The following is a 121,896-nucleotide window of genomic DNA, read 5'->3' on the forward strand; positions in this document are numbered from 1 at the left end:
GTTTTCAAAAAAAATTTTTAACATATTAATTTGTTTACTAACTATGAGGTATAATACTATTGCATAAAAATTTCTCTACAAGAGTGCGGAACGTGGTTTAATTTATTCAAGATCTCAAAGAGTTTTCTGAGCCATTCAACAATCATTCAACCTACCATATACCACGTCGCGTTTAGACCTTGCTATTAAAACTTGGTATACATTTTTATCACCCAGAGCTGGTAGAATCAAGTACAATTACCATAAAATAAAAATAAACGAAGAGATTTAAGGCCGAGCTTCTCTTCCAATTTTCCCGACTCCGAACGGCATCTGCAAGGCAGATGAGTTTTCACTGAGACCTTTTCATGGCAGAAATGCACTCGGAGTGCTTGCCAAACACTGCAGAGGGGCGACCCCGCTTAGAAAAATTTTCTTCTAATTGAAAAAACTTGTTTCTAAAATTTTGAAGTTTTTTGCCCGGGGCGTGAACGCAGAATCTTCGGTGTGGGAGGCGGAGCATGCTACCATCACATAACGGCGGCAGCCAATTACCATTACAAATACTCAGTAATTAAAAACACCAATTACCAAATATAAGTATATTTTATATGCACTCAATGTTCAATACCAGCATTTTCAGTTCTTTTTCATTTGCTTTCAATTATTTGAAAATTTTCAAATTTTTGTGAGAAAAAAGTTATTTATCGTTAAATAGCAGAAACAATACAAACTTGAATTTTTACTTTCAAATATCAGCCACGTTATTTTTCTGAATAAATAAGTACTTGGCCCGATGTACCTTCAAGGAAATTTAAGCCGAGTTTCTCTCCAAATTTGCGTTGCGCTACTTTTTGATATTTGATGAATCCAGACCTTCGGTGTTTGTGCAAAATTGGATGAAAAATTTAACTGTTATAGAAATGCTGAAGGTTGGCACAAACTGAGGAAAAAAAGTTTGTCAAAAAGCTCTTACAATTGTTTTTGTTTTTATCGGCCTATTGATAAATGATTCAAGGTTCGAATCGAGCTCAAGGCCAGAACAATAATTCTTTTCTAATGATAATTATTGTTATTTTTTAATTTTTCTAAATTTGAAAAATTTTATTTTGTTTCTGGAATAGTAAGTAGAAAATTTTTCAGACAACCTGCCATAGCTGCGCAGATAGATCCATTTCGAAGGGTGCTAAGCCTTCATCACCAACTATATTTATTCAGTGTTGCGCCATCTGGTGCAAATCACTGATAATGCTGAATTTTTGTTTATTGTCAATTACTTTGTTTGAAATTCCCAAGTGCTCATGGTTTATTAATAAACCAGGAATAGAAGTAGCAAATTTGCCAGTCAAACAAACCACCGCTGTATAGCTAAATGGTTAGCGCAGCATGCCTAAAGCGTACTGATGATGAAGGCTTAGCACCCTTCGGAATGGATCTATCTGCGCAGCTATGGCAAGTTGTCTGAAAAATGTTCTACTTACTATTCCAAAAACAAAATACAATTTTTCAAATTTAGAAAAATTAAAAAATAACAATAATTAACATTAGAAAAAAAATTATTGTTCTGGCCTTGAGCTCGATTCGAACCTTGAATCATTTATCAATAGGCCGATAAAAACAAAAACAATTGTTAATAAACCATGAGCAATTGGGAATGTCAAACAAAGTAATTGACAATAAACAAAAATCCAGCATTATCAGTGATTTGCACTAGATGGCGCAACACTGAGTAAATATAGTTGATAAAAAGGAATAGAAGTAGCAAATTTGCCAGTCAAACAAACCACCGCTGTATAGCTAAATGGTTAGCGCAGCATGCCTAAAGCGTACTGATGATGAAGGCTTAGCACCCTTCGAAATGGATCTATCTGCGCAGCTATGTGTGGCCTTGAGTTCGATTCGAACCTTGAATCAAAAACCTCTTACCTTCACATTAGATCTCATTTTAGTGATAGAAGGTTGGTTTGACGTTCGTCTTGGGAAGAGCTTTTATAAAATTTGTATTCGACCTCTTGGATTATAAAGAATATATCTCCGAAAATTCATGGTGTTAAATTCTCAATACTTATGTACTGAAAGCGTATCTGTAAATTGTGTCTTAACACTTCCGCCTCAAGAGAGTCTTCACTAGTCCCTGGACTAAATCCCTTTTATAGAATTTACCTCAGCACCGCAGTTTCACTTGAGCATTCGAAATTTTTAATGACACCCTCTTTGCCCTGTTGATTTGAAGTTTATCGATCCTTAACAGATCCCTACACTGGTCCCAAATTTACGGGCTCTCTAACCTGCCCTATAAGCTGTTTCCATATATTATTATTATGCACAGCAATCTTTATTTAGGACTAATTCGCTTGACCTTTCAGCCTATCACTGTATAAGGATCCTTTTATTAATCTAGGTTCCATTTCAGGCTTTTTACTCGATATCACGGGTGGATTAAGAGTTGGTCGGGTTAGTACCTTAATGGTGCTTTGTTACCGGAACGTACCGGATCTATATCCGGCAAGGGACCATCAACATTGATAACACCTTCAACACCAAAACCTTCGGCGACTGTCTTTATCGGGATTAAGAGGCACATCACTTAAATGGAAAAGTATATGCCTTGTCAGAACGCTACATTCGCGGAGAATGTGAACCGGCGTTTCATTATCCAGCTCACAAAAGCTACACACATCTGTACTAGATAGATTTAACTTACTTAGGTGTAGTATCTAGTACACTATCCAGAGAGTTTGTAGGTCTTCTCTGTTTAGATTTATGAGATTGGGTAATACTCTCGTTGCTAGGAGTATAAACAATTTGACATGTCTTTAGACTGTGCAGTCAATCCAGTGTTGTACAACTGCTTTGTTTCCTAGTTACTTATGCATTCTCTAGTGTGTGCCTCTGTGAGTCCATAGAAGGGCTCTGAATCATAGAATGTTGCTATAGCACCCTGCTTAGCAGGTAGTCCGTTTGTTCGTTACCTTCATGTCGCTGATGCTTGGGAGCTCATGCCAACAAAAACTTTTTTTTAGCTCTAAGAACATTTTGAACTTCAATGCAATGTATACAAGGCGGCCTGGATGTATGACATAATCGGGGCAAGCCTCTTCGTACACATTCTCTACCGCAAACTTCTATTGCATGGGGTACCGTTTTTCCGTCATCAAATTATAATCCATCCGTGAACCAGACCTCTGAGTCAGGGTTTGTGAATGTTCCGTGAAATTCTAAGAGTAGGGGCCAATGCATCACGTAGTTGCAAAATGGGTTTTCTATGAAGTTTCTAAACAAACTACCCTCTTTAGGGAGATGCTACAGCATATGACATATGCATGATCTGAAAAGATAGTCTCTCCATGACCTTACTTTCTTGCCTTGATATATCCTGCTCAGAACTCACTGTGCTTTGAGCACATTTCTTACTTTTCCTTTCTACATACCCTGCTTTTAGAGTGTTCTGGATTTTGGTCATCTTATCACCAAAATTGCAGTCGAATTAACCTATTTTCTATATAACATTATTTATCTGTATTTATGCTTTCACCTTCCGTTAAATACGTTGTGCATATCTTCAGCTTAGAGTGAAAACTTGCTTAAACCATTTTTGTCAAATATGACTTCTTAATGCAGTTTTTTAGTAAAGCAGGGTATACCACTTCAATGAGGAAAAACAGTAACACAATATAACCAACTTTATTTTGGGTTCAATTCCTACACGGTTAGAACTTTAAGTTAAGTTTGAATTAATAGGGATGTTGCTTCTCTTCGGATAGTTGATATCCTCATAAAAGCAAAAGCTGGCATCACCGCCACCCAAGAGATATGACGGGCGATAAAAGGAAATTGAGCCATTAAATTCGGTGTCGGATTTAATGTGGGTTAGACTTCGCCAATGATCAATATAAAATCAAGATTGTTAATTATTTCATTCGTTGCAACCATGCCCCGACGGAGCAGATGGATAATGTTTGAGGAGCAATTCCATTTTTTTCTATCGTCGGTGTTTGTTTACGATGCTCTATGCATCATATCAAAATCGAAAAATCCATGTTTTTGTTGTTGTTGTTGTTGTAACGACAAAGACACTCCCCGAAAGTTTTGGAGTGATATCGATTTTGATGGTCATTTGCCGGATATAGATCCGGTACGTTCCGGTAACAAGCACCATTAAGATCTAAACCCGACCATCGGAAGGAGGAAATTCGGGGCTCCAAAACCTCGGCTGTTTGTGTGGATGATCCATTAATATATAAACAGACTTCGCCGTGCGTAGTTAGGATAATTGACATTTGTGTTGGAGAAGCTATAAATTGCGCTGTGCGCCGGCTTAAATACACGCAAAACTTAGGGAGATCTATCTGCAAGTTTAAACACAATACACAGCAAAAAGAAAACACATTATATAATATATCATCGAAAAACACGTACCCAGACCACTTAGCGTCTATAATGTGTCTTAGCCACAACATTTAATCTTTTTTCCACTTCAAAGCCGGGTTGGCCATCGCCGAATTTAAATGTCCTAAAAACCGTGTCCTGCTTTTTTAAATTCGCAACACCTTTAGCCCAGTCTGGAGTACAAACACCAGAAAAGTTATAGGAATGAAAGATCTTCATCCCAGACGGGATTCTTATCGACACCTTTCTACAGAACCAGAGCGATTCTCTCTTGACTAGCCTGCTTAAGCTGCAGTCGCGTCAATATACATATTGATAGTGAGGCGGCGATGAAGGCAATAATCTCACCAGTGCTTCATCAATAAGTGTCTTGGAATGCAAAGAAGCATTGGAATGGCGGGACTTCAAAATTTCTAAGGTCATGTGCAAATCCTACGAGGTTAGACTCAGAAAGTTGCTCTCATCTCTAAGGAGAGAAGATTTAAGGCTCACGATGGGCTCGCTAGTAACAGCAGATGTAGGAAACGCACGGAGTTATTATATAACATAAGTCCTGATACCTCGTTGATATTGTTTCAAATGGTCTTCAAACAAATTCTGTCAAAACTATGTGCGGTTTTTATTAAGCGGGAAGTGTAATCTAACATAGACTTGATCGAAAAAGCTTTAAAATTTCGCCTCTAAATTTTAGTACTAGGTTGAGGTATGGGAAATAAGTTTTTTTTAATTATTGGGTGAAATCGTCTGAAGTGTATCAACATTTTTCTTTGCTCGACTGTTTGATTTGTTTATAATTTTTCGGTTGGCATAAAAAAAGAATAACCATATCTGACAGGTTAGGTTGGGTTAAAAAAAAAAATAAATGTAAGGCGCGATAACCTCCGAAGAGATCTAAGGCCGAGCTTCTCTTCCAATTTGCGTCGTGCTCCTCTTGATTTTTCCCTACAAATTGGCCGGACGGGACCTACATGTTTTATGCCGACTCCGAACGGCATCTGCAAGGCAGATGAGTTTTCACTGAGAGCTTTTCATGGCAGAAATACAATCGGAGCGCTTGCCAGACACTGCCGAGGGGCGACCCCGCTTAGAAAAATTTTCTTCTAATTGAAAAATCTTATTTCTAAAATTTTTTGATGTTGCTTTGCCCGGGAGTTGAACCCAGGGCATACGGCGTGATAGGCGGAGCACGCTACCATCACACCACGGTTGGGTTAGGCTTAGGTTAAACTGGCCGGTCCATGAGGACCTCACATAGACTGAATGAGTCCGTAGTGTTACCAGGAGTTTGTTTTAACGACCAAACTGAAAAACCTATCAAAAACCAGGTCCTATGTTATAAAATAACTCCGTCCTGTTGGCAAATACTAGAAGCTTCCTAGGACTTAAGCCACTTGCTGCTTCTAGATCTGACAGCTATATCACTCCTAATAGCTGGAGTCTTAGCCTGGCAAGCGCAGGGCACGAGCATAGAACGTGCTCGATCGTTTCCTCCTCCAACCCGCACTTCCTACATCTCCTATCACTGAGCAAGCCTAATATAAAGGCATGTGACGCCAGAAGGCAGTGTCCAGTCAGAATACTCGTCATGAGTCTATAGTCCTCTCTTTTTAATGATAGAAACAACTTTGTTAGTCTAAGGCTCTAAGACCTACACATGATCTTCGACAGTTTACAGCCCTGCGCTTGAGCCCACGCCTTTCCCGCTTGGTCGATCATATGCACCTCTCGCCTTCGCTTAATCTCGACCCGTCTAATTGGGACGCCTACGGAGCAAGCTTCAAAGGATGCGCCCTTTTTAGCTAGTTCATCTGCTTTTTCATTCCGATTTGACATAAAATTTTAAATAGAGATCTTGTAAGCTATAGAAAAGTAGAGAATGAAATCGCTGAAAGGTAATTCACCACTGGAGTAACTATACATGTAATTCGGCAAGTTTAATTCTCGTAACAATTTAAGTTGAAACGATTCCAAAACAACTCAAATTTTATGCTGTCGGAAACATTAACATTAAAAAGGATGTTTTTTATTATCTTATTAGATTCGTTCGCCTGAGTGAAAATTCGTAAAAACTTGAACAAATTGTTACTGACTTTTAAAATATCCTGTTCGTTCAAACAAAACTTTTGCAAAAAGGGGGCGCAATTTTGCATTTCGCTTGGAGGTGAAGTTGCAAAATTGTACCCGATAAATAGGTGTCCCGGTATCGCATAATTTTTTGCAGTGTTTTGCACATTAAATTCAAAAAAGGGTTTTTTGTTTTGTATTGAAAACTGAAAAACTAGGTTTTTGCTGTTTTCCCAATTTGTGTGTTTTTTCGATTTGGTGGTTTTCTAATTTTGGTGTTTTTTTTTAAACAAGTGGCACCATCGTCATAAGTACAAAGTAGAGAGCGCAGTGAGCGTAAAATTCTCTTTGAAATTTGCTCATGCATTGACTGTTGTTCGCTGTTGAAATGACCTGTAAGATCAGTTGTGTTAACAGAAAAATCAGTTAGATTTATTAGGAATCTGTCAATTTTACAAAATTTTGTTAACTTAAGAGCGACAATTTCTCTTCTGTTGAAATTACTATACTAATTTGTTCGCTTGACAAAGAACTCGGTCGAATTATCTATAATTAGATCAATTTCACCGAATCTCCGTTAAGTCAAAAACAACAACAGGATTTCACTAGCACCATTTTTTCAGTGTGTAATTAGTTTTAAAAAAAAATTATTGTTATTTGTGATATATTGTTTCATTATAATTCATGTTGTTTTTTATTGTTAATAGTTGCCCTGAGGATGATTACCCAAGGTAATCGAAATATATCGGTTATACAAGATAGAAAAATTTTTAATAAACGTATATATTAACATTTATAAACATATGTACATGTGATTCTTTGTGATTTAGTGAGTGAGCTTTGTATCAAACCCCACTCGAAGTCCTACCACCCCAGACTAGGCCTCCACTTCGTTGAAGTGGAGTTCCCTTGGTGTTTCGATTGGTGCCAAAAGGCGAAAAGACTGGCGCGCTTTGTTCGACGATGACCTAAGTCAAATAAACTCCATTTATTTCAATCATTTTTTCTTTCATAAATTTTTATTTTTATTCCTTTTTGAATTCAATCACGTTTGTTAGTTTATTAATGATTTCACTGAAACATCGATACCATTTGGGGTACTTATATAGTAGGTATTCAGTAGATTATTTTATTTTTACATACATATACATTAACAAATTGTTTGGTGTATGTTATCTTGTCCATATATGAATATATGTAACTAAATAGGATTTAGGGTTTGGTATATCCCAAAAGTTTTGTGAAAATGTTGCAGTTGCGAATAGACAGCGGTGTAAACAGCATATGTTTGTGTGTGTGTGTATGTATGTCCATCGCTTAATAATATCCATTCTTTTGTATGTAATTAGTTGTGTATGAATATATCTATATAAAATTTCATTGTATTACAATATTTAAAAAAATTATAATATATTTTGATTAATTTAGTTTTGTTTGCGCTAATAAATACACACACACTTTGACGTTGGCTATTACAATACATAAATAATTATTTATTTTTTTTTTTATTTCATTTAGTTTATTTATTAAAATACGTGATATATTATACAAAGATTTTATTAAATTCATTCATCAACGGTCGCGTCCGTGGGGTTCTAACTTAGACAGAGTCTCCTTGTGTAACTTTATTTATATTTATGTAACTTTATTTAGTTTGTTTAACTTTTACAAGTAATTGCTTACGAAACAAATATTCATTCTTGCGGATAATATTATTATTAAAAGCAAAAGTTATTTATGTTTGTTTTTATCTCATTTGTATAAATGGTAAGATAGTCGGTAATCAAAGTAGATCGAATGAAAAATCTGAAATGTGTATGCAGGTGGATTTTTTCACGTCAATTGTTCCCACAGGAAAAACCTGATAACTCGAATATCTAAAAATTTGGTGGAAATGTTGCTTTTGTAATATACATAAATTTTGGAAAGGAGAAGCCCAAATATGAACGATTTGCGACAATGCAGACTTTCTTTCCTTGAGATTATTTATAATTGTTTAGTCCAGAAATCTCAAAGCACAAAAAGTGTTGGATAGTTTTTCGTACTTTAAAAAAAATATAATAACAGGGCCCAAATGACATTGAGCTTCTCAAGACCAAAGTAAAATAATGACATGCCAATTCTATAATAAAAAACAGTCAATTTCGGATTTGTTTCCAAGGATCAGAAAAAAAAACTCCGGGATCATCTCATCATATTAAAACTAAAATGATGCCATTTTAGCATTTTTATTTCGAATTTCGGACATAAAAGCACCACCAGATTCGTAAGGCATTACTGTCATTCGATGCTATATATCACTTTCATCCAGGCGCGCAGTCAGGGGGAGTTTTGTGGTATAATAAATATTTTTGTTCTCGAGCAGAAAAATGTATTTTTATAAATTTTTGTTAATGACGAAAAATCAAAATGTGGTGTTTTGTTGTGTTCGTTGTAACTGTGATGAAAATTGGTAGTGCTCCTAAAACTCGCGAAGCACCTAAAATACGTAATTCTGTAAGTTCCTGTGCTTTGCTTTGTTCCTAATAATAGCTGTTTTTTTTTACATCTACAATATACGTTTACGCTTAAAATTTATATGGACTGCGTTAAACTTTATCTACTCTTCTGAAATGGCTACGCAGAAAATTACTACTCCTAAATTTCAATACGCATTATACTCAGATGCATATGGGGTATTCCATCCCATTTCGACCAATTTTGAACCCGACTCCTTTAGAATTGGCTGAAAGTTTTTCTTCTTTTTCTAGCTTACGAAAGACGTTTTTCAGAATTTTTTCAAATTTTTTCATCTAACTCAAAAAAAGTTATGAATTTTTAAAAAAACACCGTTTTTGTTTTCAAAATGCTATAACTTTTTCAAAAATTGACCGTTTGGGATCTTTTTTTTTTTAATTTGTTTTTAAATGTACTTTTCGGAAAAAATACAAAAAAAGTTTAACGTTTTTTTTTTTTAATTTTTCAGTTTTTCGAGATTTTTCGAATTTTGCCATTTTTTTTTTCTCATAAAAAACTTCAATCAATTCTGCAATCATCCCCACTAATTCCGGAGTGGGCCGATTTTTTTTTTTTTTTTATTTTTTTTTTATTTAATTGAAAAAAAAAATTTTCAAAAATAAAAATTTTTTTTTATCAATTTTATTTATATAACAAAAAAATGTAAGAAAATGATTTTTAAGTATTCTTTTCTTTATATATTATGGTAATCTACGATTAAAATAACCAGGATTAATTTTAATCATTTTAATCATAGATTACCATAATATATAAAGAAAAGAATACTTAAAAATCATTTTCTTACATTTTTTTGTTATATAAATAAAGCTGATAAAAAAAAATTTTATGTTTGAAATTTTTTTTCAATTAAATAAAAAAAAACATAAAAAAAAATCAGCCCACTCCGGGATTAGTGGGGATGATTGCAGAATTGATTGAATTGAAAAAAAAAATGGCGAAATTCGAAAAATCTCGAAAAACTGAAATATTAAAAAAAAACTTTAAAAATTTTTTTGTATTTTTCCAGAAAAGTATATTTAAAAACAAATTAAAAAAAAAAAGATACCAAACGGTCAATTTTTGAAGTTATAGCATTTTGAAAACAAAAACGGTGATTTTTTAAAAATTCATAACTTTTTTTGAGTTGGATGAAAAATTTTGAAAAAATTCTAAAAAACTTCTTTCGTAAGCTAGAAAAAGAAGAAAAACTTTCAGCCAATTCTAAAGGGGTCGGGTTCAAAATTGGTAGAAATGGAATGGAATACCCCATATAGGTATGTAATATTGCTACAAAAGGCTAGGTACATTCCCAAACATCAGAGTGTCGATATATTGCTGTTTAAATGCTTTTGTATTCAATAATCGAATGTACCTAAATTTTAATTTTTTCTTGTCACACTTATGCTGCTATAATCACAAAAATTGTATATGCTGTCTTGTTTTGATTTTGAATTCAAAACACATTGCGAGCATTTTCTATTAGCAATATAGGAGTATTACATATATGCTCAGATGCAACTGAAATATGTGTCTATGTTTCACCTCTCTATGTATTACCTCTACAAATGATGTGTGTCCACTTTTCACCGCAACCCATTCAGCTATAGGTTATACATTATGACCACAAGAGGTGTGTTTCTCCGCTTTTCGGTACAACATGTTCTGTAGTTAGTTGCCGCTAGATGGGTCTCCTAAACATTATCTAATGCTACGTTTCCACCAAACCCAAACTCCGTGTTTGCCAACTCTTTTATGCAAAATATCTCTTGGCAGAAATGCAACTTTTGATTTTTGCTTTCGCATTATTGATACCGAAGTTAAAACGCGTTTTTCGATAGCTTTCGCGATATTTTTAGACATGTTTTAACAGTCTTACGAAACTGGCAAACACGGAGTTTGGGTTTGGTGGAAACGTAGTATAAGTGAGGATAAGAGTTTTTTTCCCCGCAAACGTAGACGTATATACGTGTAAAAAAACACGCCTAATGTATCGCTTGGAGGAGTTTTCAAATGATGTTGCTATCTTTTGTAAAATTTTAAATGAGAAAGATATTAAATTCTAACGAACGCGTGGGTGCCCGACACATCGTATAGTTTTCCATCATCTGGAGATCGAAACTTAAAATTTAATTATGCTTGGTTAAACTCTTTTTCTTGGTTGTTGTATTCATCAATTCAAGATTTAGCGTACTGCAGATTTTGTGTTGCTTTTGGTTGGGAAACTGTTGGAAATGGAAGTCATCAAAAAACCAAAGCTTTCGTGCAAAACCCATTTCGAAATTGGAAGAAAGCAATTGAAAAATTTAAACACCATCAGCTAAGAAACTACTAAAAAAGCGCTATAGAGCAGCAAATTTCAAGTTAATTTTTGAAAACAAAAAGAATGGTTTGATAAGTGAAATCTATAAAGGACGCAAAAAGCTACGGCTTGAAAATAGGGAGAAATTGGCTTCAATAATCCGTGAAGTACTAATTTGTGGAAAGCAAGGACTTGCATTAAGAGGTCATCGGGATCGGGGAAGGAAGTAGATGTAGAATTGAAAACTCTGTGTTTGGTTAGTAGGCAAACCCATCGAGATAACTACGAAGGCGAACACGAAGAATACTTCCGACGGTCGGTTTATATACCGTTTTTGGATTATTTTCTGGAACAACTTCATTGACGATTTTTGAAACATCGGAGTTTGCTCTCAAAAATTGAAAATATTTTTCCAAATAAATGCATATATCTGAATGACGAACAAATACAAGAGACAGTTCGAGTTTTATAATCACAATGGCCTAATGATATTGCAGGTTCCGTTAAAAATTTCGTTGCTGAGTTCATAATATGGAGAAGGTAGGATACATATTATCGGTTATATGTATATATTGTAACGAATTTACTGCAAATCCTCTTATTTGCAACCTTCTGCTAAGTTCGAATCACTAAACTGTTGAATAAATAACACCGCTATTCAGTAATGCAAAATGGCCTCTATTAAAGTGCTTCTCATTAAATATCTCTACTATTGCTCGAGAGATAGCGTGCTTAATCCCGATCAGACAAATCTCTCGATCTAAACGCCACTAGCATCTCCAAATGAACCACCCTTATATTTCATGGTTTCCCAATGGTTTGTATGCGGTAGATGGAATTACTGATCTTCTTCACAGCTTTGTACGGGCCTTCCCAACTGCACCGATATTTGGATGGAACACCTTTCCGCCAGTGAGGGTTGTATAGCAGTACCAAATCTCCCTTCCGAATTATTTTCCTTGTCGTACCTGTGTTTCATGTTACTACTCATTATCCTTGATCGTTCCCTCGCACTCTGTTGTTTGACCAATGAACTACTTTGTAGAGCTTGCTCTTGACGGATTGGCTTCACATATTCAGTATCGTTCCGACGTTTCGCAACAGAAGTACGCGCTGGCTTGAAACCACCCTTGCATTCTTTCTGGAAAATGCTTTCAGTCGTTTTAGTGCGTTCATTAGGTTTTGTCAATGCCAGTGTTTCTCTCGTAGGTACTTTTGATTTTGCTTTATTTGACTTTCGTGGTCTTTGTCGAGTCTTCTCCACCAGTACTCGATTACTGCTGAACCCTTTCTCCAAACTGAAGTTAAGTGGTATATCCTGGTTCTCATAACGCATCACCCTTCTCTGCATATCAATCTTGATGTCATGGTCAACCAAGAAATCCACTCCCAATATAACTTCATCAACAATCTCCGCCACAACGAATTTGTGTAAAACCATGACCTTCCCAATTAAGACTTAACAGATCACTTCCCCCTGGACTTGGTTATACTCGCCAGTGACCGTACTCAACCTTGCTCCAGGTAATGACTTTACTCTCCTGTAGACCAAATCAGATCGAATCAAGGAATGAGATGCGCGCGTATCCACAGTCAGTACACGTTCTTTGCCATCGCCACATCCCTCTGACGGTAAGACTGCTTGATTTCCTTCCAATTTGCGACACAGATATGGACATTCAATAGCTGGTGCAAGTTTTCGATCTTTACATCTGACTCGCTCTTGCCTATCTCCTCCAGCTTTGCCACCCAATTTGGAACTACCAGGACCGGTGCTGCAATGACGAGCAATATGACTTGGGTTACCGCACTTGAAACATTTGATTGCACCATTACTCTTCTGTTAAATAAAATAAATAAATGTAAGGCGCGATAACCTCCGAAGAGATCTAAGGCCGAGCTTCTCTTCCAATGTGCGTCGTGCTCCTCTTGATTTTCCCTACAAATTGGCCGGGCGGGACCTACATGTTTTATGCCGACTCCGAACGGCATCTGCAAAGCAGATGAGTTTTCACTGAGAGCTTTTCATGGCAGAAATACACCCGGAGTGCTTGCCAAACACTGCCGAGGGGCGACCCCGCTTAGAAAAATTTTCTTCTAATTGAAAAATCTTATTTCTAAAATTTTGATGTTGCTTTGCCCGGGAGTTGAACCCAGGGCATACGGTGTGATAGGCGGAGCACGCTACCATCACACCACGGTGGCCGCCACTCTTCTGTTGCGTTCCTTTTAAAGCTTCTAAAATTGCGTCTACCCACTCTGGCCTTTCTACTTCCACACGGCGAGCTTTGAAAACTGGCTTACACAGAAACGACGCTGTTTCCTGAATCAGAGCATGTGATACCGATTCTGCGAATGTTGGCTTTGGGTTTGCATATGTAGCTCGCTTCTTTTCACGTCCCGTACGCCACTTATAAAGCACTGGATTTCTATCCTCTCGGTGTATTCCACGGGTGCGCCCGCATTCGTTAAATGTGCCAACCTTGCAACATCCGACGCAAATTCTTGCAATGTTTCACCAGCCCTCTGGAAGTGGTTCAGTAGTTCCATTTGGTATATCTGTTTCCTATGCTCAGTTCCGTATCGTCTCTCTAGAGCGCCCAACAATGTTTCATAACAGTTGCGTTCGCCCTCTGGAATGGTTTGCAAAATTTCAGCTGCAGGCCCTTTCAGTGCCATGAACAGTGCAGCAACTTCAGCATTCCAGTTGTTCCCTACTGCGGTCTTCTCAAACTGTAGCTTAAAGACCTGGAAAGGAACAGAGCCGTCAAAAGATGGAGTTTTTACCTTTGGATTGCTCGCTGAAACTGCTGGGCGATTTAGTTGCACCTCCTGTATACGACCTCTCAAAGAATACACCCCGGCTTCAATTTTTTCCACAAACTGCGTTATTTTCTCGTCCATACGCGCTTCGAGTTTTGATGATATACGCGCCTCTTGCGCTTCGAGTTGTACTGTTATGCGCGCCTCTTGCTCTTTCAGTTGTGTTTCCATCTTTGATGTTATGCGTGTCTCATGCGATTCCAGTTGGGATGCCATATATGTCTTCTGTTCTTCCATCTTGGATGTTATACGGTTCTCCTGGGATTCTAGTTGAGATGCCATATATGTCTTCTGTTCTCCCGATTCGCCATTATGCAATTTACCATATGCTGAATATCTCAAAAATCATTTTTAATTATATTTTCAGGCACTGTTTGAATCAGACTGGTCAGCCTAAAACACATGAATTGTTGTGATGTAAATACATTTACGTCAATAAACCAATTCTTGCAGATTGGTGCAACGTTGCCAGTGTCTGTAGCTTCAAGCGAACGCTCATTTTCAACGCTTCACAGGGATAAATAAATAAATGTAAGGCGCGATAACCTCCGCAGAGATTGTAGGCCGAGCTTCTCTTCCAATTTGCGTCGTACTCTTTTAATTTTTCCTACAAATTGGCGGGAAGGGACCCACTTACAAAGTATAAGACCTACAGTACTTGTACTTCGAATCCGAAAGTACAAGTAGATATACATACATACTTACGAAATACTTGTAAGTACATGAAAGTACTTTTTCTGATAAAATATGTCAGTTTGATTCATAAAGGAAAATGAAAATATGAGTAAAATTCATATTAGAAAGCAACAAGAAGTAAAACAACATATTAAATAAGTATAAATTGTATAACAGCTAACAATATTAAAGTAGTTTTGCGTTTGGCTTCATTAGTACTAGCTTTTCAAACGCAAAATCCGTCATTGATTGCCTTCTAGGACTATAAACAATGCCTGCTAAGGAAAATAAATGCTCTACTGGGTCGGAGGAAGCTAAGGGCGTGAGTGATAGGTCCTTCTTAAGAGGATAACTCTTAAGCATATTGAAATCTGTTGATATATCATGAAAATATCCGTAAAACTCTTCTTCAACCATTTTGTCAAAGTTAGGTGATCGTAAGGGTGCTGGTTAATCCGCTTCAAAACCGTTCAATACTTATCAAAGTACTTCGAAAGTACTTACAAGTACTTTACTTCTACTGCAACAATTCAAATACAAGTACTTCGATACTTATACTTGTACTAATTTTTCGAAGTATTGAGGTACTGGTACTTTTTCTTTACAGGTCTGGTATTGAGTGGCTAAGCGAGCACATAGAAAACATTATTTTCAGGATGATTCTGCACCTTGTCATCGGTCGAAATCGGTAAGCACGCCACCGTATTTAGGCATACAAGCAAGAACAAGAATACGTTTTCCTCTTATAGGTGAGAGAATACAAGTATATTTTAGGAATTGAGTCGGTGTCATGGCCGGGAAATAGCCCCGACCCATTGATAATATGTGGTCAATTTTAAAAAGGAAGGTACGGCAGCAAAAACTTTTACGAGTAACATCAGACACTTGAAAGAAATTATTGAGGATACGTGGTATAATGATATTTCGCCGGAATTGATTCGGAAACTGTACGAAAGCATGCTGGGATGCGTGATCAACGCAGGAGGGGGTCACACCCGGTATTAAGTAGATTTTTTTTTTTAAAGCTCTAATAATAATATAATTTCCATAATAAAAGAAGCAAAAATGCATAGGTTTAAATGCAGTTTAGCTTGTTCTATTCATGTGTCGGGTCATAGTCTTAAAATTATAAGGAATTATACTTGGATACTCACTTCAGCCAGGTGGGATGAGTTGCAACACAACAATTTCCATTCTTAGTCGAGAACTCTGACTTCTGCATGTGGTATTTGAATCGGCTTTTTTTTTACCGTAAGTGTATGTACACAAAGGCGTAAGCGTTTTGCTTATTTGAAAGCAGTAAACCTTTTGCTTATTTGAGCGACCATCATTTAAAATCTCATATTTAGATGTTTTCATATTACAGAATTCTAAAAATATTAGAATTTCTTTTAATATATGTAATTAATTTTCAATTTAAAATACATATCTCATTTCCTCACCTTTATCACAAATCTTTGAGACATTCAAGAAATATTAAGGAAAACCCTACACCGTACCCCTCCGAAACCGAGGCTGGGATCCATATTATTTTTGGGCAGAACACCTTTCTGCATTGGCGCGCTTATAGAAAACTACCATGGCCGGTCCACTAATAGTTTGGGATCAAAGTTAAATCGGTGCAAAATAATTTGTAAACCTTAAGGTACCCCAAAATCCATCATGGCAACGAAATTACCTTGCACATATACTTAAAAAAATAAATAAATAAATGTAAGGCGCGATAACCTCCGAAAAGATCTAAGGCCGAGCTTCTCTTCCAATTTGCGTCGTGCTCCTCTTGATTCTTCCCTACAAATTGGCCGGACGGGACCTACATGTTTTATGCCGACTCCGAACGGCATCTGCAAGGCAGATGAGTTTTCACTGAGAGCTTTTCATGGCAGAAATACAATCGGAGCGCTTGCCAGACACTGCCGAGGGGCGACCCCGCTTAGAAAAATTTTCTTCTAATTGAAAAATCTTATTTCTAAAATTTTGATGTTGCTTTGCCCGGGAGTTGAACCCAGGGCATACGGTGTGATAGGCGGAGCACGCTACCATCACACTACGGTGGCCGGGACATATACTTACTAATATATATTTTGAAAGCTGTTTTTTTTTCTGGACCGCAACGCTCGAGAACGGCTGAACATTTTGAGATGAAATTTTTAGCATATATTTGGAGGTGGCTCGCCATGGTTATAGGCTAAAAAACCTGCAAAGATTTAGAAACGTTTTTGAGATATCGCCCAAAATGTGGACCAGGGTGACCCTAAAACGTGGTCATGCGATATGGGTATCAAACGATAGGCATTGACGAGGATATTAATACAAGGTAGTTTTAATTTTGTTGCCTCAGTTGGTTTGGGGGATATCGAAAATGTGGACATGGGTAACCTGAGAAGGTTAATATACATATATTATGGGTATAAAAGAAAAGGTATTGACGGTTACATCTATACAAAACCGTTTTTATTTTAATATTTCTTATTATTGGGGATATTAATCCACATATGAGGGTGAGGGTGGAGTGGAATGAGAATGGGAGTTAGGGGAAGCAGCAGATGGGAGAGGAATAAAAAGTGCCAGGAAAGGAGATGATAAATCGCACACCTGCATTTATTTACTTGCGATGGGGATTGCAATTTTTTTGGCTGTCTAATCGTTATGTCATTAACTACAATGTCACTTTATCAGCTGTTATTTAAAAAATATCAATTTAGTTTTAGACAATTCGATTGGATATTTGTCACCAAATAGTGCATATATTTTCGAAAGCGATAACTCGGCGTGAAAGTATTTGCAGCGTAGGCGACTCCCTGTGTAGTGCCTCCTATAGCTTGGAAAGCTGTTAATACGTTCTTTAATTTTGCTTATTCTATCTTTATAGAGCATGTTCCATCAAATACTTTTTTGTGAAGAAAACGTGATATTTTAGTCTTACATTTTCTGCGGCATTCTTAATTTATAAGGTGGAAAACTCTTTCTGTTTCTACTCCAATTACGTAACTTTTACCACTATTTAATTTGGAGTTTTAGCGCGAGAAGTAACCCTTTTCAGTACTTCGAATAATTTCATCTATTTCTTGGTGATCCACTTCTGACTCAATGATACTAATTTGATTATTTTCATGGTTATCAATTTCAGATTCTAAGCCAGTAGCTTGATACTCAGGATGGATTCGCGATCCTCATTATCAAACGCAAACACTTCGAATTCGGCGAATCTAATTTTTAGGTCTATTTAGACCTCTTCCGAAATTGATTGATCTCGTCAAATTAAAAACAGTTAACACTGCACTTTTCACTCAAATAGAACACTTTTAAATGTAATTTAGTAATGCGTCCATACTTAGTGCGTAACTTTAACATTAAAAAATCAAATTACCACAAATTTAAAGATTTCATGTTCGACTAACGACAGTTTTAAAGCTGAGAGAACAGCCTTTGGTGGACGAGTAAAGTGACTAGCTTGCGATCGGAAGGTCGTGAGATCAAATGCAGTGAAAGAAACGGTTTTTTATTCATTTTTAGTTTTTTAACGAAATATCTGCTATGAAAGTTTGTGATAAGTACACTGGATGTGTGCTATTTGTTTGTACTAAAAAAACTTAAGTAGACTTAAGAACTGAAACGTGTTACACAATGGGTGCGATAACCGCTTATCTCGATATAGGTCCGTTATTCGCGAAATAACAAATTTACAATAAAAACCTAATTCTCGTTATCGCTTGTAAGTTTTCCATTTTGCAAAAATCGACTTAAGCTATTTCTACTTTATACTAAAATGTGCCGCTTTGTTAAGAAAATATGTTTGCAATAACCGCTTATTTCGAGATAGACTTATTATGCAACACAAATAAATGTTTACAATTCTTCTTAAGAACACATAAACTACTTATGCCAATATAAATTAGTACAGTTTCGAGTTCGGCGATTATGCACTTGCCAATAACTTCTTTATTAGTTTACCTAGAAGGATACGGGTTGGACACAAATATGTTACTAATAACTCAAATTCTTCTTAAGTCGACTTAAGCGGTTATTGCATGAGGCCACAGAATTTTAAAAATTAATATTAATAAAGTGTGTAAAAGTGCTGTGTTTTGTTTCAGATAAGCAATACGAGTTGCTTACACAATTTGTTCCCTGTGTACAACAAAATTATAACAACCACATAAAATTTTCAACTTCAACTTCCTAACAGAGTTAAACGTTTTATTCTCCGCCTTCGAATTCTGAGGTCTAGACGCGTCTTTTGACGCCTCTCCCCATTTTTTTGGGCGAGTTTTAACAGTTGACCTCTGTTATAAATTATCTTACATTTTTGAAGCAGGTAATCTCGGACACTAATAAACGTACTGAGCTGCATCTTCCTTAAAAAACAAAAGTATTACATTAAGCTCTACAAAGATAGCCACTTAAAACAAAAATGAACCCATAACTTTCTGAAATATTTAAGAATTAGGTTTTTAAATTTTTTACACAACGCACAACAACTACCAAAGAACACAAATTCAGTGCTGCAGCGGTCACCAAAATTGAAACTGTGGCTGCGTTAATAAGACTAAAATCATCGTAGTGGTAGTGGTTTAGTTGTTGATAAAAAAGCAATGAGGTCGGAAATATTCAGATATTTTGCAATTGCGAATGTTAAGATGGCTGCAGAAATTCAGCATTTGCAAAAATTCTAAAAACCTTCAATAACTAAAATATGTGCATATGTGTATATGATATTGAGCTGAAATCTTTGAACCACCAGAAAATGGTCGATGTTGTGAATATTATTATCCGTGTTTTTTTTTTCACACGCGTATACGTTTACGTTTGCGCGTAAAATAAAACGCCTATCCTCGCTTAGATAATGCTTAGAAGACCCATATAGCGGCAGTGGTTAAATAACTACAGCTACAGCACAGGGTGTACCGAAAAGCGGAGACACAACCCTCTGATGGCCATAGGGTATAACATATAGCTGAATCAGTTGGACACACATAGAATTAGTGTAGAGGGTGAAACAAAGACATATTTCAGTTACATCTGAGTATAATGCGTATTGAAATTTAGTAGGGCAAATTTTATGCGCAGCAATTTCAGAGGTGTATTTAAAGTTTGTCGTTTAGCAGTCCATATAAAGTTTAAGCGTAAAAGTATATAGAAGTAAAAAAAAACACAGCTATTAATGAAATAACTACGAACAAATTTTAAACTGCGTAAATATGTATGTATGTGTATTTTGTGGGCATATGCAGTGCACTGTGGCATAGAACTCAAAAATGTTTATTTTAAAATATACAGGTTCATGATTTTACACTATAATTTAAATAAAATATTCCCATTTCTAAAAGCGCGTGTATGGTATTTAGCTTTTATATAGGTATTTATTATAATAGAGTGTAACGTAACCAATATTTTTCAATTCGTTTATATTCTTCAACAATTTCCGGTTTTTTCCATTGCTCATTCATCAAAAGTAGCCCGTTTTATAAAACTACATGTCTTTTAACGCAAGTGAATTTGTTCTCAAACAATTTTCTTTTGACAACAAATCTACTTGTGCTAAAATACTTGTATTTTATGTCAAACGATCCCCAGGTATATAATTATTTTTTACAATTAAAGCTTATATTGTTGCTGAGACCTACAAACATTATTTAATATGTTGTAGTACCTTGGATTTTACATAAATAAATACATTTAAAGCAAACTGATTTAGGAGTGAACAACTAAACAATTATCCAAAAAATTATGTTATACAATTGAAAAGATTTGTATGTATGTATCTTATTTGGATCATAGTCTATACTGCCGTCCGTAGCAAAAAGACAGTAAAGTGTAAAAAGTGAAAACTATATATGTATGTAGTTGAACCATGAGTAAAACTTTATAATAATGTAATATAACATTTCTATGTATAACCAATTTTCAGAGAATAAAAGCAATACTATTTGTTTCATATTGATTTCTTGCCTTGGAAAATTGATTTACTGCTTTTTTGGTTAAGAAATTTAAAATATTCGAAATATAAAACAAATTTTAAAACTCGTTTTAGCTTTGTTGTTTAGGTAATCAGTAAATTGGTGTCACGGAAATATATTGGCATTAAAATTCCTAAAAGGCGGTAGGTGAACTTTACTGCCTTTTTGCTATGGACGGCAGTATAATATATATGTATATATACATATATATGTAGGCAGTAGACTGGGTCGATTTATTAACCGATATCGCGCCATCGATTTTTCGATAGGATTTGGGCTCAGAAAAAAATTTTCCACTACGCATATCCAAAAAAACTAGTATAAATTTTCGAGCCTGCGAAATTTAATTTTTTTGACTTTTTTCCGACTTTGATTTTTAAGACTTTTTTCATGACCTACTAAAAAAATTTTCATTTGATTGTAAAATTTTAATGAATACCCTGTCCGACCCAAAAATGTTCGCTAAAAACGTTGGCGATAAAAGTGTTTGAAAAAAAATTAAAAAAAATAAAAAAAAATAAGAAAAAAATTTAAAAAAATATTTAAATAAAAAAAGATAATTTTTTTTTTTCAAAAAACTGTTATCGACAACGTTTTTAGCGGACATTTTTGGGTCGGACAGGGTATACATATGAAAATTTTTTAGTAGGTCATGAAAAAAAGTAAAAAAAATTAAATTTCGCAGGCTCGAAAATTATTTTTTTGGGTATGCGGAAAATCGATGGTGCGATATCTGTTAACTTTCGTCCATACAAATCGACCCACCTCAACAGGTATAGCTTAACGTTTCATAAAATTATAATAAATTAGAAAATACTGAATACAATAAAAAATGCATATTTTCTGCTTTGCGCGTTGACAATGTTGTTTTTTTCCTCGGTATTTTTCCCTTTATATGCATGTATGTATGTGTATATATGCGAATTTACAATGAATCCTTCAATTGAAACTACGACTTTGACAGACAAACGTGCCATATGTTAAAAACTTTATGCTTTGTTTAAATAAAAAAAATGTAAGGCGCGATAATCTGCGAAGAGATCTAAGGCCGAGCTTCTCTTTCAATTTGTGTCGTGCTACTCTTGATTTTCCCTACAAATTGGCCGGACGGGACCTACATGTTTTATGCCGACTCCGAACGGCATCTGCAAGGCAGATGTGTTTTCACTGAGAGCTTTTCATGGCAGAAATACACCCGGAGCGCTTGCCAAACACTGCCGAGGGGCGACCCCGCTTAGAAACTTTTTCTTCTAATTGAAAAACCTTATTTCTAAAATTTTGATGTTGCTTTTCCCGGGGTGTGAACCCAGGGCATACGGTGTGGTAGGCGGAGCACGCTACCATCACACCACGGTGGTCGCTTTTTCACGTTTCACAAACTCCGTGCAGCAAATTTCAAAGGCAAAGGATTGACAAAGGAAACTGTTTCGAGGGTGCCTTTGCCCATTCTTTCTTTGACATATGTGTAACTTAAATATCTTATGGATTGGATCATCCGATTTTTAAAGTTAACTACTATCGTGGTCTTCTCTGCATATCTTTCTAATTCCCGCTGAAGATAGCCGACCGTCTGCGTCGTCATATTGAACATCCTGCCAAAACGCTTAAAAGTAGCCATCTTAAACATCTTGTAAGGCAGTTGACGGATAAAATATCACACTTGTAGCACGTGTAAAAATAATTTAACAGATGTCGCTTTTTAGCCGCCATCATGAATGTAATCAGGAACCTACATTGGAGCAAAAACGTGAGATATTTTTATTTAACTGTACGCTTATCGCTGCGCTTGGCAAAGCGCTCTATGCTAAATCCGGTCTAAGTTTTCCAAACTAACTCAAAATTACATACATACAACAAACTTTCAGTTCGTTATTAGTAATCATACCTCTGCACTAGTAACAAAATGGCATACTTAGCTTTTGAAACTTATATTACTAACCTTTCACTTCTTACAATAATTATTAATTATTATGTATTCAACTTGTCCTTGGTATACATATGTAGTATTGCGATTTTACAACACAAATACAAACATTGATTTATACATCTTTTGACTTTAATAAAATTCAAAAAGAAATCGAGAGTGGCAAATAAAAATTAAACTTTTGCTAACATAATTTAGCGTGCTGCCACACACACAGTAAATTTGCATGCTTCAATTATGTAATTAATTATGTTTTATGATATTTTTAGTCATATAAATGGCCAATGTTATATCAGCACCACGACAACAGAGACGGCTCCTTGTCTAGGCTTCTGTTTCTGCTCCTTTTAATCGAAGTCGTGCGAAATCTTCAAAGATAATATCATCATCTTGTGCATCATCCTCGTCCAACTGTATCAAATTTGTGGTAGGCACTTCGGCATGTTGCGCTTCGCCTGAACCGTTACCCCAACTACCACCTTTTACGGACAATCCACCGTCACGTATACTTTGTCGTGGCGATTTATCCACTAACAATGTATTATCATCCTCTTCTGGTTTTGGATGCATTAGCGTAAATGGCAATTCTGCCACTAAATCACCACCTAATAGAGGACCGCTTATAAGCAGTTTAACTTTCACTTTATAGTGAACAATTATACCAAGACTTTCACGTTGTGCCGGATTCGTTATCAGTGTACTGGACGCCAAATTTGTATCTTCGTGTTTCAATTGACCATCGAGCGCCAATCCCCATTTATCTTTGTTATCAGCAAGTAACGGACATAGCTCAAAAACTTTCGATAATGTGAAACCAGGTAACACCTGACAACCATCTTCGGACTCAGTTTCCGCCACCACCGATTTATATTGCGCAGTGGAGAAAAGGCAAATGTCGGCAAATTGACGCACACATACTTTAATTTTTTTAACAGTACGATTGGAATTATTCGCAACATGCACATTGACGGAGATTTTCTCACCATGGTGGTATAATTCTTTATCTAAGCTGGCTTCTAGGTGGATTTTATTAGGTTTCATCATAAATTCCTTACTAACTTCGATGGATGGCTGCTCTCCCACTTTAGACGGTGCGTACATTATTTTGCGTATAGTTAAACGGACAGAGTTACGTTTATGCGGTTTATCATCGATGTGTTCACCTGTAAATTAGAGAGAAACATTTTTCTTTATTTTATTCAGTCTGTGGTCAATGATAATTAAAAACTTAAAAAAAAAAAACATGTGAAAATTTTATAAAAATGTTAAATTATTGGATGGCTTGAAAGCATCTGTCGATGTGAAGAAATTAATATTTAAACTCTGTGATAGCATATAAAATTTAGACAGAGCGCGGAAAGTAGGGTTAAATTGAAAATTATTGGATTTACAAGCACGCAAATAAAAACGTTAAAAGAAGCGAAGGTATCTGCAAAGGTACATCAAACGATTTTCTTTCCAGGAGAGTTGGACAATAAAGAGATCCGGCATTGAGGTCATAAACAAACATGAGCAACTGGTCAACACTCCTTATTTCCAGCGATTGCAGATTGATAAGTTTATACCTTACGAGGTAAGAAGGAATTGGATCAACAAAATTTAGAGAGGTTAGACTAAAGCGCACAGTGATAGCTAAATATTGAATTCCAAATGGATAGGCATACTCTAATTTATAGCGCAATAAAAAATATATAAATATACATAAATTTCCGGTATAAGGATCCTTAAAGTCTATTGTGTACCTACGAAGGCAAGCAAGATTACTAGAAGCCTTAGGAAGCAAATAAAAGATGTGGCTGGCAAAAGAGAAGTTGTAAAAAAAAACAAACCCTAAATCAGTATACTCATTAACTGAGACCGAGTGGCCGCCTGAGGTAACGAGGTGATATTAAACTCTTCGCGGATGATACACTACTGATGCTTAGTGGAGATGATATAACTGAAATATATACTAAGTTGCAACAAGATCTAAATAGTGTTTCTGATGGGTTAAGCGTGAACAGACTTAAATTGAATATCAACAGAACAAAATTTATGGTCATTTCAAGACGAAATTTCCCAAATGCCGACCTACAAAATTTAAATATTAACCACAAACTAATCGAAAAAGTCAACACCAACAAATATTCGGAAATAAAAATAGATGATAAAATCAATTTCAAGGAGCACGTTGATTATACAGTGGGAAAAATAGCTAAAAAAAATATATTTCAAATAACCAGCAAATATTTAAATAGGAAATACAAGGTAATGGTTTATAGAGCAATAATCGAACATTTTATTTACTGCCAGACTATATATTTCGTATTGCGAGATAGTCAGATATACAAGCTACAAAAGTAACAGAACCGAGCTATGAGATTCATTCTCAAAAAACGCAATGACACACCTATTAGAGACATGCTATCTGCCCTAAATTGGTTAAGCATTAGACAGAACCTTTTTTATTTTACTATGAAATTTATTTAGAGATCATAACATAAGGTAATCTGCCTGCGTACTTAAAGAGTAACATCAAATATGTAAAAGATAGAATGCATATCTAAATATAAAAATACTCGAAGCAAAAATAATTTCAACCTACCTGCTTATAAAACCGAAGCAGACAAATGTAACTTGTATTATAAGGGATTAAAACGCTATAAGGAGCTACCTAATGATATCAAATCTTGTAATGCCAATAGATTAAAAAAAAAGAATTTATTCATTGTAAAACACTACAATTTAGTACTGTTTAGGCAGACTTCCATAGCATCAATAGAAATGTATGCCTGCTAAGTATTCTGATATGAAGCGCCTTCCAAGAACTTTCTCTTTCAAGCTCTCGTGCGCATACAATAAGTCGCCGAAGCAAATACTACAACGCATGACTCGACCATATCAGTGCATCGCCGTTCGGATGTTGCCTTCGCGCTTTACGAACATGCGTAAAAGTCGCCGAAGCACATACTGCAAGGCATGACTAGATGATATCAGTGCATCGCCGTTTCGATGTCGCCTTCGTACTTAACGAACATGCGTAAATGGCCTTCACAACAGAGATAACTGGCATCAAAATAATGGTGGCATGATTCGGAGGTCTGCCACAGTTCAGCACTATACGGTAGTTCATAGATATAACTAGGTTAGAATTATATGTTAGTCTAATAGTTAAGATAATTATATATGTACTTATATACATTGTAAATAGATGTAATCTAGGCTTAAGTAAGCTGTAATAAATAAATAAATAACAAGTAAGGACCGGACTATCTTCGGCTGTGCCGAAGACTTCATACCTTTCATGAATGGGGCAGAACAATAATCTTATCCTGTTCGTAATCTCCAAATAATCGGATGTATAAGATAAGGAATATATAGTGAACAGATGTACATACCTAAACGATTTTTAGGATAAATATAAAATAAAAAATGGCAAAAAACCCCTTATCTGAACATTTCGGTTGTATGGGATATATATTATATATAGCTCCGATCGAAATGATTTTTACAGGAAATATTCTATGACATATTAGAATAAATATCACCAAGTTTAACGTTTTTATATTGGAAATTAAGGGAGAAAATGCCAAAAATCTTTCTATCTGAACGATCGGTTGTATGGGATATATACTATATATAGCTCCGATCAAAGTAATTTTTTCAGAAAATCTTCTTTGATATATTAAAATATATATCACCGAGTTTCACGTTTATACTTTCTAAATTAAGGGAGAAGTGGCAAAAAATCTTTCTATCTGAACGATCGGTTGTATGGGATATAACTATATATAGCTTCGATCAAAGTGATATATTAGAATATATATCACCGAGTTTCACGTTTATACTTTCTTTTCTTCAAGGTATAAAAATGGCAAAAAACCCCCTTATCTGAACGATCGGTTGTATGGGATATATATTATATATAGCTCCGATCGAAACGATTTTTACAGGAAATCTATGATATATTAGAATACATATCACCAAGCTTTACGTTTTTGTTTTGGAAATTAAGGGAGAAATGGATAAAAACCTTTCTATCTGAACGATCAGTTGTATGGGATATATATTATATATAGCTCCGATCGAAATGATTTTTTCATGAAATCTTCTATGATATATTAGAATACATATCACCAAGTTTAACGTTTTTATATTGGAAATTAAGGGAGAAAATGCCAAAAATCTTTCCATCTGAACGATCGGTTGTATGGGATATATACTATATATAGCTCCGATCAAAGTGATTTTTTCAGAAAATCTACTATGATATATTAAAATATATATCACCGAGTTTCACGTTTATACTTTCTAAATTAAGGGAGAAATGGCCAAACATCTTTTTATCTGAACGATCGGTTGTATGGGATATATGTAACTATATATAGCTTCGATCAAAGTGATTTTTTCAGGATATCTCCTATGATATATTAGAATATATATCACCGAATTCCACGTTTATACTTTCTGAATTGCGGCAGGAATGACCAAAATCGTCTTATCTGAACGATCGGTTGTATGGAAGATATGTTATAGTGGTCCGATCCTACCGGATCCGACAAATGTCTAATATAATACAAAAATACATCCTTGTGCTAAATTTCATTGAGATATCGCAAAATTTGAGGGACTAGTTTGCGTTCAAACAGACAGACGGACGGACGGACGGACAGATGGACATAACTATATCAACTCAGTTCGTCGCCCTGATCAATTCGGTATACTTCTATATTTCTCAACGTTACAAACATCGGACCAAAGTTAATATACCATTTCATGTTCATGAAAGGTATAAAAATAAGTAATACGAGTGAAAGCTAACAGACTAAGAGAATGTCATATAGATAATTCTGCAGAATAATATGGAACATTAATTTTACGAAAAAGTTTACGGCCATCAGCATATTGAAAAAAACTAAGATGTTGAAAGCAGGAACCTATAACATTGATAAACAGCACAAACGGTTTTTATCGTATTTCACGTTCTGAGGATAGATGGGAAAAAGTCGGAAATAAATTTTTATTGCCATTTTTTGATAATTTTTTTTAAACCATTTATTATTGAAAACAAAATTCAAAACCAATGGAATGTGTTCCTATCTTTTACGAATTTTAAATAAACGATCTCAATCGATCTCAAAATTCCAAATTTGTATCTAATTATTTCGATCCGTGCGCCACCTAACCGATCCCCCCCCCCCCCCCCCCCCCTTTTTATTGCATTTTCTCGGTGTCTTAACCTATATGTGAACTTTCACATTTGTTGGTTAATGAGAAGATACTTAAAAATCGATTGCATGTATTGAAAATGCGTACAAACATTCAACCGACCTAATATAAAGCAAATAAAATGCAAGGTAGTTTGTATTGCTTTCTTTTGTGTCTTCATATGAAATTGTTTAAAACACCAATAAAACATAAATTTATATCTAAAATTCGTATCTTGCTGGAATCAGAACTGATTTTAGATTTTCCTAAGTATTCCTTTGTATACATACACAAACAAAAAATTTATGAAAACCGTCATTCGAAATGAAAAAGAGAGAAAAAAAGACTTTCCTAACATCTCCAAGAAACAATTAACAGTTTATAAACTTATGAAAGATCTTTCGGACAACGTATACATAAGTCTTGTTCGTTGACTAAACAGAAATAATATTATAGGCCAATATATGGATCAACCAATGAAAGAGGGGTAACGGATTAATACAAACACCGTTTTCTTACATTTTTTATACTTTTTTAATGCTTAATAAAAGTCTAGACTAAATTTTAATAAAAGTAGATATATAGATCTGGGTTGAGCAGCGCAACTATATAAGAAAGATTTTATATTTTGTTAGTAAAACTGCCAAATTCACAAAAGCCATAAAGCCTTCTTTGAAATCATGTTTCTCTGTCCAGGTTAAAGAGAAACCAAAAACTATTTTATTTCAATATCATACACATATTTGACCTTATTCCCAAGTAATAGAAGTAAAGTCTGACCACTTTTGATTTTCGGTTCGTGGTGGACCTTATTTGGGATTCGCCCATATTGAATTGCTATGGTCGAAGACAACACAAATAAAATTTTAAAAATAACAATGAATTCACTTATTAAACTTTCCGTTCTATTTCTAGTCAATAGTTATTCGCAGACAAGCAAATTTTCGTCAATATCAACATGGATTTGTTGGCTGCTAAAATGGGGAAGAACAAATAAATAAAATTCATTTTCATTTACTGCATTAGGTATACACGTATGTGCATATTAATGTGTACAGTTAAGAATGTAGTAAACAATGTTGAATTGGTGAGACTAATAAAATTTAATTAACTTGCACCTCAAAAATACTATTAACCGCAAGGCAGAGTCCAAAAATAACACTTTCCAAATTCCGTATAGATTAAATTCTTTCCGTGGAAATGATTTGTATTTACTATGCAAGTGTAGTGAACCACAACTGTCGATCGAATGATTCGATTCCAAGAACGAATATTGCAAATTTTTCCAGTTAGATACTTTTTGTGTACTAAGTTTTTTTATGATAACTTTCCTTAATTGCCCTGCCTATTTCAGTATGGATGTGATATAAACTTGAAATACGTTGGCACTGAAAATTAATCATAACTTATAATTTTGTACAAAATGTTCTAAAATCTTTCGCTTATGCAGAAAAGAGTATAAAACTAAAGGTTGCTGTAAGAATGGAAAATTTTCAAAAGAACTACAGATTCTGCCCTGAAGATCGTCGGACTAATGGCTAAAGCGCAACACCGTCGATTTCTTTCAGAGATTTAATATTTAGGTACTTTCGGTATTGCGTATCGTAGGTGAGGCACGTGCCAAATTGATACGTTCATATTGTTTCCCAAGATGTTTAACAGTTCTAAAAAAACCCATTTTTACTTACATTATATCAAACCGAAAACTTGATATTGGAAGGGCTACTCAAAACTTTCAACGAATGGTTTTGTCAATCACACAACACGAAAAGCAACATTTTTAACTTAGTATTTTAATACGGCCCTAATAATAATTTATTTTTTACTGTCGTTTGGCACCACAGCAATCAAATTGGAATCACCAAGCATATTGACTTTTTTTTATTTCATAAGGGATTCAATTAAGCAATAATTAAATAACACTGCATAACACATTTACAAGAATTTCCATAATACGGCATTTTGAATTAATGCAACCATAATGGTCGCAATCCATGAAAGTAGAACGATATTTAAGATATGTTGATATTTCAGTTGCTTAAGGGCCAATTCGGTCGCCATGGTGTGACGGTAGCGTGCTCCGCCTACCACGCGAAAGATCCTGGGTTCACGCGGGTTCCGGTCAAAGCAACATCAAAATTTTAGAAACATGTTTTTTTTTTGCAATTAGGAGAAAAATTTTCTAAGCGGGGTCGCCCCTCGGCAGTGTTTGGCAAGGACTCAGAATGTGTTTCTGCCATGAAAAGCTTATCAGGGAAATCCATTTGCCTTAGGGATGCCGTTCGGAGTCGGTATGAAACAAGTAGGTCCCGTCCCACAAATTTTTAGAAAAAATTAAAAAGGAGCACCGATGACAAATAATTATTCAAGGAAAAATCAAAACTAAACGTTGACAAAAAATTATTATAGAACAGAAATTTTTCAATTTTCTTTCAAAAATTATTACACGGAGAAAAATGTTTTACTTAAATCTAGAAAAATATTTACTGATTCTAAAAATTTTAGATATAATCAATATTGACTTGGTTTTTTACTTGAATTAACAAAACGACTATTCCTGAAATAAGAAATTTTGTTTCTTATTAAAAAACAAAAACAAAATACAGGAAGAAAAACGTAAATAAAAAATAATTAAAAAAACAAGAAACTATTTCTTAACATTTACTTAATTTGTTGCCAAACAACAACAAATTCTTGGACTCTCGTTGGCTATTAAGATAAACGAAACCAGACATAATAACGGGATCTTTTAAAAATAAAATATTATTGGCACCACAAGCACACAAAAATCTTCAATTAGTGGTTGCATTTTAAAGTGAAAAGATGTTTTTAATACCAGTGAGTAAAAAATGAAACAAGTAATGGCGGATATTTTTCTATATTGTAAGTAAATATATCTATATACATATATAAAAAGAAGTGTACATTTTGATTGTCACTCCATAACTCGAGAACGGCTCGACAGATTGCCATGAAATTTTTATGAAAGATACAGGAAGGAGAGATGATGGTTAGTTGATTTTGAAATCCCAAATCGGTTTAGCCATATATATATATAATCAAATTCTGTGTGTGTGTGTGTTCGCTATGGAAACGTATTTCCCACACATCAATCATCACCAAATTTTGGTTATGGGTTCCTTCGATCAACGGGGAGGTTTTAGGCTAAAAATAATTTCGATATATAAAAGGGGCGTGGCACCTCCCATACAAATGGAAAATTTGGTACTGCATACCTTTGAAAGTATACATGCCAGAACATTGAAACTCAATGAGGAGTTATATGAGGTCAATCCCTCTAACACCACCAAGAAAATGCGGAATTTGGAGAAAGGGGGCGTGGAACCTCCCATTCAAATGGAATCTTTGGTACTGCATAACTTTGAAGGTATACATGCCAGAACATTGAAATTCAGTAAGGAGTTATATGAGGTCAATCCCTAACACCACCAAGAAAATGCGGAATTGGGAAAAAAGGGGGCGTGGAACCTCCCATTCAAATGGAAATATATTATACTGCATATATCTGGATGTCGTAATGGTAGGATAATTAAAATTGGTAAGGAACTGTGTGACGTTAAGTCCTAAAATCTCCAGTAAAATGTGGAATGGGGAAAAACTATGGCTGCCGTACAAACTTAAGTTATTTTAACACCTAAAGTTTGACTGCATTGTTGAGTTTAGCTGTTATGCCTTTTGGACGTTTAGTAATCTGCCGCTGCTTAAAAAACTTGTTTAGCTTCAGTCTATCTACATACATCTTCTATAAAAAATCAAATTCTGTGTTGTGTGCTATACTTCGATCATCACCAAATTTTGGCTCGAGGTTCCTTAGATCAAGACGAAAGTTTTTCATATTTCAGAATTAAGAATTTTAAATATAATGTTTTCTGTTTTTTGGCTATGCGAAAGAACTATCTTAGCTCCCAAAAATAATCATGTTAACAAAATCAATGATCGCTTTCAAAATCAATTTCCTGGTGAAGTGACGAAATATAAATCGATCAACACAGTTACAGATGAAGATAAAATTGTGAATTATCCAAATGAATTTCTATACTCCTTAGAACCAAAAGGAATGCCTGCGCATATATCAACTTTAACAAGTAAGAACGGGACTGTCTTCGGCTGTGCCGAAGACTTCATACCTTTCATGAATGGGGCTGAACAATAATCTTATCCCGTTCGTAATCTCCGAATATCGGATGTATAAGATAAGAAATATATAGTGAACAGATCTACATACCTTAACGATTTTTAAGATAAATATAAAATAAAAAACAGGTAGGTACTTTGTGTGAGGATGCAAAGTTTCAGGTTTTTTTGTGGTCTGCGTGTAAAAACTATGACTAAGAATCACGTATTTTCAACAATATATGACGTAAACGTAACTATTTGGTGAAATTTGATGAATTTTGAAGCTTGTAGCCGTAAAAAGGGGGCAAAAATTAGAGTTTATATGGGGTATATAACTATATATACCACCGATCTCTATGATTATTTCAGACAATAATATATGCTATATACGTAAGGATATGGTGAAATTTGAAGCGTCTAGCTGTTAAAAATGGGGAAGAAATTGCGCAAAGTTTTCTTATCTGAACAATCGGTTGTATGAGATATATACTATATATACCACCCGGTATCTATGATTTTCTCAGACAACAATATATGCTATACACGTAAGCATTTAGTGAAATTTGAACATATCTAAACGATTTTTAAGATAAATATAAAATAAAAAATAGGTAGGTAATCTGTGTGAGGATGCAAAGCTTCACGTTTTTTTGTGGTCTGTATGTAAAAAATATGACTACGAATCACGTATTTCAAAAATATATGACGTAGACGTAACTATTTGATGAAATTTAATGAATTTTGAAGCTTCTTGCCGTAAAAAAGGGGCAAAAATGACAGTTATATATGAAGTATAAATAATATATATACCACCGATCTCAATGATTTTTTTAGACATCAGTATATGCTATACACGTAAGCATTTGGTGAAATTTGAAGCTTCTAGCTGTTAAAATGGGGCCGAAATCGTAAAAAATATATATATATAATCTACTATATATATACTATATATACCATCATATATATATTATATATATCACCGATCTCTATGATTTTTTGACACAAGAATACATACTATATACGTAAGAAATCGGTGAAATTTGAAGCTTATAGCTGTTAAAATGGGGTAGAAATTGCGAAAAGTTTCTTATCTGAACAATCGGTTGTATGAGATATATACGTATATATACAACCGATCTCTATGATTTTTTCAGACAACAATATATGCTATATACGTAAGCAATCGGTGAAATTTGAAGCCTATAGCTGTTAAAATGGGGTAGAAATTGCGAAAAGTTTCTTATCTGAACAATCGGTTGTATGAGATATATACTATATATACAACCGATCTCTATGATTTTTTCAGACAACAATATATGCTATATACGTAAGCAATCGGTGAAATTTGAAGCTTATAGCTGTTAAAATGGGGTAGAAATTGCGAAAAGTTCTTATCTGAACAATCGGTTGTATGAGATATATACACTATATACAACCGATCTCTATGATTTTTCAGACAACAATATATGGCTATATACGTAAGCAATTGGTGAAATTTGAAGCTTATAGCTGTTAAAATGGGGCAGAAATTGCGAAAAGTTTCTTATCTGAACAATCGGTTGTATGAGATATATACTATATATACAACCGATCTCTATGATTTTTTCAGACAACAATATATGCTATATACGTAAGTATTCGGTGAAACTTGAAGCTTCTAGCTGTTAAAATGGGGCTAAAATTTGGGAAAATTATATATATATATATATATACTATATATATATATACTATATATACCACCGATCTTTATGATTTTTTCAGACAACAATATATGCTATATACGTAAGCATTCGTTGAAATTTGAAGCCTCTAGCTCTTAAAATAGGGCAGTAACTACCGAAAAGTTCCTTATCTGAACAATCGGTTGTGGGGGATATATACTATATATACGACCGATCTCATCAATTTTTTCAGGCCAAAATATGGTGCAATATACGAAAGTATATGGTGCAGTTTGAAGCTTCAATCCGTTAAATTGGGTAAGATATTACAAAAACTCCTCTTTTTCTGAAAAATCGGTTGTATGGAGGATATATGCTATAGTGGTCCGATCCGGTCGGTTCCGACAAATGTCTAATCGGACACCCAAATACACCCCGCTCACCAAATTTCTATCAAGATATCTCAAAAATTGAGGGACTAGTTTGCATACAAACAGACAGACGGACAGACGGACAGACGGACAGACGGACATGGCTAAATCAACTCAGCTCTTCAACCTGATTATTTCGGTATACTTAATGGTGGGTCTATCTATTTTCCTTTAAGGACTTACAATTTTCGGTTTCGTGACGAAATTAATATACCATTTCATTTTCATGAAAGGTATAAAAATTGGCTCACCAGTCATGCTTCTTCGGAATGTAATCAAAGCAACAATCATCAGCGGTAAAAGCAATACAATAATATAAAATAAGATACAATAAGATACAAGAATAAAATGTTTTAACAGAAAATTTCACCAAATATGCGTACAAATTTCAATTCATAAATTAAATTATCAACAAACAAAACAGAAAAAATAACGCAACATCCATTCGATCTCGGGCGTTACAGCGTGCGCCTGGTAAAGCTAGTTTAAAATAAAGCCTAAACAAAAAATGCATAACTGTAAATAGTTTTAGCAAGTTATTTCAAGAAGCAAATATTTTATGCACTGCTAAAAGAATTTTGCATTTCGTTTGTGTTTCAAGTTTTGGAAAATATTTATAAGCAAGTAAGCACTTTGAGTTCTAAAACCTACATTTATGCTTTTTTATACTAATCGCCATGCACATATTCCAATAATTTAATGTTTTTACAAAGCTTTTGGAATTAGTGATCAAGAAACGATGTTATATTTGACAGAAAGCGACATTGAGAAAATCTGTAGAGGACTTTAGCACAAAATTAAAATTTCAATCGAATTGAAATATTTGCAGAAACAAAACGTAATATTTGGAAGCATGGCGACTTTATAGCAAATTGTTTTATACATAATTAATATTTTTAGGAAACCTGCGAGATAAAAGATATACTTGTACGTATAGAAACCCAGCTCCGGAAGTTTTTAGAGGCTACTACTTCGCCTGCTCCAAGGGAATTTAAATTAGAGTCTGCTGATTTTGTAAGTATACAATTTGAATACGTGAAATTGTATTTTTTAATGAATGGAAGTTGTTTATCTTCCAAGACCAGGGAATAAGATATGGAAATATATCTGCTCACTTGAAGAAATGGTACGTCTGATTTTATCAAAAAAATTCACTTTTGAAAACATAAGGAAATTAGAAGACGTAATAAGGCTACATCATACTCAATATATTAATCTATTCAATGATTCTTCAAAACCGAAACACCATTTATTGCTGCATTATCCCTTTATTTTTAGAAAATGTGGCCCATTGAAAGATCTATGATGTATGCGGTTTGAATCCAAAAGTAAAGAAACTGTTAACTACGCGCATGTAACTTGTTCGAGAATAAATTTATCGTATTCTCTAGCAAAAAATTTTCCTTAATATTCACAAATATTATTTTAAACTATACTTCTGAACCTAGATTTACATTTAATTTGTCAAAAAATTTAAAAAAAAGTGTCCTACAATTTCGATGAAATGTTTGATGAAATGATTGTAATATGTCCTGAGCATGGTGACAGTATTATATTTAAAACCACTTTGTATAAACTAAATGATAATGTGTACTTCGGGGATAATCTTTATAACATATCCGATATTGTTAGAATAAGTGACAGTGTATACTTTATACTAGAGACAATCGAAATATCTACTAGGGATGACCATTATATGTGTTATTATATAAACAAACATACTACCTTGTTTAGAAAAATAAATATTGAAATATTAAAATGTAAGCCACTACAAAAATTTCGCTTACCAAATGGTAAATCGGCATACAAACCTCATATTTTGTGAAATAGGTAAAATGATTCAATAAATTTACTTAAGTAAACATACATTTTTAAGCATTTCTGTACATATTGTAACGAATTTACTGCATTTCCTCTTATTTGCAATCTTCTACTAACGTTCGAATCACTAAACTGTTGAATAAATAACTCCACTATTCAATAATGCAAAATGGCCTTTATTAAAGTACTTCACAATAACACTGATACTTCACAACCAATAGCTTGCTTAAATGAAACTGATTGTCGGGCCTCTACTGTTGCGGCCTTTTATAATCTTTGATTTCCTCGTTCGCATCTTCTAGGCGCTTCCATTTCCAGAATCTACTAGTTGGCCATCAGCTATAAAATTTCTCTTTCTTCATTTACTTAGCATCAGACTAGGGATGTGAGTATCACTTAGTGTCACTAATATTCGTCACAATATCTTCATGTAACTCATATTACTTTAAAAACGAATTCACTTTTAAACAAAAAAATTTCAATAAAATCTGTGCCAGCCCAATTGGGTATAAATATATTTATGTGTTTTATTAGGAAAAGGGTTTACTGGGTTTATGAAAAAATTTGCTTGATTATTTCAGTCAACAATAAGGAAATATTTACTAAATTTTAGGTGAAAAATTTTTCTTAATTCAAGAAAGGTCTTTCTTAGTTATTGATATTTTACTAAGCAAAAAATTATTTAATTTGTGTATACATTTTCTTATTTTCGCAGCTTACGCAAGAAAATATGTACTTCACTTAAGGAAAAAATTCTTAACTATTTAAGTGGTTATCAAGACGGAAATAAGTGTTTACGCGACATAGGCTGTCACACGCCCCATCTCCCATTGTTCTTACGTATACCAATGAATCTAATTATAACCCATCTAGCGTATTATCTTAAATTATATTGAGTTATATTCTACTGAATTATCCACAAAATCAATGAATTGTATTTAGCTTACAATTTCCCATTGGGAATCCTCATGGACGTGTGGCACCCTCCACCGCGTAAATCCAAAAAAACTATTCGCCCGTCGAATCACCAAAGCATAGACATGGTCATTCGAGCCGGATAACTGGCTCGTATGGAAGTTTCACTAGACGACTAAGCCGTCTAGGCGGGCGAGTATGTTTAAGTGACTTAAACTATGAACATTTTTCCTTCGTTTGTTTCATTAGCCATTGAGTGTGCTTGTATTTCTCAACTGGTTAGTTAAATATTCCAAAGACATAGTTTAAATTTTTTATCCCAAAGCGGGGTTTTTCAAAGCAAAACAAGGTAGCTCAACCCGCAGCCAATACCTTGGAGCCCCCAGTGCTCGCCCCCAATGAATAAATACAAGGTGTAACAGGTGCATAGCGACCTCCCTCTCTAAAAATAATAACATAACACATATACAAAGGCGTCAAATTCGCGTATTAGGAGTTCAAATTTCAACGTTTTTTTGCATAGGAAAATCACATCCAAATTAGTCCAATACATGACGCAATAAAACCAAACAGGTGAAAATAATTATTACAAAATCGAGTGGCATTTGACAATACTCGCCCTCATGAATTTAAGTGTTGCTTCTTATAACGGCTGTGGTTTGTATTTCCTTTTGTGGGAGGGTTTATTTCCTTTTTCTGAAAAAGTTTTAGCCACCGGAATTGAATGGCGGAATCTTCAGACTATCGAATTGTCCACAACTGAGGAATATGGAAACACACTGCCGACGTCAGTGAGATGATTGACGATCTGGAACAATATCATGAATCTGCGGATAAGTATCTGGGAGGCCTGTAATACGAAAACTTGGGATTGACGGTATATGGTCTCAAGACACAGGATTTATCTATGTAAACCAAGCGTTAAGGTAAGCTCATTGATCATCATAAAGAGGCAGATATTTTACAGTAACAATGCTTCAACAAATCGGAGCTTATAGATTTACGGAATGGCAACAAAAAACTTTGGCTTATCAGAACTTTATCTTAAACAGCTCTGGCTTTCCGTGGAAACGTTTAGACAAACATGAAATACTCCCAGGAGTATGATCAAATCCGACGACATTGTTCTGACTTCCTCTATCTATCCACCTGACTATCTTCTATCAAACCCTCTCCCCTCTGTATTTTCTAGTTTACGTTAATCGGCTAATTTCTTTCATTATTCCGTATTACTTCTTCCGTTCTTGCTCTTATCCAACTCTTACTATTACTCCTAATCTGATTCTTATTCTTAATCCTGTTGTACTTTGTCTCAAACCATTACTCTAATACATAAGTAAAAATTACTTTTACTCTTGCTGCCCATATTTTCCTTGATCCCTGCACTTCTCCGTCTTTTTTTTTTTAATTGGCCCTACCCTTATCCTTGTGTTGCGTCCGTTACAAAAAAACTACAAACATTTTTCTAATAAACAAACTGAACTTCAAATTAAAAGAGTGTTCAGATGTTAAATATTTTTGTGTATTTCTATATAAAAATAAAATAATGTTCCCGTGTCTACAATTTGTCGCGTCCGTTACCCCTCTTTCATTGCTTCATCTATATATTGACCCGTAACATTTTTTCTGTTTAGCCTACGAACAAAATGTTGCCAGAAAGAGGGCATTTTTGCGCTTTCAGCAGTGTATAAAATAATAACTGATGGTTCTTGAAGATGTTAGAGAAATTTACAAAATATAACGAAAATTTAAATTGTTGTATCTCTTTTTCATTTTTTATGACGGTTTTTATATACTTTTTGTTTACGTACATATATATATGTCGGTGAAAGACACAATTTTATTATAAATGTTTTAATTATCAATGACCCTGTAAAAATATATGCATATTGTGTTACAGGGGCCTATTCGCTAACTGTGAGTTTTAAAGTGTACACAAGAAATTGTGTAAACTTTGAAATTCTGATTCTGTAAAGCAACACTGAGAACAAAAAAACTCACTGATAAAAACTTCGTGAGCTTTCTTGGCAGCCAGTGTACACTATTGTGACATTCAAAACTCATACGCACTGTTGCAGAATGACTTTTTTGTTTTCATGGCTTTTGATGAATATTTTCTCACTGACATAAGACTTTTACATTCAGCGCTCATTCAGCAAAACAATGTGCACAATAATTTACAGAATCTCATGAAAATTTAAAGTGTAAATTGTGTGTGTAAATGAGTTTTCAATGAGTGTACATTTTTCAGTTTTTTACAGTTAGAGAATTGACTCCCAGGATCTACTGTGCACATAAAAAACTTGTTGAATAAATTGTTATGTGATCGAAGCATATATATAATGCTTCTATATCAATATTTTCCTATCTTCCTAATGTGAAAATATTCTGTCAATCATTACTTGCTGAAACTGTGCAAATATATGTTCTGCGCATGCGCGGGCTTTGTTAGTGTTAGTGAATTGTAGTAGCATGTGTAAAAAAAGTATTAAAGGGGTACCAACGGGTCACTATCCCCTTTACCCAACTTCTGCATACTAATTGTTATAAAATCTCAGTTTAGTCGATTAACCAATGAAAAAGCCAACAAAAACAATACAAGGCTTGATGTATTTATTATTTAAACATGGGCTGCAGTCATACAAAGTACATTATTTACATAAATAGTAAAAAAAAAACAGGCGAAGAATTGATATTTTTGAAATGAAAAAAATTCAAATATACATGTATAAAAATATACTTATACATACATCCCAACAAGCATTTCTTTAAACGTTTTAAAGTTAATTAGCTAAATTGTATTTATTAAACTTAATTTTGCATTTCCAATTTGGCATGCCTTGATAACTTGTCTTAAAGCTTACCAGTGCTATAACACGACTGGCACGACTTGGTGTTGCGACGTCAGGTGTTTTTATTTCTGAAATAAAACGAGGGTCCCTGAAACGCCTTTTTTGACAGGCGTACTTATTTCTTCAGCATCGTGACTTGGTAAATGTACGCTAGTTTCTTCGCCTGTTAATTAGTTTGTTTATATTCCTGTCTCAAAAGTATTAAATATACTTAAATGAAGAGCGCACATTTCGGCTTGAAATACAAACGTCTATTGAAGGAAATGCGCCTTTCATTAGTCGACATATACTATTGCTTGACCTGGCCTTGAAATCATTCACTTGGAAATGGTTGCTACAAATACGAATATTTTTCAAATTATCACTTGTGGTTAGACCGCATGCCTCAACCCATTTCTCGCAAGTTTCTGCACCTTTTGGAAAGCTGAGGTTTAAAGGAAAAGCCAACAACAAGTTAAAACAAAAATTGCACAATTTAACTAATTCACTTTCTGAAAAATACTCACGAATGCAAGCCTATATTATTAAATGTGTCTCTCTTTTTATCACACAAAAAACGACGCTTCGACATTTTTGATATTAAATTTACTTATAACAGCTGAAAATCTTACAACCGCTAACTAGATTTGTTTTCAATTTGTCATTCGTGGCGCCTACGCATATTTTGTAACTGTTAATCGGAACCCGCCTATGGAAGCAGAGGTAGAGGGCGGCCCCCACTCCGTTGGAAGGACCAAGTGGAAAACGATTTAAACTCCCTTGGTGTGACCAATTGGCGCCGGTTGGCGGAGCGAAGGAGCGACTGGCGCGCCTTGTTGGACGGTCATAACCGTTTAGACGGTTAAGCGCCAATTAAGTAAGTAAGTAAGTACAATGTTTTCAGGTCAGCAGTTAGATGTGAACTGGTTTATTCATTTTCTCATATTCTCACTTAAGGTATATAATTCATTTTCAATTTACATTTCGCTCTTAACACTAATACGGCGTTTACATTGCTTGTTTATTAATAAGGGCAATACTTCACAACTCCCTACACAAGCTTATGTAACCGCCGGCATGTACAACACTAGATATGAATATCTATTAATAAGGAAGTTAATTACGACATTGCTAACACTTGGGAATAGTGTAGCGACATATGTTTAATATATAATAAGGTATTACAATATAATTGTATAGATAATAAGAAAAAAAAAAGACAATATGTTATTCTTTATAATTTACGCGTTCCAACTTGCGTAACTTCCTACCACCTTCAGTTTCTTTTGAGACATCCGTCCCTCCGCTTCCGCTCCCTTGTTCCGCAGGAAGGTGCTGATCAATTTTTCCGAGATATCACCGTCTTTATTCTGCGGACCCGGCACACCTGCTTGCGGAATGTTATAATTTTCTTCTACGACTTGGGCGTTATTACCTGATACACCGCGGATCATTTGGTCAACGTGTCTTTTAATCATTTTTTTGTTGCGAGTTAATAGGCAATGGTAAGATCGAGGTCCGATACGTCCAGCTACGGTTGCTTGCTGCCACGCAGGTTTATTTGGATTCGAGTAATCTCTTACATACACGTCTTCCCCTTTTTCAAAACTAATCAATGTTTCGTGCACCGGTAGTCCAACAAAAATGTATCTAACGCCGCGTTCAAATCACCTGAGTATCCCCCTCTCAAATTCGAGCAAATCGACTTTTTAAACGTCTTGACAAAATTTTCAGCTTGCCCGTTTGTTGCCGGGTGCCCCGGTGGCGTTAATGTGTGCTTAATGTCGTTTTCTACTAAAAATTTTTGGAATTCCGCCGACGTAAACTGACGCCCATTATCGGTAACTATGGAAGTAACTAACCCAAATCTGCTAAGCACTTCTCGAAGTTCACTAACCGTAAAACTCGAAGTTATATGTTTTGTTTTAAAGACTTCAGCCCATTTTGAATATGCATCGATAATTATTAAAAAATAAAAGTTATTGACGGGGCCCGCAAAATCCATATGGAGGCGGGACCAAGCCGACTTTGGAATTGCCCAAGGTATCAAGGGGCTTTTTTCTGGACTTGGTTGCGAATGCCTAAATGCATTACAATTCGATACCAGTTGCTCAATGCAATGATCCAGCTTAGGCCACCAAACAAAAGAACGGGCCAAGGTCTTGGTCTTGACGATGCCAAAATGCGATCGCTGTAGCCCCTCTAAAACCTGACCTCGAAGTTTTGTTGGTACGACTACTCGATAGCCCCATAAAACACAATCATACTCTACCGAAAGTTCACCCTTTTTATCGCGAAACGGGATAAACTCTTCGCCTTTTAACAATCCCACAGTACCCTCATGGATAGCTTCTCTCACTTTAGACAAGACTGGGTCGTTCCTAGTTGCCTTTGCGATATCTTTAAAGTTCCATTTTAATTGATTGTTACTTTCGATGAAGCTTACATAATCACAACCTCTGTCTTATTCTTCTGGCTTTCGCTGAGGCAGCCTTGATAAAAAATCAGCGGAATTGGACTCACCCTTTATATACCGTATAGTATAGTTGAATCCTGACAATATGACTACCCAACGCTGCATCCGAGCTGCCGCCATAATGGGTAAACCCTTGTTCTCCCCGAAAATGGTGAGAAGTGGTTTGTGATCCGTTTGAATAGTAAAATGATTTCCTAAGAGGTAGTGTTTAAGCTTACTCACGCAAAATACGATTGCTAACGCTTCTTTTTGTATAGTGCTATAATTTCTTTCGGCTTTTGTTACCGAACGTGAAATAAACGCGATTGGTTTTTGCAGCCCGTTGTCCAAATGTGATAGAATGCCGCCTACTGCGACGTTTGACGCGTCTGTCGTCAATACTATTGGAATTTTCGGGTTAAAATGCGTTAGCACGCGCTCGGAACTTACGTCCTGCTTTAACAACTCGTAGGCTTGTTGACACGCGTCCGCCCATTCGAAGCGAACATTCTTCTTTAGCAATTCGTATAGCGGTGCCATTTTATATGCAAACCGTGGAATGAATTTCGAAAAATAGTTAACCAGTCCCACAAACGCCCTTACCTCGGATACACTTTTTGGAGCTGGCACCTCTAACACTGACCTAACTCTGTCCTTATTTTTGGTAAGGCCATTGCGATCTATATTAAATCCTAAATATGCAATTTTCTCCTGAAAGAAATCGCATTTGCTACCGTTCAAACGCAGTCCGACCTCTTGTAACTTGCTTAGAACCGTCTCGATGGTTTTGACGTGCTCGCTGAAATTCGACCCAGTAATGACAATATCGTCTAAATAATTCACAACATTTGGAATACCCCTCAAAACGTTCTCTATTGTTTTTTGAAATATAGCTGCCGCTGGTTTTACCCCAAAAGGCAACCTTGTCATTTTAAAAATACCTATATGGGTACTCCATGCGCACAGCATTTGCGACGCCTCATCCAGTACCAGCTGATTATAGGCGTTCGACAGGTCTAATTTCGAAAACAACTCACCGTGCATAGACGCAAAAATTTCGTCAATACGCGGTAATGGGTACCTCACGTCTTCCAGGTATTTATTGATGGTTGATTTATAATCACCACAAATTCGCAACTTACCATTTGGTTTAACTACTGGAACCAAGGGGGTGGCCCACTCTGAATTATCGACTTGCACTAACACTCCCTTGTCAACTAATTCGGCTATCTGATTCTCTATTTCAGCTCGCCACGCTAACGGAACCGGACGCGGCTTGCAAAAAACAGGCTTTACTTCGTCTACTAGACTCAATTTTACCTTATTGACGGTATACGTACCCAACCCTTCTTGAAAAACTTCCTTATACTTCGTTTTAATACTCTCAACTACGTCTTGATGTTTTTCGAGGGAATTGATTTGCGAAAGCCCTACGCCACAGATTTCCATAAAATCTCTGCCCAAAATGGGGGGACCATAATTATTGCTGACAACCAAAAGTCATGTAACTGACCTCGTGTCTTAACCTTTGCCGTAAACTCACCCGCGACATCAATTTGACTGCCATTGTATGCCCGCAAGATATTTCTACACGGGTTCAATTCATGCCCATGAAAATATTTGTCATAAATGTCTCTTGGTAATAACGAGCAGGCTGCGCCAGTATCCAACACGAAAGTAAGCGCCACGTTGTTTACTTTTACGGTGAGCTTGAACGGAGAAGACGCTTGTCCCTTAGAAACACTGTAAATAGACAGATCAGAAACAAATTTGAAACTGCTTGAATCACTAATTTTACTATTATCTTCAATAGGTTTTGATACTTTCACTAAGTTTATATGTTTGTTACTGCAAACGCTTGCCAAATGCCCCACATTGCCGCATTTATGACACGTGCTGCTTTTGAACTTGCACTTCTCGCTACTGTGCGATTTCCAACCGCAATGTTTGCACTTTTTCTTCGCTTTCTTTGGGTTGTTGTTGCGGCTTTCGGGGACGGCCGCCATGCTGCCATTACTCTTGCTGTTTCTTTGGTTGCGCCGTGCTACAAAATTTACTTCGCTATCGCTGCGCTTCAACTGAATTTTTGTTTCTATCACCATAGCCTTCCGCAACGCTTGCTCTAAGGTGATAGTCTCTTCCTCCTCACATAATCTTTCGAAAATTTTGCCCTCGAAGCCGGTCACAAATTTGTTAAGTACGAAAATGTCCAATTTATCTCCGAACTTGCAATCTTTTGCTAATTTCTTAATACGTGCGAACCAGGCAGAAACGCTTTCGCCCATTGCTTTTTTAGCATCAAAAAACTTTTGTCTCTCCCGAAAAACTATCGTTGGCTGTGAATAATGACGCTCCAACAGATCACATAAACTTTTGTACTGCTTTGTTGCTGGTAAAACGGGGTCGCACAAGTCTCGCAATAGACCATATGCTTCTAGGCCCACTGCCTTTAATAATACCGATGATTTAATTTTATCATCTTCGCAGGAAGTCTCAATAAAATGGGAGTCCAATAACTCTTTCCAATTCCGCCACTTGTCTACCCCTGGTCGGAACTCTCTTATGCCAGTTACTGTAGTCAACGCTGCTAATATGCTTTCGTTGTTGTGCCGTAAGCTGATGTTAGCAGCTTCTTCACCCTCATTGCGGCTCGTCATAATTAAAAATTAAAGCCCACGAAATATGTTTGAAAATCAAACTTTGTACATTCGAGCAAAAAAAAACACAAAAGCACAGCAATAAAATTGCCTTCGACTATAACGGGAAAATAGCGTGTTACTCTAGCTGTTTTTCTCCTCGTCGCCACTACAATGTTTTCAGGTCAGCAGTTAGATGTGAACTGGTTTATTCATTTTCTCATATTCTCACTTAAGGTATATAATTCATTTTCAATTTACATTTCGCTCTTAACACTAATACGGCGTTTACATTGCTTGTTTATTAATAAGGGCAATACTTCACAGTAAGTAATCTTGTGCATGAGAAATTCGTAGTTGTCAGTTGGCATTATTTGCTTTTTGTCGCTTTTTGGTCACTAAGGGCTCATTTTCATATGTATATCTGTGCTTTCAGCACAAATCGGTAATGCTATTCTGTGGAGTTCTTAAAACAATAAAAATTTTATAATACTAATGGAGAACGAAATAGCCTAATGTACAATATTGATATAATCAAGACGGCTTGTTGAAATATATATATACAAACATAACAAAAATTTAACGACAGCCTTGAGATTTTGTCTCCTTCTCTCGTTGTTTATCTGTACCGTAATGTTTGACAGGCTGCACAGTTCAGTAGTTGTGATATAGAAGTATTACATATATGGATCGAAGTAAACTGTTATCACATTCTTTCTTTTAATGTAAGAGCGAGGTAAAAGCATTATGCTTTACCCAGCGTCATACTGTGCGCCACGATGTAAGCTTATAAGTACCGAAAAGGTAAGAAAGAGACAAGTATGTGAATAAAACTTGTCTGAAAAATACTCGAATAGAAGTGCTTGTGATTAGGCATTAATGTGAAAAGCTCTAAATTGTTCAGACGGCACAGTTGTTCGCTGCGCTTTAATTTTAACACAAGAAAAGAAAAATTACTTCAATCCATGCAAGCTATGGAAAACGTTACCAAAGATGGTGATTCGGGCCAAGTGTCTGCGGCTGGCGAAGTTTATAATGGCGTTTGTAATCCGGACCCGACATATACAAAGGATTACTTAGGGAAAATCTGAAATCATTTCTGATTCCGACAAGGTACACATTTTAAACGATAATTTAAGTTTAATTGGTGTATACAACAATTTCATATTAATACTAGGTTCAAACACACACCAAATTGGCAATTTATACTATTTGGGCAATTTATTACGCAATTTGTCATACAATAAATTGTAATAATAAATTGCCAATTTAAAACAAATTTCTTAATAAATTGTTTCAAACTGCAAATGCAACATTGTAAAGTGTGTTTATTGAGTATATTTAAAAATAAGTTACGCATGGCTGAACTATATGGTTGGCTCATCTCATCAGCTGATTTTATGTCACTGTAGTAGGGATTGTCAAAAGAAGATGGAAAAATCAAAATGAAACCAAAACATTGAACACATTTTCTTACAACACACAAAAATTTCAAAGTTTTATGTTTTCATTCCATTCCATTCACCTAATACCAACACGCACATTTTGAAAGTCTCAACAAATATATGTTCTAACTGTAGAGATGAGCCAACCAGATATCAAATTACTATTGTGTAAGCTAAATAGAGTTGTAAGAACACCACTCAATTTAAATCGAAATAGCCTCAATTTATTTTTCTGTTTGAACATAGTATAAGACACAAAAGAAAGCAATACAAAGTACCTGGTATTTTTCTATTGAATATTATCTGCTTTAAAAAATATATTTGTCTACTAGGAATGGCCAAATGGGAATATCTCAGCTGAATTTCAATGGATTTAATATATTCCTGAGTTTTTGAACGCAAAATTATTTATGACCTCTTAGTTAATATTCTTTTGGACATAGTGACATGCAAAAAAATAAAGAAAACGGTTACTCAAAATTCAAAAAATCCACGTTTTTGGTTTATATTGTTCTATTTCTTAGATATTTCTGTCAAAAAAACTATGCTATCCGCCTCAACATAGCTGATTTTTTAAGGCTGTTTAACTCTGTAATCTTTGCTGTAATTTATTTTGCTTTTGGAAAAATGACCTATTTGAAACAAGCTGGCTGAAAATATTGGCATAACAGCTTAAGTTAAATCAATAATGCAAAATCTTGGAAAATTTGAGCAGATGTGGCAATTGCGCGCGTTCGTTGAACGAAATGTTGACAATCTATTGATCATCACTAGGAAATTAGCTACATTCCATCAACTAAGCAGCACTTTAGCAATACTACTGTTTATTTGGCTGCTCAAACATATCCATATTAATTGTGCATTAAATCTAAAATATAAAACTCAAAAATGACTCCGGTTGTTATGTCCGCAGCATTTATTTGGTTCAAATACACAACCAAAAATAGCCAAAGCCATAATAATTTACACGGGTCATCAATTCTTTCTCTGATTCAAAAGCTGAACTACCAGCGCTACCGTCATCAGCTCAGTGTCATCATTGCCAGTAGCGCCAATAACACCAAACTCGTGCCTGACACACAAAAGTCGTTTCACTCAATAGCGCAAGTGAAATGTACTACGCACTCACTACTAAGTAGCGTCAAAAATTCGCTTGGAGTCATTGCGTCAATGAGCTACCATTGAGCTGGCACCGCATTGGCGCTGGCGCCATGCATTTTACACCACTAAAATTGCGCGAATGCCCAGGCTCATGACTTTTTTAATCCAGATGGTGAAAACGAAGCAGGAGCAAAACGTATGGTGTATTCCTGGTGCAGCCGTCCCACTTTGTGGAGAATGAACGACTCTACAATGCTCCCTCTTATTAATCTACGCTCTTTGACCAAACCCACTTTTTTGTAGAGATTGAGGCTTAAGCAGACAAAGTACTATCTCCGTTTTTCGAAGTTAGCCTCGAAAAAATAGATATCGGCTTTCGAAATTCGAAATTCAACATTTCGAAATTTTATTTTTTTTTGTTAACGCGTTCAGCAAATTAAAAAAGTAAAAATGTAGTCGTGGCCCGACTTTTTCTTTTATTTGAATGGCTGAATTATTTTATTGATAATTTTTTATAACAGCTGTTATACGAGGTGTAAAGCCAGGACTTCGAAAATATGAAAAACCTCATATTTCCGAATTTTCGCAACCTATATAAAAATCTTAATATTTCTGTGAAGGTGGTTAAATGGTCTTTATTTTGATATGCATATCTTTAAAGAAAAATTTGGCAAAACCCCTGTTTAAGCGAAAAAATGCGTTTTTTACCAAAAATTTATTTTAACCAACACACTTTCTAGCTGGTAAAACTAATGAATATTAAATAAAAGCAAAGCACTGCGTTTTTATACTTATGAGCTCTTAATAGTACTTATGTCCACTTTGCTTCCCAACAAATTATGTTTATCAAGTGTGCGATGCTTTTAAAGTGAGTAAATGAGAACAGCTGAGATTTAGTGCTCATTCAATAGCATCAAATATTTGATAAAAGTGTATAATACCAGCTCTAAAATAAAAAAATGTCTGAAAAAGAATGTGAAGCAAGTCTGCAATCGAACTTTTGTTTTGTGTACGCTAAATTTAGTATTAAAACAAGTTTGGTAAATAATTCTCCAGTAGTGGAATCACTCTATTCGCAGTATTTTGATCAGCCGATTATAAAAGGCGAGTCGTGGGCTCCCAACAAGATATGCCGAACCTGCTATAACCATTTACAACAAGTAAGGAAGGCTAAGTTCGCGTGTAACCGAACATTACGTACTCAGCTGAGAACTTTGGAGACAAAATAAGGGAAAATCACCCTGTAGATAAATGAACCGAGGGTAACCCTGGAATGTGTTTGTATGACATGGGTATCAAATGAAAGGTGTTAATGATTATTTAAAAGGAGTGAGCCTTAGTTCTATAGGTGGACGCCTTTTCGAGATATCGCCATAAAGGTGGACTCTATAATATGTTTGTACGATATGGGAATCAAATGAAAGGTGTTAATGAGTATTTTAAAAGGGAGTGGGCCTTAGTTGTATATGTGAAGGCGTTTTCGAGATATCGACCAAAATGTGGACCAGGGTGACCCAGAACATCATCTTTCGGGTACCGCTAATTTATGTATATATGTAATACCACGAACAGTATCCTGCCAAGATTCCAAGGCTTTTGATTTCGCCCTGCAGAATTTTTTCATTTTCTTCTACTTAATATGGTAGGTGTCACACCCATTTTACAAAGTTTTTTCTAAAGTTATATTTTGCGTCAATAAAACAATCCAATTACTATGTTTCATCCCTTTTTTCGTATTTGGTATGGAATTATGGCATTTTAATTTTTCGTAATTTTGATATCGAAAAAGTGGGCGTGGTCATAGTCGGATTTCGGCCATTTTTTATACCAAGGTAAAGTGAGTTCAGATAAGTACGTGAACCAAGTTTATAAAAGATATATATTTGCTCAAGTTATCGTGTAAATGGCCGAGCGGACGGACAGACGGCCGACTGTGTATATAAACTGGGTGTGGCTTCGACCGATTTCGCCCATTTTCACAGAAAACAGTTATCGTCATATCTATGCTCCTACCAAATCTCACAAGGATTGGTAAATTTTTGTTCGACTTATGGCATTAAAAGTATTCTAGACAAATAAAATGACAAAGGGCGGAGCCACGCCCATTTTGAAATTTTCTTTTATTTTTGTATTTTGTTTCACCATATCATTACTGGAGTTGAATGTTGACATAATTTACTTATATACTGTAAAGATATTCAATTTTTTTTTTAATTTGACTTTAAACAATTTTTTTTTAAAAAGTGTGCGTGTTCTTCATCCGACTTTGCTAATTTTTATTTAGCACACATATAGTAATAGGAGTAACGTTCCTGCCAAATTTCATCATGATATCTTCAACGACTGCCAAATTACAGCTTGCAAAACTTTTAAATTACCTTCTTTTAAAAGTGGGCGGTGCCACGCCCATTGACCAAAATTTTACTAATTTTCTATTCTGCGTCATAAGGTCAACCCACCTACCAAGTTTCATCGCTTTGTCCGTCTTTGGTTATGAATTATCGCATTTTTTCGGTTTTTCGAAATTTTCGATATAGAAAAAGTGGACGTGGTTATAGTCCGATATCGTTCATTTTAAATAGCGATCTGAGATGAGTACCTACATACCAAATTTCATCAAGATACCTCAAAATTTACTCAAGTTATTGTGTTAACGGATAGACGGACGGACGGACATGACTCAATAAAATTTTTTTTTTCGATACTGATGATTTTAATATATGGAAGTCTATATCTATCTCGATTCATTTATACCTGTACAATCAACCGTTATCCAATCAAAGTTAATATACGCTGTGTGCAAAGCACGCTGAGTATAAAAATGGTCTACCAAAGAAATTAATCAATGCCCTTTGGAGTTCCTACAATTTGGTATAAACTAGCTAATTATATACTTAGATACAGTATTGTATAACAGAAGCACTTGTCATGTATGTTTAAATTACCATATTGGTGATAACCGGATGAAACGTCGCAAAAGAGAGTGCATTGAAAGTTTGTGTGTGAGACTGCCAAGACCACATTGCCATAACATTGTCGCACCTCCCAGAAGAAGCCCTTGTCAAGCAATATTTCATACGAAGATGATGAGACATTTGTTCCATCTGAAACTACTGGATTAGTGAGGCTCATTACACAACCGTAATTAGATGAACTGGTGAGAAAACTCGCCGTATCAAAAAGATAATCCGATGAATTGGCACAATTTTTAAAGTAAGGAAACCACTTGGCATCAGATGTAAGAGCGTCGGGCTATTGTGACAGTCAAGCATCTATTAAACAATATTTTACTGTAAATGATGCTAACTCGTTTACCTATTGCCATGATGTCGCCGGGTTGATGAACGATATGAGTACAAATCATAATCCACCCGATTGGCGCCTCTTCGTAGATTTTAACAAAGCCAGTTTAAAGGCAGTCTTGTTATACAAAGATAAAAGTATACCACCAGTCCCACTAGCGTACAATACAGACAAGTTTGAAACATACAACAACTTGAAAGTTCTTCTCAATTATATGCAGAGTATGTGCAGACATGAAAGTGGTAGCCACAATCATGGGACTGACACCGTCTGGATGGCCAAGGAATATGTGCTTTATTTGTTTGTTGGATACACGTTATACCGGAGACCAATACAATAAAAAAGATTGGCCACTTCGATACGAATAGAAGAATACGAAATAAATTAGACACTTTAACAGCAATAAAAATCTACAATACAATCACAAAACCACATTTTGAGTACTGTTCCACAATTCTGTACACATCTTGTAACCAATCACAAATAGGAAGAATACAGAAATTACAAAACAAATGTATGAGATCCATAATAAAATGCCACAAATACAGCCCAATTAATATATATATTGTTACGAATATTAGCAAAACTAAGGAGTGCTGCCAGTTCTAAGCCGATGCTAAGCAGTGACGTGAATGCACATTATCTACATAAACGAAACAATAACTGCGTCTACATATATGTACCATGTACGTGTACGAGCAGCAGAGAGTCAATGCACAAATACATGCATATATCTGAGATACTCCTATAAGTATGCAATGAGAAAAACTATAAAATTGTGCAATTGTAGTTACAGCTGAGAAGTTTGAGAGCTACTGGACTAGTAGATTCTGGAAGCGTCTAGAAGATGCGAACGAGGAAACCAAAGAGTATAAAAGGCGACAGATGTAGAGGCACTGTAATTCAGTTTGATTTGAGTTGTCAAGCAGTTTCGACTAAGACGCTATCTAGCGAGCAAGAGCAGTATTATTTTGAATAGTAGAGTTTCATTTGAGCTATCAATCAGTTTGGTTATTAAGCAAGCTATTAGTTACACAGTTTGAGTGTTATTGTGAAGTACTTTAATAAAGGCCATTTTGCATTATTACAAATTGGAGTTATTTATTCAACAGTTTAGTGATTCGAACTTAGCAGAGGATTGCAAATAAGAGGATTTGCAAGTAAATTCGTTACAATATATATATATATATATATATATATATATATATCATACACGTCTGTGAAATGAAAATGAAATTGTGATATTTTAAATTTATAGTGAAATCAAAAAAATATGTAAACATTATATAATATAATTTAAATATCAATCAATCAATCAATATACTGTTGGGAAAGCAAACGTCATAAACAGTCCTCTAGTAAGTCGTGAATCTTGATGTCGCCGTTACATAAAAAATTGGGACTAGTAACAAACTTTATCTAGTCATTCATTAAAACCAATGATGCCTCAAAAGCGTGCCTGAGACAAATGTTTCCTAAACTTTCTTGCGCCAAAATTGAAGCAGGTTCGCATTTAAATTACATATTCACATGCCTTTGACTTATAGATTTTTATATATTTTAATTGTTAGGTATTTTTAACGGTCCGGACATTCAAAAGATGATAAAAAGCGAAGATTTCACTAAAACCTTAGATACCAATGCTGCGATTGCTTGGTGTGCGTTAAAGGTTGTTATTACTAAGGTTTTTGGAAATAAGCGTGATGACAGTTTTCGAAAGTATGTCAAGAACCTAGTGGAAGCGTTTTCAAAAGCACACGCTCATATGTCTTTAAAAGTGCATTTGATGCATGCTTTCTACCGATTCCGATGAACAGGGAGAACGCTTCACCAAATAGCTATACCAATGGAGTCTCGATACAAAGGCAAAAAGCTAAACTCCATGACAGCTGATATATGTTTGTGGCTAAAGATTGCTAAGGAAAGCTTGGACGAGGACGATAACGAAATTAACGTTGACCAAGGCCTTAACGGTGTAGATTAAGAAAATCTTGTTTGAAACAATATATAAAATCATTTGTAATATGTATATCTTCTAATAAATTTAGCTTAATAAAACACAAGTTTAATTGCAATTGTACTGTGTAGTCAAGCTTTATTTGATTTAATTGTACAAAATTTTTATGTAGGGACACTTTTAATTTAGGAGTTTTTTTTTTTATTTATTCAAAACAAATATTATAAATGTTCATGGTGATAATTAAAACACTCTTTTCCTTCTCGGTAGCGAAGAGGTACTTTGCATATTTTGCAGCTCCATACAGTACGCACAGGCATATTTTTCGTGCTACACACACTGCAGCGTCTTGAAGTGCCTCTTATAGGCTGATGGCAAGCCTTATTGCTGCAGATACTTCCGGTTTATGCTTCTTTATAGAAGCACTGGTAGGCGAAGCCGAGTTGCTGAAAGAACGCGACATTTTTCTCTTATTATTTATATAAGCAGTTGCCAGCATATCTTGGTAAACATATCGCCTAAAATCCTTGAGACACAACGCCTTTAATCCTCAGATAGGGTATTTTTGTAACTCCTTATAGATTATAAAAGCATTTACCACCGTGCAATCTAGAAAATGAAAGAATATTCGGTGCCACTATTTTTTGATTTGCGGTCAATCGCCTAGCTTCCCTTCAATTGGTCAAATTTATCCACGAAATTCATATTTTCATTGTAGTCCTTCAAGGCCAGAGGGCATGACACTTTAACTCGATCCCCAGTTTATTCTGTTCCTCTTACATGAGCCAGATATCTGGGATCATGAAAGTTACTCAGAATGAAAACGCAACTTTTATCTTTCCATTTCATAAAGAAAACCATCTGATTGTCACTGACTCTATAATCGTATTCCCCGCGCTTCAATTCCTTACTGGTTTTCAAATTAGGGAGATGTTTACGAGATTCATTTACTGTCCCACATGCATAGACGTTCTTCTGACGTAAATTGACCTGCAGTTCGTAGCTGTTAAAATAATTGTCAAAGTATACCTTAGGGTTTTTATTTTCCAATCCCTCCCAGAATTTTCTGACATTACCCCCTAAATTGGTTTCCACCTTATTTCTGACTTTTCCTGAATATATCTCGAAACCTAAACAGTAGCCAGTCGAAGCGCACTTTGTCCACACCTTATACCCCCTCTTTGTTGGTTTTTTCGGCACGTACTGCTTCAAACAGCTTCTTCCTTTAAATTGTATCATGGACTCCTCGTCAATAGCAATTTTTTCTGTGTGGTTGTAATTTGTCTTGTAAGATTCTCGAAGCATTTCAATGAAGGGGCGTACCTTATACAAATTATCATAATGGGGATGGTTTCGGGAAGGCAACAACTTATTGTCATTTAGATCCAAATTTCCAAGAATCCATGAGAAGTGGCTGAGCGGCATAAGTGTGATATGTAGTCATCTCGCAAATCAGGCGATGATGACCAATAGTCTCTATAGCTTGGACTTTTTTTCACTCCCATTACTAAATTCAGCGCAATAAAAACCGATATCTCATCTGTGGTAACTGGTTTATAAGTACTTCCTTTTTGTTCCGCATATAGATTTGTGTGAAATGTTACGTGTCGCATAATCTTATCCGCCAAAGCAAATTGAAAATTTTCAGGGGGGCCAACTGTTTGTGTGCAGCTAGACTGGTTGTTTCGTCCGGCAAATGGTTTGATGTTGTAAAGTTTTCAGGAGCTAAAATTGTATAAGGTTTCTTCCATTTTGGAGGGCCCACACCAAGGGCTAGTAGCGGAATACCTTCTGTAGTGGGCTGATTACGTCCAAGCAGATGGTATAAGGGAGCTTGGTCAGAGTCAAACTCGTCATCAGATGGAAACAAATTGTCACCAAGTGAAAACTGTTGCGAGTCAAGGGGAACGTCTTCATTATCAGGTTTGTCTTCATCAGATCCATTTCCACCCGCACAGCTCTCAGTATCTGAAGGTATATCTTCATATATCGATAAGTTCTCAATTTCATGATCAGATAACTTCTTCTTGGCCATTTTCTCTAAAAACCCTAAATTTTTGTTCTATATTGTATTTCACTACAATTCGCGTAAAGTTTAGCTACTCACCGAGCGGTGGCTACTTCTGCTAACCACTTTGAAAAAGTCATATTATTGCAAAATTTTGGCAAGCTTGAGTTGGATTTTACTCTTAGAGTATCAGAATACGTATTTTGCACAAAAATAAACAGCTGAATATATTATTTCCTTACCACCAAAGAAAAACATATTCGCAAACGCTCATGGCCTTGAAATTCGCAATTTCGATTGATATTTCATAACTGTAAATGACCGTTGCGCTAGGAGTTTTGAAATTTTTGTTTGACAGAAATCTCATGGCTGCCTTATAGAAGCATCACAAACATAACGTTTCCGTAAGATGGCGCTGTTTTCAGTTACACATCAAAACTAAGGTGGTTAACTGTGGTGGCCATAGTACAGGTCTACAAGTAGGATATGTAGCAGCGCGCACATACACAGCCACGCTCACCTGATAAAATGCTTGTTCTTGTTCGTTTTTTGTGTAGATGCTATTTGGCACTGTTGTACTTCTTAGGTCCAAGAAAAGTGTAGTAGCTGCTAACGAAAGCTGTGTAAAATTTTTATTGCAAAATTACAAAGAAATATCCTTATTTACTTTCAAATGACCACTTAATTACATCTCTGTTTAAAATCCATATGTTTTGGATAATTTTAATTAACAAATTGTGATACTTTTTAACGGCGACGATTCCTAAAACACGACCAAAACCGTCGAGGGAGGTATTAATAGACGCGTTTTAGCCTCGCTTCCAATAATTCGAATACTTTTTCGCCTTTGAACTATAGATAACAGGACAAAACGCGTCTTTTTATTTCTCCATCCACATTTTTGGACGGGTAATTGCAGTCGACCTCGGTTTCAAACTGTTTTTCGCGGAGAACTTTTGAACGTGTAGAAAAACTTAGCACTCGTGTTTCTATTCTTAATGCTGCAATAACTACGCGTCCTCAGATACCCCAATTCAAGACTTTTGTATAATTTCCTGTAGGACGCATATAGGTGCAATACATTTTCATACTAAATTCGTAAAAAAAAAAATTTACCATCACGGCAACCCATATCTGATATTCCGCTCCTTTTTTTGTTTCCCTGCGTCTATTCCACGACAGCAACCCCGGTAATTTTGACACTTCGTTCAGTGTCAAAACGCATGTTCCACGCAGGTTCCACTGAGTTCCACACTAGTTTGGCACTGAGCGAAGTGTCAAACGGCAGTATGTTAGAAAGAGAAAGGAATTGTTTCCTTCTCATACATATCATACTTGTAAACCTGTACTATGGTGGTGGCCACCATGATTTATTTAATATTCAATAGTTTTACCAGCTAGAAATTGTATTGGTTAAAATAAATTTTTGGTAAAAAAACGCATCTTTTCGCTTAAACAGGGGTTTTGCCAAATTTTTCTTTAACGATATGCCTATCAAAATCAAGGCCATTTAACCACCTTCACAGCAATATTAAGATTTTTGATATGTGTAGCGAAATTTCGGAAATATCAGGTTTTTCATATTCTGACTTTTCACCTCTTATAACAGCTGTTATACAAAATTTCTCAAAAAAGAATTCAGCCCTTCAAATAAGGGAAAAGAGCGGACCACGACCACATTTTTAATTTGCTGAACGCGTTAACAAAAAAATAGAATTTCGAAATGTAGAATTTCGAACTTCGAAAGCCGATATCTATTTTTTAGAGGCTAACTTAGGAAAACGGAGATAGTACTTTTTATCCTTAAGCCTCAATCTCCTCAAAAAAGTTGGTTTGGTCCAATACCCAGAAAGAAAGTTGATTTTGTCGCATAGTGTTATTTTTCCCACTCGTTGGTAACTTGTATAACATGTTTCGCAAGTAAAAACTGCAATATAACAAATGAATACGACACAAAATATGTTGGCAAGTATTTTTGTTGCATAGGGACAATGTTTATACCAGTGCTTCGCTAAACTTTGTATGTGAATGGGCAAGGCGAAATAAACTGCAATAGCCAAGTCTGAAGTTCCTTCATATTTACAATCGCATCATCTTGGTTGATTGTGGCGATGTTATTGGAATGCAGAAGCTTATGTTAAATGCATCTATATGAAAAAAGTCATTGTGCCGCGGCCTTGAATCAGTTTATAACAAAACGTTCGATGTATAACCAGTGATTTGGTTTAAAGCTCGGGAACGCTTTTAGTAAATACTCGAAAATTCTAGACTGGAATAAAAAATAAAATTTTACCGGCTTTCTCTTTAGATATCTTTAACATTTTCATTATACCAAAAAGAAAAAAATTGTTTATTTGACCCAGCCTTAATTAGTAAACCCTGAACTGATTTTAAGGAACATTACGTTCATTATTATATCTTTCTCATAAGAGTATAAAGTTCAAAGCTGTCTAATTCTGCCTTCTATGTGCTACTCTTAATCCGAGCTTTTCAGTGTCAGTTTGAACACCAGTTAAAGTTGACAAGAATTTAAAAGTAACACTTAATACCCCAGGGGGTCAGAAAATACCCGCTGTAGGTATGCCTGTCGTAAGAGGCGACTAAAATACCAGATTCAAGGGGCTGTGTTGTGCAACCCTTCAGGTTGCCAGCGCAATATACAGCTTCTCCAAACCCAATTGTCAACCTCACCTATCCACGGCGAATCCTGTTTCACTAACGGACGAGGCTTTGGCGACCCCAAGCTCCTCATAGAACTTGGGGGTGGGGAGGGAGGGGATGGCCTGAAGGTTTAATGTGGCCATATAAATCGTTCCCGAGATGGTCGGGCTAGCACTTTAATGGTGCTGTGGTACCGGAGCGTACCGGATCTGTATCCGGCAAAGGGCCATCACATCGATAACACTCCCCAAAGCCTTCGGGGAGCAACCTTATCGCTACAACAACCACTTAATGCTTAAGCCCAACTTTTCAGTAGGAGTTTAAACTGTTGTACCAATATGTACCATTATGGCCGTTTACACCCCAGCTGGTTAGGGAGCTTAGATTATATCCGCGGTAGGTATGCCTTTCATAAGAGGCGGCTAAAATACCAAATTGATTCAAGGGGTTGTGTAGCGCAACCCCTCTCAAGGAGTTGCCAGCGAAATATATAGCTTTTCCAACCCAATTGTCAACCTCACCTACCCGTGGCGAATCCTGTTTCATTAACAGCCGAGGCTCTGGCCTGGTTCTGGATCTGGGGGTGGGAGAGCGGTATGGCCTAGAAGGTTTCATGTGGTCATACCAAATCGTTCACGAGATGGTCGGGCTAGTAGCTTTATGGTGCTTGTTACCGGAACGTACCGGATCTGCATCCGGCAAAGGACCATCAACATCGATAACACCCCCCAAGGCCTTCGGAGAGTGTCCTTATCGCTACAACAACAACAACAGCTGGCCGTTTACACAATATTTAGCTGCTCATCACAGTGAAAGGGGGCAAAGTTGCAGGTATAATATCTCGAACTCGAAACCCAGATGAGTTTTTCATGGCAGAAATACACTCGGAGGGCTTACCACGCCACTGCCGATTTAAAACAAAAACAACAAATTAAAAGGGGATAGAGGGTTTTTATCCCATAATTGACCATGTTTCACACCACGGTCTTATTTAAATTTAGCTTAATTTATAATGTATCGATATAGTAAACATTTCTTCCATAATAACATGGAGCACAAACAGAAGAAAATAATGGCTTCGTAGAAGCAGTGATATATAGAGTGTTGCCATTTTGGTGCTTTTGGAGCCAGATCTAGCCCTTTACTTTAATCGATAAACCGTGTCATGAGGTTGTACATTCGCTTTCCAGCTTGTGCAACAGCATAGTGTCACCTTCTAAGAGTTTCGACCCTTTAACTTCAGATTATAATACCTTATTTTCATTATACCTTTGAAGAATATATACGAATTAAAAAAGAAGATAAATGTATAGACGAATTCATTAAAAAAAAGATACGTAATATATGTCGCGACTTCATAATTAAATTAATAGAGCAAATAAGACTACCCTTGCCGTACAATATAGAAACGCTTAGCAAAATAATTTATTTTCGGTTGAAACCACACTGAGAATTGTAAAACCTCAATGGTTTTCATATTTCACAAATGAAAAAAACATGTATAGTACTGATAAAATAACGAGATTACAAACGCAGTGGAAAAATATCTGAACACAAAAAATATTTATGAGTGTAGCAATAATAATAATTCATGTTCTGAGGACAAAATCATTGATTTTGGAGTCTAAGGCCCTTCAAACATATACTTGAATATCGTACACGTGTATTTTAATGGTGATTCGTACACCCGTAGGACGTTAGAAATTGAATAAAAAAATTGGAAAAAATTTTAATTAATTTTCATCGGCCAACATTTTGGCAAGTCGTATTTTTTGCGAACCTATAGTCGTGCCGTCATCGTAAAAGTGTGAAATATACTGCTTACTTTTTAACGATACCTTACCGCCAAATGGCAAAACAAAAGTTAAAATAAAATAACGTATTTTTGTTATTAAAAAATATAAAATGAACTATAAAAACAGTATTATTTATGTACCTCTCTTGTACCTTATTTTTTTTGTTTTTTTTTCTGTATCTTTTTATAACTTTGTGTTTAGGGGGGTACAATCTAAAATGTACCTTCCTTTTGGTGTACGTGGTTGCTGCGGATGCGGCGGTGATGGCGAGGACGTGGTGGTGATATGGCGGCGTTTTGATGATGACGGTGGCGGTGGTTATATCTGCTGCTACCACCGGCAATATGATTTTTGCTCTGGTTTACTGGAACGGTTGGGGATAATGCACTTCAATACTCGTTGGAAACGAGTTAGGTATATACACTTTGCACTGAAACTATGTTGCCGAAATAAATAAAAAGGCAACTGGGTTTTTTTACTTTAAAGAACTATAATTTGAAATAAATGTGAAAACTTACGTTGAAAATTATACATATACTCTATATAGCTCTTTTTGCAGCGGGTTTTGGATTTTCTTGAAGAAATTTAGCTCTTTATTTTTAGATTCTAGCCACAAAGAATTTTTTTTCTGGCAACACTGATGAGAATGTACATTCATACATACATATGTACGTATACATGTGTGCGATCAACGCAATAATGCTTTGCAATGAAACAACAATTACCAAATCGGCAAATAGCAAGAAAAAACTAAATTGTGATGAGGTACCTACACGGGAGTCAATATTAAATTGATGAATCATCATGTATATGATTGTATGTATGTACGTATAACAAGCGCTAATAGCTTAAACGAAATGAATTTATCAACTTGATATTATTGACTTTGTTAACCCCTGTAACTTTTTGTAAGCCAAACACATATATATGTACATATTAATAAATTATTTACTTTTTTATTTCATTATTAATTATTTACTTATTAAAAGATGAGGTGCTAATACTTTTTACTTAACTTTGGTAAGTCAATTTAACAATTTTTTCTATTTTCTTATATCAGGTAACAGAGTTAAGAAGGTAGGAAAGCCTTCGCATCCCAGGAAAAACTGGAGGTTGTAAGCAAAAAGGAATACTGGTTTCACTCCTGGTAGATGGACCTCAGAATAAGGTGGATAAAGAACATCATACGCCTTTTAATAACGAATTATTGTATGCTTATTTACGCTACAAATAAGCCTTATCCCTAAGGTAAACAAAAATAAGCGTTGCCTAATCTTAAACGGGATCCTTGATATATAAAACCTTACAATAGTCGATAAATTTTCGTAATATTTTTGAGGAAATTGAATTTTCTTTTTATTTGAAAAATTAGAATGACGATAAAACTAGTTTTAATAAGTAAGTACATATACTTTTTATAGTTTCAAAAAATTAATTAAACACTTAAATTTTATATTTCTCACTGTCTAAGACGATCAGCCCTATTCTGCATTTCGACTTGGATGGGAATTTTTTCGATTTGGCAATTTTGGTGTTCTGTGTTCCAATCTCTTTCGATCCTACTTCGAATCGTTCGATTTTTTGTATTCTGCATTTCGATCGTAGTTCCGTTTTTCTAAGTTGCAAATTAGTTGGCGGAAAAATATTTTCTTTTTATTTTTTTATTAATTTATAACAGAATTTTAACAAAAATGTAAGTAAAACTTGTTAAGAAACGTAGAAGGCTTGATGATGCTTGTTTTTTATATGTTTACAGGTCAAAAACAACATGTCGATGTCGAAGTCCTTGGACGTATTTGCCCCGCAAAAGTATCTTAACACATACTTGAAAGCATCCTTGTTGAGTCGAAAGTTTTTTTTGAACCTAAATAAGAAAATAAGTCATTAAACTTTACCACTTCTAAGTTCAATTTCTTACAATTCGTCACTCATCTCAAATGGATTACACAAATCTCGCAATATTTGCCTTTCCATTCTCGCTTGGCAATTTTTGTATGCGTTGCTTTCCAACTCCATAAATAATCCGCGGCTATTGATTCCATTATAATAGACAGCTATAATTTGTGTCTGTTCTTTGGGTCCAGTTATATGTCAAAGCAAGCTGCCGGCGTAGAGGAAGGTGAAGCGAAAACGTAAACAATCCTTGCGGAAAGAATAAATAAACCTTTATAAAGTAATTTAGGACAGTGCGATGAAATTAGCATCCTTAAAATCCAGAAAATGTCAACTATATTCGTGCAGGAATCCGTTTTAATAAAACTTGGTGGCCACGGCAGGGAATTGGCCAAAAGAACGACAAAAACACACTTACAATTATGAAAGCACTTCACTCAAAAAAATATAACACTGCGGCAATACATTCTATTGGTTTTTTTTTGTACAAAATGGCGTGGATAATAAAATATAAACGTTTTTCAGTGTTTTTTACAAATTTTCTTTAATTTATTTTGTTCCAATGTTCACACATTCCGTACCAACAGCTGATTTCGAAAAGTCATTTGCTCTTCCTCTTCTCTTTACGATTCCGTCGTAATGCAGAATACCAAACTTCGATTAAAGCGGAGCGTAGAACGGGAACGTAATCGAAATGCAGAATAGGGGTGGATATATTTCCGGCTTTTAGTATGCTGGTTTTTTATTTTTCCTACACACAGCCGGGAGCCAAGTGTTTTATGCCATGCCAAACGACATCTGGAAATGGCATCTGATAAATAAATTTCCGGGCTGGCCGTATCACTTCCAAGAAGTGACCGCGTTTAAAAAATTTTAAACTTTATTAATATTATAGTTTTTTTTAGTTTTGTTAATTCTGTTGGGACTTTTGCAAGGACTGCCATTTCAGTGTAACCCCATTTAATTTGTTGCGTCCCTCCCACAAATTGTCATCCCAGCAGCTCCTTGCAGCGGGACTGCTCCATATTATCTTGCTCCGGGAAGGTATCGAACCCAATCCGGGTCCGTCTCCTCCCCCGGTCCTGAGAAATGGTTTTGCTGCATCTGCCGGAAAAGAATCTTTTTAGGACGGTCATACCTTTGTCAGTGTGTCTCGAGTAAGGGATGGTTGCATCGGACAGGTTGTACTGGGCTAGACCTCAAAACCAGACGTCCACGTAACTTCTATAAATCTTTTGTAGCTCCTTGCTGTTCACGTCCTAGGACGTCCCGTAGTCTGCGCCTTAGCGCCCCCCCCCCCCCTCCCCCGCTACCTGCCAGCAGCCCCGCTGCTCAGCAAGCCACAACAAGTACCCGCTGTTGCTAGCGCCCCACGGCGCCACCAACTCACACGGCTGCTCCCACTCATACCTACAATCTCCGTAGTTGAGTCGGGAGCAATGCCGAGCATCAGCACCTGCCCCCGTCTTCTTCCCCCCTCTTTTCCGGAAGCAATTGTGTAGGTCAGGGAAACAGACTCTTAGTCCCTACCTCCCTTTGCACCGTTTGCCAGCACAGAATATATACGTTTGCGACATCCGCCCAATGCAGCTCCTGCCATGGACGGTGCCACTTTACTAGATGTTCTGGTCTCCGCGACGGCAACCCCCCGACGGGTTTCATTGCGCCATGTTGCCAGGCCGCATACCCAAATACACCGGGTACCCCAATGCTTACCCAAGGCCGTCTAGTCCCAGGGCCACAACAGCAGTAGTGTCCTGGCCTTCCACAACCCAGGCGTAGTCACCCGTCACTTACTCCCAGAGTGACGACGTCACCCCCTATGCACTTCAGAATTCTGCAGTTAAACTATAATGGATTAACTGGGAAGATCACGGAGATAGTCTAGACTAGATAGATAGACTAAACTCACAGCAAGATCTGCATTGCAGACCTGTTCTGGGTATAATGTCCACAGGAAAGATCGCGAGAGCGGAAATGGAGGTTGCCTCGCGTTTATCATACACCACACTGTGTAAGATCTGATATATGTGATCCCGACACCGACCGCAGGGACAGTGTATTAGAACGTCAAGGATTATCTGTCCGGTCGGGCGATGCAAACATAGAAATCATCATCTACATCCCTCCTGCCACCTGTTGTACCAGTGGATACCGCCCTAATATCAGCGCCGTACTCACTGGAAACAATCGCATTATCTTAGGCGATTTTAATTCCCATCACGATCTATGGCATTCAAACTTGCGGGTGGACAGTAGGGGTGAGATGTTGGCGGATCAAATAGAAGAAACGACGTTCTGCACAATAAACGGAGACGCCCCCACACGTATGGTAGGAAGCTGTCACAGTTCGCCGGATATATCTATCGTGAGCGCAGGACTCGTAAACTACATCAACTGGCAGCCGATGGTAACATTGGCATCCGACCACCTGCAACCCAGCGGGTTAGGGGGGTCAGAATATACCCGCGGTAGGTATGCCTGTCGTAAGAGGCGACTAAAATACCAGATTCAAGGGGCTGTGTAGCGTAACCCTGCAAGTTGCCAACGCAACATATAGCTTCTGCAAACCCAATTGTCAACCTCACCTATCCGCGGCGAATCCTGTTTCACTAACAGACGAGGCTCTTGCGACCCTAAGCTCCTTATGGAACTTGGGGTTGGGGAGGGAGGGTATGGCCTGAAGGCTTAATGTGGCCACATAAATCGTTCCCGAGATGGTCGGACCAGCACCTTAATGGTGCTGTGGTACCAGAGCGTACCGGATCTGTATCCGGCAAAGGACCATCACATCGGTAACACTCCTCCAAGCCTTCGGGGAGCAACCTTATCGCTACAACAACAACAACAACAACACCACCTGCATATTCTTATTTCGCTCGAGCGTACCGACGACTTCATTGTCACAGAAAAACGCACTTTCATAAACTTAAAAAAAGGAAAGCGGGACGAATACAAATCCTTTACAGACAACAGCTTTGCTGCCCTCCCAATCCCGACTGATGCTCGACAAGGGGAGCGTGCTTTCCGCAAGGTCATTGAAGCCGCCTCGGCTCGCTTAATTCTCCCCGGTAGAGTTCCCGAAATTCGGCCTCACTTTCCGCCGGAGGCCGCAAATTTAGCGAGAGAACGTGACCTTATAAGACAGCTCGATCCCGGCGACCCCCAAATAAGGGATATAAACCAACGCATCAGATTGCTTGTAGATGAACACAAGCGGGCGAAATGGGAGGAGTACCTAAGCGGTTGTAACCTCTCTGCCGGTGTAGGTAAACTTTGGTCCACCGCTAAGTCCCTATCGAATCCGTCTAAGCACAATGAAAAAATTTCCAACGCCTTTGGCGATAAAGTGCTGTCGGATGCGAAAAAATGCGCGAGCGCATTCTGCCGACAATATATAATGGATTCTACGGTCGACAAAGATAGACGAAGGGCCAACAGACACGCACATAAGCATAAATTCAGCGCGTCTCCGATTACCATCACCGCCAAAGAGGTTGAGGATGCCATCGGTCATGCTAAACCATCCAAAGCAGTGGGTCCAGACGGCATAGCCATGTCGATGCCTAAAAGCCTAGGGAAAGAGGGTTTCAAATATTTAGCGCATGTCTTCAACTTGTCTCTTTCCACCTTTGTCATTCCCGAAAAATGGAAAATGGCCAAGGTGGTCCCGCTACTAAAGCCTGGGACACCAGCTAACATAGGAGAGTCATATCGCCCAATATCTCTCCTATCGCCAGTAGCCAAGACGCTTTAAGCCATTTTGCTCCCCTACTTCAAAGCAAATTTGCAGCTAGCGTGTCATCAGCATGGCTTTAGAAAACTCCATAGCACCACCACCGCGCTAAATGCCATTAGCACCCAGATAAATTGTGGTTTAAATCAGAAGCCCCACCATAAAACAGTACTCTTAGCGCTAGACCTATCAAAAGCTTTTGTTACGGTCAACCATGGCACGTTACTGCAAGACTTGGAAGGGTCTACCCTTCCCCATGTCTTAAAAGGTGGACCGCAAATTATCTGGGTGATCGGCGGGCATCGGTGCAATTCAGGAACGCAACATCCAAACCAAGAAGAATTAAACAAGGGTACCACAGGGTAGTGTCCTATCCCCACTTCTGTTTAACTTCTATATATCAAAGCTACCCTCACCACCAGAAGGAATCACTATCGTGACTATCGTGACGCGAGTCACTCTAGCTCAACTTTGATCTGGATACGGTAACAAGGTAAACTCTTACCTATCCAGAATCAACCACGACATACAAAATGTATTCCCGCTTGCAATGTGTCCCCACATGACACCAACGATCTCTTTAATTGTACTGTGGAACCAACGCCTCTAACACCCCTTTCATTATGGTCCACCCCCGTTGAAACAGCAAGTTTCCTTGGACTCGCGTTAGAGGATATTGGTGACAATTTGTGATCGGTCGCATCTATTAGGTGGGGCGAAGCACTGCTACAACAACAACAACAACAGGACAACATCGTACTGTGAGGAGGTGGAAATGCAAATATCCCGCTTTAAAATCAATAAGGCACAGAAGAAAATCTGACCACTAAACTTTTCAAACAAGGAGGCGAAACGATGCCTCATTTTTACTATTAGAAGCATTTGCCATTGAGAAATGTAGTAGCACCTGGTACCGCTTACCTTAGTTACACTTCACTTCAAACGCTTCTGAGGTTTTATACGGACGATTTTTCATTGTCTGCTATAACATTATTTATTACAATATGGTTCAGAGGAGGCAACTATGGGTGGTTCAAAAGATCAAGAATACCAGAAAAAAAGTTTTCCGGAACATTATTGGTATTTACGTTATGCCAGCTGAATGTATCAAAGAAAATTAAAAAGTATGCTGCTTTTCTATAGCCCACCCTTTGATAGCGGATGAAGGAAAGGAGATGCCCTTACTTAGCTAGGAACTTTAAGAGGATAATGATTTTATATGCATTGGTGTTTGCAAATGCTTTCAGTTACCACTCAAAAAAAAAAAAAAAAATCTGATGAAATAATAAAAAGTGCGACCCGAAAAGTCACCCACATCAACCTGCGCAAGTTCCTATACACAGAAGAACTTGTAGTTTTTCAACTACTTTCGCAATTCCTTTGAGGAATGGAATGGAAAATTCGAAAGTACTTTTTCAATTCCTTGTAATGTAATTGGAAAATTTTCAATTACTTGGTAATTCCTTTCGAAAATACTGGGGCAGAAATTACATTTGAGAAAAGTATTTTTTTTTTTTTTAAACCAACAAAAAATTTTTTGTACTCGAGTCTCAAAAAAACGAAATTACTTTTGGTATTTTTTTTTTTGAGGAATTGAAATGTAATCAATTCCTTTGCTGTGGAGGAAAGGGATTGATTACTTTTTCCAATTACTGAGGAATGTAATGGGTAATGTAATGGAATTGAATTTACCCAGCTCTGAATACGAGGAATGGGAGAAGGGAAAAAACTCGCACGGAATTTTTGTTTAGAATTGGGCTGAATATGAAAAATTTAAATATTATTTTATGTCTCTAGTCAAAATTGAGCGAATATATATTTTAAATTGGATAGCTTGGTTTATTAATCACATTTATAATTATTGTACATACATTTGACTATCGGCCCAAAAGTGGGTATAATAGAGACCCTTTATTTTAGGCTTCGTGTAAATATGGAGTTTTTGGTTCCATTACATTATTTTATATATTTTATAGACTTGTAGACCTACATTTGACATCGTATACACCTCTATATTAGTATGTCTAATAAATTTTGTTCGGTCAGGCTCTACTGTCTATTGAGTGCACCTTCGACAAAATCTGGAAATAAATTCGAAACTTAAGGTGGTAAATACTAAAGTTCGAATTTTAAATGCGACGACATTGATGTTATAGCGATAACCACACTTCTCGAAGGATTTTGGGAGATTTATCGATGTTGATGGTTCTTTGCCGGATATAGATCCGGTAAGTTCCAGTAGCAACCACCATTAAGGAACAAGCCCATCGTCTTGGGGACGATTTAAATTTACTACATTGAACCTTATAGGCCTCGGCTGTTAATGAAACAGGACTCGCCACGGATAGGTGAGGTTGACAGTTGGGTTCGGAGAAGCTATGGTAATTCTTTACTTTAGCTCACAACTGCTAAAACTCGTCCAAAAATATTGCGAGAGGTGTCAAAGACGCGTTATGAGCCCAGGACCACGAATCAGAAAGCGGAAATTAAATAATTAGTTTCTGTCAAAAGATATTTCCAAAACCGGAAAATGGCCCTGGTGAGTTCCGAAAACAGGGGTTGGGATCCAAAGTAATTTTGCGCAGAACACCTTTCCTGGGTGGGTCCAATATTGGTTTGGAGGCCAAAACTATATCTGCGCAAAACACTTTTACCCAGCTTTTCTTGTGGGTTCAACAAAATCATCAAAATTACAACAACCACATGAAAATTTTCTATTTTGTGATCCTGGGCCCAAAGCACGTCTTTTGACACCCCTCCCGATAATTTTGAACAAGTTTTAGCAGTTGTAAGCTAAAGTAAAGAATTACCCTATGATTTAATCAAATTATATATTTGAATCCATGGAAACAACTGAAAATTTTACACGAATATGACACTCTTATGATTTGCCCAAGTGAATCTGATTCTCAGGCTTCAAATAGTATTTTTTTTTAATATACTTGTGCATTATTTTTTTTACAATGTAGCTATTGGTTACTGTTAATTATACTTACCAACAAAGGCTTTTAACTCATAGTCAACGCCACAAGATTTACCCGTATCGCCAGGCGCGGGTTGTAGTGACACAGAAGCTGGACAATAAGGAGGAACTTCAAAATAAAATGGATACGCATTGGGTCCTAATTTTTTAACAAGCCGCTCTTGTAATCTCGTTAATGGCCGTTCAGTTTGTTGTGGCGGATATATTTGCTCATGCGCTAAATACAAGTCTTTACGAAATGTCAGACCAAGCACGTCCAAATCCTCACGTCCATATCTGAAAGCGGCAAGTACTTGCCCAAACACCTTGCGATCTTTTACATATTCGGGATCGATGAAAACTACCCCGTCGATAGGATCAACATGTGAAATGTGGTCGACGAAATCACGTTTCCCCAGGTACACGGTGATCTTACCATTAGATGAACTTTTCTTAAATACTCTTGTGGCTTGACGTCTTGAACTTGCATCTGCATCTCCTCCACCACCACCACCACCTGCTTCATCTGATGAGGGAGTGGCAGCAGTTGCTGTTCCGCTGGTAGAAAGAGTATTCATCGGTGTATGTAATAAATGAAATATATATTCTTCGAACAGCCTTTAATGATGGGACTTTTTTGGTGGTAAAGTTCCTTTAAATTAATTCCTATTTTGGCTTATAAATGCTGGGTTGGATTTTATATAAGGTGCACGATTTTCAAACTTTTGTTGATTTGTAGGGGTAGAGGGGGTCCTAAAAATCACAAAATTATCTTCCGCAGATTTACTAAATTTCAACTTAAGTCCTGCACTTAAAATTCGGGTCGCACATGTCGATAGCGCTAACAAAAGACGCGTATTTGCGTCCAGATTTAGAATCCGAAAGCAGAAACTATATTTTTTTGTCTCGTTTAAAAGTTATTCGCGGAAAACACGTCGATACTATTGTCGCTTTTTTCGTTGTTGCAATTAAACAAACGAAAACAAATGGTGGTGAATAGTGTTGCCAGCTCCGCAACAATATCTTTTTATGTTGGTAGAACATTATAAGGTGGTGGCACGTCGACATAAATCCAAACAAACATACACTATTAATGTATTTTGTTTTTGGAAAACACTTTTAATAATTTGTAGTCTAATATTATTTGGGGTGCTGCGCAGAAGGGTGTATTACGCAGAAGGACATCATCGTGGCGGAAGCCATGATTATACCACACACCCGGACTTGGCATGGCGTAGCCCAGGGTTATTTTTTATAAGCGCGGCCGAAGGCCGCCTATGCAGAAAGGTGTTCTACGCCGTTGGAATCAGCATAAAAATTTCTATAAAGTCCGATTTTTTATTTATTTTTTTTTTTTGACAAATGTATGTATTCTGCACATGTTCCAATTAAATACATGAATTTCGAATTATTCACAGAATTAACAAACAAAATACATTGATAGTGTGTTTGTTTGCATTTATGTCGACGTGCCACCACCTTATAATGTTCTACCAAGATAAAAAGATATTGTTGCGGAGCTGGCAACACTATTCACAACCTTCATATGTTTTCGTTTGTTTAATTGCAACAACGAAAAAAGCGTCAATAGTATCGACGTGTTTTCCGCGAATAACTTTTAAAGGAGATAAAAAATATAGTTTCTGCTTTCGGATTCTGAATCTTGACGCAAATACGCGTCTTTTGAGAATCGCTATCGACATGTACGACCCGAATTTTAAGTGCAGGACTTAAGTTGAAATTTTGGTAAATTTGGAAATTAAAAAGCTTATATTTCATAAACTAAGAGTTTCCTAGAGTTGCGGATAATTTTGTAATTTTTAGGACCCCCGCCACCCTCGCAAAAAAAAGTTGGAAAATCGTGGCACCTTATTCAAAATATTCCCCTAAATGCTAGTCATGCGTTGATTATGTGTATATACTCGAATTCTTAGAAATATTGCACCTTCGTAATATTAAATATTTTTGGTTAATCTCTACACCAACCATAAATGATTTCGATTATTTAAATATGTTCTATGTAAATGCACATGGGCAACATTTTGTTTTTCCTTATTATTTATCCTTTTCATACAAATTTAACATTTTTTGAACGTTTTAAGAACTAGCAACAACGACCATTGTGTACCTATACAAGTGTGTTCACTAAGCGATAAACGTCAAAACTACAAACAGCCTCGCTCACCTGATGGAAATCTCAGGTCTAGAGTCGCATTTTTGGTCTCAACGACAACATTTTTGACTACCAATCGTATCGACTTTTTCAATTTTTCAATCATTCGGCGCTACACTATGACAACGACGACCAACCCAAAATATTCAGCAAAAAATTGACACGAAAGAATTGTCACACGGAATTTGTATACCGCACAGTGTTGCTTCTTTTCTAGGATATATTAATGCAGGGCATTTCAGTGTTAGTTTAAACTCCACTTAAAGTTGACCTTGCCACTTTGTTCGATAACATACTGCTTATCTGAGCTTAAGCGGCCAAAGTGGCAGGGTTTCACTCGGGTCAATTTTATCTGTAGTTTAATCTTCAACTGAAAACTAGGCCTTAAAATTATAAATCCATTTTTGTTTCAAGTTTCGTTATATGGCCCTATGCCAAATGCATAGGCCAGGGGCCCTATTCGCTAACTGTGAGTTTTAAAGTGTACACAAGAAATTATGTAAACTTTGAAATTCTGATTCTGTAAAGGAGAACTGTGAACAAAAAAACTAACTGATAAAAACTTCGTGAGTTTTTTTGGCAGCCAGTGTACTCTGTTGTGACATTCAAAACTTATACGCACTGTTGCAGAATGACTTTTTTGTTTTCATGGCGTTTGATGAATATTTTCTCACTGACATAAGACTTTTACATTCATCGCTCATTCAGCAAAACAATGTGCACAATAATTTACAGAATCGCATGAAAATTTAACGTGTAAATTGTGTGTGCAAATGAGTTTTCACTGAGTGTACATTTTACAGTTTTTCACAGTTAAAATGCGTGCACACTAAGCGGTGCGACATGTAGCGGAGGCGGCGCTTCACTTGTTTGCCTATTTGAGTTAAGGCCACATTAGGCTGCACTACGCAGCACTGCACTGCGCTACAAAATATTCTTTGCATGTATTCTTATGAGGCAATTCACACCTAGCGTCAGCAGCACTGCGCGACCCGGCAGAGCGCAGCAATTTTGATCAACTAGGCAAAAAAGCCGCGTTGGGAAGTCTCGCGCAGTGCTGCTGCCGCTAGGTATGAATTACCACATAAGAATACATGCAAAGAATTTTGCACCATCTTTTTTCAATCTGGGCAAAAGACTGTGGAACTCTCCTTCCTCATACCTTGAGGATGAGATGTCTTGGACCCATAGCCACGACCTTTTTCTTTTCCTTTCCTCTTCATCGCACAGAAATGAAATAATTACAACTTCAAAAACTGTGTCGTCCATTTTGCAAACAAAAATAAACACAAACTTTTGCTGCAATGTGTCGCTCGATTGCCGCTTAAAGGTAAGGCCACATTAAGCTGCACTATGCAGCACTGCACTGCACTACAAAATATTCTTTGCATGTATTCTTATGAGGCAATTCACACCTAGCGTCAGCAGCACTGCGCGACCCGGCAGAGCGCAGCAATTTTGATCAACTAGGCAAAAAAGCCGCGGTGGGAAGTGTCGCGCAGTGCTGCTGCCGCTAGGTGTGAATTACCACATAAGAATACATGCAAAGAATTTTGCACCATCTTTTTTCAATCTGGGCAAAAAAGTATGGAACTCTCCTTCCTCATATCTTGAGGATGAGATGTCGTGGACCCATATCCGCGATCTTTTTCTTTTCCTTTCCTCTTCTTCGCACAAAAATGAAATAATTACAGCTTCAAAAACTGTGTTGTCCATTTTGCAAACAAAAATAAACACAAACTTTTGCCGCAATGTGTCGCTCGATTGCCGCTTAATGTGAATTACCAAAATATGTCGCTCTGTGAGGCGCCACTGCCGCTACGTGTCGCGCAGCGTAATGTGCGCGTACCTTAATGTGAATTGCCAAAATATGTCGCTCTGTGAGGCGCCGCTGCTGCTACGTGTCGCGCAGCGTAATGTGCGCGTACCTTTGATCAACATTGCCGCCCATGGCCGCGCCGCGCAGTGCTGCTGCCACTAGATGTGAGTTGTTCCATAAGAATACATGCGAAGAATATTTTGCAGCGCAGTGTAGTGCAGCTCAATGTGGCCTTAGCTTTAGGGAATTGACCCCCAGTAGTCAAAAGGCTCCATTACTGATGCTTAGCATAGACTTGACTTGGCTTGCGAACTGTCACTTACAGTTCTGTTAAATGAACATTGCATGTTACTGATTACTCAAAACTTAACTTGACTTAGAAGTCTGTTGAATTTTGATGTTCTATGTAAGTTCTAAGTGACGTTTACATTTTGAGATGCCATTTGTTTGTTTCCATTTCATTTTGACATTTTGTCATACAAATTGACATTTATTTAAAAATAAATTTCAACGCTGATTATGATGCCAGATTTTATGCGCCAAGTGGAGTATAATCGTGGCTAAGTTGCCAAGTTTACGCCAAGTCAAGTCAAGTCTATGCTAAGTATCAGTAATGGGGGCTAAAGTCGAAATAAAACAGACCTCGTGTTCCAATGGTACTTGAACCAGATACGGATAGAGATTTAACATGCAAATGCAACAACAATGTGATCAATATGCTACAAATATTTAGTTGTATATTTTTGTAATCAGTTTTGTAATACCATAGACTAAATAAAAAAATAAATAAATATAAAATATGAAAACAAATTTTGTACCTTCGTCCGCATTTTGAGGATATCACTTCTGTGACATTATGCATTAGGAAAAACTATTCAACATGAATACGATTGTATGAGTGAATCGCCTTGTTAATTCCTGTGCTTTAAGGAGCCCAAATCCGCCTTAAATACCTTTTCCTTTATGTTGAGAGATTTAAATAATTTTGCAAGAACGAAGTTATGTAAATTTTCTTTAAATAAGTATGTTCATGATCAATTAACAGAGTAAGCTCTCAATTTTATATAGACGGCTGATAGAACACAGCGAATTTTTACAAAACGTTTGCTAATAAATTTTAAATAGAATTGAATGATAATTATATGCCCCGGATTATGATTCGTGGGATCAAAATGCGCCTTGAGATACTCCGTTGATAATTTTTGAGGTATTAGCCGTGTTTTTTTACACGCCGTGACGTTTACGTTTGCGCGTAAAAAACGCTTATCCTCGCTAAGATAAAGCTTGGGAGACCCATCTGGCGGCAGTGGTTATATAAATAGCTACAGCACAGGGTGTACCGAAAAGCGGAGACACATACCTCTGTTGTATGTCTGTGTATAAGCTATGGCTGGATCAATTGCGAAGAATTGTGTTCACGCACCATTTTAAGAGGTGATACAGAGAATTAGTGTAGAGGTGAAACATCGACACATATTTCAGTTACATCTGAGTATAAAGCGGCAATTACCCAACGACGTGTGCCGTACGTACGGACGTTTGTCGTACGAAGCACGTTTGACCGAACCCTCAAGCCCGTAGGAATCAATGTGTGCGTCTGTGTACATGCAAAGAGAATACAATAAGAGCCGTCACTCGCTATTTTTTTGGCATTTACTCGATGTATACTGAGAGGTGGTCGCTACTTTTTTTTTGGGCGAGATGTTTATAAATGTCTTCTATACATTTTCGTGGGGTATTTGTGTTTATTTTTCGACTGTATTTAATTAATTTATTTACCTTGGTGAAACCAAAGAGGATAAATACAATAAGAGCCGTCACTCGTTATTTTGTGGCAAGTATCTCGCTGGAAATTGAAAAAATTGATGCCGAATGTTTTCTGAGAGGGACATTTTTAATTGTCTCGCATTTATCCATGCCGTGTAGGCCCCTTGTGCAACTGTGGCAGTTTGGAAAGAGAATTAAATAAATTAATTAAATACAGTCGAAAAATAAACACAAATACCCCACGAAAATGTATAGAAGACATTTATAAACATCTCGCCCAAAAAAAAAGTAGCGACTACCTCTCAGTATACATCGAGTAAATGCCAAAAAATAACGATAACAAAACATAACATATAATATAAACATTTATTTAAAACATATCATTAGATTTAGTAATTTTCTTTTTCAAATAAAGAATATTATATATGAGGCGCCTAGATGCAAAACCAGGTATTTAAAAATTTTAAATTGCGACAATATTGCATCGCCTAGCCAACATCTAAAACCCCTTATTGAAAATTCATAACAATTTTAAAAATTTCAGCTTTTTTGTGCTTTTCTAAGTTTTACATATCATGGATTCATCTGGTTTTGCATGTTGGCGCCTGATATATACATGAAATTGCAACTTAAATTAATACATTTAATATAAAAAAGAAATAAGTACTTTAATAATAACATAAAAAATATATTAATTGCTTTGAGCTATATTGCTGCAGCAGCTAAATTTATATTTGGACAATTCAGAAGTGTTATTGTTCATGTAAAATTTGGGTTGTTTCCATGGTTTCGAATAAAAAATTTTGTTATTCGAATCAATTTAAGTCTACAACTTAAAGCTAAGTGGAAATTTAGATTAGATTTACTATTTTTTCAGATCAAGAATATTAAAATGTGTCTGGAATTCGATTCCTGTCGTAATTGAATTTGAATGTAATCAAGTAAAGTAAAATATGAACTTAAAAATGGAGGACTAGTAATTGAGTCACACTTATTATTGTTCTAAATCAAATCATTCAAGCAATATTTCTGCAACCCTTAGCAGGAGTTTTGATTGGTTCCAAGTCTAATTCCGACAGCAATCGGATCACGCCATACCTTATTATATACATATGTACATGAAATTGCAACTTAAATTAATACAGTTGATATAAAGAAAAGTAAGTATTTTAATAATAAATAAACTCGTTTAATTGGTTTTCGTTTTCCAATTGATATATTTTCCAAGCGAACAGAAAAAAATTTTAAGCCTTAGAAAAAACTCCAATTATTTGAATCAATTTAAATCTACAACTTAAAGCTAATTAGAAATTCAGATTAGATTGACTCTTTTTTTCAGATCAAGAATATTCAAAGGCGTCGTGGTATCCGATTGCTGTCATAATTGAATTTGAAAGTAATAAAGTAAAGTAAAATATGAAGTTAAAAATGTAGGACTAGTAATTGAGTCACACTTATTATTGTTCTAAATCTAATCATTCCAGCAATAATTCTGCAACCCTTAGCGGAAGTATTGATTGGTTTCAAATCTAATTCCAACAGCAATCGTACCACGACATACTTTATTATATATGTACATGAAATTGTAACTTAAATTAATACAGTTCAAATAAAAAAGAAGTAAGTACTTTAATAATAACATTAACTCGCTTAATTGGTTTTCGTTTTCCAATTGAAATCTTTTCCAAGCGAATAGAAAACAATTTTAAGCTTTAGAAAAAACTCCAATTATTTGAATAATCTACAACTTAAAGCTTAGTAGAAATTCAGATTAGGTTTACTTTTTTTCAGATCAAGAATATTCAAAGGTGTCGTAGAATCAGATTGTTGTCGTAATTGGTGAACTTAAAAATGTACGATTAGTAATTGATCGCTAACCTGTGTTGGCAAAAGATATGATTATACTGTCTTCGATAGATAGTCTGCTCTCCACAACTCAACAGGCGTACACCAAAGGCAAGTCAGTCATACATAGGGTGGTAATAAGCATAGAAAAAGCCCTGGAATATAAGGAATATGCTCTAGAAGTCTTCTTAAACATTGCCGGGGCTTTCAACAGTGTTTCTAAATGGGCGATTATGGATGTTCTTAATTACGTTAAAGTACATCCAGCCTTACCCAGATGGATCGACTGCATGTTAAACTGCAGTAAGATTACATCGCAATGGGGATTGTACGCGGCCACTAAATTAGAGGACAGGGGCACTCCGCAGGGAGGGGTGCTATCACCTCTGCTGTGGACGCTGGTCATTAACCAACTGCTCAGGGGATCCTACGAGGGACCAGCAAAACTTATGGTTTACGCAGATAACGTTGTATATGGTCTTGTTTACAAAGAGGTACAAAGTCCCTAAGTTAGGAGGGGCGATCCTACGGGAGAAACCATGCACAAAATATCTAGGAATCATCCTAGACAGTAAGCTGTCATGGAAGCTCAACGTGGAGGAGAGGGTGAGGAAGGCTTCAACGGCACTTTGTGGATGTAAAAGAATGCGAAAGAACCGGCATATACGATCAGAAGGCACTCGAAGACGATGCCTCAAAACTAACAACCAAAAGCAATAATTATAATTTCACTGACACAAATTTTATAGTTTTTTCTTCGGGAGTTGGACACAATATTTTCATTATATTACCAAAGAGGATAAATACAATAAGAGCCGTCACTCGTTATTTTGTGGCGAGTATCTCGCTGGAAATTGAAAAAATTGATGCCGAATGTTTTCTGAGAGGGACATTTTTAATTGTCTCGCATTTATCCATGCAGTGTAGGCCCCTTGTGCAACTGTGATTTTTGGAAAGAGAATTAAATAAATTAATTAAATACAGTCGAAAAATAAACACAAATACCCCACGAAAATGTATAGAAGACATTTATAAACATCTCGCCCAAAAAAAACGTAGCGACTACCTCTCAGTATACATCGAGTAAATGCCAAAAAAATAACGAGTGGCGCCTCTTATTGTATTTATCCTCTTTGATATTACTTAACAATTTAAAGGCTTCATTCTGTATTGCGTTGATAGCTCAGACGAACGATTCGCCTACAAACGATTTCGTCTAGCAATGGTATTCTCTATCATTTTTGTTCGGTCCTTACGTTTCTAACTAACAGGAAGGCAAAAGTAATTGTCAAGTGATAAGTTGCCATCGTTTAACATAGTGCAAATACACTAGCGATTCGTCTCTGATCCGCAACGAAAGTTCATTTCGTAATAGAGAATGAGGCCCTAAGATTACATTTTTTTTTAAATTTGTATTTTGACTTACCAGCAACAGCAGAATCATGTTTAATTGTACGCCGCACAATCATTATAGCATCATGTAACGAAGCTCAGTTTCTTCCAAAAATTGTTCGGCACCGCCACGTAAAATCAATGTACATGTTCTAGCATTAACGCAACCTTTAAATAATTATAAACTATGAAAATAAAATCAATGTCAAACCCACTATGAAACCTTGGAAAACGTTGAAACGTTCACCACCTACTTGACGTTCTTCAAAGTAATCACATTGACCCAAAACACTTGAATTAAAGCATCACCACCACAATCTTTCATTGTACGTTTCAAATCTTCTTCCGGTACACGAACAGCACAGAACATGTCACAATCTGCAAAATAGTGTGTACCAACATTACCAATTGCTAGTTTAGATAACATAACATTGACGCCTTACTTAGCTAGTTCATTGTACAGAATACGCCATTCAGCATCAACAATTTTCTGATACTCTTGAACATTATCAACACGTACTTTTCAGAACTATCACGCTCAGCCTTGAATTTCAAAACTATAGTTAATAATGCAATTTTACATCTTTTGTATGACGTTGGGTCCATCAAAGGAAAGTACAGCGTCCACAACAATTTTAGAAAATAAATCTTTTTGTTGACGAATAAGTTTGGAGGACAATGCTGTGGCAGCGTGTTTTCCAATAAAGCACGTTGTTGTTCCTTTGATTGGCGCTTCGACATGTACAGCCATGTCATATTTTGGTCATGCATAATTATAATGCTTTACGTTTAGCTTTAATTATTATACGTGCATGCACGCTTTCCTCAACATATGGTTTAACTTGTTTTAAGATTTCACCTGCTTAAAGTACTACTGAAGTGGTGCCATCGCCGACCTGATAAGAGAAACATTTTTATTCTACACATTCTAATATAACAAAAAACTTACCTCAGCATCTTGAGATTTGGCGATGTCGATTAGAGTTTTACGGCTGGATGCACAATATCCAATAGTTTCATAATGGTTGCACCATCATTTGAATTTGTGGCCTTACCACTGGAATCAACAATATGCTTGTCCATACTGCGTGGACCCAATGTAGTGCGTACAGCGTCCACAATTGATTGCGAGGCATTGATGTTGGATATGAGTTGAGGTTTACCTTGAGAGCTATCGGTACCCACACATTTTTTACACAAAAACTCATATGTATGTACCCAATACAATTTCAGGATGTTCATATTTATCGACACGCCGTCCGGTGTGCCCCAAATGTTGCAAATATACAGTTGGCACTGTTGAGAAAAAATATGGATCAATGAAAACAAGTAAAAGTGAAAGATTTTTTTTACCATCTGTTGTTACTTTACACATAAGACATTGGTAACGATGACCAGCATCTAAAAATTGCATATGAGTCTTGCAACGATTAAATCTAATTGGACCCAATTCACCAAAATTTACAATGGGTGGCCCATATTCAACCTCAACCGTTCGTGCCATTGGTTAGGCGGTAAGTGTAATGGACAAAGCTGTTGTTTTTAATAAATCAGCTGTGGCAGGTATGCAATACAAAGAGGACCTGCAAAGAAGAAAGATCAATGTAATTGCCAAACAAAACATTAATTTCGAATAGCGATACCTAACGTAACGTGGCGAGGAGTTACCCTGATCTTCTACCACATATTTTGTGGTCACCAATGGTGGTAATAAACCCTGTTCATTAGTAATAAAATCACCACCAGCGCTATCTTATTATCGGATTTGGCATCTGATCGGGATCTAAACGGCCTTGGGCTTGATCATACTGTTGCGGCTGTTGATATTTACCAGTAACAGGTGTAGGTGGTTGCTAAAGAAAATAACACAGAAATAATCATCAGCAAATTTTTAAATATATTAGTTGTATTAGCATACATTATAACCAGGACGTCCGGACATGCCCGGGTATTGGGGGTTAACCCGGCTTGGGTGGTTGACTGGGCATCGGCGCCTTTCCAGGTTGTGTTGGTGGCATCATTTGACCCATGTAACGACGTGGTGCACCTGGTTGTTGTAGAGGATAACCTGGCTGTTGAGGTTTTCCATTTGTGCTCGATTTCCAGGCAACGAAGCGTATCGTGTTGTTGATTCCATTTGTTGGAGACGTGCACGAAATGCAACAATTGTTTTCTGGAAAAATATTAGAATTTGTAATAAATACATATTAAATTCACTTTCCAAACACTTACACCCAACATCGCTAAGTTATTTTAATTTAATTTAATGCTCCAAAATTAGCACAGGCCTGCAGCTCAATTCGCGGAAAATGGCGGACTCGCTGAAAATTTTTTTCCATACAATACCTATGAATATAGTAGGTGCGAGAGAGCCGGATACATTGTGGCAAAGCTAAATTTATCAACATGCTATTTCATTTGGAGAATTTTTCATTCCAAATCGTCACCCCTGTCAAAAATTCGCATGGCTGTGTGCGTTTTTGGTCACACGATTTTTGCAGGGGAGGTTTGTTCTTCAATGATGACAGATCTTTGACACTCCCAAATTGAAAAATCTGGACGGGTTGCTTTTACGAAGTAAGGAAAACGGGGAATAAATCAATCCCCTTCAGTGAAATTGTAGTAGACAAGTATCTTTGGTAGTATATTAGTAGTGATAATAAATTTGTAAATGCCAAAATTTTTTGGGTAAATAATTCATTGATAAAGTTATGATGGTTTGGTCATTCTTTCAGAAATTGTTTGAAGAATGCCGTACGTTAGAATTTTATTCAAAAATGCACTATCTCAAAATTTATTTCAAAAACTCCCTATATGAGCGTAAGTTCAATGTATTTTGCAATAAGAGGGAGTTAATGAAAAGCATTCTGAGATGAAGCGTTCTTCAAACTAACTCTAATATAGGGCGGTTTTGTGACAAATCCTGAATTGGAAAATTTTTGAAGAATATTTTGAGATAGCACGATTTTGAATAGGCAGCCGACATGGTGTGATACGCTACTCAGCAGCCGCAATGAACTGGCAAAAACAAAAATAAAAGAAAATGGCTTATTTTCTTAGAACTTTATATTCCTACCTTGACTTGGACAGAAGAGTTAAGCTTTTGTGCGGTCCTGCTACGCAGGGAGTATTCACTCACCTTTTTATTCTGAAATTTCGGAAAGCTCGTTTCCATTAGTATTCTTGGAAGCGTTCCGGATGAACCGTTAATTTAGAATATTCGGAATACGTTCATTTGATACTACCTCACGAGGTCCGAATATGCATAATATTCCATAATATTCTCCAAATTCTTAAATGGAGACGAATGTTCCGAACATACGGAATTAATAGAACAGACGGTCGACTTTTAATACGCGCCAAAAAATATCGAGAGAAGTGGCAAAAACGCATATTGACCTCGATAACAATAATTCGAAGGCGGAAATAAAAATTTTACCTCGTTCAAAAGATATTGACGAAAAACCGAAAAATGGCCCCGGGTTGCGGTGGCGGCCTTCAGTCGAGCTTATAAAAAATAGGTACATAAGGTAAATAAGTACTTATCGGGTATTTGTAAACTGATTGCTTCCTATTTCTACTACTAATATTTTTCGAAAATTCGCAAAGAAACAACACAGTTAACGGACGTCAATTTGACTTTGGAGCAAAATGGATGCAATTGTCAAAAAATGTGGATGTCGAGCAAACCTCTTGTGATTGAATCATGTTAAATCCCATTTTTAAAGCGGGAGTCATTGGTGCCGTATGTCGTATCGCTGTAGTCGTATCCCTAACGTAATCAGCTGTTTATCGTTACGACGGTAAACCAAAAACCAATTGGTTGGCTACGATACGGTTACGACCTTAGCGGCACCAATAATCGATTACATTGAATCCCATAAGGTTGGTCGAATCAGCTGTTATTAAGCTGGAGACAGTGGTGCTTTATCGGTAACCTTATAACAGCTGATTCGACCAACCTTATGAGATTCAATGCAATCAATTATTGGTGCCGCTAAGGTCGTAACCGTCATTGTGAATGATGACTAAGTGTGATATCTTCTGCATAAAATTCCAAAGTGATTGGATCACCTGATTTGTATTTGACTATCACTGTCTCATTCTGTCTCTCTTTCTATCACCCGCTGAAGATAGGCGCCGCCATATTGAACAGGCTGTCAAAACGCTGAAAAGTAGCCATATTGAACAGCCTGTCAGGCAGTTGACAGATAAGATAACACACTTAGTCATCATTCACAATGGTAACCATATCTTAGCCAGGTAGGTAGGTTGAACTGGCCGGTCCATGAGGACCTCATATAGACTGATTGAGTCCGTAGTGTTACCAGAAGTTTGTTTTAACGACCACACTGAAAAACCCTATCAAAAACCAGGACATCCGTCCTCTTGGCAAATACTAGAAGCTTCCTAGGACTTAAGCCACTTGCTGCTTCTAGATATGACAGCTGTATCACTCCTAATAGTCTGAGCCTGGCAAGTGCAGGGCACGAGCACAGAACGTGCTCGATCCTTTCCTCCTCCAACTCGCACTTCCTGCACCTGCTATCACTGACCAAGCCTAATTTAAAGCATGTGACGCCAGAAGGCAGTGTCCAGTCAGAATACCCGTCATGAGTCTACAGTCCTCTCTTTTTAATGATAGAAGCAACTGTGTTAGTCTAAGGTTGTAAGACCTAAACATAATCTTCGACACTTTACAGCCCCGCCCTTGAACCCACGCCTTTCCTGCTTGGTCGATCATGTGCACCTCTCGCCTTCGCTTAATCTTGCCCAATCTAATTGGGACGTCTACGGAGCAAGCTTCAAGGGATGCGCCCTTTTTAGCTAATTCGTCCGCTTTTTCATTCCTATCTATTCCCATATGCCCTGGGACCCAATATAGATGTATGCTTCTCCCTGTCCCGATTCTCTCCATAGACTGCTTACACTCTAACACGCATTTAGATGCTGTGCTATGCGAGATTATTCCTTTAATTGCTGCTTGACTGTCAATATAAAAGTTAACACGGTTGCAGCTTAAGCTATTATCTTCCAGGGTTTCTACTGCTTTGGTTACGGCTAATATTTCCGCTTGGAAAACGCTACAGTAATCCGGCAGCCTGTAGGATCTGCTTATTTCCGGATCAGCGCAGTATACCGCAGACCCCACTCCTTCCACTATTTTGGAACCATCGGTGTACACATGTATCGCCTCGTCCGCCATTTGCGCACCCTTGCGCCAACCGTCCACCTCTATTGTGGCCTTAAGATCTCCCTCAAAGTGCAGGTAGGGAATCATGTAGTCTGTTCGTCTTGTGACTGATGACGCTATACTACTATGGCCATATGGTCGGCGCTCAAGCTGCCCCGAAGCATCGAGCCTGGATGCGGTCGTTAACGCTTTGTTCTTTGCTACCAGGTCTACAGGTGGAATGTGCAGAATGGCATACAGTGCAGCCGTCGGGGTTGTTTTCAGGGCTCCCGTTATGCAAAGCATCGATAGTCTGCATACCCCCTCTAATTTTTTGAGGTATGTTGTTTTTTGTGTGGCTTTCCACCAAACAAGAACTCCATAGTATAGAATAGGGCTTACAATCGCTATAAAAACCCAATGAGAAAGAGAGGGCGATAGGCCCCACGTACACCCCAGCATTCTTTTACATGCATAGAGATGCTGTTGAGGCCTTCTTGATCCTCTCCTCCACGTTGAGCTTCCATTACAGCTTACTGTCTAGGATGATTCCTAGATATTTTGTGCAAGGTTTCTTCTGTAAGGTCATCGCTCCTAACTTAGGCCTGGTCCAATTTGGGACCTTGTACCTCTTTGTAAACAAGACCATATCCGTCTTCTCCGCATTGACTTTCAGCTCTACATTAGATGCCCAGGTATGAATATCCCGAAGCGCCCGATCCATCAAAGAACTAATCGTTGGAAGGCATTTTCCACTTATGACAATTGCAACGTCATCTGCGTAAGCCGTAAGTTTTACGGGTCCCTCATCGAATTGCCTGAGCAGTTGGTTGATGACCAGTGTCCACAGCAGAGGTGATAGCACCCCTCCCTGCGGCGCGCCCCTGTCCACTGATTTCGTGGCCTCGTACAATCCCCATTGTGATGTAATCTTTCTGCAATTTAACATGCAGCCGATCTATCTGATTAAGGCAGGATGTACTTTAATGTAATTAAGACCGTCCATAATCGCCCATTTTGCAACATTATTGAAAGCCCCGGCAATGTCCAAGAAGACTCCTGAAATTAAAAATTTTGTTGCAGAGAACACCTTTTTGCGTTGGCGGCCTTCGCCCAAAATAATATTAAGTTAATTTTAGTTGTGACATGTGACGGAAATTAAAAATTTCGTTGCAGAGACCATCTTTTTGCGTTGGCGGCCTTGTTGTTGTTGTTGTAGCAATGCTGCGCCCCACCTAACAGCCACGACCGATCACAAATTGTCATCAATATCCTCTAACCGAAGTCCAAGGAAACTTGCTGTTTCAACAGGGGTGGACCATAAGGAAAGGGGTGTTAGAGGCGTTGATTCTACATTACAATTAAAGACATGGTTGGTGTCATGTGGGGACACATTGCAGACGGGGCATACATTTTGTATGTCGGGGATGATTCTGGATAGGTAAGAGTTTAACTTGTTACAGTATCCAGAACGAAGTTGACCAAGAGTGACACGCGTTTCCCTGGGGAGTATGCGTTCCTCTTCCGCGAGTTTTGGATACTTTTCTTTAAGTACTGGATTCACCGGGCAATTCCCGGCATAAAGGTCAGACGCCTGTTTATGGAGATCACCAAGGACCTGCTTGTGTTTTTTCGCTTCATACGGCTGGGTTCTCAGGTGCCGTATTTCCTCAAAATGCTTACGGAGATGACTCCTTAAGCCCCTAGGCGGTGCTGGTTCATCAATCAGATGTCTGTTGGGATGCTCAGGTTTCTGGGTATTCAACGGGAATTGTTTGGTCAGCATCTCATTTCTCTCCCTGATGGGGAGCATTCTCGCCTCATTATGCAGATGGTGTTCTGGGGACATAAGAAGACAGCCCGTGGCGATCCTGAGAGCACTATTTTGGCAGGCCTGTAGTTTCTTCCAGTGAGTAATTTTTAGGCTTGGCGACCATATGGGTGACGCGTAACATGTAATCGGCTGGCTAATTGCTTTGTATGTAGTCATGAGCGTTTCTTTATCTTTTCCCCAGGTACTGCCAGCGAGGGATTTGAGGATTTTGTTACGGCTCTGAATTCTCGGAACAATTGCGGCTGCGTGCTCACCAAAATGTAGATCCTGATTGAACGTCACACCCAAGATTTTGGGGTGTAGGACAGTGGGTAGCGTAGTGCCATCGACGTGGATGTTCAAAATGGTCGACATTTGGGACGTCCATGTTGTAAATAAGGTCGCGGAAGATTTAGTCGGTGATAATGCCAGGTTTCGCGAGGCGAAAAAACTGGAGAGATCAGGGAGGTAGCCGTTTATTTTATTGCATAGCGCATCGATCTTTGGGCCTGGGCCTGTGGCCATTATTGTGCAGTCATCGGCGTAGGAAACCATTGTGACTCTGTGAGGATAAAATCCCCCAAATTAACTTTTTAATAATCATCTGGTAACATTGCGATATTGTTGCTCACAATGATATTTAATTGTGAATATTAAAACAGAATGAATAAAACATAAACATAACACGTCATGAGATATTGTAATGCAGTATGTAAGAGTGAACCAGATATATGTGGGGTGAAACATGAAAAACGATTGGCAAGAGTGACATCGACATTTTCATGTTTCACCAAAGAGGATAAATACAATAAGAGGCGTCACTCGTTATTTTTTTGGCATTTACTCGATGTATACTGAGAGGTAGTCGCTACTTTTTTTTTGGGCGAGATGTTTATAAATGTCTTCTATACATTTTCGTGGGGTATTTGTGTTTATTTTTCGACTGTATTTAATTAATTTATTTAATCTCTTTCCAAAAATCACAGTTGCACAAGGGGCCTACACGGCATGGATAAATGCGAGACAATTAAAAATGTCCCTCTCAGAAAACATTCGGCATCAATTTTTTCAATTTCCAGCGAGATACTCGCCACAAAATAACGAGTGACGGCTCTTATTGTATTTATCCTCTTTGGTTTCACCAAGGTAAATAAATTAATTAAATACAGTCGAAAAATAAACACAAATACCCCACGAAAATGTATAGAAGACATTTATAAACATCTCACCCAAAAAAAAAGTAGCGACTACCTCTCAGTATACATCGAGTAAATGCCAAAAAAATAACGAGTGACGCCTCTTATTGTATTTATCCTCTTTGGTTTCACCGCCATCTTTATAGATTTGGCAAGCGCAAGATTTAGAAGTCCGGAAAAGTTTTTAAAAAGAGAGAAAAGCTTCAGTTATCGATATAACTAATTATAATTATCAATAAAAAGTAAAAAGTGATTTTTTAAAAAGGAAGAGTTTTTATTCGGATAGTTTACATGAATGGGTGTATGGCGGAGAAGACCGCCCCGTAAGTGACGCTACATCGGCAGCATGGCGAGCATTTGGAGGCGGCGCCCTCCCAGAACAGCACCAAGGCGATCGAGGGTGAGTTTTATAGTACGGCTAGCGAAGCCGTATATTACATGGCGACCGTGAGGCTGGAGCCCGGTCTATTAAAACTTTGGCAGCAGTGAAGTGAAGACATAGTGCAGTGAGAGTGGGTAAAGACATTCCGATTCAATAAAAACGTGATTAAATCGTAATCTAATAATAGACATTTTTAAACGGAAGCAGAAGTAATAAAATTGGAAATAAGGACATTTTAATTAAATAGCAACTTAATAATAAAATTTTTAAAACGGAAGCAGAGGTAATAGACAATACTTAAATCTATAATATTAAACAAATGAAAAACTACAGAAATAAATACAAGAAATAAAATTGAGGCAAATGCAAATAATAATAAAATTTAAAGCTCAAAATTTAACTAAAACGGAGATAAAGGCTTATTAAGCAGAAATAAACGAAAAGGCGTAATTTAGAAAAACACCGAATTTTTACCTAAATCAAACGTAATAAGAATTGAGCGGTGCTGTACCAAAAAAAGACAACGGTGCATTTTGTTAATCCACGAAAATCTAACGTGCATAACGGCACACGATACCCACTCCACGCACTCAGCAGCAACATCAGCAGCAGCGAAACCAGCAGCGACTGCGGCAGCGACCTCGACTCCAGCAGCTGAAACAACTCCGGCATCAGCAGCATTTACGGCAGCAGCATAATAAGTATAACATACATATACGTATTTAACATTTCTTTCGCCTACGGGTATTTTTTCTTTAAACTTATATGTATGAATATTAAAAAATTTAAATTTCGTATTAAATTTGGTGTCTTCGTATTCCAATTAAATTAATTTCGCATTCAATATAAATTTTGGATTTTTTTGACAATACATACGGTGGTTTTCGGAAAAACCAATTAAATTTTTTTTTGATACATACGGTGGGTTCCGTTAAAAACCAATTAAGATTTTTTTTTATTACATGCGGTGGTTCCGTGAAAAACCAATTCAATTTTTATTACATGCGGTGGTTCCGTGAAAAACCAAATTGAGATTTTTTTGAATAAAGCGGTGCGTCCGTGAGTACATTTTAAGACTTTTACCAATTAAAACTTACACACTTTTGAGCCATTTTGAATTCAATTACTTTTTACCAATTTTTTATAAAAATTTACTGCAGTTTCAATTAATTCTTCTAATAAATTGTTAAGTATTTTTTTAATTCTTCCTTCGCTCTTTTTCATCAACAATTTGACTTCAAATATAAATTCAACATTCAAACAAGTGCTTTAGTAATTTCATATGTACAACCTTAGAAGTGGTAGACAAGTGCAAAAAACTTCAGATTCAGAATCCGATTCAGATAAATCAGGCTCAAGCTACGAAAGTTTAGCTTCATCTTCGACCGAAAAAGTCACAAACCAGGAAAATAGATTCTCTTTATCAACAGATTTTCCAGGCTTCGAAAATTCTTCCATTAAAAATTCAACTTCTAATTTAATTTCAAATCTCAACGATTCAAATAGTGAAATTTTAACTTCTACTCTAAAATCAGAACCTAACGATCCAAATAGTACAAACGTGGCCTCATCTTCTTCTAATTCAGCTCCAGATCTTAACGATCAAATCATGGCAACACTTGAGGAAAAGAAAATTTTTATTAACACATGTGCTAATTCTATTAGAGAAAACTACAGTGGTGATCCACTAGCACTTGACTCTTTTATAGACAAAATTGCATTACTCGAACAATTCGCCACTGCAGATTTAACCGATACTTTTATAGCGTTCTTAAAATCAAAATTAGAGGGTAAAGCTCGTGAAGCAATACCAACACAAGTAGCTTCAGTCAACGAAATTAAAACAGCTCTACGTAATAGGATCAAACCAGACAACTTGAAAGTTGTAGCAGGGAGAATTGCAGCGTTGCATGTTAGCGGTAACAATTATACAGATTTTTCCAAAAAAGTTGAAGATTTAGCTGACTCACTTGAGCGGTCTCTTATTATTGAAGGGATCACTCAAACGAAAGCTCATGAAATGGCAGTCGAACAAACTGTTAACGTGTGTCGTCTAAATGCAAAATCAAATTTAGTAAAAACCATTCTAGCCTCAACAGCATTCACTGATCCGAAAGACGTGGTAGCAAAATTAATTGTAGAACAAAACAATGAAGTAACTGAGCGTCAGGTTTTAGCTTTTCGATCACGTGGTAACAGTACATTTAGGAATTCACGTGGTAGTTATCGAGGTTTTTACCCAAACCGCGGCTATACTGGTTATAGAAATAATAACAGTTCATTTTCATACAATAGTAACTATAACGGTAATAATAATCAAAGATATAGGAATTATAACGGAAATAGATATCAGAATAATCACAATAGTAATACGCGTCCAAATACCAATCCTAATCCAAACAATAGTAACAATAGAAACAACAATTCAAGATCCTCAAACAGTAGAGGTCGAAACGCAAACGTTCGCGCTTTAAACGCCAGCGCCCCTCAGGAGCGAACACTGAGGGAGGACGAACTAAGCAAGTAAGCGAACTTCCCTCGCCAATAGGCATCTATTGTTTAAATTTAAATTACTCTGATTTTATAGAATTACAACTAAACGAGTCACAAAAATTTTTTTCTTTCCTAGTAGACACTCAAGCCGACATTTCCTTAATAAAAATATCACGTCTAGACAGAAATATTTCCTTAAACACGAACGACATTATTAACATTACCGGTGTCACTTCCAATTCAGTTTCCACTTTAGGTAAAATTACAGCAAATTTAAATTTTTCAAACTTTTCTATTAAACATACTTTACATGTAGTGAATGAAGACTTTAATATTCCATCCGATGGCATACTGGGTAAAGATTTTCTGAAAATTAACAAATGCATTATTAATTATGAAAGAAATAGTATTTCCTTTTGGGTTGGTAATGAAAAAGTCGCGATACCAATCCTGCACGGAACAGAAAGCGACAGTTGTATCATTCCACCAAGATGCGAAATATTCAGACTTTTTGATTTAGGAGATTCACCCGAGCCACTTTTCGTGGACTCGCAGGAAATCGAAAAAGGTGTTTTCACAGCTAGGTGCATTGTTAATTCCAGTAACCCAATTATTAAAGTTATAAATATCACGGATGATATAAAGTATGTCAAAAGGAAAAGTATTCGAACAGAAAAACTTTCAAACTACAATGTTTATACAAATAACAAGACAGAAACAGAAGACAAACGTACCAAAAAACTAATTTCGATTTTAAAAAATCAAATACCTCAACATGCTCATAGTAAATTAATTGACCTTTGCATAGATTATGCCGACATTTTCGCTCTTGACACGGACAAAATGACTTTAAATAACTTTTACGAGCAAAAACTAAGATTGACAGACAACGATCCGGTATATGTTAAAAACTATAGATTGCCATACTCTCAACGCGAAGAAATAAATCGCCAAGTAAATAAATTATTAGACAATGATTTGATTGAACCCAGTTATTCGAATTACAATAGTCCTTTGATTGTAGTCCCAAAGAAAGATGCTAATGGTCAAAAAGCATATCGTATGTGCGTAGATTTTCGCGCGGTAAACAAAAAACTCATTGCTGATAAATTCCCACTAGCTAGAATTGACGATATTTTAGACAATCTCGGTAGAGCAAAATATTTTTCCACATTAGATCTTTTTTCAGGATTTCATCAAATCCCCTTGCATCCTGACTCTCGGGACATTACGTCTTTCAGCACTGACCGTGGCGCATTTAGATGGAAAGTACTTCCATTCGGCTTAAATATAGCACCTAATTCATTCTCGCGAATGATGACCATAGCTTTTTCGGGTATACCACCCAATGTCGCATTTTTGTACGTCGACGATATTATCGTCATAGGGTGTAGCGAAGCACACCACATTAAAAATCTTTCAAAAGTCTTCGATACTTGTAGATCATTTAATCTCAAACTTAACCCAAATAAATGCAACTTTTTACGACCAGAAGTTACATTTTTAGGTCATAAATGTTCAGCCAAAGGTTTGTTGCCAGACGACTCTAAGATAAACGCAATTAAAAAGTATACGAAACCGACTGACAAAGACGCGGTACGACGATTCGTCTCGTTTGCAAACTATTACAGATGGTTTATACCTAATTTTGCGTCTCTGGCAACGCCTATAAATCGATTAAGCAGAAAAAGAGTTGAATTTGTATGGGATGTTGAGTGCGAAAGAGCATTTTTATCTTTGAAAGCAGCTTTACTTTCACCAAAATTACTTCAATATCCAGATTTTACTAAACAATTCATTATCACTGTTGATGCTTCCACAACTGGATGTGGCGCTATTTTAAGTCAAGAACAGCAAGGTAGTGATTTACCAATTTGTTTCGCTTCTAAAGCATTTAATAAAGCCGAACAGAAAAAACCCATTATAGAATTAGAGCTTTTAGCTATTTACTTTGCAATCAAGCAATTTCGACCATACGTTTATGGCACCCATTTCATTGTAAAGTCAGATCATAGACCTCTAGTATACTTATTCAATATGAAAGACCCATCTTCAAAACTTTCAAGAATAAGACTGGAACTATCTGAATACAACTTTACTATTGTATATATAAAAGGTAAATCAAACGTTTGTGCTGATGCACTATCGCGTATAACAATCGATGAGATTAAAGAAGCTAATAAACAAATTTTGGCAGTACAGACAAGAGCCATGACGAAAAAGGCAATCGACAAAAATTTACATAAGAAAACAGACAAAAACGACGAAAAACAACCTACTTTACATGTGTACGACAAATTTTCTTTCAATTTTTCAAAAAAGATTCCACGAATAAGATCTGCAATTACGTACAATAAAAATAATAAAACAACAAATTTAAGAATTTTTGCGCATATTAAACATAAGAAACTCGAGTTACTTAGTTTTGAGCTTGTTAACGAAATAATGACTTTAGAGAAATTATTTTCGAGGCTTGAATCAGAAGCCGGCAAACGCAAAATTAAGCAGATTGAATGGCCTAAAAACGATATTATGTTCGAACATTATACTATTACGAATTTCAAAAATATTGGAAATAAAATTTTAAAATCATTAGAAATTATACTGACAGATCCAGTGGAGACAGTAACAGACGAAGATACAAAATTAAAACTTGTGAAAATTTACCATAATGATCCCATTTCCAGTGGACATTGCGGAATGAAAAGACTTTACGCAAAATTGCGAACAAAATTTTATTGGAAGAACATGACTCGTGATATATCGAAATATATCAAAAATTGTAAGGATTGTCTTTTAAACAAGGTTAAACCTAAAACAAAAGAAAAACTTGTTTTAACAGCAACTCCTTGTAAACCATTTGATATATTAGTAATTGACACAATAGGACCCCTACCTGAGTCCAAATATGGTAACAAGTTCGCACTTACCATGGTTTGCGACATGACTAAATATCTGGTAACATTCGCTGTACCAGACAATTCGGCAAAAACAATCGCTTCAGCTATTTTTGAAGGATTCATTTTAATATACGGCACAATGAATGCCATAAAATCAGATTTAGGTACTGAATTTAAAAACGAATTATTTGAAGAATTAACTAAACTTTTAAATATCCAACATAATTTTTCAACTGCATACCATCATGAAACTGTTGGCACGATTGAACGTAATCATAGAGTTTTTAATGAATACTTACGTGCATATTTAAAGGATACTTTTTCTGATTGGGATGTTTATTTAAAATATTTTACCTTCCTACACAACACTACGAGTAGCACAGTTTTCGACAATCAATTTTCGCCTTACGAGTTAGTTTTTGGGAAAAAGGCAACTTTGCCTAATGAATTAAGTAAAGAAACAATTGACCCGATCGATAATGTCGAAAACTATGCCAAAGAAGTTAAGTTTAGGATGCAGAAAACGCACAAAATGGCACAAAATCTAATTAATAAAAATAAATTACAAAGTAAAAATTTGTACGATAAAACGGCACGACCTTTAATTGCAAAAATCGGAGATAGAGTACTTTTACAAAAAGAACCACATCATAAACACGAAAATATTTATCAAGGTCCGTTCATCATTACTAAAATTAACGAACCTAACGTAACTTTTTTCGATGAAGTCAAAAACAAAGAAAAAGTAGTACATAAAAATCGCCTAAGTAAAGTAAATTAACATTACTTTAATACTCTCACTAAACCTTAAATTTGATTAAAAAAACAAATCCAAAATTTACTTATTAGCATTTAAGCAGCCACGAAGGCAAAAAAAATTGTTAAACAAAAAAAAAAACAACAAAAAAAAAAGCACAAAATTTTGTATATTCAAAAACATATTTCAAAACAGCAAAGACTAAAAATGTAAAACTTTAACAAATCTAATATATATTACAATGTAACTATTTACGAAAGAAAATTCAAACAAAACAAATATACAAAGTATTTTACTAATTTAAATTGTAATTAATATTCCCGCCAATAACTTTCTAGTTCCTATCAGTAAACAAACATGAATGTAAATAAAATTTGAGTATTTTTACTTCTAAGTTCATTTGTAATAATCAGTCATAAAAATGGTTCCGAACCAACGAATTAAAAAGGGGAGATACACCCTAATATAAATATATATTCGTTTGTTCGCAACAATTTTTATATGTTATGGCAAAAGAAGAATGTGACAAAATTGATCACTTTGTCAATTCTTCTTTTCCCCAAAAAGGGTGATGTGAGGATAAAATCCCCCAAATTAACTTTTTAATAATCATCTGGTAACATTGCGATATTGTTGCTCACAATGATATTTAATTGTGAATATTAAAACAGAATGAATAAAACATAAACATAATACGTCATGAGATATTGTAATGTAGTATGTAAGAGTGAACCAGATATATGTGGGGTGAAACATGAAAAACGATTGGCAAGAGTGACATCGACATTTTCATGTTTCACCAAAGAGGATAAATACAATAAGAGGCGTCACTCGTTATTTTTTTGGCATTTACTCGATGTATACTGAGAGGTAGTCGCTACTTTTTTTTGGGCGAGATGTTTATAAATGTCTTCTATACATTTTCGTGGGGTATTTGTGTTTATTTTTCGACTGTATTTAATTAATTTATTTAATTCTCTTTCCAAAAATCACAGTTGCACAAGGGGCCTACACGGCATGGATAAATGCGAAACAACTAAAAATGTCCCTCTCAGAAAACATTCGGCATCAATTTTTTCAATTTCCAGCGAGGTACTCGCCACAAAATAACGAGTGACGGCCCTTATTGTATTTATCCTCTTTGGTTTCACCGCCATCATTATAGATTTGGCAAGCGCAAGATTTAGAAGTCCGGAAAAGTTTTTAAAAAGAGAGAAAAGCTTCAGTTATCGATATAACTAATTATAGTTATCAATAAAAAGTAAAAAGTGATTTTTTAAAAAGGAAGAGTTTTTATTCGGATAGTTTACATGAATGGGTGTATGGCGGAGAAGACCGCCCCGTAAGTGACGCTACATCGGCAGCATGGCGAGCATCTGGAGGCGGCGCCCTCCCAGAACAGCACCAAGGCGATCGAGGGTGAGTTTTATAGTACGGCTAGCGAAGCCGTATATTACAACTCCGTCCGGTGGTGAAGGTAGCTTATACTAATTTCACACAGACGGCTTATTGAATAATAAAGGCAATTTTCTACATTAAGACGCTTATTGAGCTCAATCTTCCCTACAAAATTTGAATCTATTATTATTTCATTAGTAGCTAATCGAATGCCTAATGAAGTGAAAAGCACAATGCAACTCTGTTGGCAGCGTTCCGCTTCCGTTTCCGTTTCTTAGTTTTCAAAGCAAATGTCATTGTCTGCATGGCGGAACGATACAAGGTGGCCGCATCGAACAGCTGATTATAACCTTTTTTATTTGATTTGATACATCAACTACCGGCGCAGTACGATTTTGACATTTGTCCATCGAATTTACAAGTACATGGAATTTTTTTTGTTTGTAGGTATGTCAACATGCTCCCACCTTGTATCGTTCCGCCATGATTGTCTGTCTCATCCTTCATACTAATCGAGCAGTTACTTCTGTGTGAAAGCAAAAAATTTACGATTTCATTAGCAGGTGAAATGAGATCATTAAGTTTCTGTGTGAAAACAGTATTAGATATGTAGAAATTAAACAAAAGTGGGGATAGGACACCACCCTGTGGCACCCCTTGTTTAATTCTCCTTGGTTTTGATGTTTCGTTTCTAAATTGAACCGATGACTGCCGACCACCCAGATAATTTGCGGTCCACCTTTTAAGACATGGGGGAAGGGTGGACCCCTCCAGGTCTTGCAGTAACGAGCCATGGTTGACCGCATCAAAAGCTTTTGATAGGTCTAGCGCTACGAGTACTGTTCTATGGTGGGGGTATTGATTTAAACCGCAATTTATCTGGGTGCTAATGGCATTTAGCGCGGTGGTAGTGCTATGGAGTTTTCTGAAGCCATGCTGATGAGAGGTTGACTGCAAATTTGCTTGGAAATAAGGGAACAAAATGGCTTCAAGCGTCTTTGCTACTGGCGATAGGAGAGATATCGGACGATATGACTCACCTATGTTAGCTGGTTTCCCAGGCTTTATTAGCGCGACCACCTTGAACATTTTTCATTTCTCGGGTATGACAAAGGTGGAAAGAGACAGGTTCAAGACATGCGCTAAATATTTGAAACCCTCTTTCCCTAGGCTTTTAAGCATCGGCATGGCTATGCCGTCTGGGCCTACTGCTTTGGATGGTTTAGCGCGACCAATGGCGTCCTCAACCTCTTTAGCGGTGATGGTGGTTGGTGACGCGCTGAATTTGTGTTTATGTGCGCGTCTATTGGCTCTCCGTCTATCTTTGTCGACCGTAGGATGCATTATATATTGTCGGCAGAAAGCGCTCGCGCATTTTTTGCATCCGACAGCACTTTGTCGCCAAAGGCGATGGAAACTTTGTCTTTGTGCTTAGTTGGATTCGATAGGGACTTTACGGTGGACCAAAGTTTACCCACACCGGTAGAGAGGTTACAACCTCTTAGGTGCTCCTCCCATTTCGCCCGCTTGTGTTCGTCCACAAGCAATCTGATGCGTTCGTTTATATCCCTTATTTGGGGGTCGCCTGGATCAAGCTGTCTTATAAGGTCACGTTCTCTCGCTAAGTTTGCGGCCTCCGCCGGGAAGTGGGGCCGGATTTCGGGAATTCTCCCGGCGGGAATGAAACGCGCCGAGGCGGATTCAAAGACCTTACGGAAGGCACGCTCCCCTTGGCGGGCATCAGTCGGGATAGGGAGGGCAGCAAAGCGGTTGTCTGTAAAAGATTTATATTCTTCCCATTTTCCTTTTTTGAAGTTTATGAAAGTGCGTTTTTCGGTGACGCTGAAGTTGGCGGTACTCTCGAGCGAAATAAGTATGGGCAGGTGGCCGGATGCCAATGTTACCATCGGCTGCCAGTTGACGCAGTTTACGAGTTCTGCGCTCACGATTGAGATATCTGGCGAACTGTGACAGCTTCCTACTATACGTGTGGGGGGTCTCCATTTATTGTGCAGAACGTCGTTTCTTCTATTTGATCCGCCAACATCTCACCGCTACTGTCCGCCCGCAAGTTTGAATGCCATAGATCGTGATGGGCATTGAAATCGCCTAAGATAATGCGATTGCTGCCAGTGAGTAAGGCTCTGATATTAGGGCGGTATCCACTGGGGCAACAGGTGGCAGGAGGGATGTAGATGTTGATGATTTCTAGGTTTGCATCGCCTGACCGGACAGATAGGCCTTGACGTTCTAAGACATTGTCCCTGCGGTCGATGCCAGGATCAAATATATAATATTGCACAGAGTGGTGTATGATAAACGCGAGGCCGCCTCCATTTCCGCTCTCGCGGTCTTTCCTGTGGACATTATACCCAGAGCAGGTCTGCAATGCAGATCTTGCTGTGAGTTTAGTCTCTTGAATCGCAGCAATGCGGATGTTGTGCCGCTTCATGAAATCGACTATCCCGTAATCTTCCCAGTTAGTCCATTACAGTTTAACTGCAGAATTCTGAAGTGCATAAGGGGAGACGCCGCCACTCTGGTGGTAAGTGAGGGGGGGACTACGCCTGGGTTGTGGAAGGCCAGGACGCAATTGCTGTTGTGGCCCTGGGACTGGGCGTCCTTGGGCAAGCATTGGGGTACCCGGATGATTTGGGTTTGCGACCTGGCAACATGGCGCAATGAAACCCGTCGGGGAGTTGCCGTCGCGGAGACCAGAACATCTAGGAAAGTGGCACCACCCAAGGCAGGAGCTGCATTGGGCGGATGTCGCAAACCTATATATTCTGTGCTGGCACACGGTGCAAACGGAGGTAGGGACTAAGAGTCTGTTTCCCTGACCTACACGATAGCTGCCGGAAAAGGGGGGGGGGGGGGGGCAGGGGCTGATGCTCAGCATTGCTACCGATTCTACTACGAAGGTAGTAGTTATGAGTGGTAGCAGCTGTTTGAGTTGTTGGCGCCGTGGGGCGCGAGCAGCAGCGGGTACTTGTTGTGTCTTGCTGAGCAGCGGGGCTGCTGGAAGGTAGTGGGGGCGCTTAGGCGTAGACTACGGGACGCCCTTGGGCGTGAACAGCAAGGAGCCACAAAAGATTTATAAAAGTTACGTGGACGTCGGGTTTTGGGATCAAGCCCAGAACAACCTGTCCGATGCAACCATCCCTTGCACGAGACACACTGAACAGAGTATGACCGTCCTAAAAAGATTCCTTTCCGGCAGATGCAGCAAAACCATTTCTCAGGACCGGGGTCAGGAGACGGCTCGGATTGGATTCGATGCCTTCCCGGAGTAAGAGAATATGAAGCAGTCCTGCTGTAATGAGCTGCTGGGAGGATGACAATTTTTGGGAGGGACGCAACAAATTAAATGGGGTCACACTGAAAATCCCGAGTCGCTCCGGTACATAGAACGGACTGCCTTGGGAAGCGTAAAGCGTTGGCGGCCTTCGCCCAAAACAATATTAAGGGTAACGTTTTACAAGACGGTGCACCACCTAATTTAAAAATATCAAATAATAATAAAAACGGAGCTCTAGGTGCGTCTTTTGATTCCACGTTTGATAATTTTTGATAAAAATTAAGTGGTGCACCGTCTTTTAAATCGTTACCATATTAAGTTGTATAGAATCGACGAGATGGCCTACAAGGTTTCATGTCATACTAAATCGCTCCCGATATGGTCGGGCTATTACCTTAATGGTTCCCGGAACGTACCCGATCTGCTTCCGGCAAAGGACCAACAAAGTCGATAACGGGGAGTCTCCTTATCTGTACAACAACAACAACATAATTTACTTTCTGGTTTTCATTCATACGTATGTGCATTTTTAAATTAAAAAAAACGTTATATTATTCTAATATATAGCATCTCCGCCGGGTTGCTATTCAGCTCAGAATATGCCAAAATCAGAGGAAATCTACAATTAAATGCAGATTAAGGTGTCATTTGCCAAGGATACAAGGTACTTTACAATCAACATGCTTTGGAATACGGTACCAAACTGGTTGGATGTATTTCCCTAAAAAAGGGTGGAACTACGCATCTTGGTTTGCCAGTATTTGCTTCGGTAATTTATATTGATTTGTATTGATTAAAAATTGCAATAGTAGATAATGTAATGTGAATTAAAATTGAATAGGTAGCCGGAGCAAAAAAGGCAACTGATCGGCATGCAACTGTTATTTATGTGGCGCCACCGGGAGCTGCTGCTGCTATTCTAGAAGCATTAGAACCAGAAATGTCTTTGATTGTTTGCATCACCAAAGGTGGGCCATAACATGATATGGTTCGCGTTAAGCACGCTCTCTTAAGGAAAAAAAAATCGCGTCTAGTCAGGCCCGATTGTCCAGGAATCATCGCACCAGAAAGGGTAAGTAAATTGGGTACCATATTAAATATATAAGCAACATGTATGAATTTTTTAGTGATAATTTGTCATGCTTTTGTTGATAATCAACTGAAGAATGCAAATACGACAGAGTTCGAAGTTCATGTGAAAACCAATTAATTTTTTAATTAGCGTTTGGAGAGAAGAATACATATGTATGTATACATAGAACTGCATAGAAGGGGAGGTGTTAATTAATTATTATCAGTAGATTTGCAAGATTTTTGTCATTTTCCCTGCATCGCAGTTGCCATTACATTGCGTTAAGAGAGGACATCAACACCTTACTACCCACAGCCAGTTAAAATTTTAGTAAATTTTGCTCTTTTCATCACTGTTTCAAAACGTTATATATCGAGCATTCCATGGAGATTGATACATTTTAGCAGACTTTCGCATTGTGGTCATTATTAATATTCAATTCCTAGAAGGTTTAATGTAGTCATATCAATAGTTCCCGAGATGGTGGGGCTAGTACCACAATGGTGCTTGTTACCGGAACGTAGATAGATAGATAATTTATTGAGGATTGCACAGTGACTTGCACATCTCCTTCACAGCCCCTCATCCTAGCCGACTTCCTTGATGAACCCCATCAGTGTTCTTGGCTTAATGGATTAAATGTGGGAATGCTCTGGCCATGGTGAGCCCATAAACTTAGCCCTACGTCTTGAAATTGCGCCGCAAGGCATGGTCCGCCGTCTGCTGATCCATCACAAAATCGGTATGTGTTGTTCGATATTATACCCAGCTTTTGCCGTTACGGTTTCTGTTTCAACAGGTGTGGACCATAATGAGAGGAGTGTTAGAGGCGTTTGTTCCACAATACAGTCAAAGAGATGGTTGGTGTCATGTGGGGACACATTACAAGCAGGACAATGTTTTGTATGTCGGGGTTGATTCTGGATAGGTAAGAGTTTAACCTGTTACGTTACCCAGCTCGAAGTTGAGCTAGAGTGACTACTCTCGTTTCCCTAGGGTGAGTGTGTTCCTCCTCTGCTAGTTTTGTTCTTTGAGTACAGGAATCACCGGCATAGAGGTCCGACGCCTGTTTGTGGAGTTCACTGAAGACATGCTTGTGTTTTTTAGCTTCATACGGCTGTGTTCTCAGGTGCCGTATTTCCTCATAATGTAATGAGGCCGTGAAGAACAAGAGCCACAAAAGATTTATAAAAGTTACGAGGACGCTGGATTTTGGAATCTAGCCCAGAGCAACCTGTCCGGTGCAACCATCCCTTGCACGTGAAACACTGACAAGAGTATTTATTTTTTTAATTTAATTTATTTATTATTACGGCTGTTTGGGCCTAAAACTTAAACTAATCACTTATTTCTATTGAATATGCTGTTGGAATGCCATGTGATTCCGATCAGCATATTTACTAGCGTGACAATGTTCCAATAAATTTGTTTTAAAAGTATTGAAGGTATTACTACTTTTTATGTGATTAGGATGTTAATTGAAATATTTCAGGCCCTTATATATATGACCGTCCTAAAAAGATTCTTTTCCGGCAAACGCAGCAAACTCATTTCTCAGGACCGGGGTCAGGAGAAGGGCCCGGATTGGAGTCGATACCTTCCCGGAAGAGGAGAGTATGGCGCAGACCCGCTGCAAGCATCTGCTGGGAGGATGACAATTTGTGGGAAGGGACGCAACAAATTAAACACTGAGTCCGCCTGCTCATTACCCTCTACTACCCTGTGGCCTAGGACCCAGGGCAACAATACTACGTTGTGTGCTCCTAATTGATTTAGCTTTTCTACGCACTGAAGGGCCAGTGCTGACTTTATTTCGAACGCCGCAAATGCCTTTAGTGGGGCCTGACTTCCTGACTGAGTATGGCCATTGTTTCATTGGGGTATCAGCGCTGAAGGTTCAGCTTAGCGCACTAACTTTTGGCGAATACTTCCGCTTGAAAATGCTCGGATGTGCTTTTACAGGTACTGATATTTTGGCTCTGGGTCCGAAAACTCTGGTTCCAATCCCCTCTGGCGTCTTCGAGCCATCTATGTACAATACGATCTTGAGCAGAATAGTAATACATTGCACCCGCCCATACCTATACAGCCGTGCCAAGAGGCGGAGCAGCCCATTACATTTTGGCACAACCGGAGCACGCTGGACATCCAATCTATATGAAAGCTATGCATTCAAAAGTGTTTGTACCAGTGGCTGGTGCACACCGAACTGGACCAATGTATGCTATATTGATGCCTGCACAAATACCAAACTATGTTTATGTGAATAATGTTACTGCTAATGTCCATTTGCACGTTTGAGCACATACAGTACCTACGTTTATACAAGGTGGAACACCACACTATCTACATGGCGATGTAGCCACCGATCACGTTGTTGTAAGAGATTAATTAAAATATGTTATTCATAAACATTGATTCTTATATTTTCATTATCATTAAACTGTAGACTGTAGACTCATGACGGGTATTCTTACTGGACACTGCCTTCTGGCGTCACGTGCCTTTAAATTAGGCTTGGTCAGTGATAGCAGATGTAGGAAGTGCGGGTTGGAGGAGGAAACGATCGATTACGTTCTGTGCTCGTGCCCTGCGCTTGCCAGGGTAAGACTCCAGCTGACAGATGTAGAAGCAGCAACTGGTTTAAATTCTAGGAAGCTTTTGGTATTTGTCAAGAGGACGGAGTTATTTTATAACATGTCAGACTCCAGCTGTCAGATCTAGAAGCAGCAAGTGGCTTAAGTTCTAGGAAGCTTCTGGTATTTGTCAAGAGGACGAAGTTATTTTATAACATGTCCTGGTTGTTGATAGGGTTTTTAGCTTGGTCGTTAAAACAAACTTCTGGTAACACTACGGACTCATTCAGTCTTTATGAGGTCCTCAAGAACGCGCCAGTTCAACCTAACCTATATTTTGTTTTGGTTTTTACTTTAGAATCAACCGTTTAAGTAAGCGATATCAGCTAACTAAGCACCTTCAAATGTAGATTCATAAGGAACATGGGGTCACCAGAGCCTCGTCTGTTAAAGAAACAGGATTCGCCACGGGTAGGTGAGGTTCACAATTGGATTGGAGCAGCTATATATTGCGCTGGCAACCCATTGAATGGGTTGCGCTACACAACCCCCTGAACCAATTTGGTCTTTTAATCGCCTCTTACGCAGGCATGCCTACCGCGGGTATACTCTAAGCCCCCTAACCCGCTGGAGCCATGAGAAGCGTTATGCATCATTCAGGAGGATCCCTTGCTGAGCCCAGAAAATCTGGGAAAGTTGGATGTACTGGTCGGATGCAGCAAACGAGTATATTCTGTGATAGTATATGATCAGCTTGGAGACAACCAAACGTTTATTTTCCTGTCCAACAGCGAATTGGTTCTAGACCCTGTTGCTAAAGAAAGATAGGCGTAGTCACATCAATTCGTTCCCGGGTTACTCGGGGAAATCAGTTTTAGCAGTACTTTGTACTTTTCATACTGCACCTCCATACAAGAACTTCGGATAATGAATTAAATAGTTGTTGTTGTTGAATTAAACAGTCATCTGCATTGGTTTGTTTTTGTAGCGCGTCTAATTTCCTTCGTAACATCAATCAATTATCCCTTGTTATAATGTTGTGTTCTCTATGAATGCAACAGCGAAGTATCTTCGGGTACCCCTGATTCTAGTTATCTGAAATCTCCTTGAGTCCCTTGTGCCTTTGGCCTCTCAGAAAAGAGCTAATTGTGGAGCCCTATTTATAGAACACTTTTCGGGTTAAATATATTAAAAACTTTAATCTATCCTTACTGATATTAGTTTCTTTCTCATTCTAGGTAATTTGATTTTGACGATGTGCGCATAGCAATATTCCAAATATTCCAGCTGTGGCTGAAGGAAGAACATAAATATGCTCAAATTATAAGAAAACTGCGACAACTATCCCCCCGCCTTTTTAGTACCACAGATAAGGCGCTAACAAGCATACTATGGGAAAGGGTCAAGACCAAAGGATCAATATCACCTGTAAATCGACTTTGATAGCACGAATTGGGGCTTCCGGTATTATCCCTGCAAAACTCATATGGCTCTGCAAACTGATGTTGAACACCACCACCAGCGCAGGAAAAATTGGGCATCATCACTGAGCTTCGAAAGTTTCAGAAAGGGAACAGCTATAAATAGACGTTATTGTACTTAATCAGCTTGTACATATCAATATACACATATGTAAAGTTCACTAGAGTAATAAGGGAATAATTTAAATTGTAAAAAAACATTGTATATATGAATTATTTATAATTAAATATTATCTTAACATAAAGGACGCATTTCATTCATGGAAAAAGCGATTTGACAGAAGGTAACCGGTACGGGTAACCGATAGGCCAGTTACCCGTGTTGTTGTTGTTGCATATGTTTTGGTTAGCGATAACGAAAACATAACTGATGAAGTAACTTAAAAATGTAAATAACATCGAGCGAGAAGGAATGTCGAAAACACAATAGGTAAGAGCGAGAAAGCGAGTCACACGTACACTATTTTGAGAGAACGCATGCGTTACCTTTTTCACGACAGCAATGTAAAAGTCATTAAGACGATAATTGGTGAACCAGTTATTGGTGACGATTAAGTAATCGATTAGGTAACGGGTACCTGTCTTGTAGGGGTCTTGTAGGGTAGTGATTCGAACTTAGCATAAGGTTGCAAATAAGAGGATTTGCAGTAAATTCGTTACAATTGGTGTCAGAAGAGGAATTGTTGAATAAATTCCAGAGGACAACAAGGACATGACAAAGTTAAGTGAATTGAAGATCCAGCAACTGAAGAAGGAGTTGGAGAGCCGTGGATTGAATACAACCGGCATTAAACTCGAACTTCAGGTACGACAAAGGGAGGCAATGGAATTAGAAGGAAGTGACATGGAAGAGTATGACTTTCATCTTGATGGTGATGAGACAACAAAATTGGAGGAGAAAAATGAAACACCGCAGACAATGGCGAACACAGACCTGAACATGATATTGGCTGCAATATCGGCACAAATGTCTGAAATGTCATCACAAATATCTACCAACATGTCATCACAATTGGAATCACAGGAGACACGTATAACTTCTAAGATGTAAACTCAAGTGGAAGAACAAAAGACATATATAGCATCAAAACTGGAATCACAGGAGGCACGTACTTCAGAAATGACGTCGCAAGTGTCATCTCAACTGGAAGACCAAAAGACATATATGGTATCTCATTTAGAAGCGCAAGAGGCACGTATATCTGAAATGTCGGCAGAAATTTTGGAACAAATATCATTAAAACTGGAAGCGCAGGATGCAAAAATGGCTCAATTTCAGGCAGAAGTAGATGATTTAAAAGGTCGTATGGAGCAGTTACAACTAAATCGCCCAGCTATTCCTGCAAGCAATCCAAAGGTGAAAACACAATCCTTTGACGGTTCTGTTCCTTTCTTTAAGCTACAGTTTGAGAAGACCGCAGCAGTGAAAAACTGGAATGCTGAAGATAAAGTTGCAGCTCTATTCGTAGCATTGAAGGGGCCAGCAGCAGAAACCCTACAGACGATTCCCGAAGGAGAGCGGAACAACTATGAAGCATTGATGGCCGCTGTCGAGAGACGTTATGGAAGCAAGCATAGAAAACAGATATTCCAAATTGAGTTGCAAAACCGTCACCAAAGAGCCAATGAGACTTTGCAGGAGTTTGCCTCGGATGTTGAAAGATTGGCTCATCTCGCAAATGCGGACGCACCCGTGGAATACACCGAGAGGGTAAAAATCCAGAGTTTTATAAATGGCATATGGGACGTGGGAACGAAGCGAGCTACATACGCAACCCCAAAGCTGACATTTGCTGAAACGGTATCACATGCATTGACTCAGGAAGCTGCCTCCCTATTGAGTAAACCAGCATATAAGGCTCATCGTGTGGAAGTAGAAAGACCAGAGTGGGTAGACACAATTTTGGAAGCATTGAAGAGTACGCAGCAGAAGAATAATGATGCAGTCAAATGCTTTAAGTGTGGAAAGCCAGGGCACATTGCGCGTTATTGCAACACCAACCCTAACAGTTCCAACAATGTGGGTGGTCGTAAACGCGGAGCTGAAGGAGATGATCAGATCTCCAAGACCAGTCAATCGTTAAACTAAAGCGAGTCAGCAGCAAGGGGCGACAGCTGGCTCCCTCAATTGAATGCCCCATAATCTCTATCTCACAAATTGCAAGAAGGTCAAACAATCTTACTGTCGGAGGACATGTGGATGGAAAGGAACGTTTACTGACTGTAGATACGGGTGCATTCCATTCCATCATTCGATCAGATTTAGTCAACAAGAAGATAAGACCATTGCTTGGAGCAAGATTACGTACAGCCACGGTAGAGGACACCCAGGTAATTGGAGAAGTAGCATGTGAAGTAGCAATTGGGAACGTCACGGTACTACACAATTTTTTAGTGGCAGAGATTGTTGATGAAATCATAATTGTAGTGGACTTCTTAATCGACCAAGGCATCAAGATCGATACGCAAAGCAAGACGATGCGATATAAGAACATGGATGTGCCACTTAATTTCGGCTACGAGAGAGGCTACAGCAGTAAACGAGTGCTGGTGGAAGAGAGTAAGCAAATACCACCAAAATCCGAAGCAGTCATCTGGGCAAAGGTTGATGGAGATTGTGTGACAAACAAATTGTGGGTTGTAGAAGCAGCAAACACATCAGCACTGAATATAGTTGTAGGAAAAATCCTGGCTATGACAAAACAAGATGGACGTATTCCGGTAAGAGTACTCAATGAGTTCAAGTCACCACTCAAACTGACCAAAGGAGTTATTTTGGAAAGATGCCAAGAGGCTGAAGTAGTTATTAACTGTGAACAGCTCCAGGAATACGTTTCATCTAGTAATACTGATCTTTCAAATAACATCACGGCATGGACGCAGGGGTTAGAGGAAGCCTATCAGAGTAAAGCAAAACAACTGCTCCTAAAGTACGCGAACATATTTGACCAGGATGGTTCCAAACCAGGCCGCACCAACGTTGTGAAATATCAAATTGACACTGGAGATGCGAGGCCGATCCGTCAAGCTCCACGTAGTGTTCCACTGGCGAAGCGGGAAGTTGTGAGTCAAATCATACAAGAAATGAGCGACAGCGGCGTCACCGAACCATCAGCTAGTCCATGGAGCTCACCGGTGGTACTTGTGAAGAAGAAGGATGGGAAAATGAGGTTTTGCGTGGACTATCGCAAGCTGAATGACGTCACGAAAAAGGGTAGCTACCCATTGCCGAGAATTGACGACACTCTGGACTCGCTCTCTGGTACGAAATGGTTTTCCACACTGGACTTGAAAAGCGGCTACTGGCAAGTTGAGGTGAGGGAGGGAGATAAAGAGTAAACAGCCTTCAGTGTCGGGGATGTCTTTGGCAATTTACAGTGATGCCTTTTGGACTTTGTAATGAACCAGCTACTTTTGAGAGACTCATGGACCAGGTACTGAATGGACTACATTGGAAAACATGCTTGGTGTACCTGGACGACATCATCGTATTGGGCAAGAACTTTGATGAACATCTTAAGAACTTGGAGGAAGTTTTCCAGAGAATAGCTGGCGCTGGTCTGAAGTTAAGTCCCAAAAAGTGTGCGCTGTTTAAAAAGGAAGTAAATTATTTGGGTCACAAGGTAACGACAGAGGGCATCTGCACTGCGAACGAAATGATAAAGGCTGTAAAGGATTGGCCAAGACCACAGAACCTACATGAATTGAGAAGTTTTCTTGGGCTGTGCACATATTACCGCCGATTAGCACCAAATTTTTCCAGCGTAGTCCATAGCCTCCATGAGCTTACAAGAAAAAATAAAGCTTTTGAATGGAAGAAGGAGAAAGAAATGGCTTTCCAAACATTGAAGGAGTGTTTGTGCACTACCCCAATGTTAGCATATCCGATTCCAGGAGCAACATTTATTCTAGATACAGATGCGAGTGGATATGCTATAGGACGCGTTTTGTCACAACTGCTCGATGGACAGGAGAAGGTAGTTGCATATTACAGCCGTTCAATTGGAAAACCAGAAAGGAACTACTGCGTTACACGGAAAGAGCTTTTGGCATTGGTAGAGTGCATTAAACATTTTCACAAATACCTCTACGGGCAGCGATTCCGCGTCAGGACAGATCACGCAGCGTTGAAATGGCTTTTGCAGTTCCGTAATCCAGAAGGACAATTGGCACGGTGGATCGAGCGGCTACAATGCTATGACCTTTCCCCTGAGCATCCGAAAGGTATTGCCCATGGGAATGCCGATGCAATCTCACGAAGACTATGTAGTTTGGAATGCAAGCACTGTTCAAAGGCCGAGGCTAAAGAAGACATTATAGATTTCCGGCCAATGACTATAATGTGTGCGGATGAATGGGACAAGGAACAACTAAGGAAGTGTCAGCTAGAAAATACAGATCTGTCACATGTTACGCAAGGGCTCGAACGAAACGAAAGACCAAATAGAGAGGAGATGTCAGCAGAGAGTCCCATTGCGAAGTCATATTGGGCACAGTGGAACAGTTTAGAATAGATATCCGGTTGTTTGCATAGAGTATGGGAGAGTGAGGATGGTCAATGCAAGAAGAAACTGATAGTTTTCCCAGAAAGAGGATTCCTGACGTGCTCAGCGAGTTGCATAATGGTCAAAGCGAAGGTCTTCTTGGAATCACTAAGACGCTCGAGAAGATTAAACAGAGATTCTATTGGGTTGGTTGCCGTCAGTCGGTCACTGAGTGGATTGCAAACTACGAGGTTTGCAGCAGAGCGAAAGAGCCCAAAACCCGAAGTCATGGCCAGATGAAGCAATATAACTCAGGTGCGCCATTTGAAAGGATCGCTATGGATGTCGCAGGTCCATTTCCTACTAGCAACTGGGGAAGCAAATATATACTGGTAGTTATGAATTATTTCAGCAAATGGCCAGAAGTATACCCAATTCCAAATCAAGAAGCAGAAACAGTAGCAGAAGTGTTTATAAACAATTGGGTTGGCAAAGGTATGGTGTACCAATAGAGTTACATTCTGACCAAGGCAGGAATTTCGAATCAGCTGTATTCCAGGAAATGTGTAAATCATTGGGTATTCGAAAAACACGGATAGCTGCATTCAGTTCGATGGTATGGTGGAACGTTTCAATAGAACTTGGAGGAGCTTAAAGGAAAATAGTAGACAAGTACCATAAGAAGTGGGATACCCGCATACCATTATTCACTCTTGATGGCTTACCGATCAGCAGTGCATGAGGCAACGGACCAAACCCCTGCAGAAGTAATTTTTGGCAATGACCTTCGACTGCCAGCTGATTTGAAGTTTGGGATAGATGCCGATGCGGAGAGAAATGTCAAGAAATCCACTGGTGTCTTGGAAGAAGAGCTGAGAGAGATACACGATCTTGTAAGACAACGAGCAAAGATTATGAGTGACAAGATGAAAGCTCGATACGATAAAGCAATTAATTCGGAAGGTTTTCAGGAAGGAGATTTGGTGCTGTTATACAACCCACAACGAACATAAGGTTTGTTCCCGAAATTGCAGTGTAATTGGGAAGGCGCATACAAAGTTATAAAACGGATCAACGATGTAGTGTACCGCATACAAACCATTGGCAAACCACGAACCAAAATTAAAGTCGTTCATTTGAAAAGGCTGGCATCGTTTAGATCGAGAGATTTGTCTGATCGGGATGATCAGACTTAGGTGGAGGGCAGTGTTACGAATATTAGCAACACTAAGGGGTACTATCATCCGTAAGCCGATGCTAAACAGTGATATCATGCACATCCATAAATCAATCATTATGTATCTACATAAACGAATCAATAATTATGTCTACACATATGAACGTACACGCAGCGGAGAAGCAACGCACAAACACATGCATATATCTTATCTGAGGTGCTAACAAGAGAGGGCAATAATTTGTGCAAGTATTAATCACGCGCATATGAGAAGCTATAAACGTAGTTGTGGCTGGTGATTTTGTAGCTGATAACTAACTAGTAAATTCTGGAATGGAAAAGCCTAGAAGTATGCAACGAGAAATCAAGAAGTATAAAAGGCCGCGACAGTAGAGGCGCGAGAGTTAGTTTCATTTAAGCTATCAATCAGTTTGAGTTAAGCAAGCTATCAGTAAGCGAAATATAAGTGTTATTGTGAAGTACTTTAATAAAGGCCATTTTGCATTATTGAAGAGTGGAGTTATTTGTTCAACAGTTTAGTGATTCGAACTTAGCAGAAGGTTGCAAATAAGAGGATTTGAAGTAAATTCGTTACAGTATGTTGCGACATCGGATGTCCTACAGGGTAGCATTCTTGGTCCATTGCTATTTGTGTTGTTTATAAATGATATTTCCTCATGCTTTAAGTTCAGTTACTTTTTGCTATATGCCGATGACTTGAAGATATTTTCGAGAATTACCAATCTAACTGACGTGGCTAAAATTCAATTAGACCTTAATAATTTATACTTGTGGTGCCTGAAGTCGCACCTTTCGCTTAATATCAGCAAATGTTTTCAGGTTTCTTTTTCAAAATCTAATAATCTTTTAGCATCATCTTACAGTATTTCAGCTAATACTCTGCAGATATCCAGTGACATAAAGGATCTTTGTGTTATTTTTGATGCCAAGCTCTCTTTCAACAGCCACATTGATTTTATAGTATGGAAGTCATATGCTATGCTAGGTTTTCTTAGAAGAAATAGTTTTGATTTCTCAAATCCCTATACATTAAAGTTGCTTTACACCACTTTTGTACGTCCCTATCTGGAGTATGCAGCCTTTATATGGCGTCCATTTCATCAATTTAGAATAGACAGGATAGAACGTGTTCAAAAAGTGTTTCTTAAATACGCTTTGTTTTGCCTTCGCTTCACGGAACCAGTTCCCTCCTACAGGTCTCGATCATTGTTAATATATCTTAAATCTTTAGAAAAAAGAAGGTCTGTCCTCTCGTTAACTTTTGTTTTTGGCATTATACAAGGAACTGTTGACTGTACTTATCTTCTGGAGCGCATTTATCTTAATGTCCCGCAAAGGACACTGCGATTTTCAAATATTTTTTATTGCGAAAACTTTAAGACAAACTATCTTCGGAACGCCCCTTTGTCAAGGGCTGTTAATGAATTCAATATAATCTCTAATTCTATCGATATTAATTTTCGCTCTCGACATCATATTTTCTTTATACTTTAAATCAGGCATGCTTAACCAACGAAACGATATCATTTCGTTACGATAATCAACGTTAATAAACGAAACGAAGTCATTTCGTTTCGTTTATTAACGTTTAGATCGTCAAATTAACGAAATGATTTCGTTTCGTTTTCTGCCATATCCAAACGAAATCAAATCGTTTATGTTGATTATTAATTTCAAACTATGCTGGCAAAGCTGATTGATGGCGGAGTCATTAAAGGTGAAAGCATTAGCCAAGCTGATTGCAACTTTTCTCATGAATTTTGACAGTACAAACATTTCTCAGAGTATTTTTGACATTACCACCAACGAATTACACAAACAAATTACATAGAGTTTGTGTGTGTATGTGCGCTCGTTGTTGCCACCTTACGGCTTCACCATGGCTATAGCATTGCCAGCACAATTCAAACATAAAGTATCACGTTTTTGTTAACGTTTTTAACGTTAACGAAAGCTTTTCGTTTCGGTTAAAAACGAGATACAATTTATCTTGATAATTTCTTTATCGATAATATTTCGAAGTGTTTCAACGGAAACGGTGGAAATTTTTTGATAAACGATTAGCTTAACGTTAAGGTGCATCCCTGCTTTAAATTTATAGTTTAAATTTATTACTTTGCTAAATTTTATTTACTCATAGTCTGTAAGAATATTTTTCATGTTCGTAGACTAATTCAAATAAATAAATAAATAAATATGAATGTTGTTGTTGTTGCTGTTGTTGTAGCGATAAGGACACTCTCCGAAGGTCTTGGGGAGTGTTATCGATGTTGATGGTGCTTCGCGGGATGCAGAACCGGTACGTTCCGGTACCAACCCCGACCATCTCGGGAGCGATTTGTTATGACACCGTCCCACCCCCCTAGATCCATGAGGAGTTCGTGGTCGCCAGAACCCCGGTTGTTAATGTAACAGGATTCGCCACGTATAGGTGAGGTTGACAATCGGGTTTGGAGAAGCTATATATTGCGCTGGCAACCTGAAAGGGATGCGCTACACAACGCCTTGAATCTATTTGGTATTTTAGTCGCCTCTTACGACAGGCATAAAAATATACAACGTTGTGAATTAAACTAAGTGTGATATATTCTGCATAGACGTCAAAATTCCAAAGTGATTGGATCACCTGATTTGTAATTCATTATCGCTGTCTCATTCTGAATCGCTTTCTATGACCCGCTCATGGTTCAGTTATGTACAGGTTGGCTCATCTCATCAGCTGATTTTATTTATGTCATTGCATGGTCGAAGGGATTGTCAAAAGGAGATGGCAAACTCAAAATGAAACCAACACATTGGCAACATTTTACTTACACATACAAAAACTGCTAAGTTTTAAGTTTCCATTCCATACCATTCGCACCAACACCAATACACAGATTTTGACAATTTGAACACATATTTTGTTGCTTTACAGATGAGCCAACCTGTATATAGTTGAACTCATGGACCCGCTGAAGATATGCGCCGCTATATTGAACACCCTGTCAAAACGCTAAAAAGTAGCCATATTGAACATCCTGTCAGGCAGTTGACAGATAAGATATCACACTTATGCGGCAGTTACCCACCGACGTGTGCCGTACGTACGGACGTTTGTCGTACGAAGCACGTTTGACCGAACTCTCAAGCCCGTAGGAATCAATGTGTGCGTCTGTGTACATGTACATAACATATTTGTGTGTGTATTGTTTAGAGCAAAGCACTGTTGCCATTGACCAGTTTGCATGTATGCTTATGGAAACATCAACTTTTTCCAATTTAATTTTTGATATTGTAAAAGGCCGGAATACATATTAAATAAGTATAAATAGATTACATATTTATAATCAGCACTTTTACATAATTATTTCGAATTATTTTCACAATTTTTCAAACTTTAATTAGGTGTTTTTGCATAAAATTGCAAACGGTCAAAAATTAGCGCACAAAAGTTTACTAGGCAACTCTGTCTAGTAAGAGAGCGATCAGCTGACACGTTCTTACGGAATAATCAAAATTGTTTTGATTTCTACGTTCCGGGCTACGTACGTACGGGCGTTGCACGTCGGCGAGTTTTCGTTTACATTGCTCACTCATAAGATAGGTCGTGTCAGCTGACACGTTTTTTCTACGTAATTTCGTGAGTAACCACGGCTTTAGTTTCATTCACAATGCTCTAAGAGAGAAACATGAAACGAGAATTTTAGTTATGTCCAGCCAGCGCCACGTGCTAAATTCCATCAAGCTACTTAAAATATTACAATGGCAATGCTGAACTCGATTTTCTTAAACACGTGTGTGTATTCCATAAAACGAAGAAGCGTGGTTCTGCCATTTTCTCAAAGTATCTCATAGACGTTGTCTCGCTGCGTTAGCAAAGTCTTAATTGTACAAAATGAAACAGAAGAAAGGCAACGTGAGTTTAAAGTCTCCCTTGAATGGAGCTAAAAACGATTGTATTGCGAAGACACCTAAAAATGTGGGTCCAAAAACTCCTGCGAAGGGAACACCGGCAAAATTTACTCCAAAGAAAGGTGCAAAAACACCAGTAAAAGTGGTACCACCAAGAGATCTTGTTGAGGAAGAAGAGGAAGAGGAAGATTCTGGCGCCGATGTTGCTGCAGGTGTCATCGAAGCAGAGGCTTCTGATGTTGAAGAAGAAGAAGGAGGCAATGATGATTCTGACGATGAGGAGGACGATGATGCTGAAAATGGCGGACAAGATGAAGAGGATGATGATGACGAAGATGCTGAAAATGGTGGACAAGATGACGAAGAAAGTGATGAGGACGATGATATTAATGTACCAGATGAGGCACCTATCGGAAAGGAATCTGAAGGTTTGACACCCAAACTCAAGAAAGGTAATAAGGCAAATGCAGATAACGAAACTGGTGTTCCAAATATTAAAACTGGTGCTTTGCCGAAGGATTTTCCTAAAAACCAAGTTCTTGTTGTGAAGAACCTTCCCAGAAGTAAGTTACGTGATATGGCGTATATATATATTAATATATTTATATATTTTATTTAGCATATAAACAAATAGATCTTGTTGAGGTGTTTGCAAAGTTTGGTACCTTGCATACTATATATAACAATCATGGCCCCAATGGCAGTGTTGCATTTGTTGCATATTCGTCACCAGAAGAAGCAGAGGCAGCTCAAGTTGCAACTAATGAAATTGCGCAGGTCAAAGGCAAAACTATTGCTGTAAACATTCAATTAACAAATAAAAAAATTAAGGGAACCGAAGATAGAAAGAAATCTGCCGAGGAAAAGAAAGCATCATACGAAGAAAAGAAAAGGAAAATTGAAGAGAGCAAAGATAGAACTGTATATGTAAAGAACCTAAAACGAACTATCACTGAGGATAAAATAAAGGAGCATTTTGCTGAGTGTGGTGATATTGAGAGTATAAGAAAAGTTGTACGCCCTCCATCATGTTATGCTTTCATTACTTTCACTGATGTATCCTCTGTCTCTATGGCCCTGAAGCGCCATTATTCTATTCTTGATGAAAAAAACATATGGGTAATGAAAAGTGATGTGGATGTGAAAGAAATGAAGGATCCGCTACGTACTGTCATTGTAAAAAATACAAAAAGTCTTGGTAAGCGACAAAGAAAAAGTATTAAAAATTAAGTATTAACCAATCGACTTTTATTGCAGAATATGTTGATCCTGAAATATTAGAGTTAGCATTTTCCAGTTGTGGAGAAATTGAAAATATTTCTATATTATGCACAAAGAACGTCTTAGCTTTTGTAACATACAAAGACCCAAAATGTGCCAAAAAGGCTTTGAAATTAACTGGTACTACTACGGAAGATCTGGAATTAGAGGTCGAGGAGTATAAAGTGATTACACCTAAAAGTAGATTAGCTATCTTCATACAAAATATAAAGCCTGGTAAGTTTTTAAGTACATCAATAAAATTTCAAACAAAGATCATCGTTTGCTATCAGACAATCTAGTATGCAGTTAATAAGCGAGTGAGAAATTCATCATGCAGTTTAATATGTACAAATGCTCTTCCCGCGTTATGATTTTGACTCTCTCATGGCGGTTTGCTGTGTTATTTCTCTACAGAAAATTATTTTTCGACCCTTTTGGAATACGTATGTCATTTAGATAATGTTAACCTTAGACTAAAGCGATACCTTTGGTTGGCATTCAATTATATAGCCACTTTTATTTAATGCGAAATAATGGATATGAAAAGCTTGCCCCGACTCGCCTTGATTTTTGATGTGGTTTGCACTCTTGTACAAAAACATTAAAGCTCCGGAACTTGTGGGTGGTATTTTTGGAATCTGAACACTCGTATATCTTCCCAAATTGGAAAGTTAACTTTAGATAATGGGATAACAACATTTGTTTACATTACATAACATTTGTTTTAAGCAAAATAAAACGTATTTGCAAAGAATATCACTTTGATAAGTTATAATTTAACTGTGGATGACTTAGCCTGCTTTGGATCAGCTAAGGTCAATCTTGATATCGCGACTGAAAGCAGTCTACGCAAGGGTACTCAAGGGTAGCTAGTGCAATTTAAGCTACTACACCTAAGTGTCAATCTAACCTACCCGTGGCGAACTTATTTTTATTTAGCAGGTATGGTTCGTAACAAGTTCCAAGCGGAGGGAGTGCTTGTTTACAATCGACTTTTCGCTAAGTGCAGCGAATAAATATAAACTCAAATATATTTTTTTATTAATAAAATGAATGGAGCTAAACTTTCGTACTTGTGTACTTACTAGATACAGCGACATATTAAACATAATATATTAAATACATTTAAATATTTTTCATTTAAACTAAACAGAATCCGACTATTCGTCCAAAAACATGAGAATAATTATGAGCTCACTATCTCATTTTTGCCTAATATTTTGTGGACCCACCCTGGTTTTTGAATACATCCATCATTCGGCGTGGGACACTTTGAGCAACCTTATTTAGAGTACCACCAGGAACCTCCCTCCACGAGCTTATGATTCTGTCCGTGAGTTCAGACACTGTCTCAATAGAAGGTCTTTCGGTATCGTAAACCTTTCTTGACAGGATTCCCCACAAGTTTTCTATTGGGTTCAAATCTGGGCTTAAAGCTGGCCATGCTAAAACCGGGACACCGAATTCCTCAACCACTTTTTTGTTGTTCTTGCTGCGTGAATGGGCGCGTTATATTGCTGGAAAATAAATTCTTCGTCTTCTGATATATATATATATGTATATATTAAGGTGGGTCGATTTGTATGGACGAAAGTTAACCGATATGGAGCCTCCGAAATTTCATATTTTTTTACTTTTTTTGGACTTTGCTTTTTAATGTTTTTTCATGACCTGTTAAAAAATTTTCGCATGTATAAAATTTTTTTTTTTTTCAAAAAGCTGTTATCGATACGTTTTTAGCCGACATTTTTGGGTCGGACAGGGTATACCTAAAAATTTTACAAACAAATGAAAATTTTTTTAGTAGATCATGAAAAAAACCTTAAAAATCAATGTCGCAAAAAAACAATCAAAAAATTAATTTCGCAGGCTCGAAAATTTTTTTTTTTGGGTATGCGTAGTGGAACTTTTTTTCCTGACAATAGGGTGTGTAGAAGCTATATATTGCGCTGGCAACCTGAAAGGGTTGCGCTACACAGCTCTTGAATCTGGTATTTCAGTCGCCTACGACAGACCTACCGCGGGTATATTCTGACCCCATAACCCGCTGGGGGTAAATCGACCCAGTCTAATATATATATAATTATTTTTTTAAATAGTTGAATAGACTTATTTTTATCGCTTGTGTGAAAACCGTTTTCGATCCGTGATCGTATGTTACGATTCCATAGCAGCTGACTTGAAAATTCGAAATTCCTATTCCCCAATTATTGTTCTCCCTCAGAGAAAAGAATTGGAGAAAATTTTCCCCGGGAATAAAAAAATCCGCGAGAATGAAATTCAGAGGGAATATTTAGAATTGGGCTGGTTATTTTTCCGATACCTTCTCCAAACGTGGGGTTTAAAAAAAAAAATGAGCTGAAAGGGTAAAAGAGATTTACGCAAGCTAATATATCCAAAATTGGAAATTTTCGAAATGAATACTTTTGAATTGGTCAGTTGAACATAAATCTGTGTAATAAGCACGGTGTTTTATTAAAAACCAATCAAATACATGCAGTCATATCTGTACCGTATAAGAATTATATACATACAAACATGCAATCAGAACAAATATTACTAAAAGTAAAAAGCCTAGTCCCGTAATTTTAGAGATAATAGTAACTTTGGGATGCGTACAAAAAAATAAAAATGTCAATACAGAAATTTCGAAGTTTTAAATGGTTCGAAATATCGAAGTCATATTCTGTCGAAAAAGATTTCAAACACTACAGTGTTTAAGCTGCCAGGTCTGCAGGTGGGATGCGCAGAATGGAATACAATGCAGCCCATTATGTTAACCACTGGTCGCCTACATACAACCCTATTTTTTGGAGATATTTCGCCTACTCAAAACAATACCGGGTGAAATTTTCTGACGCTTATTATTCAGAGTGGTCATATATAGAAATAAAGATGAAAACATTCAAAAATTGTTCAATTCTTTGCCTCAGCAAGAAGTATTACACATATGGATTATACAATAAATTATTTCTGATTTAAACTACTAAAACAAATTTTCCCGCGAATCTTTCTAGTCTTGTTTGTAAAATGGTATACTTAACTAATTGGCGCTTAACTTTTTAAACGGTAATGATAATCCAATAAGTTGTTTTTTCGCAGGACCAACTGTCGCCAATTGGTAGCACCAAAAAAATTTTAACCAGGGTGTGGCCGCCATCTTTTATTGCTCTCTTAGGCGGGCTGCGAAAAGAATACCTTTTTGGCTGGAGCACCATCAATAATTCTCATAACATAGCCTAGCCGGTGTAGCCGTTTTATTTAAAATAGCTGGACTACGTTGACGTCTGCATAAAGCAATAGTTTAATATAATGAAAAAAAAAAAATCGGGGGAAATTATATAGAATTGTGCTGTTTTTACAGCAATGGCTTCTTGCGATAGCCACAATTATTGCCCTTTTGCATTATTCAAATATCAATTCAGCCAATATCAATTTTTCCGTCATACATAGATATGTAGTGACTACCCAAATCGAACCCTGCCGCAATATGTGGCCATAGTGTACAAGTACAAGTGTGTTGACTTATCTGTCAAGCATTCTGACAGGCACTCGCTGGATTCGGAATGACAGCGAATTCAAAATGGATACCATTACCGAGTGCGCCGAATGATTGAAAAATTGAAAAAGTCGATACGATTGGTAGTCAAAAATGTTGTCGTTGAGACCAAAAATGCGACTCTAGACCTGAGATTTCCATCAGGTGAGCGAGGCTGTTTGTATTTTTGACGTTTATCGCTTAGTGAACACACTTGGTATAGGTACACTATGTATGTGGCAACACCATAGAACAGCTGAGTTTTAGCAACTACAGCCAACGTCTAGTAATACTTTGAATTTCAACGCATATATAATTTGGGACATAGTAAATTTTACCAAGTACCGCAACTAACAGCTGATCGATGAAATTCGCACATTCACACGCACAGTTCTCGACACAGTTTCAAAAAAAACTTTATTTAGCTTAAATTTTAAAGTGAGATAATCCTTACCAATTGATATATATATAGAACATATAAGGCTTTTTGTTGTTATTAAAAGAATCTTTTCATTTATATTAAAGTTTTTATCATTTATTTTTGAACTTTATTTTAACAATTTCATGCGATTTTAAAGCATTTTCGTGCATATAAATACAACCATGTGCATATACGTTTTGACATTACATTTTACACGTTCGTATTTGCTATTCTCATTGTTTCTAAATTCGTTAACAATGACTGCGGATATTCTGTGTGATTTTTCAAAAAAATGTATTATTTTTGTGAAATTTTATACTTAATCTGTGGTATTGTGGTGGTCAAAAAGCTTTTATGCAAAAATACGTAGCCTAACAACGCGACATGGTATTTCGTAATGTCGAAGTACTTATATGTATATGTATTTCATGTGGAAGCTTGCATTTGAGAACACGGTTGCCACTTAAGTCCGTTCCCTTCCACCCCTATATGGTCCGCTGGTCCTTTTTTCTCAATTTTGGTTCTTTTTCGGCACGGTTTTGGTACTTCTATTTCTTTTTCACTGAAACAAAAATTCAAAACACTGCTAAAAAAATTGCCGCAAATCTTTTACCCACATAAAATTTTCAATTTACTCCAATGGAATTCTTACCACGAAAATTGCTCTATCAATAAAATGTAGCAGAACAATGACATTTCACTTGGGAGATAATTTAGGCGAGTCATTAAAAATGAAGTGTTGAATGTTCGGACAAACACATTGTCATTAATTTTTGATGAAACAACGCACTTATCAGAAAAAGACTTGTTTTAGTGTTTAGATATTTCGATCGGTATTCAATTATTATACAGTTGAAACTTTTAAGACGCTTCATTTTTGTCTGAGCTCTATACTCACAGTTACTGGATCTAGGCTATGGAATGAAGTTTAACCTGTGAATGAAAATGAAAGCATCTATAAAAATAGCATTAAAATAATTGCTTAGTTTCATTTACGATTTATTGAGTTTGCCACAACGCAAATTTTTTAACCGTTCCTTACTAAAACCTAGCTGCGCTATACATTTTATTTCATTGCAATCAAGCAAAACTAGGTTCACAACGTTAGATTGGTGAAAGACAGTCTTATCCTAAAAATTTGAAAATGTGATACCTAAAAGTACACTTTATTTTTGTTTGTGCAGTTTGAACTAAAGCCAAGTGTCTCCTTTATTAAAATTTTATATAGGACACCCCTGAAACATCCTACAATTTTCGTTTTTTACAACAAATACGATACTATAGTAACTTGTCGAATTGTTTGTATACCAATAAAATAAAACTAAAATTTGGTCCTTTTTTTTGAGGTCTGGTCCTATTTTCGATAAATTTTGGTCCCAAATGGCAATATGGTGTGGCAACCGTGTTTGAGAATGCACGTGATAAGGTTGCATTTTTCCGAACTTATTTTTTTTTAAATAATGAAATAGTAGTATGAAAGCGATTGCCATAGTAGTAGACATGTACATGAATATTATGAACAAAGTTTAAAGCTCAAAAAAATGTCTTTGAAATATATGCCCCTATTACGGTATACAACTACTTAGTTGGGTTGTAATTAAAACAACTCAACTTTCAGACAACTCAACTCCTGTTTGGTATTACAAATTACAACTTATTTTAGTTGAAGTTAAATTGAGTTGCCAACCTAAGAAAGTGATGATTTGACAGATAAATGAACAGCTGATCAATTTGTGGCTGAAATTTAAGCATTTGCAATTGATTCTTTATTAATAAAAAAAATGGATATTAGCATAGAATTTTTTTATAACGACGAAAATGTTAGTGACAGATGCGTCAAATACGTAATGTTGCGAATAAGAAAACATTTACGCGATCACTCCAATCCCTTGGAATTACCAAGCACCAAGTAAGAAAACGTTTAAGTGACAATTCATAAGATTCGAATGTAGTTATTTTGCAGATTTGTAAGCTATTTTCGGTTAAGTAAGGAAGCATTTTGCTCCTTACTAAACGAAATGAAGGGCCATTTCCGCAAACGCGTTCGCTGTACATCATATTTTAAAATTATGCGCTACACTCCGATTCCTTGCTGACGGCTGCTATCAAAAATGCTGTGGAAATGATTTTAGTGTTGGGCTGGCACAACTTGCAACATCTATTGTTGTCAAAGAGGTCTTAGATATTATTGAGGAGCATATTAGTGCGAAGTGGATTAAAACCCAAACAGCAAAAATTGTATTTTACTCTAAGGATTCCCAGGAGTAGTGATTAGTACCAACGGGACTCACGTTCGCATAATTTCACCTTTTTTGGTTGCATTCGAACTGCGGCCAGCCTCGTCCAACTTGGGAATGTCGCTCCATAAAGTCAAAAAGTTATTCAATGTAATCCTTCGTTTAAACGTTGTTTTTTCTATAAATGTGTACAAAATTGTACACTTTTTTTTTTTTTTTTTTTTTTTTTTTTTTTTAACCTTTATTATATTGAGGCTCGAACCTCAAGCACTTGCAGCCTCAAACAAGTGCCAAACAGATGCGCCAAACGTACTACCTACCTTTGAAGAGTTGTACATTTTTGTTTGATTAAAAAAGGTTTTAAATTTTTTGTTTATTTTTTTCGGTAACGTTTTATGAGACCGTGCACCATCTAACTCTTATCAAAGGTGGTATCAAAAGACGCGTTTCGGTCTCCGTTTTTAGGATTAGAAAGCGAAAATTAAAAATTTTATTTCTGTCCTAAAATATTCACAAAAACCCACAAAATGGCCCCGAGAGGGCCCGAAATATGAGGCCCGATCCATAGTTTTTTTGCACAGAACATCATTCAGCGTAGGCCGCGATTTGTAAAAATAACCCTGGGTGGCTCCACGCCTTTCTGCATTAGTATGTACAACAAATCTGGCAAAATACAACAACCACATGAAAATTTGAACCGAAATGATATGATAGAAATTAAATTTTAAATTTTTGTTTTCGGATTCTAAAATTGGAGGTCGAAGCGTGTCTTTTGATACCAACTTTGAAAATTTTTGTTAAAAATTAGGTGGTGAACCGTCTTGTAAAACGTTACCTTTTTTCAAAGCAACTGCAAAATTGTATGAGACAACTGCTAATAATCAGTTGTAAGATTTTGACGTCTTTGACAACTACACCAACACAAGGTTGTAAGCGGTAATGCCACGTCTACATCTGACTTTGAACACACGTGCTTTAATTGCTTCAATCCATAAGCAACGCAACGCAACGTCAACGTCAAAGCAACACACAAATAATTAAAAACTTACGTTCTTGAAGTTTCTTGCATTTTAGAAAAAAAAAAACGATTTTCTATCGCCGTTCAACTAAATAAAAAACATAATTTTGTATTCATGTCGATTTCGTGATCGATCAGGAGAGACGGTGGAACATATCCTCGTGGAACGCGACGCAATCTAATGAGGGCACAATAGATCAACGGTCGCAGTGCAATACTCAATAAATTGTCGATCTATCTGCGGCTGGGAAACTTTTAACGTGCCTTTTTTCAAAGTGACACTTTATTTGACAAATCACAACGATTTCTTTCAAATAAATTGCTTGTTAGCGTTAACCGAAGATGGTGAAAACGGCCAATGGAATTGTTAAGTTATATAGCGAGAAAGTTAAGATATAATGCACAGGTATTAAATGCTTGCATGCATATAATAATTTTTATTATATAAAAGTAGTACGACATTGAGATTTTAGTTCTGCTATTTTTAACACAGAGTTATTTTTTAACTAAAGTAAGAAGTAAAAAACATGATTAATGACTACATTTATAGGTGTTTCATTTATTTTCATTGAGGAATAAATCGTAAAAATAAAAATCATGTTATTATAAAGTATATGTGAAGCCCCATTGGTTTATATATTACATTTTTAAAATGAAAATCTGCTAAAAAAGGAGCAAAACCTAACTACATTTTTTTCATTTTCGTACTTAACTACACTCCCTTTTGTGATTCAGGATTTCAGGCAAATTTTGAAAAAACTCCGAACATCAATTCCTTCATTATACTTCATTCGAGTGCCTATTTTCACGGCATTGTAAATTTTACCAAGTAGCGCAACTAACAGCTGATCGGTGAAAATTCGCACATTCACACGCACAGTTCTCGACTCAGTTCCAAAAAAAAACTTTAGATTATTTAATTCAAATTTTAAAGTGAGATACTCCTTATAAATTTATGTATACAGAATATATATGGCGTTTTTGTTGTTATTAAAACAATAGTTTTATTTATATTACAGCTGTTATCATTTTTTTTTTTAACTTTGAAAAAACTCCGAACACCATTCCTTCATTATATGATATTCGACTGCCTAGTCCACTGCCTTCCACTCTATTCGCAACATAACCTCTACTTAAGCTGCCAAACTATATAGTAAACAATGTTTCACGGCCTGCGAGTGCCTTCCAGTCTATTCGCAACATAACCTCGAATTAAGCTACCAAACTACATAGTAAACAATGATTTGGGACTTTCCCGTTTAAGATAAGACATTGCTCTTCTTAGTTTTAGTTTGAGTTTTATTTACTAATTGTGATCTATTATTCCACAGAACAAAGGTTTCGCCTTTGCTTTCCTGAAAAATTTTGTTTGCCGCTTGCAACGTTTTTCGCTATTAGCCTTGCAATTATTTAAAGACCCAATATCGATCTTTTTTTTTATTAAAATTGTTCTAAAAAAATGTTACAAAAACTATTTTCTTTGGCAAATGTTAAGAAAATAATAAAAACGTTATTTATATCTTATTATATATTGATATTATTTTACACATTCTGCCTACTTTCAGACGTAACCGAAGAAGATATTCGTGAACGTTTTGCTTCGTGTGGTCCAATAGAAAATGTAATTGTAAACAAACACGGCTATGCGATTGTTAGGTTTGAGGATATGGACGGTTTTTGCAAATCATTTTCTTTGAATGAAACATTTTTGCACGGTAATATGTTGTTTTTGGAACCATATTCGGAGAAGAAGCAGGTTATGCTTAAAAAGAAGCATACAAGCCCCTTGAATAGAAAGAGACAAGGGGCACCGTATCAAAAAAGTGGATATGGGAAGAAAAGGAAATTAATTTAAAGGAAAACTGGTTAATGGAACGTGAAAAATTCAGGCCATTTTAATATCTCTTAATATAAAATATTAGTTTTACCTTTATAGTATGTATTTATGCACCCAGACTACACAAATTAAATGCGTATATCCAAACTAGAATAAAAATAATTTAATAAACAAATAATATAATGTAACGAATTTTGGAAAATACTGATTATTTTGCTCCTTCTGCTATCGTTTGAAATATTCAGTACATTCTTTTATTTACAAGTGTACTGTAGTAGTACTTCACAATTACAATACTCGCGTACTTCCTAATAGCGTGTTAAAATCAAACTGATTCATTATTCCTCACCTTGCGATGCTTTTGTACCCTTGGATAGCTCATGCACCCATTTCTCCTAAGGTATAGACTTTTCCCGAACAGCTGCTTTATGCTCCTTTATGTATCTTATATATACGTTTCCTTCTAGCTATATGGGTGTGTATGTGTGAGTTAACTTCTGCTCTTAGCTGATGCCTCCATGTGTGTATGTAAAATAATCTGTTTGCTGTTAGCCTTGCTGTTTACATCAGTGGTCACCAAAATTGAAACTGTGGCTGTGTGTTAGTAAGAGTAACATCATCGCGGTTCAGTCGTTGATCTAACTAGGTAGGACATATGTTTGCTAACACGCAACATATTAAACGTAAATATGCTACACAAATACCATTTTATTTTATTGCTTGGGTCTAACAAAAAAAGTAAACAATAAGTGTGGCTGCTTGCTTTATTGCTGTTTATTTTTTTATTATTATTTTATTGCTGTTTATATTTTATTTATTATTATTTTATTGCTGTTTATATTTTATTTATTGCATTTATTTAGTAGCAGCATAGTGATGTATAGCACGATTTGGCTAAAAAAAATTGTGGGAGTGCTTTGATAAAG

At 37.0% G+C, this 121,896-nt stretch overlaps 2 protein-coding genes, 2 long non-coding RNA genes and 1 pseudogene across 7 annotated transcripts; 3 read left to right on the forward strand and 2 right to left on the reverse strand.

Moving 5' to 3' along the window:
* Nucleotides 1-22,719: 22,719 nt before the first annotated feature.
* Nucleotides 22,720-69,663, reverse strand: krz (beta-arrestin protein kurtz). Of its 4 annotated transcripts, none has more exons than XM_067760385.1 (3): nucleotides 69,532-69,663; nucleotides 67,580-68,211; nucleotides 22,720-23,772 (listed from the first exon to the last, which is right to left on the reverse strand). In XM_067760385.1, exons 2-3 carry the CDS (start codon nucleotides 68,121-68,123, stop codon nucleotides 22,934-22,936), a joined length of 1,383 nt encoding a protein of 460 aa, XP_067616486.1. In that variant the 5' UTR covers nucleotides 68,124-68,211; nucleotides 69,532-69,663; the 3' UTR covers nucleotides 22,720-22,933. The 4 variants fall into 4 exon arrangements, with proteins under 4 accessions (XP_067616486.1, XP_067616485.1, XP_067616484.1 ...); XM_067760384.1 differs by having other exon boundaries at nucleotides 67,580-68,230; nucleotides 69,532-69,609; XM_067760383.1 differs by lacking the exon at nucleotides 69,532-69,663 and adding an exon at nucleotides 69,414-69,506 and having other exon boundaries at nucleotides 67,580-68,230.
* Nucleotides 34,385-35,841, forward strand: LOC137237115 (uncharacterized). The gene is made up of 4 exons (XR_010948831.1): nucleotides 34,385-34,499; nucleotides 34,926-35,039; nucleotides 35,106-35,151; nucleotides 35,304-35,841. It is a non-coding gene; the product is annotated as an uncharacterized lncRNA (long non-coding RNA).
* A 2,603-nt stretch (nucleotides 69,664-72,266) lies between the features above and the next one.
* LOC137249835 (T-complex protein 1 subunit eta-like) lies at nucleotides 72,267-78,045 on the reverse strand (annotated as a pseudogene).
* Nucleotides 78,046-96,548: 18,503 nt separating this feature from the next.
* Nucleotides 96,549-101,187, forward strand: LOC137237116 (uncharacterized). Its single transcript, XR_010948832.1, has 3 exons — nucleotides 96,549-96,720; nucleotides 96,793-97,023; nucleotides 100,838-101,187. It is a non-coding gene; the product is annotated as an uncharacterized lncRNA (long non-coding RNA).
* Nucleotides 101,188-110,532: 9,345 nt separating this feature from the next.
* Nucleotides 110,533-121,162, forward strand: mod (modulo). Its single transcript, XM_067760387.1, has 4 exons — nucleotides 110,533-111,219; nucleotides 111,276-111,854; nucleotides 111,914-112,153; nucleotides 120,699-121,162. Exons 1-4 carry the CDS (start codon nucleotides 110,640-110,642, stop codon nucleotides 120,986-120,988), a joined length of 1,689 nt encoding a protein of 562 aa, XP_067616488.1. The 5' UTR covers nucleotides 110,533-110,639; the 3' UTR covers nucleotides 120,989-121,162.
* Nucleotides 121,163-121,896: the final 734 nt, after the last annotated feature.

The sequence above is a fragment of the Eurosta solidaginis genome, chromosome 1 (genome assembly GCF_040869045.1).
Source record: "Eurosta solidaginis isolate ZX-2024a chromosome 1, ASM4086904v1, whole genome shotgun sequence".
In the NCBI taxonomy this organism is placed as follows: domain Eukaryota; kingdom Metazoa; phylum Arthropoda; class Insecta; order Diptera; family Tephritidae; genus Eurosta; species Eurosta solidaginis.

Excerpts from the sequence above, each read along its gene's own strand:
- krz (XM_067760385.1), bottom strand. The coding sequence starts at position 68,123 with ATGAATACTCTTTCTACCAGCGGAACAGCAACTGCTGCCACTCCCTCA. Across the intron at positions 23,773-67,579 it reads TGAGTTAAAAGCCTTTGTTG|GTGAACACATCGATGATAAA; the intron begins GTAAGTATAATT and ends TCTAATTTACAG.
- mod (XM_067760387.1), top strand. The coding sequence starts at position 110,640 with ATGAAACAGAAGAAAGGCAACGTGAGTTTAAAGTCTCCCTTGAATGGA. Across the intron at positions 111,855-111,913 it reads AAAAAATACAAAAAGTCTTG|AATATGTTGATCCTGAAATA; the intron begins GTAAGCGACAAA and ends CTTTTATTGCAG. Across the intron at positions 112,154-120,698 it reads CATACAAAATATAAAGCCTG|ACGTAACCGAAGAAGATATT; the intron begins GTAAGTTTTTAA and ends GCCTACTTTCAG.